This window comes from Paramormyrops kingsleyae, chromosome 9 (assembly GCF_048594095.1).
Source record: "Paramormyrops kingsleyae isolate MSU_618 chromosome 9, PKINGS_0.4, whole genome shotgun sequence".
In the NCBI taxonomy this organism is placed as follows: Eukaryota; Metazoa; Chordata; class Actinopteri; order Osteoglossiformes; family Mormyridae; genus Paramormyrops; species Paramormyrops kingsleyae.
Genome location: NC_132805.1, coordinates 33967475 through 34111653, shown reverse-complemented (window position 1 = coordinate 34111653; position 144179 = coordinate 33967475). Strand labels below are relative to the sequence as shown.

The window sequence follows — 144179 nt, the reverse complement described above, 5'->3', positions numbered from 1 at the left end:
ATGGATAAATGATGAAGTGAATGGCACATGGCAGCACCTCAAAGGAAGGTCTCAGTGATGTTTGTCAAGATCCCGCTGCAGAGGAAATGGCACTGGCTGAGACTGGGTGATAAACGTGTCACTGGATCAAGGCCTAGGCTGCTCCACAACTTCATAATGTTCAGTGACAGGCTCAGCAAAGCAGAAGGCCTGTTCAGTGACAGTCCCCCCCCCCCCCCCCCACCTCCTCGGCAAACTGGTCCAGCTGGCCTGCAGTGGCGGTTTATCATAGATGAACTAGGGTGGTAATGCGACCCCCAGCACCACTCCATAGCTCACGACTGCTGCACACAGACCCAAATGGAGCACATTTAATTACCCATGAATCCTCTGCTGGATAAAGGTCAGCTGGCTTCCTGGCTCCAGTCCCCCTGTCCCATATCCAGCACAAGTTTATTAGTTTCAGTATCTGAGCGAAATCGGCCTCCCGTAGGCTCCTTGCAAGGAGAGAGTTCTGGTAGCTAATGCTTTTCCACACAGATTTATTTCCTTATCCCTCTTTTATTTGCAGAAGTAATTGTCTACTTCTGTAGCAAAGAGTCCCTTCCAGTCCGTTGGCATGTGTCGTTCCTGGACACTGCAGTTTGAACTAATTTCGTTCGTCAAAGCAGAACCCATAAACCCCTGCGTATCTGCGTGTGCGCGTGGCCGCACACCCCAACGCCGTGTCGCGTGTGTGGCGGGGATCCCTGTAGGGGACGACCCCCCCCCTCAGAGAAGTCCCTGGAACAGCAGCGTCTTCTCAATTCCAGTCCTAAGCATAGAGGAGATTCATAACATTTACAGACATGGCTGTTTGCAGATAAAGGGTGTAATCGTGACTGAGAGTTGGATTTTTTGTTCCAGAAGACTGTGTATTTCAGTGACTCATTTATGTGGTTTTAAAATTCCAGAAACTAAATATTTGCTTGAATGTCCTTGACCTCATCCATGTGGATTCCAGTCAGCTCCATTATTTACTCTTTAAATGTACTTTTAGTCACCAAGTAGAATTCAGCAACTGTAAAAACTGGCAAACACTTGCAGTCATTTCTTTGCTTTGCTAACATTTATACATAATGTGTTTATAGCCGCAGTGTGAAGAGAAAGGTCTTCTGCTGGTGTGCTGAGATGTTCTTGGGCACAGCTCTTTGTACTGTGTGTAGGAGGATCCATGTTAAACATAGCAGACTTCCAGCTGAAGAAGGTGTTCCCCACATTAGCAGCAATAAGCAGAGATAAGCGGACGCACGAGCAAAGCCAAGTAAACGGTCACCTGAAGCTCTCAGTCTGTCGCGGTGCCGACGGGGGGGCGCGGCCCCTCCTGTCTTGTCCACCTTGTTGGAACTCACGCTCCTGTTATCTCCAGAAAACGATAACTCACACAGGAGGCCTCGGCGCGAGTGGAGGATAACTCCGGGAATCGACCGATTCCATTCTCCTCCCGCCGCTGGTTACGGGATCCTTGTGAGCCTCTGAAAAAGTATGTAATTTCCCATCTTGCAAAATGATAGGTTTGTTTCCCTGTTATTACAAGGGGGGCTGCATGCATTATGCATGTGCTCAGCAGACATGACAGGTCTTGCATTATTCATACAGAAATACATATTTCATGAAAAAAAAAAAAGACAGAACTCTTGGCATCTATTGTGTTGAGACATCTCGTTATTTCAGCTATAATCTCAGCCTTCTCTAAAACAGGGAACTCGCCTTAAAACAAAAGCAGTCCCCCAGTGCAACTATGAATATTTGACAATATACTCAAAGAACAAAGAGCAACAAAGGTAAACAAAAAATATATTAGATTCATGACACGGTTGCTGAGAGCATATACGCATTCTGTGCTATTTGTATCTTGGTGACTCATGCTGTCGCTGGAACCCTGAAATCTAAAATAAACAGTTTGGACCATGGAGGCCATCAGCCTTAAATTTAATTATGTCTGCGGAGTCCCACTGTGTCAGAAAGATCGCGACCCTCTGTAATCAGCGCATTTCCAACAACTCGTGTTGGTTTCCAGGGAGAGGAAGGCACAATACACTGGAGATTAAATCAACGGCAATTCCTTCGGAAAACTATCAGAAATTACAGGAATTAACTCTGTACCTTAAAGCGAAAGTCAGGCACACATCTGAAACAGGACACATGCAAACTAACAGCCCTCCTGGTGATCAAGCGAGAAGCCACACAATGCCAGCCTCTTGTCGTTCTTTCACTTTAGCCCTGACTTCCTGCCCAGCTGGTTTAAACAGACTGTTGATTTCTCTTAACACAGCCCAGCTCAGCAACCAACAGAATGTGCATTTGACTGCAGAAAACTTACAAGAGGTGCTTGCTGGATAGATGGATGGATGGATGGATTGATGGATGGATGGATGGATGAATGGGTGGGTGGATGGACGGATGGATGGATAGATTTACTTTGTGCTCTATGAACATTCCTTGAAGGTTCAATGAGTTTTGGATTTGGTGAATCAGAAGGTCAAGTAGGGTGTTATACTTAATTCCTGTTGTTAATGAAACCTCTTGAATTTGTTTAGCTACGTAGGGGACACTGTCACCTTGGAATATGGGGACATAATGGGGGCTGAGTGTTTGCACCATAGATTACACCATGCTGCTGTAAAATGCCCTTGCTGGCCACATTACGACTATGCAGAACAATCATCAGAAGTAATGCCTCCCACAGGACGCTTTCCCGTGGCAGAGGCCTGACAAAAGGACAAAAGAGGTTTTTAATTTAACAAGGGAACTGAAATGGGTAACCAGAAAACAAGGAGTTCTCACGAAGAGAATAGAGTAACATAAGGCAAACAAAGTGTGACTCTTATGGAGAACAAGCAGGAAACAAAGGCAGTAATACACAACGGAACAGCAACTAACTAGAACACAAACACACAAAATGACTGACTAAAGACTAGAGCATTTGTGGGCATTAAATACATACATGGTGAGGATCAACAACAGACAGATGAGGGCATTTAACAAGCACTAAGGAACTAGGAAGACCGAGAAACAGGTGTGGGACAATCAACAGATACCAGATCAAACATGGCGGGAGACTCGGATAACAAAGATAACAACATTAGTGCAAGCAGAGAACAACAACCGAGAACAGAATAAGGGATTGTGCACCAATACATAACTAACACAAGAAAAAAACAGGAACCATCAATTTTAATACTAAACACTCAAACCCACAACAAAAGGGAAGCCTGGATGACACAGCCACCCACTTAGCCCATTAACCCATGCAGCGGGTTGGGGGGCCAGCGTCACCTGCTGGCTAAACAGGGAACTGACATACAGATAGAGGCAAGATAGGGACCGATCTTGATGAATAGACTTGCTCTTTGGCCTTAGATACCACACTGAAAATGAACAGGAAAGCCAAAACTGCAACAACGAAAACTCGGCACGAGAGTGGTGTGCAGACATGCATTTCTGAACCCGCTGAACTTTTTAACTCTTGATATGGGTCTGGAGGTAAAGGTACGTCCTACCTGGTACTAGGTGTCCCTAATCAATTGCCCGTTGACTGTATCAGTTCATTTTAAAGTATATTTATATGTCATCATATTAAAGTATATATACACTGCCTGGCCAAAAAAAGGTCACCATTTGAATTTATATCAGCAAATACTTAAAAGCCAATGACTGGATCATTATTACAGTCCTGCGACGTTATGCAGCAATAAAGTAAAGTCAGCTGAGTACCTGAATCTACTGAATGGCCAGGTTACACCTCCATCCATCATCAATGGGTTTTTCTCTTCCCTGTTGGCATGGGCATATTCCTGGGCAAGAATGCCAAGATTCATTGGGTTCAAATTGTCAAAGTGTGGTTCAGGGAGCATGAGGAATCATTTTCACGCGTGACTTGGTCACCACAGAGTTGTGACCTTAACCTCATTGAAGGTCTTTGGGATGTGCTGAAGGAGGCTTTATGGAGCGGTTCAACTCACTTGTCAATACAGGATCTCGGTGAGAAATGAATGCAAATCTGGATGAAAATAAAGGATGAGATGTTGCATAAGCTTGTGGAGACAATGCCATGACAAATGTGCACCATAATCAAAGCTAAAGGCGGTCCAATGAAAAATTCAAATGGCGACTTTTTTTTTTGGCCAGGCAGTGTATATATATTTCAAATTTTTCATGTTTAAAATGTGTCCCTCACAAATCATGTTTGAAACTGATTTGTGTGAATTTTCACAATTACACGGAAGAATGTCGACCAACCTGTCGTCTCCAAGTTTCCAGACTAACAGCAGTACAAGCCAACCTTTCCTGCAGCTATCAGAGAGGCAAAAATATAAAAGGTTATTCAAAAGCAGCAAATAGCGTGGTGGTTAAGGGCTGATCTGCTTTTGTGAGTGTTTGGGGGCGCCTGCAATGATGGGAACCACATTAGCCGATTAGCGGGCTACCAGCAGGAAGTGCGAAGGGTGATGGCACCTCACCGCATTTTAATTCACGCTCGGGCGTTCCGAAAAATGGTGGCACATATTTAAGTGCTCTACAGCCTCTTATCCCAGTCTGCCTCCAGCACATACCGGTGTGTGTATATGAGCAGAGTAAAACACAGCAAAACAAAAGTTTCACTCCCGGAAATTACTTTTCCTTGGGAGCATGTTGGTGTCCACCCTCCATCCATCCATTTTCTGTACCTGCTTGTCCTATTTAGGGCCGTGGGGGGGTCCGGAGCCTATTCAGAGTGAAAGTTAGTGAACTTAGTGTCCACCACTTACTGTAATTTTGGCAATGTAGGAATTAATTTTTAAAAGTTAATGACAATGCATTGCTTGGAAATATATTACCTCAATTGTCAAAGTAACTCTAAAAACAAGATATATGTGTGTTATAGGTAGTTGCTAAACACAACATCTTCCAGTGGCATCTTAATCTTAAATCTTAATAAAATTATGTTATGCTACCTAACCATTTAGTAATTTTTTTTTTTTTACAAAATATATATTTCAGCTAGTCAAAAGTCCACCTCCCACTCCTTACACAGTAAAATGTCACAGAGGAGGTGGGGCTTGTTCCTATTGTCATAAGGCAGAAGGTTAGGGAGCTTTCCGGACAGGGATCTAGTCCACGACAGAGTACACACACTCACTCAAACACTAGGGACAGCTTAGAGATTCTACATCATTGTATGTCTTTGAAGTGTAACAGTCAATAATGTAATAACTACCAATAATGTAATAACATGTCAATAATGTAATAACTACCAATAATGTAATAACATGTCAATAATGTAATAACTACCAATAATGTAATAACTACCAATAATGTAATAACATGCCAATAATGTAATAACATGTCAATAATGTAATAACTACCAATAATGTAATAACATGCCAATAATGTAATAACATGCCAATAATGTAATAACTACCAATAATGTAATAACTACCAATAATGTAATAACATGCCAATAATGTAATAACATGCCAATAATGTAATAACTACCAATAATGTAATAACATGCCAATAATGTAATAACATGTCAATAATGTAATAACTACCAATAATGTAATAACATGTCAATAATGTAATAACTACCAATAATGTAATAACATGCCAATAATGTAATAACTACCAATAATGTAATAACATGCCAATAATGTAATAACATGCCAATAATGTAATAACTACCAATAATGTAATAACATGTCAATAATGTAATAACTACCAATAATGTAATAACTACCAATAATGTAATAACATGCCAATAATGTAATAACTACCAATAATGTAATAACATGTCAATAATGTAATAACTACCAATAATGTAATAACTACCAATAATGTAATAACATGCCAATAATGTAATAACTACCAATAATGTAATAACATGTCAATAATGTAATAACTACCAATAATGTAATAACTACCAATAATGTAATAACATGTCAATAATGTAATAACTACCAATAATGTAATAACATGCCAATAATGTAATAACTACCAATAATGTAATAACTACCAATAATGTAATAACATGTCAATAATGTAATAACTACCAATAATGTAATAACTACCAATAATGTAATAACATGCCAATAATGTAATAACTACCAATAATGTAATAACATGCCAATAATGTAATAACAACCAATAATGTAATAACATGCCAATAATGTAATAACATGCCAATAATGTAATAACTACCAATAATGTAATAACTACCAATAATGTAATAACATGTCAGTAATGTAATAACTACCAATAATGTAATAACTACCAATAATGTAATAACATGTCAATAATGTAATAACATGCCAATAATGTAATAACATGCCAATAATGTAATAACATGTCAATAATGTAATAACTACCAATAATGTAATAACATGTCAATAATGTAATAACTACCAATAATGTAATAACATGCCAATAATGTAATAACTGCCAATAATGTAATAACATGCCAATAATGTAATAACATGCCAATAATGTAATAACTACCAATAATGTAATAACATGTCAATAATGTAATAACTACCAATAATGTAATAACTACCAATAATGTAATAACATGCCAATAATGTAATAACTACCAATAATGTAATAACATGTCAATAATGTAATAACTACCAATAATGTAATAACATGCCAATAATGTAATAACTACCAATAATGTAATAACATGTCAATAATGTAATAACTACCAATAATGTAATAACATGCCAATAATGTAATAACTACCAATAATGTAATAACATGCCAATAATGTAATAACTACCAATAATGTAATAACATGTCAATAATGTAATAACTACCAATAATGTAATAACATGCCAATAATGTAATAACTACCAATAATGTAATAACTGCCAATAATGTAATAACATGCCAATAATGTAATAACATGTCAATAATGTAATAACTACCAATAATGTAATAACATGTCAATAATGTAATAACTACCAATAATGTAATAACTACCAATAATGTAATAACATGTCAATAATGTAATAACTACCAATAATGTAATAACATGTCAATAATGTAATAACTACCAATAATGTAATAACATGCCAATAATGTAATAACTACCAATAATGTAATAACTACCAATAATGTAATAACTACCAATAATGTAATAACATGCCAATAATGTAATAACTACCAATAATGTAATAACTACCAATAATGTAATAACATGTCAATAATGTAATAACTACCAATAATGTAATAACATGCCAATAATGTAATAACTACCAATAATGTAATAACTACCAATAATGTAATAACATGTCAATAATGTAATAACTACCAATAATGTAATAACTACCAATAATGTAATAACATGCCAATAATGTAATAACTACCAATAATGTAATAACATGCCAATAATGTAATAACATGCCAATAATGTAATAACATGCCAATAATGTAATAACTACCAATAATGTAATAACTACCAATAATGTAATAACATGTCAGTAATGTAATAACTACCAATAATGTAATAACTACCAATAATGTAATAACATGTCAATAATGTAATAACTACCAATAATGTAATAACTACCAATAATGTAATAACATGTCAGTAATGTAATAACTACCAATAATGTAATAACTACCAATAATGTAATAACATGTCAATAATGTAATAACTACCAATAATGTAATAACATGCCAATAATGTAATAACATGCCAATAATGTAATAACATGTCAATAATGTAATAACTACCAATAATGTAATAACTACCAATAATGTAATAACATGTCAATAATGTAATAACTACCAATAATGTAATAACATGTCAATAATGTAATAACATGTCAATAATGTAATAACTACCAATAATGTAATAACTACCAATAATGTAATAACATGCCAATAATGTAATAACATGTCAATAATGTAATAACTACCAATAATGTAATAACTACCAATAATGTACAGTAGTAACGTCAATAATGTAATAAATTTCTCTGTTCCTAATGTAATAAAAGCTAACGATGTAATAACTGGCCAATAAAGTTATAAAGTTATTTTTGGCAAAAAGTTATTACGTTATGTCTGCAGAAAAGGTATTACATTATTAGCCAGTTATGACGTTATTGATTTTTATTAAATTAGGAATGGAGAAATTATTACATTATTGGCAGTTATTGCATTTTCAGCTTCTACAGAGTGAAACTCACAACCCAGGGAGGACATGCAAACTCTATGGTGGGGAGGGATTCAGCCCCCAAACCTGGAGGTGTTCAGTGACGCCAAGTTAGCTAATCAACACGGCTATTAATAGAGCGAGACGCAGCATGATGGCATAGTGCCGTACCTTTAACCTTGATTCACCGGCTTTACCAAAACATTTTTTCATTTAAAAATGTTATAGCATGAAACATTATACACATGCATATAATGCATAGAAATTTTAAAAGGTTGTAAATGATCCAGATCATTTTATTAATTGCGAAGACTCATATAAAGGCATGTATAACACACTCATATACACATAAATCAAAGGAAGCACATTTTTCTCATCAGTTTTTATCTTTTATATCCCTCAGTGGATTTCACAGACATGAATGTCACGCAAGCAAAGATGAAATTTTTTTGTGTTAAGAAGAAAGAAAACACTTAATCAGTCTTGTTCTTCATCCATCCATCGTCCAGTGGCTTATGCTGCTCAGGTTGAAGGAGAGGCCTGGAGTCTATCGCAGGCAGCACAGTGCACAGGCTGGGCTACACCCAGGACAGGATGCCAGTCCATCACAGGGCACAGGCTGGGCTACACCCAGGACAGGATGCCAGTCCATCACAGGGCACAGGCTGGGCTACACCCTGGACGGGATGCCAGTCCATCACAGGGCACAGGCTGGGCTACACCCTGGACGGGATGCCAGTCCATCACAGGGCACAGGCTGGGCTACACCCAGGACGGGATGCCAGTCCATCACAGGGCACAGGCTGGGCTACACCCAGGACGGGATGCCAGTCCATCACAGGGCACAGGCTGGGCTACACCTAGGACAGGATGCCAGTCTATCACAGGGCACAGGCTGGGCTACACCCAGGACAGGATGCCAGTCCATCACAGGGCACAGGCTGGGCTACACCTAGGACTGGATGCCAGTCTATCACAGGGCACAGGCTGGGCTACACCTAGGACAGGATGCCAGTCTATTACAGGGCACAGGCTGGGCTACACCTAGGACAGGATGCCAGTCCATTGTAATCATTACTGTTACAATAAAATGCACAATAAATGATACAAGAATTTGCCCCTCTGCTTTGCGGATGCTAAAAATCCCCCTGTGGGTTGTACACAGTCAGATGCCCCCATGCTGATCCAATATAATTTCATCCTGGTGCCTGGAGAGCCCACGCTGATTCTGGTGTGCAGAATCACATTCGCACGCTGGCTGACGGTCAGCTATCCAGCCGATCCGAACACGCGGAGTCAGATTAAATAAGGATACGCCGCCTCTGTTCCCAAGGTCATTCTATCTCCGGGGATTTCCGCTCGGTGGCACGGAAACATCAACCCTGCCAAAGGCGGGGTGATTTTATGAATAATTAGCGAGCAGCTGACCACAAGATGGCTAGCTGACCCAGCGACCATTCGACCCCTTTAACTGGCTCGCGGCGAGCGGGGGGAGAGACGAAGGGGGGACGGATCGGTGGCATTTCACGGGGGCAGTGAAAGGGCGGCACCTGCATATGACAGGAGAGAGTCACGGCTGGTGAAGCTCTTTCATAATGGCTCTTTACCTCCTGCTCTAACAGGCTGACTCAAATGTCAACCAATTATAACAACTTTGCATACAACTCAAGTTCTCAGCTGTTGGCTTTACGGACCAAACTATACTTTTACATTTATTATCCATCCATCCATCCATCCATCCATACAGCTTCAAACCACTTATTCAGTACAGAATTGCAGTGACCTTGGCACCTGCTCTATCTCAGGAAACATTCACAAAAATCCCCATTAATGGGTTCTTGCCACATAACAATTATACTATCCTATCTCACATATTCATGTCATTCGCATTCGGCACTGCCCATGATTCCCTCACGAACCACTGAGCTCAGAAGTTGCGGTTCATTTGTTTATTTCTGCCGTCTTACCTCAGAATTCAGAGCGAGGTCGAGAAGTTGGACGGGAAGAGTTTCTTTGGTGGAGGTGTGTCCCCAAATGACATTAGCCTCATTTGTGTCTCTCTGCGCTGGTTTATAAAGATCAATCAGATTCCTACAAAACCCTGTAAGCCAGTGTCAACATTAATAAGCAATGTCTGTCGCACCTGCAGCTTCCCTGCATTCCTGGAACAATGAGATTCTTGGACTGCCTTGTGAGTCCTCATGGGATGACGCTCTCATTTTGAACCTACATTGCAGGGAACTTATCAATGCCAATCAGTTCCAGTTTTACCCCTAGGGGAACTAAGGAATGATCCAATCAGGACTGGACGTGTCAGTGACTGACAGTGCATAATGAACCCACCCACTAGGGGTCTGGAAGCCACATGGTAGCCGTAGGTGTTAAAATGCCGACTGTCACGTCCCACTGTTTTCACATCAGTGCCACCACACCCTGCCCTCAATGGGCTTAACAGGAACCTGTCATACCCTATTGGTATGCCATACCATAATGGCTTCCAGGACGTTCTGCAGCTACTGTCCGCAGGTGAATCGCAATGAACAAAACCGCAGCTCTTCCTCCCCCTGTCAGCACTGCCACAAAACTGACGAGGGGTAAGTTATCGGGGTTCCTCCCTGTTATTCGAGCCAATCGCGTGCTCAGAGAAGGCTTTAAATACAATCTCCTAAGCACGTAATAGCGTGGCCCAGTTCCATGGGTTTTGGCACTATTTTTCTCCACAATGTATGGTAATTACCACAGTAATTACTGTCACTCAGTGTAAATCCACCATATGAAGTACACAGCAACCAGTACAGGTGCTCTCCATTATTGTGAGGATCTTATTATTTTCATCTCTGTATTACGTCACCAGAGAGGTCCCTGTCCCTGAAGTATCTCCACGGTAACACCGAGGTCTTCAGCTCACCTGTGGTTTCAATGTTTCGTTCTCCATGCGCACACACACTCACACACACATTACTTACAGATTACATCCAGAAGGTTTGTGCATTACATAGGGCTGAGAGGCCTCTGTGGCAGCGTGGTGGATTAGCGGACCAAGAGACTAGGGCGGGTTTTCAAATCTGGAGCTTTCCTGTTCCCTCTGCTGGTTCTCCTGGTGTTTGGTCGCTTGGTCTCTCAGTTTTCATATGTTATCTTCAAGTAAATGGATGATCCAAAGCCACCATAAGCATATGACTCTCCAGGTGGCCGGACGAGTGTCAGGACATGTGTCTACGAGTGTCCTACTGTGGACTGCCCTCTTGTTCCACACAGCCCATGTTGGATGGGCTCTTCATACCCGAGGATAACTTATGAATCTGGCAAGAACAGGCATCGCAAAATCCGCACGCCACTCCCATCATCATCTAGAATTGTCCTTGACTAGAAAAAAACATATATTCACATTCCGTCTTTCACACAACAGATTCTGTTTGATTATCCAATGTTAGCATTTGTATTGTTAGCTTTTCCCCAGACATCTTATGCTACTTATTTTCACCACCTGCCTGTAGTATATACTGTACTCTCGGCTCTTTACTGCAGTCGTCTAGTTCTACTCGACTTTTAACTTTCACTTTTCAAACACCGTTACATCTTTTTGTGTCACCAGTTACGCCCAAACCCAACAATTTTGGGTGATGCATCCATTAAGGATTAAACACCCCCATGCCAAAATTAAACTGCTTCAACAAGCTCACATTAGTGAGGGCCCTCCAGCCGTCGGGGTTTCCAGCCTGTGTTCTTAACTACTGCGCCACCTGCTGCCCGGTGTGGTAATGTCGTAAAGGCTCCACACTCATTGTCCTCTTCACGAGTGCAAGGCACTTGGCTCATTGTGCCACTTGAAAGGAACATCCGTCATCCTCTCTTTCCATTATGCGTCCGCTGCTTAAACCGATTCGAAAAAGAAATGTCTTCGCCTTTATTGTCTCACCTGTTTTTCTGAACCTTAATCGCTTCACTTCTCCCCCGGTGGGTAAAACCGTATCTAGAGCAAAGGGAGAAATTTACTTGCATGGCCTCTGCGAACTTTGCATTTTAATGATGATAAACGAACATTTCAGGATTCGTGGGCCCTTAAGTTGCCTGCTGTAATGTGAGCTTGTTCCTGAGAGAGGGAAAGAGTGAGAGAATGAAGGACGTGTTCTGACAGTGGAGGCACCAGCTAAAGGTATTTGGGCTCGCGGCCCTGTGTGTCCTCCAAGCACTGAGACGCTCTACCTGCTGATTCCTGATAAATTAGACTATCAAAAAGCCATTTCCTGCAACCCCGGTGATCATATTGCTGACTCTCCTCTGTTTCCCGATCATCCTCATTGTTTATTCCCACGACTGCTACTTCCTCTTGAGTGCAGTAATACCAACGCCTACGATAGGCGGCCATATTGAAAATAGCTCCGGCCAATCAATTAAATCGAGCTTGGTGCTTTGAGAATGAACACAATACCTAATGTTTAATGTTTAATCAGTGGCCTCATGAGTTAATGCGACACTCAAGTGCACTCATCTCTTTTTCATGATGCTCAGATTCATTTAAGGGATGAGGTGTGAGTTGTGGTAATTAACACCTACATAGCAGGGCAAATGGTTAATTAGACCATTTTGTTTAAACTTATTTCCTCATGGAATCTACTGCGGATGCTCCACCACACTCCTAAGCGCAACCCAAATGCCCAGAACACTGAATCCATAGAAGAGGTGCTACAAGAACGGCGCAGATTAAGATGAAGACTAATATCCCAGTGGGAAATTCTGGTGCATACAGACGAACATTTATATAGTGTCACACAGACAAGGTCCAAATACAGCACACAGTAGCATTAGCATTGTCATCATCCGAAGAATTCGTAGCATATGCAGGCATGAGTACATGGTTACTGAATGTTTTATTTTTATAATTTTTTAAATCCTAAACATTCAGAAGACAATGGGGAAACCAGCCATTTCATTCACCACCTTAAAGGATCTTCTACTAGATGACTGAGTATAGATGTCAATCCATCCATTCATTTCCCGTAAGCTCTTTTCCAGGGGAAGATCGCAGTAATCCTGGAGCCAAAGCATGTGTTGATCCTGACCCTAATTATGATTACCTTTGCCAAACCGTACCCTTCCAGACCACCTGCCTAGCACTGACTCTCCAGGATGCCGTATGTTTGGCCCTGTTTTTACAGTCTGTGGAATCCACCTAGAGGTGAAACTGAAGGTTCTTCTACTATGAAGTACTTCTGCCCGACTTACTTATTTACTGTCCCAAAAAGAGGTCAATCAGGATTGAGACTCTGCAGAGCAGAATTTGTCCAGACCAGGACTAAGAACCTGTGGCTTAATCTGGATGTCGCCGCGCGTGTGCGGAAAGTGACTGCCATGGTAACAGAGGATCGGCATTGGGGTTTCTTCACGCCCCAGCAGCAGTGGTCAACGTGGGGACCCTAGGAGCAAAGGAGTAGTAAACAATTTACTACTTGTCTATTATTTGTTTCATCAGTCACTCACTGAATCAATATGCCACACTGCATCTGCTTTAGATTCTCTAGTCCAGGATTCCATTATTCTGAGTTATTAATAGAATTAACAATCACATATTAATTAGTATTAAAATTATTTTGGCAGTATAGGGTTGGAGTGGGGGGCCTGCTCACCCCTCTGCAATTTTCTGCAGGCAGTATAAGGAACGTGGAAAGGGGCAGAGGCACCTTTTACAGGAGGCCCTAAAATACCCCCCCCCCCATAAATAAATAAATACAGATCTGTAACTTCATCACTGAAAAAAAGTTGTAAGGATTCGCCTCCAGGAAATTTGAAACTACATTTTAATAGAAATATTTTTCAATAAGTACCCAAAGCATAGTTCTTTATCTGAAAGTATGCAACAGCCCTATAGTATATTAATCTTATGTTGGATTATACTGTATTATGTCTCAGCCAATCCCGTTACGCCTGATGTAATGGTGTCCCTGCAGCATGTGACTGACTTAACTCACCTTCCGCTCTTACCCCTTACTATCTGTACCAATTACACGGCAGTCATACGCCACACAACCCCGAAAGCCGCATCTCTCTTCCCAGCAGGAGCAGAACCGCGGTTCTGCTCCTGATGCGGGCTTAATCTGGATGTGGCCGTGTGTGCACGGAAACCGGCTGTCATGGTAACGCAGTATCGGCATCGGGGTTTTTCTGCACCCCGGTGGCAGAAGCATGGGAGAGGTCACCGCGGGGACCCCGGGAGCAGGGGGCAGGTTGCCATGGTTCCCACACAGCGGGGATGGGTTGCCATGGCATGCACGGTGGCTCACCAGCTCAGAAGCGCACAGCTGTAATCACAAGCCCTCAATTAGCAATCTCCAGAGAGCACCAAGGACAATTAGGCAGCACGGTCCCTCCAGAAAAATGGCATTCTAATACAACCCTGCCATGGAGACGGCGGGCACAGCCTACGGCGGAGAAGCGGCTCCGGAAAAATCCGGTGGTCAATCAATCAATCGGATCATATGTAAATATAGCATGTTTCTAAAAATGTGATAAAAAGGGAGATTTTCTAGAGGAAGCTAAAAGGTAAAAAAAAAAACACCCCATAAATAAAAAAAATTAATTCCTGACTATTATAAAAGTAGATGACCAAGTGATTTATGCAATATTACCGCAAGGGACCTTGGGAAGGTTATTTATGGTTATACTGAAAACCGCTCCTCCGGCTTTAGTGCAAAGGTTATCACCTTTTTTTACATTAGTGTTAGATTTCCCAGTGTTGCTCTTTTTCAACCTACTTAAAAAAATTACAATTATTCAAGTTTTAGCACATTTAGTCGTAGCACATTCTGCTTTTAGACTACGGCAGTTCTGCGTGCAACCTAGAGAAGTAATAATTAGCTGCCAAAGACCACATGAACGCCACGTAGTTTGCCGCTTCCCCAGCCGTCGGGCCTGCAGGAGCCTTTTTAAAAGGCCTCTAATTGATTCCACCTGAGCATTAACTTAATGAGCCCACAGTCCTCGGCATCTGTGCGGCGGCAGCAGGTGGGCGTGGCCATTTTGGCCACCCGCCAGCCAGAGCGAGCGCATTAATCTGAAATGTAATCATAATCGGTGGCGCTAATTTGTCTGTGGGACCTAAGGAGACAAATACAATCAGACTGAAGTACCACTAATTAGTGTCGACACTTCTTTTTTAGCCCCCACCCACCCCCACATTGCCGGTTGCGGCTTAATTGATGCGGAATCCACATCTTTTTCAATATCACCTCCATCAGCCATAATTGACAAAGAGGCTGGATTAAATTAATATTCATGTAAACGTTTAAGACTGGGCTTGTGATGCAAAGCAAGCAGTTACCGACAGCACATTTCAGCCCCTTTTTTACAGACCACCGTGTTCCAAAGGCAGTAAGGGCCGCCTTACCTCGCTTTTACCTGAGCCACAGTTATTTAGCTTTCTGTCAGCCCATTACCTGCTGCCAGAGTCTATTAGGCCCCAACCAGAGTCTGCTATGCTAACTACGGCTGGACGTTTGAAGTTAAGATAGAACGAGGGTATGAATGAAGTGAAATCAGCACCGAATGCTAAAACTGTACTTAATATGCAGGCCAAGCTACGTTTTCAAACATCTATAGGGGTCAATCTGACCGCGGCGTTGTGGGAAAAGTGAGCAAATTACCAGTGACCCTTCAAGTTATGCTAATATACATATGAGACTCTTTGGAGGAAGGTACTGTACCTGACACATGCATATGAGGTCTAGCATCACCTAGAACAGGGCTGGAGAACCCTGCCTGTACTTCTGCTACAATGCTTCAGTTTCTTTTATTTGCCATATTTGTGTTCTATTACATCTGTTTCACGCTGTAATTATTACAGCTTGCTCACAGTAATTCAGCAAACCTGTAAGTTGAGCAACTTTGGAGGTGGTGTGTGATTCAGTTCCCTAAGCCTCTATGCCTGTGATCGGGAGGGAGCCTGGCTTTGGCAGAATAACCACATGTCTCTGGGCCCTTGATCAGGGCCTTTAACCCCCACCTCACCTCCCCAGCTACCCTTTGCTGCCAAGCTCTTACCTACACATGTGTGCCTGCAATGGAGAGCAAGATGGGGTAGGCAAAGAGAGAATTTCCCCACGGGGGTCAATAAAAATGTTAAATTAATTTCTATAATTCAATCAGGGAGATATGGCAACTCAGTGGGTAGCACTGTTGCCTTACATCTGCAAATGTCCCCAGAATGTGATAAAATACCCGACCATTTTTTTTTTTACAGTCCTCACAAGGGGAAACTGTTATAAAAATGTGTGACTGCAATTAAAAAACTAAAAATGCAGAATGGCTTGTATTTTGTTTGGTTACTTAAGGTTAGGGCTGGGTAGGGGTTAAGGTCGTCATTGTTTGGATTAGGGTTTTGCCCATAGAGATGAAGGGATGGTCCCCACAAAGATATGAGTGCAGGGCTGTGCGTGTGTGGCGCTGATTTGTCCTCCACGTGTTGTAATTGTCTCTCTTGGCAGTATGAAGACATGCAGTTAGACGGCCTGTTATCTAAATTGGCCATCATGCCCATGTCCTGGGGCAGTCAGCCATCCCATCCAGGGTGTTTTCCAGCGTCAGATGGATGGCAAACGTGAACCTCCGATGGACAAGCAGTTGGAAAGCGGTTGGACATTCACTCAGGGTAGGTGGTCTCTGTGTGGTGCTACAACTCGATCCACAGCTTCCCATTTTCTAAACAGGTGCTGATGGATCAGATGAGCAGCATTCACCTGCACCTCCCGAATATCCAGATGCATCATGGGTAAGCAGCACTTATACGTTAACACAGCGGACTTTGATTTTTTTTTTTAATCTCTTTCCGGCACTCATTGCCGCAGAATGACTGTAAGTGGTGGCACCCCCCCCCCCCCCACTGTTAATTATTAATACACTGTGGGTCACACTGAACCGTGTCAGTACTGCTCATCTTAAGTCTAAGCTGAGAAACACAAATTAAAACAATAAAACGGGGGTGAGAAAAAGAGACAGTCTAGTGTATGTGCCGTTTTACATCCGTCATTCCACATGCCATATTTTATCCAAATTTTAACCCTCGGAAGTGTCAAAATAAGGGAAGGGCTGAAAAGCGTCGTGATTAATCTTTACTTCGGTGAGGGCTGTTGGTCCTGAGTCAGAATAAAGACATGTAATATCTACCAAGTGACACAAAAACGACATAAAGAGACAAAAGAAAAGTAATGGAAAATACCCCAAAGCAGCTGTTTATCTCTGTACAGCGACGTTTTTTTTTGCTCGGAGGAGGTTGGTTGATCTATTTGAATTACTGGCATTTAATACATCCAACGGTAACAGAGAAATGAAAAACAGCAGAATAGTCATGTATATTAAGGGGATGGGAAACATAAAAGAACAAATGTTATTCATACATAAACAGCAGCAAGGACAAAGGTGATATATTACAATGCCTCACAACAACAAGCAGCACCCACATGAGGAGGTGACCTGTGACATGCTCCTTGGGCTCCTGCCAGCTCCGCCTTCATCGTCCTCCCACAATCCAAAGGCATCCTCTTGGTTTCACTTTCAAAACGTGTGACTGTGCCCATGAATTTCTGTGGGTGTTTATGCACCCGGCAACACTTCTGCCATCCCCTCCATCGCTCACCTTGGCTTTGTGCCCCCCAGTTTCCCAGGATAGACTCTGGATCATCACTCTTTTCGGATAAATGGTTATTAAAAATGGATAGATGGATGTGTTGAGACAGGCCGTGAAAATTTTTACTACTGAAAAGTGTGGCTTAATTTCTCAGTAGAATCACTGGATATCTCATTTTATCTCAGAAAGTACATTTGTTGACTAAATTACTTCTCCTGAAATTTCTATTGTAGAAACAAACAGCTTAAAAAGAGATTCGAAATCAGACCTTAGATTGAGGTATATAACTGGGGCTCAGGAAAAGAAGCAGTGAAAATCTGACTTTAATCTTATTTTAAGACGTTTTGAGAAACTTGGAATGGAGACAAAGTGAGATTTCTCCAAGATCCTTGTTGAGATTTACCTTTTAGATCCAACCAAGCTTTCTGTGAGATTTTCAAAGACAATTTCTCACAAGAAATATCTGGGAAATGTGAGTCAAAACAGTAAGTCTCATATTTGTGGTCTAGTGATGTATTGAGTTGTGAAAAAAATAAAATGAACAAAATCAAAGATTTTACTAAAGTTTTTCCTTTCCTATGAGACTGAACCACAACTTGTGCCCCATAATGATATTTCTCTGATCTCAGAGCAGGTGCTGTGGTTTTTACAACCCTGCACAGGAAATTTTAAAAAGCTGCTGGATTCTGCTGCAGAAGATTCTAGCATATATTTATATATAGCAAGGGAAATATGAATTGCTTCTGAAAAAAATAACCAATTATACAAATGGGTTACCAATTAAAATAAGTTGTACAACCTACAGTATATAAGTTTCTTTCTCCATCCATCCATCCATCCATCTTCCATATGACTTATCCGGTTCAGGGTCATGGTGAGCAAAGAACTAATCCTGAGAAGCACAGGGCATTAGGCAGGGAGCACTGTGGATGGGACATGAATCCATCACAGAACACACACTCCCCTTACAATTTATGACCCTAATCCTTTGATATGACTCACATATATGTCCTACACACACGACAATGTTAGTCCTTAATAACCCAGCTGAGACTTGGGCAATAAGCTAATATATAAGTTAAGGGGTAGTGAATAAATTATCCTCTTTCACCACAGACATGCATCCCCTGTTCTTCTCTTCTAGCATGGCTCCATTTTCCATAGATGTGAATCATCGATGTGTCTGAATGCCAAACTTTTGTGCCTTTTTTTTCCATTTGTTCTATTTCTGAGGGACAGTTCATCTGCAGCATTAAAAATCACGGGAATTAAAAGTGCGACAAGCCGGTTCCCGGGTGACCAGGCCAAGTCGTCGACAAGCATTCAGAGAGAGACAGCAGAACATACAAGCATGGGGATGTTACCCAACGCAGGACATCCTGATAGGGTTTCATTCACCTTTAGCCAGGCCTGCCAACAGCAATTTACCAAGTAATGGAAATACGACCGTTTAAATTACTGAGCATGCAGTGGCACTAACTGCAGCTGTCAAGCCATCAGACTAAAAAAAAAAACAAATAAAAGGGTCTCCTGCATGGAGCACAGGTGAGCTTGCGCTGACAGCTGGCTGCAGACTCGCGTGGATTGAAAGGCTGACAAGAACACAATGCAAATTGGTCTTTGTTGTGCGACCCGCAGAACAAGAACATGAACAAGGGTCACTCACTCAGGACTTCAGACAAGGCAGTTATCAGCGTTCATTAAGGCGTCAAGGAAGAGACGAGATTCCAATATTCTCCGGCTGTTACAACAAAGAGAATTATGTACCACAGGCACAGGAAGAAAGGAAGGAAGGAAGGAAAATAGAAGCAAAGAAGGAAAGAAGAAAGGGGGAAGGGTGAGGACAGTAAAATCAGTATAATCACCAAAAACCGTCTTCTGCCCTTCAATGAGAAGCCCCGTTTTTATCAACAGCTATAGACAACTCAACTATAGTAAATTTTAAAAATCAATGTTGCTTGTTGAGTAGTTGAGATATCAGTCAATTTACAATTACGTTTGAGTGCTGACATTTCATTCATCGTTGGTTGTTATGGTAGGAACTGACAGATCCAGCAACTGGCTGTATCACAGAAAAGCAGACCTACATCCAAAAGGTTGTTCCCTGTTCACAGACATTCAGCTGAATGAACAATTGAAAAATAAGTGGCTTTGGAAAAAAGTATCTGCTGAGCAACATTAATATTCACTAATATCCCATGAACAACTTGTTCCCTGTGATGACAAAAGACCTCTTGAGGCTTTGACCTCTTCCATACAGCCTCAAAGACAGATTAACCTTCAGGAGAGTGATTACTTGGAATCAATCCTAGATCTCAAAGAAAACCTGGTATAACATTCAAAGGTTCGCCCTCACACAATGGCTGGGCTTCAATGGACACATTTAAATGACTAATAAACTAGGACACTGGCACCATCACTGGTGAAAACTATCACTTATAAAGGTCAGCGGCGTTGGCAAAGGATATCATTTATAAAGGTCAACAGCACTGGCAAAGGCTACTAGTTAGAAAGGTCAAGAGTGCTGGCAAAGTTATAAAAATCAGCTTTCCTGCCCGGTGTTCTTTTTCCTGTTCCTGTCCAAATGTTTCATCCATTCTCCCAGCAACAGGAAAGACACTGGTGGCGTTCCTGATAAGGGATACAGCCTCATATGGGCACTGTGTTGCTAACATTGTTGTCATAATGCTAATATCAGCAATGCTCTGTTAATGTTTTTATTCTAATGCCTTAATTCTCAGCATTCTTGCTCATGATAATACTCCCCTATTAATAATAATGTCCTCATGCTCATGCTAACATTTTGCCATTAGTGCTAATGTTTCTATGCTCATTCTTATGCTCTCTACCTTATGTTAATGTTCTCCCACCCATGCTAACACTCCCACTCACAGTAATGTTCCCATACATTCCTTTACAACATTCTCCCACTCCTGCTAATGCTCCCATGCTCATGGTAATGTTCCTGTGCTCATTCTTACCTTCCTTCACTCATGCTAACATTCTCCCACTCCTGCTAATGCTCCCATGCTCATGGTAATGTTCCTGTGCTCATTCTTACCTTCCTTCACTCATGCTAACATTCTCCCACTCCTGCTAATGCTCCCATGCTCATGGTAATGTTCCTGTGCTCATTCTTACCTTCATTTACTCATGCTAACATTCTCCCACTCATGCTAATGCTCCCATGCTCATGGTAATCATCCTGTGCTCATTCTTACCTTCATTCACTCCTGCTAACATTCTCCTACACATGCTAATGCTCCCATGCTCATGCTAATGCTCCTATGCTAAATTTTGCATTCCTTTACTCATTCTAATATTCTCATGCCCATATGGAAGTTCTCAATGAGGAGAAATTCTCAGTTTCATAGCTGATTATGAAGCTTGAACCATCAGGACCACATTTGCATGTCACCTCTGAATAAACTTTATACTTTCTTATATCTCTGACAGTGTGTTCTGTAGGACGTGAATGAAAGTGAGAGGATAAACTTCTCTGAAGTAAACCTGACCTTTGATGTCCATCTATAGATATTGCTCTTATCACTTTTGGAATTTATACAGCAGATTATACAACAGACATAAAAGGGTAACAAGACAATCATAAAATGATTTAATGACAAATGTGGGCTTATTTTTCTCTTGGTTCATGATATTTAAATATTGTTTTTTATTGATGTATTACTTCTTATGTAATACAAATATAAATCCATTAATTGCTCATCATAAACTGGGGTTCTACAAAACGGCTAGAAGCAAAAATGTATCCAAGCTAAATACTCATCGCATGTGGCACCGCCCGGTCAGTAGGTGTCTTAGTAGGTGTTAATCATAAGGGTCTATCTGTGTTTACCTGATATGAAAGAAAGAGCCTTATGAAAACTTTCTCAGATTCCACTTACACTTGAATAGTCTTATTAGGCTGTTGCCTTGTTAGAAGTTGCTGTGTATCTCCTGCTTTAATACAGCTTACGCTGTACCTGGGCGTTCACTGGAAGCTCAGCCTAGCTGTACCTGGGCGTTCACTGGAAGCTCAGCCTAGCTGTACCTTGGTGTTCACTGGAAGCTCAGCCTAGCTGTACCTGGGCATTCACTGGAAGCTCAGCCTAGCTGTACCTGGCCGTTCACTGGAAGCTCAGCCTAGCTGTACCTGGCCGTTCACTGGAAGCTCAGTCTAGCTAGACTAATGCTAAGTTGACTCGTTGACTGCACATGTGTTTGTAATGTGCTATTTGCCTCACTTGTACAGTCCTTTGGACAAAAGCATCTGGTAAACATGTAAAATGTAAAATGTAAATGCAATCAGCAGTACACATCATTTCCTGTGTCCGTGTACAGACCTAACTGTGGCTTGGCATCAGCAGTACACATCATTTCCTATGTCTGTGGACCTAACTGTGGCTTGGCATCAGCAGTACACATCATTTCCTGTGTCAGTGTACAGACCTAACCGTGGCTTGGCATCAGCAGTACACATCATTTCCTATGTCTGTGGACCTAACTGTGGCTTGGCATCAGCAGTACACATCATTTCCTGTGTCCGTGTACAGACCTAACCGTGGCTTGGCATCAGCAGTACACATCATTTCCTATGTCTGTGGACCTAACTGTGGCTTGGCATCAGCAGTACACATCATTTGCTATATCCTTGTACAGACCTAACTGTGGCTTGGCATCAGCAGTACACTTCATTTGCTATGTCCGTATACAGACCTAACTGTGGCGTGGCATCAGCAGTACACATCATTTCCTATGTCCGTGTACAGACTTAACTGTGGCTTGGCATCAGCAGTACACATCATTTGCTATGTCCTTGTACAGACCTGACTGTGGCTTGGCTTCAGCAGTACACATCATTTCCTATGTCCGTATACAGACCTAACTGTGGCTTGGCATCAGCAGTACACATCATTCCCTATGTCCTTGTACAGACCTAACTGTGGCTTGGCATCATCAGTACACATCATTTGCTATGTCCTTGTACAGACCTAACTGTGGCTTGGCATCATCAGTACACATCATTTCCTATGTCCTTGTACAGATCTAACTGTGGCTTGGCATCATCAGTACACATCATTCCCTATGTCAGTGCAAAGTTTAACGGCATAATTGCTTCTCAGCTTTAAAATTTGTATTCCCGCATCCAAATTGCTGTACTCATGGTTATTATACATCGCTGAAAAACAAAGAAGTCTTTTTGAAAGGATAATTGCTGTATTTTCCCTGACTCAGGGGAAATAAAGGTAAAATTGCCCATATTTATATCAAGCGATTATTCAGTATTTGCTTGTTTCATTTAACAAAATATTGCGTTTTTTTGTTGCTCATACTATTGAACTTGTATTTTGACCTTTGTGACTTGTAACACTACATTCCCCTTTTTTTGGCCGTTGTCAAAGTTAGTGTGAAACTGCGCGGTAAAACGGAAGTGACCTTTTACTGAAACGGCGCCTGCGACGTCCTTCAGACCATCTGTGATGACCCTGCCTCTGCGTAAGCTTAAATTCAAACTGCGACCCCCCCCTTCCCCGCCCCCGACAGCAATCAGCAAGCTCGTCCGCTCGATTTTAAGGCTCCTCACGTCAGCTGTGCGTGATAAAAATGCTCGCGCCGACAAGGAGACTGTTTGTGGCATATTTTTATCAAATCTAATGTCATATTACAAGGGAAGCCATAGTATTCTGGGGGGCAGTGTTCACACATCAAAAACCCATGTGTCAGTTTGGGGTATGACAGGGAAATGTAACTACAATGCCAAAGCCTTTCTGAAAGGTGCATCTTAGCAGGATATGTGGTGGGCGGAGCTGCAGCTCCGCAGGAGGGTCCTGCTGGCTCGGTGGGTTAGCACTGTCTCCTCACACCTTCAGAGTTGGGTATCTGAATCTCACCTTCGCTCTGCGCGTGTGGAATCTGCATTATCTAAAGACCTGGAGCTGGAGTAATTGGCATGCATCTTGTGATAGACTGGCATCCTGTTCAGGATGTCCTCGCGCCCTGTCTCACTTCAAATAGGCTCCACCCACTTATGACCTTGAACAGGATGAAGCGGATCACGGACATGTCAGTTAGCATTTATAGCTGTGATGTGTCAATAGTTCCATTCATATGGTTGGTTATCCTCATTGAATGACTCCAGTTAAATGCATGCTTCTGTCTGGCAGATATACTGTCAGAGGAGACATAACCAGCAAGAAATTATTGGATCATAGTATTATTACCCACCTGAGAAGCCATTAGGTGCAGTAAATGTAAACGGGATAATTATGAGTGGGATGTATGGCCCCCCTGATCACTACTGATTGTGAAAAGTGACTCTCGCTTTTTGTCAATTTCTAGTGTTTCTACATATGTTAGTTTTGATTCTTATATGTGCCCCCCCCCCCGCGCAATGGAATGGGATTGAAATTTATTCTCATTCATTCACACCAGAACTGGATCAAAAATAATTATTCAAATGATAATGATAAAACGGCTCGTTGAGATTCCCAGCTCTCACCAATATATCATCAGAAATGGAGCTTTTCAAATGGTTCCTTTCTTCTGTCTGCCTTTGAATTCAGATGAAGTCCCATCCATGGTTTCAACATCAAATGATCACTTTTATTTAAGTTTAATCCTTAATAGATATTTCATGGGCCCTGCCCAAACAGTTCCAGCTCCTTTTAAGAGGACAGCAGTGTTTCCCATTACAGCAGGCTGATAATTGAGTATTTTAAAGAAACGCGGCACATTTTTAGGTATGGGGATTATCAACCTGTTACACTGCAAAATTGGTGCAGCAAGCTCATTATTAATCATTATCTTAGCTTGTGTTTTCTTATAGTGCACAATCGCTATGTCCCATTTCACCCACACTTTAATTTTAGGTTGACTCCAGTTTTCGGTTCACTGGAGTTTTCATTTCAGTAAAATGAAGAGTGACTTTATGGAGTAAAATAACTCTCCACCTCGTCGTGCAGTACGTGTGTGGAAAGGCGAGGGTGTGGATGACCTGAGGTAACGTAGGGTAAGGTAAGGAGCTCTTCATTCACCCACAGCAATATTACTAAAGACATAAATGGCTTCTGCTACATTCTCCCCCCCCCTTGACCTGTCCCTCCCCAGCAGTCAGACCTAGTTTTTCTTCTATTTCCACCCTGGCTGCCGCTGTTCTTCAGCTATCTTCACAAACAACTATCTTTCCCTCTTGTTTCACCCCCTTTCGCTGTAAAGGTGCCAAAATCCCATTAAAGTCCCTGTTCATTCCTCCAATCACATGGATCCCTTCGCCACCCCCCCGATGGGAGCGAGTCCCTCTATGTGAATTTTGATTGTCTGTCACTGCCTCGTCAATCCGATTACATGATCTGCGTAATCAAAGACAGGGAGACGAAATCCTCTCATGAGTGGGATTCTCCGTGCACAAACAGCACTTGAAATTCTCTGTCAAACACACAGATCTCAACCGCCCCGGATGACACAAATATTCCTATTTCGCTTTCAATTTTTAGCCGTGTCATCACACAGTAGGAAGACAGTTCATACGAATGGCTTCGCCCTAGTAGTGAAGCAGGCGATGTTTATGTTTCCACGGTGACATTTCTTTTTTTCCGTTGTGTCTGTCTGGATCACACTGGGGGCTGCCACCTGTCTTTTACCTGCTTTTGCCCGGGCGCCCGTCATCTCCACCCCCACGCTGTGCCAAGCGTCCATCTACCTGTGGGTTCGGGCTGGTAATGAGAGTGTGTCACCTCACCTAAACTTTAATACCTGTATCATTAGCCTCGGATGCCATGACAACGGTGCGGCATATATAGCAACCGTGACAGTATCATCGGAATGTTAGAGCACAGGTACAGATAAGAGGCATTCACCCGTATTCTGAGTGTGGGTGTCGAGGTATCTGTCGTATTTCTGCGTTTAATTCGGGAGTGCTGCTCCCCTCATCTGTGGGACAGATACGCAGAGGCTGCGGTCAGCTTTCAGGAGGTTTGTTACTAAGGAGAACCATCCCGGCTCATCTCTGTGTCACTCCGTGCTGCGGGAATCTCCTGTTAATGGCCTTGCCTGCCCAATGTGTAGCCTCAAATCCATTTCTGAAGGCAAAATTGAGCCCCCCCCCCCCCCCCCGCACACCTCCCCTCCCCACCCCAATTCCTTCCTCTAGGTCTCACACATACTTAGCCCACGGATTAGATCCAGGGACAACACATGGCATCAGGATAAAGGCAGTGGGATCAGTGCAAAGCACTATGGGATAAACGCTGTCGCTGATGGTAAGTGCTCCTCCACTCAGATCGCCAATCCTCCACTGAAGCCCCCAGAAGCCCTGTGGAAGTTTAATGCTGTGTTCCAGATCCTTCTAAGAACATTAGGTCCCATAAATATAAGACTATAAAACTTCCCCTCGCTCCAGGTAAACAAAACCAATGTGTTCTTCCCAGGAGTCAATGGGATCATCGTCTCTTTGGGGTCTCCAGAAAAGAGATCATCACCGATTCAGCCAGCATGATCCCATGAAGGTTCAGGGAGAAAGGATGTTATGGGCCCGATTAACCCATTCATAACCAATGCACTTGATCAGAATGTTCAAATCCCAAGGTTGGCAGTGTGATTTCACCACTGAGCCCTTGAGCGAAGCCGTTAGCCCCGATTGCTGCTGGGATACTAAATGTAAGAGGAATACACATCAGCGAGAATGACCACATGATGTATTTCAATATAACAGAAGTGCTCTTAATTTAATTGGGTTGATTCAGGGTTGTCGTTCCTGGATCATTCTATTGACGTAAAAAAACCCTTTGGCCGTCTTCTCCTCTGATTCCCTGAAACCAGTTTGATGCAGCGGGAGTACAGGGACCTACGAAGGCTGGAGTTCAGCACCACTCTGACGGACAGCGACTGTGATAGAGCCGCCCGTGATGAATGCAGACGAGATGTGGTGGGCGACCCCCCCCCCAGTGCTGCTTAAACATGGGTGGACAGGGAGAAGGGAATTGTAAGCAACCCATCCCCCAATTCTAGAAAGTCCCGAGGATGGTCAGAGCTGATCAGAGGTAGATAGTCCAGATCCAAAAAGTAAAAATCCAACCAGCCAACCAGTTGGGTACTCAGTGACTGTGACTCTTTATACTCTACTGGTTGGTTGAAACAAAATTCTGATCTGGATTTTTACTTCCTGTACCTGGACTTTCCACCTCTGGTGCTGATTTTGCTGAGAAGTCCTGCGGGCCTGATGTATGTGTAAACTGCCATCCGTTATATAGTCGTCAGGAGTAAATACAAGCAGTGTAACAAAACAGATCAAGTAAACTGAAACTTGCAAAAGTGGGTGTCGGTGAACTGCCTGGCACTGCAAACTGCCTGCATCCTGTCTCTGTAATTCTTACTCTGCTCTACCCACCTCTGTGACATCACACTCTATACACTGCAATCAGCAGCTTTCACTCAGGACACTATATCGAGATCATGACACCCAGAGGGTCCAGAATGTAAGGAACAAGAAAACACCAGTTTGATGTGCATTTATAATGGACGGAGGGATGTCAGAAATAGGGGTATGGGGGGGTGGACATGTCCCCTCCAATATCGGCAGACCCCCCCTTCCAAAAAAAAAAATGCATTCCATCTGCACGTTACTGCGAGGACAAATATACCTAACGAAAATAGTGTTGGTCTTATTTTATTTTTAAATCCTTTTTGTATTGCGTTTTTTCACATGCTCCCCCACCCCGATATCTGACTCTCCCCCCCAGAGCAGTCACAGCCACCATTCCCTTGCTCATGGTGCGATCTTTGGGAAGTGACAGAGAGTATGGCCTCCGGGTCTTTTAGTGAAGCGCACCTTCACTTTCTGTCCGCGGTGCTTTAAGACGCCAGTCGCGTCTTGCTCTCCTTCCCGCGGCTGAGGATAATTCCGTCGTGTTCTCAGGTGGTTATTAATTATGTGGCTATAACCGTCTCCAAGGGTCCCGGCGTCTCTAATGAGGCGTCAGCACATTTCGCCCAAAATGATTTATCGCATCTTCATCCTTCACAATGGCTGTAAATTGGGGGAAGAAAGTAAATCTTTAAACTTAACCTTTTTATCTGTTTTAAACGGATTACATGGCTGCCGTGGGACTAATTGCCCCTGGGAAGATCGAGTGACAGGTCATAATGCGACAGGGTCACATGAGAGTGGCTGTCTGTAGGCGCTGACATGCTGTGTCATGGTGGGGAGAGGGAAAGCCCCCCCCCCACTCAGAGTTATTAATCTCATCCTACCCCCCAGCTAACCATACAGACACGTTTAAGGTCCATAAAGAGGGTGGATGGTACAACATACATTAGCAGTGGCATGTTGTACAATGGACACACATTGGCTCTGTCGCCTTGCATCTCCAAGGCTGTGCGTCCCCTTGTGACCCCGGCTCTGTGTGTGCGGCCTTTACATCTTCTACCCGTATCCCTCTGGCAACTCTGGTCCCCGCAAACGCATGATTTAGGTGATTTAGTCGCCCACAGTGTGTCCTATGAAGACATCCAATCCACTGCTTCATACCCAGTACCTCGTGGGATAAAATCCAAGCCCACCATGATCCTGACAGGATAGGATCCAAGCCCACAATGATCCTGACAGGATAGGATCCAAGCCCACAATGATCCTGAAAGGATAGGATCCAAGCCCACCATGATCCTGACAGGATAGGATCCAAGCCCACCATGATCCTGACAGGATAGAATCCAAGCCCAACATGATCCTGACAGGATAGGATCCAAGCCCACAATGACCCAGAACAGGATAGGATCCAAGCCCACAATGACCCAGAACAGGACAAGCTCCAAACCCACCATGACCCTGACAATGATAAGCGGTCACGAAAGATGGATAGATTTTGCATCAAGTAGAAACAAGAAGTTTCTACTTTTCCAACAATCAGCAGGTAAACGAGTGCTGCAGGTCAGAGCTGCCTGACCCGTAAGCCTCAGTGTGTAGCTGTCTGCCCAGCTGCCTGACAGTGTGCCAGACATCACCCTGTTTCGCCACTGCCAGCCACCTGGCCTGTCAGTCTCCTGTTGCCCGAGTCTCTCCTGCCCTCCGCGCGCTGCGTGTCTTCGTGTGGCACCAACAGCATTTGGAGTGTCATTTCACCCTGTAGATGTGAAACAGTTAGTGCGAGCAGTCTAGCGTCCACGATATGACCTCACAGTAACCCTCACAATAATGCTAAGCAGGATTGGTAGCTATAAAAATGCTGTCTACACACAAAAAAATGTATCTGTGCCTGGCCGATGTAAAATGCCGAATACAAGGAAAACAAAAAGGTCATATGGACATATGAGCATGTTTGTTTATGCCCACACTAAACAAATACCCCCAGGCTAAGTGATGCAATGTATTGAAATTTTATTCAATATTTGATATAATTATTTGCCACTGGGATTACTACCCTGTCCAGCACAAGCAGCGAATCTGGGGCTTTGGCCTCACCTCCTTTTGGTGTGACGAGGTCTGCTTAGAGATACCCTTTATTTTATTTCACCTGGTCTGAACAGGTGATATTATTTAATGAGAAAATTATGGCCAGATGCTCTTCTGATATGGGGAACCACAGTTGCAAGGCACACAGATTTGTGGCATATGGTCTTCCTGCTCAAATAAAAATTGTATCCAGTGGCCATGAGGACTACGCAAGCTCCCAGTCAGCTTTGACACCTGTGGAGTGGGAATGGTGGCCACCCAGTAATGCTTCCACATTTTCGACTGCTTTGTATCTCCACCAGTGAAAGTGACCTACCACTAGGAGTACAAATCATAATTACTGCACAATCAGTCCTTCGTCCATGCTCAGTTAACAAAGCAGGGCCGTCTGTTGTGAATGATATTGACCACTTCCTGTATTCTAGAAGGTCGAGTGTCCAAGGTAACCAATGGTCGGGCTTCTCAGAGCAAAATCTTCCCATGATTGGTGCCACTCTGCGAGTAAAAAAGATGGCCAAACAAAACTTCACAGAGTTGCTCCTTGCTTCAGCCTGTCCTCCCTTCTCTGCTCCTATCCCTGATGCTCATTCTCCCACTGTCATGCAAAGCTCCGCTTCACAGAAACCACAACATACAGTCTCCCGCTTAGAAGATGACGTCAAACTCCACTCACCCTCATGCAGAGAAATTGTCCTATAGCTGTCCGGCAATCATCATGAAAGCGACTTCTGCATTTGTTCTATCAGACGAGACCTTTCTCTAAAGAGCATTACAGCTTTGTGCTGCTGTGTGTCGCCAGAGCTCATCGTCATGGAATTTTCTTCACAATTATCATGTTATGGTTCCCAGCCTTGGAGTCTCATTCTTTGTAGTGGCCAAGTGATAAAAATTGCATTTTTTGTAATTAAGGTGGATGTGTCCGCTGCCTGTATCCACCCTCACTCAGCAAGGAGTGTCACCGAGAGAAAATGCGTGTGCGTGAGAATGGGCTCACGAGTAATTCAATGGCAGGAATGTATGTCTAAAAACGAGGAAAGATTAAATAGCAGACTGGGTTTTTAATGGTTTCATTTCATGGTAATTAGTTTTACGGATACATTTGGTAGCACAAAAAATGAGCCGGCCGTGGTTTTTATCGAGCATGTAAAATAGTGGATTTTTTTTTGTTCATTTGCAAAGAGAGGTTATCGAGAAAAGCAGGCTTTTTAGCTATGTGTGCTCAGGGTGTACACTTCATTGAAAACCGGCATAAAAAAGAATCAAAATGGATCGATGAATTGAGTTATAGAGTGTCATTGGCATACCGACACCGTCTGTTTTATTCCCTGGTTCGCTTTGCATGTTTTCATGTCAGGGGTGAAGGTGACTGCAGTGAGAGGCCACTAATGGCTCATTTTGATTGCCGCAGTACCAGAGGGTGGGATAGATACACGGGATGGATGATGGATGATTATTCTGGCATACTTTTACTCATTTTGCAACACTGGCATAATTTGTGCGATCTGCGCAGGCGTGGTGGTCAAAGGTGAACAGAAGGAGGCGCAGTAACACTGAAGTTTTGTTACTGCATTCTGGAGTTTGTAATAGACAGACCCCAAACTGTCAGACTGGGCAGCTGTTCCTCCTCCGTTCCTCCGCTCTGCGCTGGAGCTCGACAGGACGGTGTGCTGAGCTCTGTGTACTCTTCACCCACACCAGCAGTCCCACCTCTGTCTCCAGAATCATCAGATTCGCAGATGACACCACTGTCACAGGGCTGATCTCCAGCAGCAGCCAGTCAGCCCACAGGAGATGCTGAAACAGGCCAGAATACTAAGCCAACAGCCTGGTGCTCGACTCCCAGAAAACAGAAGAACTCATGAGATATTTTAGGAGGTCAAGATGCAGAAACCACCCCCTCCCGTTCATTTAGATGGAGTCGCGGTAGAGGAAGACTATGTTCACATCACAAGTTCACATCACAGAGGACCTCATATGGTCTGCCGATCCTCTGTGGTCAAAAAGGCATAACGGTGCCTATATTTCCTACGAGGTTAAAGACGGCCCACCTGCCCCAAGAACTGCTGGTAGATTTCTGACAATGCACGCCTGAGAGTATGCTGACCTTCTGCGCAAGATCACGTGCAGCAGCTGCTGTGCCGCAGATAGGGGAGTCCTACAGCGAGTCATTAAGTCAGGCAGTAAGTGCCAGACGTTGAGGGAATCTACAGCAAGGGATGCCCTTGGAGAGCCTTCAGCGTCGTCACCCACCCAAATTACCCCGGCCATGTTCTATCCACTATACTGCTGTCCGGTAAAAGGCACAGGACCATGCATACCCGCTCTGTCAGACTCAGAAACAGCTTCTTCTCCAGAGCTGTTGTCCTGTCTGCCAATGCCCACCTGACCCTCCTGTCTAATCTCAAGTGTGCCCATCACAAGCCACGCCTGTCACGTGTTTGTCTTCCTTCTCACTCCTAACCCTCGTGTTAATCACTCCCAGCTGCCTCTCGTTAGTCTCATATATACATGCTCCCCAGTAGGGCTGGGCGATATCACATCGATATTGTATTGTGCATACACAATCATCACCAGGGCTTCAGATGACATTTGGCTGGATGCCAGCTTTTCGACGGACATTTATTTACACACATAATTTGTTAAGCAAATTAGTATTCTTGTCACATATTATGTCAGTTGGTGCGAGTATAGACCCCTGCCTTTATTGAACCTCAACTGTAAATATAGCATTTTGCATATTTACTGTATTTTTATATAACTATGGTGGTAGTATTCCTGTACTTTGTTACATTTCTCTGCACATATGTATGTTACACGTCAAAAGACGCTGATACTTAATTCTGTTGTAATAGTGTAACCACGCCTGCACAAGGACAAAAAATAAATCCTTGATCCTTGATAGCAACAGTTATGATTCTTTGACCCAAGTGACGGACACCTGATCATCCGAAATGGGCCCGAGTTCCAGTCTGGATCCTTGGCAACGTTTGTGTTTTATGGAAACAAAACACCCTTCAAACAGCACACTAAAAATGGCAAAGTATTATCCCAAAGAAAAGATTCCAAAGTGAGATATTTTTTTAATTTTAACACTCTAACACTGTTTGAACCTTAGTGTGTGAGATTCATCGCTAGCGTGAGGGCGGAGTGAAGGATGAAGTTGAAATGCATCTCGTTAAACCTGTGAGGATGATAGATCCCACCTTTGTGTGCATTTAAGTTTAGCAGGTGATTTTAAATAAGTATTTTTTTTTTATTTTCAGGACAATCTGGAGCACCATAAGCCTGAGACAACGCTTTCATTCACATTTTACATTTACACATTTAACGTGTACATGGGAAAGCATTACTAATTCAAAGTCATTTTCTGTACACAGAAATAAATCTGAACAAAGCAGTCAGCTCATGAAAAATAAATATACACACATAAAACTCCACGTTAGATGCCAGTGCAGGCTTGCTATATGCTTTCAAACTTAACACGTATCGCAGCCAGATGCAGTATTATTTTAAGTGTTCATGTTTACATTCACGTTTATTTATTTAACAGATTATTTTCACCAGCAGGGCATTAATGATCAGTGTGTACAGTGGGTAACTAAATACAATTTGAAACGTGGCTGTATCCAGTAGGTATTGTATAGCATATATTCTGGACATTATTTATCAGCATGATAATACAGTGTATTATATAGACAAATAATAAGTGTGGTCGATTTTAGTTGGCTACTGTATGTAGAAGGATATGTTTACCAAACACACGTCTTACTGAAGGATTCCGCAACATCTATCAGATATCTTGTGTCCCAAGACATATGAGGAGAGCAGGACACCCACCATGTCTCTATGGCGACACTGTCCCTCTTGAGGTCCAGCAGCAACACCCACATTTAATCAATAAGACAAATTTTATTTTGTACAGGGTAATTTCATGTTTCAGAGGACTTACAAAAAAACAGAGAAATCCAATTTGCCAATCTGGGGAAATGTGAAAATTACTGTCTGATACCCAATCCCTCAGAGAATCCAGTAACGCCACTGGGAAACAGCATCTATGAACACAAACCACCAGGCTGGACCATAGCTTGACATGACCGGTGGGTTACCATACATAGAGTGCAGTTTGACTTCTTAGACACGTTTCAGCTGTGTGTCTTGTCATTTGTGAAAATATCAACAGCATCTATTAATTTTGGGAAGTTTTTATTCATATTCAGCATACAGTTTTGTCCAAAGAACCATACCAGTGAGGAAAGCATAATGGCAGTGAGTTGGATGAGCCGTCATCCCTGAAGCAGCTGGCAGTAAAGCCCCCCATCTCCGAAACTTTAACCCGCACCCTTTTGAATACAAATACAAGTTCAAATCCCGCTGATCTACGCACAAACCCAGCTCTACGCTGCAGTTTAAAGTTGCGTTTTTGGTGCAGTCCTGCTTTGTCGTTAATTTTATGTGTAGGTGTTTTTGGAAGTAGCTGTTATCTCTGCAGTATGTCTGTATATATTACATTAGCTGATTATACAAGTGCTTTTAGCTTATATGAATAATGGCTTTACGCTTGTACAGTAAGTTAATGTTAATAACAGCAGCATGGATGGGAAACGATTGTGGAGTCTCCCTGACTGCCAGTGTCCCTCATTTCTCTGCTTATGAGGTCTCTGTCATCAGATCAAAACCTCAAATCCGCCCCCAATCACACCATCACCCACCCCAAGTCTCAGTTGAGCCTTCAAGGCAAAAATTACTGCACATACAATAGCAATTGGTGGTTCAAGCCCAGACCTCAGCAAAATGCTCATATGTCAAAGAGCCCTTGAGCAAGACCCTTAACGCCAAGCTGTAGGGGGGCACATGTTAGCTGACCCTGTGCTGTGACCCCCAAGCTATGGAGAGCAAGGGGGGGGGGGAGGGGGTCAGTGAAAAGGAGCGTTCTAATGTACTTTTGCAAATAAAACACGGTTGTTTGCTCTTTCTTCTGCAGGATGATATCTTGATGGTGTCTCACTGTTTTTATATTTTTACTGCTTAGCGATATAGTTACGTAAACAAATATGCAATCATATGGCCACAGTAATGTGCAGGTATTCACATCCCTTCACACTGCTCAGGGTACACGTACAGGGCACTAGGACATGAGGGGCATAGATACCCCGGCAAATTCAGGAGGCCAGGCACTTGACAGGGTCAGGGGGTGCATAAGCTGACACTTTGTCTGGGAGTGCAGAATTTCCAAGTATGCCAGATATGCCAGGTCTCCTTAATGCACCTTTGTAGACTGTTAAAGAAAACCAAGGTCCTCAGAGAGATCCAGAGCTTACTTACAGTAATAAACCTAGTTATTAAGTTAAGTCCTCTTTCTATTTACAGTCATTGATTTATGTGGTCATGAATAACTACATAGCCTAATGGGAACACAAAAAGCAAATATAAGCACAGATGCATATAGGCAGTTGCTGCAGAATACATCAGACAGTGTAAGATCAGCGGCCTTGTCTTTAGGGTAAAAGCTTTGAGGTTTCAGATCATGCTTTGTCATGAATATTTGGAACAAACCTCTGAGGACAACTCTGAAATATTCATTCCAGAGGGCCCTTTTATGAAGAATTACTGAGAATTGTTAATCCATCCATCCATCTTCACACGGTCTCTCCTGGTCCGGGTGGCACTAAGAATAGTTAATAAATTGGTCATTTATTCAAATTCAATAATAAATGTATTTTAAATGGACCTTACTCTCCCGCAGTGTGGCACAGTGGTACGGTGAGTAAGCCTGTTGCCTCATGTCTCTGGGGGGGGTCATATCAGCGCCATGTGTATCTGGGTTTTGCATGTTCTCCCTCTAGTCATCCTGTTTTGGGTGGAAGATGGATGGATTCATTTTCTGAAGAAACTCAAGGGTTATTGTGATGCCTGTAGTTTACATATTATGATAGATAGATGCTATGTTAGTCATCTCATGGTAAAAGGCCTTGAGACAATGAAGTAATACATTTGTCGTTAATTTTGTGTGTAGGTGTTCTTATGTTCTTATACCAAATATTGCAATATTCAACATGTCAAAATTTTCTCAAATTTTGGACTCTTCAGAATAGCCCCGTTTCGCTTCAATGAAAGCATTGTGGACTCTTTCAACCACCTTCCATATGTAGTCACCTGGAATGGTTCTCCAACAAAATCCCTAAAGTTCCATACATTCTGGGCTCAATTTGGCTACCTTGCTCTAACTCATCCCAAACCAGCTCTGTAGGGTTCTGGTACGAGGATTCTGGGTGCCAGGTTGCAGAACTCCACCTCAATCCTGGCTCAGAAGATCACCCTTGCGACATGTCCTCGAGGTGAGCTTAGGGATGTTATATTGTTGAAAAACAAATAATTTTCAGTAAGTGTGTCTAGACTTTTGACTGCTACTGTGCATAGGTAGGTAGGAGTTTTGTATCCAAACAAAGAGCTTTTATTTTCTGTCATCGAATAAGTTCATAATGAACTTTCCTGTAGCGTCTCTCCAGATATAAATATCTCGATATTAAACATAAATGTAAGTGCATTATTATTGCTATGCTTTGTGAATTAAAAGAACACACAGTTATCTTCCTTTGCTGTCTCAATCACTAGTTATTTGCAGTTTGCAGACGCATTACTAATTCAATCACTGTTTTACAAAGAAAGTCCCTGGATTTAAATACCGCATTCTGCACATTGACATGCAACACAGATTCTAGTTTCATTCATAATTTATTTAATCACATTTAATTACAGCCGGATTCTAAGTCGAGGCAAGAGATGCCCTGTAGAAAACAGAATTGCAAAACCCAGTACATGAATCTGTAAAAAGTGTATGAAGTATTGTAAGAAGCCCAAAATTTTTTTTGAACAAGTAGTGCAGTGATGTGACTGCAATAGTGCCACAAGAAATGTTGGTGTCGGAGGCTTGTGGACTGTGCTGTGCAATTCCATGCTTTGTTTTGGAGTGACTGTACTGTGGAACATTCCAGAACCATGCGCGACATTTGACCTTAGTGGAAAACAAGCAAAACAGCAAACAACCATAGATGGTCACAGGTGAAATCATACTAGTGAGGGTTGCCAAGTCAGTCAATGCAGTCCCACATGAGCTCTCAGAACCACGGGAGAGATTTACCACACCCTAAGGCTAATTTCGCTCCCTAAAATACCTCCGGAAGGCATGGTGCAGAGTCACACCGCAAGTGAGCACTCCCATGTCCAGCACCCGCTGATCCCCTGCAGAGGTGATAACAATCCCAGGCTGAAACGCTCACTCAACAGAGCTCGAGTCACACTGGGAGTTTGTCGCACTCCCGTCCTTATAAACTTGGCTTTTTGGTTTTGGATATTAAATTCCATGTTTACGCTACTTTGCGTTTGCATCAGGAGGCAGGTTGGGTATTAAACTCTACAGTGTTTGTTTCAGAAACACTGTAATAAAACTATATTCATAAGTCAGTAATAAAGAGTGTTGCCATGGGAAACCAGGAATTTCTATGATCCAGTGTGAGGCAGAGCTTATTTCTTTCCGTTTGTGTGCGTGTGTGTGTGTGTGTGTGTGTGTGTGAGGGGCTTTTATATATATTTATATACACACCAAATGTCCCCACAATGTGATAAAAACGTATTATTTTCATGCTGCAGTGGCCACCTTTTCAGTCCCCACAAGGCAAAATGAAATTTTTATAAAACTCTGTGACTTCAATTAAAAAAACTAAACATGCCATAAGACCTGTATTTTGTTTGATTACATATGGTTAAGGTTAGGGCTGGGTAGGGGTTAAGGTTGTCTTTGTTGTGATTAGGGATTTTCCCATAGAAATGAATGGAGAGTCCCCACAAAGATATTAATACAAACGTGTGTCTGCATTCCTGCATCCTGATATCACTCTGTTCCATTTGTAACAATTTTTAACATCTGGAAGTCTGGTTCCTTTACCTGACTGCTGTGCCGTGCTCATGGCTGCAGTGATAATTCCACCCATCCGGAAGTCTGACTTTCAGGCACAGGATTGCAAGGCTCTGGTAGCCGTTATCCCGACACAAGACAGGAAAAAAACCCAGGAGAGGATGCCAATCCATCACAGGGCACATATATAATCACACAATAGAGGGAATTATGGGATGGCTGGTATCTTAGCTGCATGTCTTCAGACTGGGGACGGAGACCCATGTGAGACAAACCTCACACACGCAAAGTGTAAATGCTGTAACTGTGCTGCAGTGGTTAGTGCCTCACCTTTAGGATCACGGCTCTGTGTGTGGAGATTGCATGTTCTCCCTGTGTTGCCTTGGTGTTTCCTCCAGGTACCCTGCTTTCCCCCCACAGTCAAAAACACGCTATAGTTAATTGGAGTTAACAAATTGCCTGTAGTTGTGAGTGTGTCCTGTGATGGGTTGGTCCCTGCCTTGTGCCCATAGGTTCTGGACCCCTACAACCCTGAATGGAACAAGCGGATACAGAAAATATATGAATGATAAGGTGGCTTCAGTATGTTCCTCGTGATGGACTGGCATCCTGTGCAGGTTGTTCCGCTACCTTTGCCCTACGCAGCCAGAGCCAGACGTGAGCCCACCCCCTCACAAGCTGCTCGACGACAAGGGGTCGAAGATGGATGGAAAGCATTATATAATGTGGTCTTTGTAGAGCGCCGTCGGTTTTAATAGTGTCTGCACATTTTCTCTACATTTTTCGTCATCTTAGCTGCAGTCACCGTGTCCATGTTTTGATTTATTTGCTCAACTGGCCAAACACTGGAAAATTGCCCAATGTCCATCTACTTCTGCCAAAGTTACAGCAATATTAATGGTCGTGTCTGAAGGCTGGGCGCCACTGACAGCTGGATAGTTCGTTGGAGGGATGCATCTCACATATCGCAGGTTTTGAATGATATGCTTGATATAAACTGTAGTGTTCGCAGTTCCGCCGTGAAATGACTCGGTTCACCTGCTGTCTCATGTCCATGCTGAGCCCTTTCTTAATACAAGTGCCTGAAAATGTCTGTTTTTAATACATCGCTCAGCCTTTTCTCCGCAGACGCTCGCTTCCAGTCTCATTTCACAGCCATGGGGCAGTAAGCACTGACTGTCCCCACAGTGGTGCTGGATGCCAGCGGATGACTTGCCAGGACAGGCTCGTCGTGGCTTTTCGGGGTGGGGGGGGGGGGGGGAGTGGGGGGACTACTGCGATGAATGCCTTTAGAGCAGAGCTGCGAGGTGCTGGGGCCCCATCGCCGGTGACTCACTAAAAGAGATCCTACCCTGGAGCTGCCAGTCTTGGGCTCTCAGACACGGCAGCGCCTGCTGGCTTCATCCCTTACATAACCCTCTGCCAGGGGCTGTCAGGCAATGGGATATAAAGGGGGGCACTTAGAGACTACCAGAGCTGCTGGGACCAGTAGAATGGTGGCGGTTCTCTCCCGGGAGCGTGATGGGAACCGCACACATGCACGTGCACATGCACACGCGAGCACACGGACGATCCGCGATGGGCCTTTGGGGGGCGGAGCCGGGACCAGCAGCAATGTCACTGTCCCAGGAGGAAACTCGCCTTTAAGACTCCACCAGCAAATATAAGAATATGATATTTAGAGTTGGCTACTATCTTCCTTCAGAACCCACTGCTCTCCATCAATGAAGGGGGCTGGATCAAACCGGACCCACTTTTCCATATCGTAGATTCGTGGCTTGAACACATGAAGTTCTCACCTTGCACCTGAACATGTCCATCTGTGCCCTACCCACTTAGTTAATGGCCACTCGGTCTGACTCCTGTGGCTTCTGAGTCCAGCAGAGCAGGATCCCTATGATCTAGGAACAGGTTGTGCCTGACAATTCATCCCAATGCATCACATTGTATGCAGTGCCCACTTTATTAGGTACACTTAGCTAGTACTGGGTAGAATCCATTTTTGCCTCCAGAAATGCTTCAAGGGTAGATAAATTGTACGCTTAGAGAAGCCTTTCTGCACAGCACTATTAAACTGAGCTGTTATTTTTTGCACTCGTGGTCTTCCTGTTAGCTTTAACGAGTCTGGCCGCTCCCCTCTGACCTCTCTCGTTAATAAAGTATTTTTATCCCCAGAGCCACCATTGGCTGAAGGCTCCTTGTTTATTGCATCATTCGCTGAAGACAATGGACACTGTAATGTAGGAAAATTCCAGATAGGATGCCAGAACCACCATGTCTGGCATCATTAATCACATCAGATTCAAAACCGCTTAGATAAGGCGTCTTAGATGTTCAAATGCTTAGTCAAAGAATATCTGAACCTCTTGACTCCGAAAGTGTCCCGCACGCATTCAGTTTCAGCTGCATAATTGGCTATTTGGAGGAGTGCAGTATCAAGCAGGTGTACCTCATAAGCTGGAATTACAGTGTATTTTTACCAAAGCTACCAAAGCTACTTACACTCCTGGGTGTAAACTTATCAGTAGTGCCATACTGATAGCCAGCTGACTCTTATCGGTCTAGATTAACTTTTGTGGATAAAAGGAGAACTTGGGAGGCATGAAGGAGACGTCATGGCGCTCCTTATTTGTGAGTGCCTGTGTTTTGTGTATCACTTCAGTGTTTATTTTCAGTTTTGTTATGGTGCCATTTAAGTTTTTAAAGGGCACAACGCTTCCTTTCAGATAGTTTTTATGTACATTTAATACGGCAGCCATTTGTTTTGTTTTTTTTTTTTTAACCATGCGTCACATGGCTTCGCTGTCCTCCTCACCATGACATCGTAGTTACTAGCAAACCCACCTCCCCACCCCCCAGGCACCAGCCTGTTTTATGTTGCACTTGTAAAATGTGCTTCACTGGTCGCGTTTCTCCCTCCATGTGCTTGTATAACTCAAAATGGCCATAGGAGATTTTGTTTTCCTTTTTTTTTCATTTTTAGTTATTTGATTGAAGTCACAGATTTTTATAAATTTGAGTTTCCCCCTGTGTGGACTGAAAAAATGGTCCCCACATTGTCAAGATAACAGGCTTTTATCACATTGTGGGGACATTTGGTTCCCACAAGGTAATATATACATATATACAGAAATACACACATACACACACGCAAAGACATAAGCATTGCCTCACACTGGGACATAGAAATTCCTGCCTGTTCATCTTCTATAGCACTGTTCTTCGATCATGTCTGTTCCTCTGATTGGCCACAGCAGGTCAGGTGTCACATGGTGTCACTGAGCAGGAGGTTTGTCCCGCAGGCAGAACTCTGGAGAGCAGGTGCGCTACATCATCACTTGGCCTCCTAGCAACACCTGGCGCACCCAGTGATTAATGATCCTCTGGAAATGGCGGAGAGGTGAGTAAAAACTACCTCGTCAGCTCAAACGCTCCGCCGCTGCTTTCCGGAAAAGCGCTCGCCAGACTTCGTAGGCTACATGTCTATTCCCTGCCTCTGCATATACTTAATTTCATTTGGGGAAGAAATGAGAAAAACACTGTTAATTAAAAATAATTATGAGAGGTTCATCCTCTCATGTTCTCCAGAGTTTCCGCTACACATATTTACAGGCTTAACGTAATTCTTGTTTGCTTTGTGTGGCCATTCCTCAGCGTTTCATCGGGTGTTTCCGGCTAACGATAACATTTAAAAATTTGTCTTGCTTATTTCATAGTATGCTGGAAATGTAATACAGATGGATTAAACAAGCATTGCAAAAGTGACTTGGCAAAAATTTTCCATTGACACAATAGCATGTTTTCCGGCCCACCAGGTGGAGGCAGGACTACAATCGATTCGGGATGCAAAGGAGCTGAAAAAGGCCGCCTCATTGACTACAGTGCCAGCCGGGGTATGAAATCTGTATCAATTACACAAAAAAACTAATCAATACAGCTGACAGCTGTAAAATATTATCAACCATAGTGAGCAGGCTTCTTGTGTAAGTCAGTCCCTCATCACCCTGATCTGGGTCTGTGCTGGTTTTATGATTTATAATCCGCGAGACACGCAGCCCAATTAGTGGTTTTTACATTAACTGGGAGTTAATTTAGAACTAGGAATGTTTGTTTACATTGGAGATTTTTATATTTTTTAGAGAGGATTTCCATCCTAATTGCAATTGGTTCTCCGCTGCTTAAATATGAATTAGTATGAAAGTATTAATATATTTAAGTATAAAATGATAAGACCAGCCCCTGTTTCCTGCTCTGTATCTGCAAAATCGTGGCCTGTGTCCTGGACGGCAACTGTACCAAATTCCACAAACGTACGCCCCCCCCCCCCATAGTTTCCAGCATACCACCGGTTTGTATCACACATAAGCCACCTACCATGAATATCAATATAATATGAAATGATATTTGAATAGCTGGATAGATTTACAATGATGTTAACAATTTCAAACACTTTCAAATAAAATCCCAGCATTTCTAGCTCTATAACATCACCCGTATCTATTCAGGCTATCACGCTGATGAATTAAGGCCAAGTTCACATCTGTTCTTCAAAGAGCCAGACTACTGAGAGAAGCAGCTCACATCGGCTGTGCACATGACCACAGGAATGCAGCAGCCTTTGTTAGGCGGAATCATGCAGTACAGGACCCCAGGCACCTGGTCGTGATGCCTTTGTCTTAGCATTTGAAAGCTTGGCGTGGATCTATGGGTACCACAGCGACGACTTGGAATTGTAGGCTGTAGGTGCAGGTGTGGGGGTAGGGGGCTGAATGGCCTCACTGTGAGGATAATGGACGAGGTTTGTTGGGGGGAGGCACAAGCTTGCATCCTTCTCAAATGCTACAGTGTGCAGAATTTCAAAGTAATTTCAGCGAGAATAAACCATCCAGTATCCTTAGTGTTACCAACAATTATCTCAAGACAATTAGTGATAATTAACCCTCCTTCCAGTATTGTGCAGCTCTTTCTCCCCCTCTCTCACTCTTTCTCTCCCTCTCTCTCTCTCTCTCTCTCTCTCTGGCCACGTGCAATTAAACATGACAGCTCAAAAACAGGCTTGCTGCACCACAGAAGGGTAATGTCTCGCCACATTTGAATTTGAATGGGAATCTCTCCGAATCTCTAATACACTTTGTCACTTCTCAGCGCTTAGGATAGGGCCTGTGCGGCCAAATGTTTGAATTTGCGCAAAAACATATCTAGAGGCAGAGTTCAGGAGGAAACTGTGAATTTTAATTAAAGCGATCGCGTGTAGGAGAGCGCTAAAGATTCTTCTGAGGCTTCTGAAAACAACCGCATAAACAAATTAATCAAAATTGGTGTTCTGGAAACACATTGTTCTTCAAAGTAAATTACAAACTAAGAATAATTAAGTTCTGTCCTCCTGTTATCTTGGAACAAAGACAAAATAAAGTTTAGAAAATGGCTGACTGCTTGTAATGGCGCCCCACAATTGATCTGAATTCTTTTACGTTGCTGTAATATGCTTCACTAATAGCTTCAAAAACACAAATAACTTTTCACCTTTTTTTCAGGCTCATTTTTCCGTTTTTGGCACTTTGAACTTGGTTCAGTTTGATGCAGCGTTTCCATCATACTTTGTAAACTTCCTGAGTAGAAAAACGAAATGATCAATCATTTGTAAACTTGGCAGATGTGAATATCATTACGCTGTCACGTGGTCTAGTCAGCAGGCATTGCAACGCACAGAAATATGCATTCATTTACAACAACTCCGATCGCACATGGGGCACGTAGCAGCACAAGTGTGTTAGACAAAAAAACACAGAAAAACTTTTTGAAGGAACGAAGGAGCTCTTGAATGGGCTTGGCCATCATCTTCACTGTTAGCATTGTTAGCCAAAATGCAACTTTATTCCCTGTGTCACAACCAAGACTCAAAGCACTCGTTTAATGCACATTTACTGAAATCCACAACAAACAGTAATCAAAAGCGGAGCACCCTAAACCAGACCATCCATCCAGTTTTTTTCCCGATGACCTCTGAGACCATCGTATAGCACTTCCCCAGAAACAGACTCACGGTCCAGGACTCAAAGCCAGCTACTAGCATTTTGCATTAAAGTCAGACAGACCTTGCTCGATTCCACAAGTGAATGCACCACAGGTGTTTATGTTAAAGCAAGCAAGCAGATGCTGACTATTAGCTGCAAGCTCCCCATTATTAATTGTTGAGAATATTGTACCACAGCCTTACAGGAGGGGAGTTCTTGCACTTGTCATCTCTGTTATGTCCTATTGATTCTCACTCCTCCTGTCCTTGTTTTTCTGGTTCAGTCACTACACTCTCCATCTCTCTGTGTCCTACATCCTCCTTTTTCTGCTATCAGTCTCCATCTCTCTGTGTCCTACATCCTCCTTTTTCTGCTATCAGTCTCCATCTCTGTGTCCTACATCCTCCTTTTTCTGCTATCAGTCTCCATCTCTCTGTGTCCTACATCCTCCTTTTTCTGCTATCAGTCTCCATCTCTCTGTGTCCTACATCCTCCTTTTTCTGCTATCAATCTCCATCTCTCTGTGTCCTACATCCTCCTTTTTCTGCTATCAATCTCCATCTCTCTGTGTCCTACATCCTCCTTTTTCTGCTATCAATCTCCATCTCTCTGTGTCCTACATCCTCCTTTTTCTGTTATCAGTCTCCATCTCTCTGTGTCCTACATCCTCCTTTTTCTGTTATCAGTCTCCATCTCTCTGTGTCCTACATCCTCCTTTTTCTGCTATCAGTCTCCATCTCTGTGTCCTACATCCTCCTTTGTCTGTTATCAATCTCCATCTCTGTGTCCTAAATCCTCCTTTTTCTGTTATCACTCTCCATCTCTCCATGTCCTACATCCTCCTTTTTCTGTTATCACTCTCCATCTCTCCATGTCCTACATCCTCCTTTTTCTGTTATCACTCTCCAACTCTATGTCCTACATCCTCCTTTTCCTGCTATCAGTCTCCATCTCTCTGTGTCCTACATCCTCCTTTTTCTGCTATCAGTCTCCATCTCTCTGTGTCCTACATCCTCCTTTTTCTGCTATCAGTCTCCATCTCTCTGTGTCCTACATCCTCCTTTTTCTGCTATCAGTCTCCATCTCTGTGTCCTACATCCTCCTTTTTCTGCTATCAGTCTCCATCTCTCTGTGTCCTACATCCTCCTTTGTCTTTTATCAATCTCCATCTCTCTGTGTCCTACATCCTCCTTTTTCTGTTATCACTCTCCATCTCCATGTCCTACATCCTCCTTTTTCTGCTCTCACTCTCCATCTCTCAATATCCGACACCTTGCTGGTTCTGCTATCACACTGTCCACCCCCCGCCCCCCATTCCCTCCTGGTTGTGACATCACACTTTCCCCTCATCCTCTAATCTTGTACATGGAGACAGCTGGGAAGCGTTTTTTTTCTCTCTCTCCCTCTCTCTCACTGTGTGGGCTCACATTCAAAGAAAAACACTTACATAACTGACATTTTTTCTCTCCTCCAGAGAGTACTAAACAAAGAAATGTAAAAGTATAGTTAATGTTTCGACTTCGCTAATTTTTCCCCACAATGCATTGTGCCATGGGTCCACAGGTCCATGAATGCGGTGTTGTTACCTATGGTTACAGCAGGTTGCCGTGGCACCGCCTTCAACAGCTGCTTTCTTATACACAAGCAAAGTGAAAAATTGCGCCCTGATAAACCTTGTGCTTTGGCTGACCTTGGCTTGTATTGATACAGCAAATGTATTCCTTTCTATAAGTAACTGAAATGGACCTTTATTCCAGATAAGTTACATTTCCCAGGCTCTCCAGGTAAGCACTTAGGGCTTTGTGATAGAAAATGAGTGTTTTAAAATCAATCACAGGTTTGGACTTCATACTGTTCATGGGAAAACTATTCACATGTCCGCGAGCAAATGAGGTTCTGCTACCTGCACAGGTAGAAGCTTGTGCAAGTCTCGATTTTTACATTTCTTTGGGTATGTTTTTTCCAGCTTACCACCATATCTTGCTCTCCATAAATATAGTAAATTTGTCTACGCCAAGATAAATTCAACATTTGCGAATGAATCTTTCTACATTGAAATTGGCAATTTAGTCATAACGTGCTTCATCAATGAAGCACAGACAAGTTTACCCCAGCAAGTGTTGCATATTGCCGTTTTGTAAACAGGTGACAGGCAATCTTACAAGGAGGACATGTATATAGTGAAAATCATTTACAGGTAACAGCTAGAATAAAGGAAACGCTTGACACATGCTGAATGGTCCTGAGGCAGCAATTAACCTCCCATCATGCTTAGGGCTATGTATAAAAATGCCGAGGAGGGCAGGTTGCCTATGATTTTGGGTACTATGTCATAAAAAAATCTCGTTGCCTGAGATGAGAGCTTCAGTCGTGATTTTTCACAATGGACAGTGATTAAGCTGATGTTCGCTTAAGTGTCTGAGGGAAGGACATCAACATCTAGGAGCAACTGTGGGCAAAAAGGCTCCTGAGATACAATGCTTGCGCATCACTTGGAGATGGGCAGGGGGGAGGGGGGGTTTATTACAGCAAATCGTTATGTAATAGGAGGAATCTATTATAGGAAAAGTCAATCATTTAGATCCTCTAGGGAAGTCAAATAGGTCCTGAGAAGAGTCTCATGCCTGGTAGCGACTGCGGCGTAGCGATCATGAATATCCAGGTGCAGCCGCTGCTCCAGAAACTGCTGTCAAACTTCGCCTTGCTAACTTACAGCGCGCTTGGGAGACGGATCAGCCTGGCGAAGTGTCGGATCTCATTATAGAGAAGGCCGGGGGAAAAAAGAATGTTAGAAAAACTGAAAGTAGGTGTGTATCTGGGAAATGTGTTACATGCAGTAGGGCATCACGGGGATCAAAAAAAGAAGCGTTAATTACACCCAGCCCCGTGCTAGCAGACTCTGGGTATTTTTACCTCCCTGTGAAGCTCACCCACGTTCTCTCCCGCAAACGTGCTAACGTCTCACGAACCGAAGCCCCAGGAGCCCAGAGAAACAAACAGGGCAAACCCGGTGTGGCTGATGAACGATCAGGGGGGAGATGCACCCGGCGGCGCGAGGCGTTTCCGCGTCCACCGCATCCAATGGCCTCCCGCATCAGTGTCACCACGGATACCGAAACAAAAAAACACGGCGTGACGGAGGAAGAGAACGTGCCGGAAGGTGTGGAGACAGATGAGGCCGACGGGGAACAGCGGCAGGGATAACGGGCCGTCCCTATGGCCGTCGGGATTGCGAGCACGCTCCCAAAATACCACGATGCAAACGCGGAACGTCTCCCGTTTGCGGTGCAGTGACTAAGGCTGGGGACAGGTGACGGGGACACCGCAGTCCTGTCAAGTGAACTTGGCAAGGACAGGAGGGAGCTGCCCCCAGCTCTCCAGCAGGCAATGAGGAGAGGTTTTCCGTGAGTGTGTTGAATCACGGAGTCCCTCCGCTTTACATATCGAATCCGTTTATTTTGTATGACTGCTTATCCAAAGCAGCCTATTGCAGGCAGCACAGGACATGGTGCTGGGTCACCTTGGGAGGCATGTCAGTCCATCACTATGGACAATACAAAGGCACCGATTCGTGAACTGTGTGACTTCATAGGGGGGGGGTCACATGACCATCACTGTCACATGCTTCCATGTTCACCTTCCTCTTCTCGTTTTGCATTAGGGCTCAATAGCTTCGTCATACCTTCCTACACATACCCACAGACGGAAATGGAAACTTTCCATCCCTGCGTTCTGATTGGTCGTACTCGGCCGCCAGTGGGAGAGTGCTACTCATTTGGATCTTTGGAGCGGGAGCTGAACACAAACAGGCTGAAGAGCCCGTGTCTGCTCGCTCGCCCTATTTTTCCCTCCTTCTCTCCCTCTCTCTCTCACTTCCTCCCTGTAGTTTGCCAGCAATGAGTGTCTCTCTCACACCCACCCTACCCTTCACATACTCAACGTGTGCTGCCCCCCCCCCCCCAAAAAAAAATAATCTGTTAAATAGTCACTCATCGACGGGCAGATTGAAGCGGACACACTCCAGGAGATTAATAGCTCGTCAATCGACTCATTAACTGCTCACAGTCTGCATTACATGCTCCCACTGAGCAGATAATCCAACAATTAATTAAGACTCACTTGGCTAAAATAAACATTACAAGGTAGCAATTATGCGTGTGCATTTGATAGATAAACCATAATAAATTGGAGGAGAGGCTGCAGCCCGGAATCATCGCACTTAAGCCGCAAACACGAGATAGGACAGCATTACTGTGAGTCTCCACATCGCTTCTTTTATCGCTTTCTGGTGCACGTCGGCCCTGGAAATCAGCACTACCACGGCAGAACGACAGACCGCCACGGGCCCGGATGGCGGGGTTTAACTGAGCAGAAAAAAACTCATTAAATTTAAAAAGTGACCAAGTAATTAAAAGCTCCTCAGTCAGTGAAAAATTCGCAGCTAAGACACTGATTCCAAGCAGCTACGGCTGAAGGACCTTGCACTGCCCCTGCATCCCCATCTCCCCTGCAAGGCTGCTCTCCTTCCATCCGCCTAGCCAACCCCCTATAAGGACCTGACAGTCTAATTAGTTCAAACTGGTTTGGTTTCATCGACGAGGGTCTCTGTGGGGGCAGGGCTGGTGATCGGTTGCTATGGGAACCCCGATAGCCGCCCAAACTCGACTGCGTTCCATCACTGTGCTTTCAGGAATTGTCATTCACGCAGTGTCCTGTGTGTCCGCTTCTTAATATGAGCTAAATCTCCCCATTTATGGAGGCTTGAGGCAAAACCAGTCAGGGTAATTAAATTTTCCCTCCAAAAAACTGCTCTGGCTCAAATCAGAGCATACGGATCCATGTCTTTTTTATTATTAGTCTGTAACGTCACTCTTATCCAAAGTAATTGCTTCTGGGTCTTCAAGCAAGAGTTTGTGTTCTTAAACACAAAAAACATAGAACTTTCCGGCACGATAGTTTTATAACCAGGTGATATGCTTGCCCTGGTTTAGTTACATGTGCTGCTTAGGGCTGTTGTGGTGTGACTTGGCCCCTAAGAGGCTGCCCCTGCTTCACACGAAATGTATTCGGGAAGAACATAGAGACGCTGGGATCTTAGTCATCTTAAAACAAGCGCCTGACTAAATTATCATTAATTAACAGGAGATTTGGCTCCTCTGGAAATGGGCCATTTACTGCTGGTGTGTGATGGTGCTTTTCTGGATCCTCCTTATTTACGTGGCAGTTTTTTTTTTTTTTGTTCTTCTGAGCGTGCTGAGAGATCACTACCCTTCATCTGACAAAATATTTCCACCCTTGGCTCCCGAAGGTGGCCGGGGGGTCAAACATTAATTAATTCCTATCCTTCCCGCCTGACACGAAACGCAGCGACGCTAATGAGATGCTATGGCTCTCCCGGTAAATTCTCTCAACTTTCTTCTCAGCACGATGCATTATTCATGAGATGTAAATGTCTAACAGGTGGGAAATAGCGCCATAGGGCTTAATGTCAGTTTAATTGCATATTATTAATTGATTATCAAGACGCTGTGGCATTTCCCAACACATGCAAAATACAGTTAGTCGCTGTATAAATTGAAGGCAGTTTTACCTCCGTCCCACAGTCCACAGGTGGCTCTTGCGTCTTCCACCCCATAGCGGTTACAGACCTGGGTTTGAGATGTGGAGGTGTTTGGGTCACATCTCAGCAAAGTCACAGCTGCTGAACATTTGAGTGGCCTTACTAGCTAAAAATAATATTGTGCACACTGTAAACTACTGCAAGAATATTGCAGAAACTGTATATGAAATTTATGACACCCGGTAGGCAATTAAGCAACATCCCTTTGAGGAAAGTCCAACATCGTTTGGACAGGCGTCATGAGAAGCAAACGAGACCTACAGCGGATGCAGCACCAATGTCCTGCTTCCGTCACTGGAATAAATACAACTTTGGCATGTTGCTGGACCGCTGGACAGGAGACTTTTTTCGTGAGTGCTTATGTTTATTTTTGTCTGTGCCCAGAATTTTTTTCCTGTGTTATCGTGGATAAAATTCGCAGCAGCCAGTTAGTCCGGCTGAATTGGTCCTGATCCGGATCCGATCCTGCGATCTCCAGGCTCGCGGAGCTGTAGACAGCACCCCCCCCCCCATGGTTTCCACGGCAGCTGTTAGTCTCACTGCGCACATCGCCTGACGACATCATTACAGCCATTAGTCTCTGCACAAATGGCACGCATCCCGATCCGTCAGCCATCGGCCTGGATCCGCCCGCGACGGTCCTCTCACCGCCGATTAGTGCCGCGGCGAGTTCAAATAATAATAAAAGACAAGCGATGAAGGTGTACAGCGGAAATCAACCGGTTCGCTGAGAAAACAGCGGGTGATATTACAGCCTTACAGTCCAGCTGCTGTCGGCGAGAGACGACAGTAAAGCGACTGAGGTTTGACCGACCCCGGCCGCCCCAAGAGCGGGGAAGGCCCATTTTTAACCCTTCGGGGTGTGAGGTGTGGCATGAGCACGGGTCCCACCTCCAGATCGATGCGAAGCCGATTGGCCGGGACTTGCAGGGTGATTGATGAGCAGCATGTACCAGGCCTGATTTGGGCCTTTTCAAGAACAGCCCTGCCAATCAATGAACTAATGAACACGGCCACTCTCCAGGCCGTGAGGCGGCCAAAGCGGCTCGATACTTGATGGTTTCCAATTAGATTGAAAGAGACTCAGATAACGAGCGACATCACTGCTAATCCAGAGTGTTTTATGTCGCTCCCACCCCCACCATCCGCTGCATGTTCCTGAAGAATGAAAGGGGGTGTGTATACCCTCCCTGCACGCTACTGTGGGCCGTCTGGACATGGTGATAAGGAAGGGGGGGGGAGGTGGCCTGCAGCCACTTGCACAGGTGGACTGCGACCCGGCAGCCCCAACCCAGGGGCCTCAGCCTAGGGGGCCCGGCTCAGGACTTACACAGGACAGCTGGATTCTTAGTTCGATTAGTCATGTCTGGACTGCGCAGCTCGGTGGAGCAGTGGGTAACATTGTAGCCTCACGCCTCCAGGCATTCAATTCCTCCCCTGGCTCTGCAAGCCTGGAGTTTGCTGGCTCTCCTCCTCTCATGCGGGTTTCCTCCAAGTACTCCAGCTTCCCGACAGTAATAAGAACGTTAAATACACCCTGAAGCCTCGCAGTGTAATCGCAGTCACCACTGTCATTTACCAGTCACTTCCACTTTAGCCTCAGCACCTTGTTGTCCTACTTCTGTTGTTTTGCATTGTATATTATATGAGTGTGTATTGTACGGTTTGGTCCATTGTTCTGCTATTGCTGTCTTTCTTTGTTAGATGTTGTCTGCAGGGAGGTGCGCAAGCAAGTATTCCATTGTACTTTTACAAATGACAATGAAGCTTTTGAATCCTTTCCTCCCACAGTCTAAAGTAGGCTAAGTTATCTGAATACTAAATGCCGAATAACTGGTTCCTCTAAATTTCCCATAAGGTGAGTCTGTGTGTGCCCTGCGACAGACTGGCATCCCGTCCAGGCTGTTCCACTGCCTGTGCTCACTGTGACAGGCTGCAGGCTCAGCCTGTACTGGGCAAAAAGTTATGGAAGATGAATGCATGGACTATTCAGCTTCAAGTCACAGTTTCAGCCGCAGGTCTTGTGGTTGCATCATGAAATATGATTTCATTGCTTTATTGTTTGCTTGGAGGACAGTTTTATCGAAATGAACTTTAAGGAGTTAACAATACGGCAAAAAGAACTCGGCTTATATGTCTTGTGAATCAAAGCTGAACCTGAAATCCTCCGATCACCAGTTGAGACCCTTAAGCACCATATATAGTGTTTCCTTACCTTCATTATCTAAATTTGCAACACATGGGTGCTCCTGGTCCATGGGGCACGTCGCTGAAACCCCCCCTGGCCATTTTAACACAGCTGGATGCCTGGTTAATTTGTGCTGCCGCCAGACGGGGAGCAGAGAGGTGAGATTACAGTCAGCACAGGAGCTTCCACAGCTTAGGGGCGTGGCCTCATGACCTTGCTGTGTCACCCTTTGGGACCCAAGGTCAGTGACAGTCATACACAATGAGTGGTTTACTTTCTTAGCAGATACTTTCCTGGGGTTCCTTTGGGTTCTCTGGTTTCACCCTACAGTCCTATAACATCTGGTTAGAAGAAGTAGAGTCTTTACCTTCTCATTAATGTAATTGGTGTAATTGCATGAGTGAGTGTGTGCTGTGCGACAGACTGGCATGCCACCCACGGTGCCCCCTGCCTGCCAGGCACGGGCACCAGGCTCGTCATGACCTCGCACTGGATATAGGGTTACGAAAGATGGTTGGATAACGGCGCACAACTTCTACACCCTCAAAACATTACAGATTCAGCTATAGCTCCCTTGCTTGTTCTTAAACTCCTGATACTGAGAGAGTCGCCTGCAGTGTTAGTCTCAGACGCTGTTCGGCGAGGCACTCTTCCACTAGCTAGCGATTCGCTATCTAACTCAGTGTTTCCAACACACTGGCGTTGGCAGGCTAAGCACATGAGCTACGACTGACCGGTTTTAATTACAGATAGAATCAGTTGCCGTAATTACAAGCCTTTTATTGCATCCACCATATGCTTCCGCACGGTCTCCATCATCACAAGCCTATCAGTGCATCTACTCAGCACTGCGTGCCTTATTATAGAGGGCTGCATCATGAAAAGTTCATTAGAAGTGTTTCTGATAGAAGGGCTTAGCCCCCCCCCCCCCCCCCTCCCCATGGCATGATTCTGAACTGTATTCTTTCAAAGTAGCGTTTATTATAATGTGAGTTGTCGGGGAAGGGGGTACATGTTTAAGTTTTAATTCGCACCTGACATTAGACCTGCCCGGCTTGTTTTGGGGCTTTGACTGGATATTTCAAGGGAAAAACATAGAAGACTTGAATTGCAATGAGTGTTTATGTGCCATTTGCACACATGTACACTGGGATTTTTTGCATATTTGAGTGCAGGGTTGGAATATTGCAGTACTTTTTGGGTGTTGGGGGGCCTCGCCTGAGGTGTGACTCTTCTGCAGGGGTTTGAAGTGGCAACCTTCTGATCACAGGTGCGGAGGCCTAACTGACTGGGGGGCCTAACCTCCCACCCCCCAGCATCCTAACCCACTGAGCCACCCCCCCAGCATCCTAACCCACTGAATAACCCCCCCCCCCCCACCACCCCCCAGCATCATAACCCACTGAGCCACCCCCCCAGCATCCTAACCCACTGAATAACCCCCCCACCCCCCAGCATCCTAACCCACTGAGCCACACCCCCACCCCCCCAGCATCCTAACCCACTGAGCCACCCGCCCCCACCCCCCCAGCATCCTAACCCACTGAGCCACCCCCCCCACCCCCCCAGCATCCTAACCCACTGAGCCACCCCCCCAACATCCTAACCCACTGAATAACCCCCCCCACCCCCCAGCATCATAACCCACTGAGCCACCCCCCCCACCCCCCCAGCATCATAACCCACTGAGCCATCCCCCCCACCCCCCCAGCATCCTAACCCACTGAGCCACCCCCCCACCCCCCCAGCATCCTAACCCACTGAGCCACCCCCCCAACATTCTAACCCACTGAGAAACCCCCCCACCCCCCCCAACATCCTAACCCACTGAGCCACCCCCCCTACCCCCCCAACATCCTAACCCACTGAGCCACACACAGCCCCCCCTTTCCTGGGGGCTGCACAGCGCTTGGCAGTATAGCCCCACATCCACTAGGGTGGGGGTTTAAATCCTACATCCTCCCATATGTGTGCATTAGACAGATGAATTGGTGTCTCTAAGTTCTGCGTCTGTCTGTAGCCTGTGATGGTCTGGCTCCCCATCCATTCTGGGTCAGGTTCACTTTCAGCCTGCACTGGATAAGCAGTTATGAATGAAGAGCTCTATCCCTCTGACCACATTCATTGAGAATTGGTGCTGAAATAAGAGGAGCCCTTGCAAAAAGAGACAAATACGTTACATGAAATATACTTATTTCTACAGCATCTCCTGTATTTAACCCAGTGGTTTTCATTCCAACCTCACCTTAATCGGGCTTATATGGTCCTTAATAGACTAATAATGAATGTTGCAGGTTGAAAGCAGTGTGGGTTGGAATTAAAACAATCTGGCAGGTGAGGGGTGGGGTGGGGTGGGGGGGGGGGCAGAAACAGGATTGAGAACGACTTAACCATTTGTAAATAATGCTGCCAGTTTAAAAGACATTTGCTTTTGGCTCTCTGATGTCGAAGCTCTACAGCCAGACAACAGGGCAAATTTGCAAGATGGGTCAGCAAGCAAGAGAATGCCAGTCCTTCCCAACTCTGACATCCGCGCATCAATTATTCAGGAGATAAAAGAGGTCCTGAAATATCCATGACACACACGAGAGGGGCTGTCCGCAGGCCTGCCTGCAATTTATACGTTTCCCCATCGAGGTCCCACCAGCTAGAGGGAAAGAGCTAACGACGGAAAAGACGGAATTTGAGAAATTCCCAATAATTCTTCACAAGGTTTTGGTATGTGTTGATGAAATAGCAGATCTGCGTTCCCTTTTCAATCTGGGTTTTCACATATGCCTGTGATTTCCCGGATAAGCGCTCTCTACGCTTCGACGTAAGCGGGTTACTTCTGTAAAAGGAGCGTTTTGGGAGTGGTGCGTCTGAAGCAGTGGCTGATTCAGCAGCTTCGCGGCTGCGGGAAAGGAGGTCACAATGTGCCAGATAGTGCATACGATTCTGACGACTCCTCTCCAGTGTAACAAGCTTGGCACTGCACTGGAGTGACATCGTGCTGGGCGGTGGATTAAGAAGTTGCTGAGTACCGATGGGCAACCCGCTCAACGCCAAGTGCCGACTGGCAATCTTCTTAACATCATGCTCCGACTACCCTCTTGACACCGAGCTCCAACTCTCAAACCGCAGAACACTGAGCACTGACTGGCGAACCACTGAGTACTGAGCACCGACTGGCGAACCACTGAGTACTGAGCACCGACTGGCGAACCACTGAGTTCTGCGCACGGACTGCCGATCCACTGAGTACTGAGCACCGACTGCCGATCCACTGAGTACTGAGCACCGACTGGCGAACCACTGAGTACTGAGCACCGAATGGCGATCCACTGAGTACTGAGCACCGACTGGCGAACCACTGAGTACTGAGCACTGATTGGCGATCCACTGAGTACTGAGCACTGACTGGCGAACCACTGAGTACTGAGCACCGATTGGCGATCCACTGAGTACTGAGCACCGATTGGTGATCCACTGAGTACTGAGCACCGATTGGCGATCCACTGAGTACTGAGCACTGACTGGCGAACCACTGAGTACTGAGCACCGATTGGCGATCCACTGAGTACTGAGCACTGACTGGAGAACCACTGAGTACTGAGCACTGATTGGCGATCCACTTGATACCGGGTACCAGCTGGCGACCTGCTCAACGGCAAGTGCGGATTGAGGACCTGCTCACTGCCAACGTGTTGTCTGGTGACCTGTTCGATGCCAAGCGACCATTAGCCTCTCAGTGCCAACTGCTGACCCTGTCCATGCACAGTGCAGACTGGCGGCCCACTCAATACCAACCACCAACTCGCTCAATGCTCCTGCAGATATTCATGGCATATTTCAAATGGTCCTTCAAAGACTGTGACTTTCAGGGTTCATTGCTGCAGCCCACAGCTGGACTGGGGAATAGACTTTTTCATTTTGGGAGGTGTTTCAGATCCCACTGGTCACCAGTAATCAATTAGTAATTGTTTGAAGGAGGTTTGTTCCGTGGGTGTGGAAGACAAACAATGCTCCCACTCTCCAGGGTTCCTATTCTTGCTCATTTTTGGTCAAAGCACAAAACAGTAATTTTCTTATGTTGCTTGTTTTGCCCACCATTTATATCCTGAGGGGGGCAATAAAAGGGCCCCATTCCATCCTCAAACACCAGTGCTCCCTGGATCTCATCACCATCACGGAGAAACCGACGTTATTTTTACAGACCTGTTTACCCACAGAGCAAATTCACATCACCAGCAAAAACTACCTTAAATATGAGGCTTTCAGATTTTCATGCACAAACATCGTTCCATGATTAAGTCTTTCATTTTGAAGGAGATGTGCTCATTCATTACTATATTTTTTACTCATTTTACTGACATAAATGAATTTGATGTTACAAAACAGGTTTAATACAGGGAGAAAAATAACTACAGAAGGTGTCACAAAAGACTTATTCAGAGTCACCATATGGTATTGAATGGAGTGGTTCTCACCTTGAAAAGTAAATAAAATATCAATTGCCGTCACAAATCAGAATAAAACCTCTCTTGTAAGGTGCAGTTGTGTGGGAAATACTGGGTGACTCAGGGAACAGAATCACACGGGAGTTAAAACAACTGACCAAAGCTGTTCGGGTGGTATTTGGGAATCATGGGCCGGGGAAATCCAACACAATCCAGTAATCTCTCCAGCATCAGGAATTATTATTCCCTATGAAGAATCTAGCAGACAAACGAGCTAGAATCAGACATGCATCAAGGAATCCAGTGAGAAATCTAGACAGGAACATCAAACAGCCATAAAAATATATTTGTCTGTACTAAAACATCTACAAATTAATTAAACCATAAAGCATATAATAACTGCATTTACAACACAAAAGACATTCATTGAAAGATAACATTAAAATATTACCCAAACAGGTTACATGTCTGATTGTGACATGAGGGCACATGTCACATGTCAGTGGTCACATGTCACATGTCAGTGGTCACATGTCACATGTCAGTGAATCCACCATCTCACTGTTAGGTGGGTATTACAATAAGTAAGAGGTGTTGTGGTCTGACTGGCCTGAAAGATAACATGCAGGTGAGACTGTTTCAGGTTGGTAGGGCGTACCTTAATATGACAGGACAGATTCTGATAGAGTAGCAGTGCGATGAAATTAGCCTTAAATCTGTATTGTTTCTCAATTTCATTTCCTTGCCCTGGTTTTGTAATGAGATGCACAGATTTGCAGTGAGGATCCAATCTGTCTTGGTGGTCGTCCAGAACCAGCTGTGGCTGCCCATTCCTCACCGGGCGGAGGGGAGTGAAGAGTGCAGGGCTGCTTTCGGAGGCGACGCCCAGCCCAAACGCCTCCACCACACCCTCCTTTTAGCCAAAAGCCTCCTTCTCCCCCATCCCCGCACCTTCTGATAACACCTGCTCCCCCTATCTAGGTGAGACTGGGGGATTCTGGGTAAAGGCAGCCGAGGTAAACCCCACTTTGAGACCCAAGCGCTTCCAGGTCTCCTAGACATTATCGGCACTTACGCCTGCAGGTTTATACAGTACAACACAAAGAGAACGACCCTCCCCGTTCAGGCCGAGTCAGACATTTGAAAGCAGGAAGGGTTTTCAATTAGCCTCCAATAAAGCAGGAGGCTGGGATTTCCAGTCTCTGTAAGGCCCGGGGCACAGAGCCTTGGCTTGAGTTATTGTTTAGTTGATTAATTAGTCTGCTCAGGAGATTTGTGGCCCCGCGCGTGCCTAGGTAACGCGCATGCAGAACAGAGAAAGCCTTCAAGAAGTGAAGCCTTTTAGAAATGCATCCAGGCAATGCGCCGAGCCAGTACTCCTGAAAGGCTGTGGCCATGCAATTAAATGCGAACGGCAGAAGCCTGCACGTCTGACGCAGCTCCTCTCTAACGTCTTATTTGACAACACTGGGTACTTTCTTTCCTCAATTAAGCTTGTTTTTTGTTTTTTGCTGAAACATAAGTTAAAACTTTGACCTGTTTATCTTTCAGTTCCCCTTTCCACATATTTAATGTGCTAGTTTCTATATTATTTTTCCATTTCTTAATAAAAGCAATTCATTGTTTCATTTCACATTTGTGTGCTTCATAAACACCATCTGTCAGGTTTTATTGATCAACACTGATTGAGTTTTGTATCAACTCAGTTTTCTAATGCATTGAAGTGCTGAAATTTCATCCTTTGCACCAAGAATTTATTTTTTATTTTTGTGGCATGTTGCAGCAAATGCATCAGTTTTGATTTTAAAGAAGACAAATATAGATACTGGAGGCTTGTGAGTAGCACAGTTTCTGATTTTAATCCGGCGTGTGTTGGATTCTACTGGAGATTCTGCATCCCTAAAACTGACCATAGTGTGTGATTTACACGTGTGATGCTGATGGACAGGCCCCGTAGCGGCTACAAGGCCGGAAAGTGAAGCGATGAATAGACACAGCCTCCAAAGTCCATACGTCTCATAAAAAGAGGCTCACACCGTGTGGCTTTGCTTTTTGCTATGTGTGCGTGTGGATTTAGTGTGTTCCTCCAATGCCTTCCTCCTATATAGGATACACAGCCGTGGAATATGGATGCATGTGTATTTTCTGATGTCATATATCTCCTGCTTGGAATCTAAGTATGTTTTGTGTAAAGTGCAAGAAAAGTAATCAGCAAAATTGAAGCAATTATTATAAGCTGATTTCTCAAAACTATAGCTGCCCGTTTGTTGTCAAAATCCAACCCACCCCCCCTTCCCACAAGAAACAAAAATTTTGGCACATGAAAATTTGTTATTGACTAGAAGAAGAATGGAACTGCTCAAAGATCACAGAGATCAGCAACAATCTGTGAACGTTTCGGCCTGAAAACATTTTGTTTTGCCAGATATAAGGCACCAGGTTCAAGTTCTCGGAGAGGCAATTCTACTGCACTTTTCAAAAAGACACTTATGCAGACATTTCATTTGGATACACCTTTTGTATAAATGACAAATGCAAAGGTGCAGATGAATGGTGAAAGGGTAACTAGTTAAACTGCAGCATATAGAGTGGTCTGAAGGAACATAAGGTAGGGTTCATATTAAAAGTACATGACACAATGCAGCAAATTTGATATGTATTATTTTAAAAGCTCCTGCGGTCGTCTACAGTAATTTTCCATTTATCTTCAGTGAAATATCCGGGTGAATACGTATATAAAATTGTGAATTACCTAAACCTATTATGTAATACGTGCAGAATTCATGTCGCCTTAAAACTTCGGTAACAATTGTTAAAAAATAACGATGAGTACTGATCTGTTTGCAAAAAATATCATTGGAAATACCACCAATTCTATTTATTCGGGAGCACCCGAATGGCCTACAGTTTACCAAATCAAGAGTACACAGGAAATACTTACGTGTATATATGAACATCTAACAATTACATTTTGTCTTAAAATCAATCAAAATTGCCGAATGATAAAATAATATTTTTTAAATGAATTTACACCATTGGATCTGAGTCAGTAATTGAGAGACGCCCTCTGCTGATCAGAAAACGAATCACCATGACAGTCATGACATGGAAAGAGCGTGAAATCACTCCGTTTGCGTCCTTCTGCCTCAGACAGATTGACCATTTTGAATTGTTCCTACACACCTACATGCATGCAAGCGGATATAGTTTAGCAAGACTCCGTTATCGTTATACAAAATATTAACCTTACGCCTTATGCATTAGGGAGATTAGCAGCAGTCTTCCACTTGAAACGTTTTTTCCCTGAAACCTTAGGTTAAAGGCGTATATATGTTTATATTGGTGCATGTTATGCACATGTAGTTTCGTACCGCAGCGCAATGCCAATGTTAACTAGCCCTTATACTTATACATTTGCATATTTACGCTATTGCGTTATTTTGTTTTCAAAAGAACGGTTTTGTAAATAGTGATTTATGAACGTCTTTTAAATATAGCTTCGTGATTTCGTGTTTTTTTTATTGTTTAAAGTAACACTAGTCTGTCTTTAACGCTTAAAATCAACGGGAGATTTTCGGATCTTTATAAGCGGCATAAGGCACCTGTTAAATCCTGCGCCTTTCGATCGCTGTTTGACCGCCAGCATTAGAAAACACTTCGGGAATCGACAGCATCCAGATTAATTACACAGCTCCGCTTTTTCTCCCCCCCCCCCCCCCAGCAGGTAATTGAATCCGTACGCATCTGGCTCCGGAACATTTCTACATTTTACTACGGCTTTGTTGTCATGATCTGGTTGGAGCGATGCGGTTTTGCGCTCCTCTACAGCGCCTCCGCCCCCCTGTCCCCCCCCCCATCGCACCGCCCGCCCCGCACGCATGTGTCCGAGGGCTTGCGGGACAGCTTGCGTGTGAGAGAGAGGCTGCGCCCGGACACTCTTCTTCGTCCGCGGCAGGGCAGGGAGCGGCGGCAGGGCGGACGGCAAATGCGGCGCAGCCACAGACCTTTAATCGGCGGCGGTCCCGTCGCCGGCAGAGGATGCGCTCGCCCAAGGTAAACGGATCAAGTTTGCGTTTGAAGGGAGCCGGCCGGTGCCGAGTGATGCCTCATTATTAGGGGTCTGTCTATCGTCGTGTCTTATCTGTGTTTTGTGTGTATTCTGTTTGTTTTTCTTCGGTATTTGAAACGAGCGTCTTGAAACCGCGTTTTAATTCTAGAGTTTGGGGGGAAATTATTTCTTAACTGTGTTAGTAGCTGCATCTGTCATTATGAGTAAAGTCGTGAATTAAGTGAATTTTCTTCGGATGTGCGAAAACATGTAAGAATTCATGTCACTTATTCTGTTGAGTGTTAGTGTCATGTGTGCATGCAGTAGCGCCGTTTTCTCCCGTAAATCCTTCTCATAGTAACAAAACTGACATTTTTACTTAACCACGACAAAATTTACATAGGCTACTTTACTTAAATAATGGAAATAATTTTATACGTGTAATAGCTGTAAATCTACAACAAGCATACCCGTATTTGCCTTGTTCTTTTTCGTCAGGGTTGATTATATCCTAGAAAATTAAATGTAAGAGTGCAGGTTGAATGCCTTAACTAGATACGGAAATGTTAAGTGGATACCAACGGCATGATAGAGGTGCATTGCGAAGTTACCTGTTTAGTTAAAGATTTTAACTACGCCTGAAAAATATTAAAAATAATAAAATTAAATTTTAGATGAAAAAGTCACCTTTGTACCGGAGAGGAAATATATTGATGGTTGCACCTGTTTCGGCTCTGGTTCAGTGGTGCTAAAAAGCTGAAAACCAGTAAACCCATCAGTAAAGCAACTGACTGGCTTTCTGTCAGTTTATTGGTGTACCAAGCAGATGACCCGGAGATGGGGGCGTTCATAGCGAGGTGTGGAAGGGGCGCTAGTTGGGGACAGAATGGGGACAAATCTGTACGACAGCCAGTCCCACCGCAGTATGCCGGTCTGCAGGAAGGGCGGCGATCATGCTCATGGTAATGACACGGCAAAAGGTGTAAGTAATAACGCACCTTTACAGCATTAACACAGCGTTTCATTTGTTCGATCCATTTCCAGTTTGATCGGAGTCTCTGAGCGCAGCCTTGTCACCGACCCGCTGCGTAAAGCAGATGGCATCGCCGGTGTGGAGACAAAACGCGCCATTGAGACTTTCTTTAAACTTAGTTTTGCGCTGGACGCTTGACGGTGTGTAAATGATTCATTTTTAGGTTGTACATTGACCTTGTAGATGCGCTCTTGGTATTTCACCTTGACCGTTCCTGGTAGTGGAGCTTGAAACAGGTAAATTAATCTCGCATCTGTGCCGTGATTTATTTTTTTCGGAAAGGGGCGGAAATCGTGGATGTCGGTGATTTTTGGGGATGCCAGTGATTGTTGTTGTTGTAGGTGTGTTTTGTCTGTCGTCTGTGGCATCTGTCTTTTTATATTGATTGTCACTAGTCCATTCACAATAGTCGCGTTCTAGGTAAAAATTACACATGGTATATTTGATTTATTTGATGGCCTTAATGCAAATACAACGATTACGCAATTAATGCTACTGTTACGTTTAACCATAATATATTGTTTTATTATCCTTAGTATTTTATTCAGATAGTTAATAGTTGTGTGGATTAAGCAATTGTTTTTCTGCGAATAAGGTGTGGTTTTTGTTCCGCTATTTGGGGTTTAATGCTATTAAGTATTGTTATATGTCATTCATAAGCTTGAAATAGGCTATGTATTTGAATACATTATAAGTTTTGCCGAAAGTTCTTAATACGTCACTTAGCCTAAAACATTAAGTAACACTTCGACTAAATAATAAAATATTAAAGGTGGTATTTACAGGGAATATAAAAACAGTAAAAGAGCAGATGATTACAAATCAGGCGGAACTCGGTTCTTTCCTCTGTTTTATGTGGCATTCACGAGAGGATACGGCAGATGGTGATATAATTCATCCTGCAGCCCAAAGCCGTGTGTCGCCCTTACCGTCTTTCATCTTTCAAGTCTTTTTCAACCGCAAATCATAGCCTACGTGCTGCTGGACATCTGCCTTAGTTATGCTCCCCTAAATTATAAACAAGGCGCCATTGTGCCGAGTTACAGTCATTTTCCAGAAACGTATTTGACGACGTCTGCCGCGTTAAGCGGCGTTTAACATGAACGGTATACTTAAAATGACAAAAGTAAACGCAGAAAATCACAGCAATACTGAATAGGTTATGGAGAATTGGATAGAGTGTACAAAGGCCTTTTTTACATTAATTGTTCTATAAGATTGCATATAATTTGTTTAACTATAAAACGGTTGGTAATTTAATTAATTAAAAAAAGCATAAGAACTCTTGTTAATAAGAGATAATATATTTCATAACATGCTTAGATGTGGGGCCATATGGGGGCCATCTGGTTGTATGTGAAAGTCCCAGGAGGGGCTCGATGTTGTACGTTTGAGAGACAGACGGATTGCAGCCGATGGTATCCCGCGCAGATCAGGATAACGATGAGGGACTGCATTGTGAGGTTGAGCCACACCCTGGAAAAATCATAGAAATGTGATAACAGTGATGGTCGCATAATGGACACGTAGAATATTCCCCCATAGTCACACTGGGCTATGGACGGCAGACTTGGTCTCAGTGTCCAGTGCTCCCAGTACAGGGCATCAAAGGAAGGTCTGTTCCTTAGAAGGTTTCCCAGGGTTCAGAGGGTGACATAACTGTCATTTGCCTCCTGGTCCTGCTGGACTACACTCGTCCAAAAAAAAAAAATTTTTTTTTTAAACTTAAAAAAGCTGTAATAAATCCCCAAAAATTTTCATTATTAAGCATCATTTCTCATCCCAAGCCCCAAACTGATCCCATTCCTCCTTCTACTCTGTGGTGCAGACACACCCAGCAAACCGCATGACCCCCCCTCCCCCCCCACTGCGGTGGCCCCACAGCCCATGTTGTCACCTTCTGTCGATGCCAGCAGGGGGCGCAGTGGTTCGGGAGCCGAGGCAAATGTGAGGACAGGGCTTTAAACCTCAGTGCTCCCCAAATTCGAGTAACGTAGCGGTCAAAGAATCAGAATCACAACTGGGAACAGTTCAATCATATCGCTAGGCTAAATAACCGACTCTGAAAAAGCCATACTGCTCAGATGCATGGACTCTATCTCTAGGTGCCTGGGATGGATCATGGGTCCCATAGCATAGAGACAAGGTACTTCACCAGCCCCTAAATGCAAGGAGAAAGACTCAACTGCAGCCCTTAATTGCTTGTTCCTGGCAATTACACCTGATGTCAAACACAGAGGACCTCTCCACTCATCCCCATGGCTGTTCCATTAAACTTTTAGTGCACATGCACGCAGCTGCACTTCCAGGGTGATCTAGCTTCCCTTCCACCATGAGAGCCACTAGCTGAGGTGGGAGAACATGCTGATTCCAAGAAGCTGCGGAGATGGTACCATGCAGATCACTAACATCTCTGAGAGCTGTGGCCCCGCCCACAGCCAAGAGCCTATGGTTAGAATCACACCGCAGGAGATCTGAGGAAGACGTCCCCGATTCTGCGGCACTCTGCAGTTAGCATGGGAATGAATGAGGAACTCACTCCCATTTATTCATTCCACTCCAGTGATCTCCGGTTGTCTTAAACTCCCATTTCTGCAAAGATGGTGTCTGTGATTTGAGGTGTGAGAAACAGGAGCAGACATCGTCTGTACCACAGTAAGCCATAAGAATAGAAGCATGAAGTGCCAGCAATAACAGGCACAGATGGCTTGAGAAAGAATAGTAATGTGAGCAACAGATATGGGTGACGTGTGTGAGCAAAACCAGTGACCAGGAAGAGTCAGTGTTAGGAAGAGACAGCTATAGTGAAAGCAACAGACAGCGCCAGTGTTGGGAACAGACAGCGCCAGTGTTGGGAACAGACAGCGCCAGTGTTGGGAACAGACAGCGCCAGTGTTGGGAACAGACAGCGCCAGTGTTGGGAACAGACAGTTATAGTGAGAGCAACAGACAGCGCCAGTGTTGGGAACAGACAGTGTCAGTGTTAGGAAAAGACAGCATCAGTGTTAGGAACAGACAGTGTCAGTGTTAGGAACAGTCAGTGTTAGGAACAGACAGTTATAGTGAGAGCAACAGACAGCGTCAGTGTTAGGAACAGACAGTGTCAGTGTTAGGAACAGACTGCAATAATAAAAGGAACAGACAAGCTTAATAAAAAGGAATGGACAGTGTCAGTAATAGGAACAGAGAGTGTTGGTGAAAGGAAAGGACAGTTTTAGTAATAAGTACAGACAGTGATAATGAGTGGAACAGGTGTACAGTGTAACAGACAGCGTCAGTAATAGAGGAGTGTGTCTCTAACTCTCAGACTATTTACATCTAGATACTCTGTCTCTGAAACAAAGGAAAACAAGATAAATCATGTAAGGATTCAATACACTTTGAATTAAATGCAGTACTATTCAAATTCGAATGGATACTATTTAGATAAATTTACCATATATCAAAGTGCAATTTACTTTTGAAATAGAACATTCAAAACAAGCCATTGCATTTATTTTGCAATGCAATGCGACTCAGGGTAACTCAGGGTAACTGAAATTCATCGTAAGATCTTAACGTGAAAAATGTTATGTGAATATGCCATGATAGTGGCATGACAGCTGCATCCACTGGGCTTTCCCGCGCTTTCGGTAATTTCCTTATAAATTCGATCCAGATCGGGGGGTTTCAAACAATGCAGTTATGTCGTAGACATTTAGGCCGGATTTCCAGTGTGAATTTAGTCCCCCCTAACAGCAGGCAGTGTCAGTAATAGAAACAGACAGTGTTTGCAAAAGAACCAGACAATGTCAGTAACAGGAGCAGACGGTGTTCAGTGACAGCAACGGACAACATCAGTAACCAACATAAGCAAGCCGACATGTCACTAGTGTGTTGAGGTGTGTCTGTACTGAGTGCCGTAAGGATCCCGTACCTGCGGAGGTATTCACGCTAACTTCCCACTGGCTAATCTCCCAGCTGCAGTGTAATGAACCCTGACAGTATACATTTGGGCGCAGTGGGTCTTTCTGCTCTCAAACAGACTCCGAGCGTGTTTCTGCTGGACCGCTGGCTTTCACGCGCTTTTCTGGGGCTCCTGCTTTCTCTATGATTCATTAAGTTCTATTGAGGTGATTTTAACAGAAAGTGATGAAAATATTTCTGCAGCTACACTGTCACCATATAAATCGCTGCGCCGCTGTAGTACATTCTGTTCTGAATATGGATGAAATGTGTGGCCAGATACGTACCTGGTTCACAGCAAATGCCAGGCGAAAAAAAAAAAAAACATAGAAAAATATTGCGTGTTACGCTGTAGCTAACATAGCGGAAGAATTAAGAAAAAGCATCATTGAAAATCAGTGGTGGAGTATCTCTGAAGATGCTCACTGATGGAGGCCCAGAGACCTCTTCTGAGGGCTTCTTCAAGGCTCAGGTTTTACTGCCGGCCGCTAGGAGGAGGGAGGGCAGTGGCGGTCGGAGGAGGAGGGGGACGGGCCTGTGGTGTCGTGCGGGGATCTGCGGGCGTCTCCCTCCGCATAAACGCCGTTCCACCAGGAGCTCTGGGCCCAGCCCAATTAAAATAAATGGCGGCGCGGGCATCTTAGGCCGGTCTCCCCAGCGGAGAACGGAGCCTCGCGGAGATCGAGCTGGGAGGAAGCTGCTCCACTCTCTGTCCTTTTCGGCGACGCCAAACAAACCCCAAAACATTGTTTTCAAAGACCTGAATGCTGCCTTTTAGGCCCAGCGCACTGTAATTGAAAGTTTTCAGTTCCTACACCTTTTATTCCCTCTTATAGTCATTTAAGTGCCAACCAAGTAAAGACATCATAAATGGAATCCTTCAGCTTGAAAGGGAAAGTTCAATTCAATCTCATTTCCATTCAGTTTGTGTTTATATAGTGCCTTTCACAACACAGGCGCCCCAAGGCACTTAACAGGAATGTATGGTGATCCATTATTACAGCATTTATACAGAACATGAAAGAGGAAAAGGGGAGACGGAAAGAAAGAGAGCCAGAAGACACTGGAGGAGAGGAACCACATTTCAAGCCGCCCCAAGCGTGCTGACGTTATAGAGTTGTTATAAAGTTAAAACATCCCACATATCTCTGTTCCTCTTTGTTGCCAAGGAAGCGCGGCAGTATTGGTTCGTGTAACTTCCATCTGTGTTCTTCATGTGCGGTTCAGCGTGTTGGGTTTCGCACGCTGGCTGTCAGAACGAGGGCTCCGGCTTCTCCCTCCTGCGAGATTTACTGTCTTTAAAGCGCTAATGGAGAAAGCGCCCATTTTGTCATATCTCAGCCCCTCCGGTCCGGAATCTCACCCAAGTCCGGCTGTCTGCAGGAAGCCCTCCATATTAATATTCCTTTTTTTCCCCCCCAAGCTAGCTGTTTTTCATGATTGAAATGACACAGTGGGTTGATGAGGGTGGTGGGGGTGGGGCTGGGGGGCATTAGCAAACGTTTTCTTTTCGAACAAGTGAGAAGAATTGCCGCATGCATCTTGACTGTTTATTGACAACTCTCCTGCTAAGATCATCATTTCATTCAGATTTTAAGGAGATGGTTCCAGGCCAAATGAAGGTGCCTGCTGGGACTTTCTCAGTGAACGTTGTGTCTATTCTGGGCACCTTAAACTGGGCCATTGCGCTCAGTGCGGCACTGAAACGCCATAGGAGGCAGAAAGCAGTTTCTGAAGGAAAAAAAACTACATGTCCCATGGGCTTCAAAAAGAACCAAAATGGCGGCAGAGTCTTTGTCAGTCATGAGGAAACTTAAACAGACTCATATATGTGACATGTATACATATGTGTAAAGTATTTAGGGGTTTTCCAAACAGAAAAACATGGATAAAGAAAATAAATGTGCCATGTTGAAGAGTGAAATGGGTGTTGCGGAATTTGCTGTAAAATGGGGGGGGTGGACTTGGTAGTGCTGTTGAAAGCAAGATAAAAGCTGTGCAGTTCTCCGAGTGGATTAGAAAGTCCGAATGGGTCTTTCTAAAGCGAAAAGTGGGCTAATGCGTCCTTCTGAAGGATGAAGTGCTCCCGTACATTTCGGGCAGCGCGACGTCGAGGAGTCACTCCGAGCACTGTCACCCATGAGCACGGCCAGCAGGGGGCAGAGTGAGGGAAAGGTCACTGGGCAAGTCATTGGGGGGGGGGGGGTCCTACCGCTGTGCTCTTGAAGCTCCAGGACAATGACAGACTGCTGCGCTTACATCACTGAGCTGCATAGAGGAGCATAACGGGGGTTAAGCAGACAATGGAAATTCCAATGTTAATTTAAAAGAATAATTTAAATAAGTTAAATTATTTACAAATAATTTAAAGGAATAACAGCTATAGAATGCATATCCTTCTTTATTTCATTGTGTTGGTGTCTCCCCCAACTGGAATAATCCAGCTGGTCTGGTCTTCAGAGTCTGGAACGTTCCCCTTCCCAGCCTTTCACATACGCAACTTAAAGTGACGGCTTCAGCCCCCTGCACTGTGCCGTGCTGCAGCCCAGCACAGCCATCTTACTGGCCCCCGAAAATGGTCTGAAGGCCCCCAGTAAGATGGCCCCATGAATGAGGGAAGGAGTAGATCGGTTTGTGCAGCGCAGAGTAAATGGGTGAATGATGGAGAATTATGGTTGCGAAAGATTCATAACCATTGCCACAGCCTATTCCTTTGGTGCTCAATCTGACGGGGCTCTTCAAATTAAACCAAGAATGAAAAGTGCCCTTGGAGCCAAATTATCCTTGATATTTATACAGTTATGGGCAGTTTAAGTTTCATGCGGTCTCTGTAGTAGTTCTTGGTTCTTTTAATTGTAAAATATCTATTTTAATGTGATCAGACATGGGTCATAAATATTCCAATTTTCCCATGAAAGTATATAAAACAGACGTAGTATGATTTTCCTTTGTTTCAAATGTATACGTAATGGCGCATGCTAATGTGAAACTCACACGAGTGCTTATTTGGTTTCCACTACCAATGAATAAATCTACTGAGATCAATACTTCACATCTCCTCAGTCAAAGTGTTCTCCGAAGACTCGGCCGCCTATTCCTGGCTTCCTGGATTGGCTCTTTGCTGGCGGGGCAGTGCACGGGGCCCTCTGTACGCGCTAACAAAGGCTACCATATGGATATGAGTGCTAGCCAAGGGTGCCACATGGGCTTTATGCTGTGCGCTAACCGACGCAGCCGCGAAGGGCCGGCCGTCAGGCGCAGACCGAGGCGGCCAGCGCGTCTGCGGGCAGGCCCAGGCTCCCGCGCGGCCTGCCTGCCCGTCCCCGGGGAGCGCGGTGACAGATGTCCCTTATTTGCGAGGACGGGGACGGCAGGTGAGCCAGCTTGTCTTGGCCACACTTCAGCTTATGAAATCACTTGCCGAGTGAAAATCCCCCCCCCCCCCCCCCCCCCAATGTTAAGCAGCCATTTCCCCATCTCCTCAGGAGGGTCGCTTAAAAATCCAACAGAGAGATTTCTCGTTTATTTACTCCTTTCCCCCCCCCCCATCCCATGAACAGATGGAATTCACGCAGGAATCTGGCATTTTCAGCCTGAACAGGGGCTGAGATGCAGGCAAGGCTGGATGCTTACGTCAGACGTGGGCCGCCGGGCACCTCGGCGTTGCGGGGAATGATTATAACAAATGAAATCTTGTTAGTGTCGTTACCCGTGTGTTGTAGAAAATTGAGAAAGGCCACTGACTTCCTGGCTCTCAATTAAATGCAGCAGGAAAACCCCACAGAGGAGGGGAATTCGGCGCTGTAGCGGCATGAATTTAAAGTGTCGGATTAGCGTTTGATGCGAGGCCTGTTAGATTGCCTGTTTGGGACCTTTAATGGTTGTAGGGAGATGCCATCTTAACATTCAAAATACCTGCTTCTATAGATAGGCTGAGCATGTTATTTCAAGCTCTATGAGGCCGTTTCAGAGAAGACAATCCATTAAGTGTAATCGCTGCAAACAAAGCAGCTGAAATGCTCCCGGTCCCCTCATTCCTTCCGCCCTGTCTCACACAGAATGGCTGCCGTTTGTCCGGCTGCCTGCCACAGGGGCCGGAGTCGGGCACCAGACTGCCGGGTCGTGACCGATGGAGTCGGCGGCGGATGATGCTGGAGGTGAGAGTCTCGAGTCCCCAGAGTGGGATCCTGCTTCACGCAGTTCGAAGTGCTTACAGACAGAAAGCAGAAACTGCTGACATCACTCTCATAAAACCAGCGGCACTCTGGGCTCTATGGGCGGGTAAAGCATTCGCTTAATTTCGGCTGTTCAATTTTCATCTAAATTACATTTACTCAAACTCACGCATGCGTACTTTTTTTAATTAATCAAGACCGTGCCAGTAATGACAGTATCTCCCCCTCTGTGCCTCTCCTCTCCCCATAAATCCACCCAGCTGACCCTTTAAGAGCCCTGAGCAGGCTGTTGGTCCAACTCGGGCCAGCTGGGTTTCATTAAATGGGATCTCTGTAAGCTCAGGGCTGGATTTCGCTTGCCATGTTTGGGGGCGAGGCGCCCAAACCCAGCCGGGTGTGATTATCCCACCTCCTGCTGACTCGCTTCAGCTATCAAGGTTTTTACCATCTGAATTAGCTGTGGGAGAGACAACACTGCCACACTTTGCCACACTGCTAATGCATTTTAGTCATTATTCATATCCATGCGAACATGCGTGCCTGAGAGGAGCATAAAGGTCAGAGAGGTCCCAGCGGGATCCCTGCAGTTACACCCCTGAGCTAGCGGCTTAAGTGACATCGTTCCGATATAATACTAAACTTTATAAATGGGCCGACATTGTCAGTCAGTGTCAGTAAATGAATATAAATTACCCTATTTACACTGGAACTTAAACTGCTTTCCTGGTGTCAGATAACTGATCACGATGACAAACGTGATAAACAGCTACCTTCTGCTTCACGTTGTCCGCCGTTTTACTGATAATTTATTTTAACGTGCCCATCCTGTGTGACATGAACGGCGCTAATTAAAATACTGTAATCGCAATTTATCTGTGGGACGGTGAGCCTGTGATCGGAAGATCTCCGGTTCAAACCCCGGCGTCAGTAGAACATTCCAGTGTATCTGTACTCTTACTTGTACAAATAGCAATAAAGGATTTAATATCAGTTTAGTAAAGACCATCATTTACCTTCCCTATTTACCGAGCCGGAGCTGTTTTCCTTCACTTCCCCATCCTTGCCCTGACTGACACCTCATTGCCGTCTTCTGTCATAAAGAGACGTGTGAACGGCTGCCATTAGGTACATTGTGAAACGAGTTCTCCAAAAATTCTCTAGATGGACTAACGACACAAAAATGGAGGGAGATCCACTTCTGCTTGACTGACGAACAAGAGCGAGGAGACCTTCGAGAAGGTGAGACCGAGCGTGTGGAGGAGTGGAGGTGCAGTGATGTGTGGAGGTGTTGTCTGGGTGAGGGAGTTTGTGGAGGTGTTATCAAGGTGACATTACGCATGTCAAGGTACCTTTTGAGGCGGTACGCACGTTTCACTGCATTTCTGCAGGTTCTCAATTGGTGACAAAATCTCTTGCATGTTTCAGAAGAGAGAACAGAAAAAGGAGGGATGATCTTTTGAGTTTTCCCAGATGCAATGGAAGATCAGCAGGTAAGAAGATCATTATTTACCATCAAACTTTAGCAACAATAAATGTAAAAATAATCAAACAAAAAAACTGGACCTTCTCCACGAGCCACCCCAGATTACCTAAAATCCAGCATGGGAACAGGGATGAAACCAGAGCACAGGTTCAGCCAAGGCCATCAGTGACAAGACCAGCCGGGCAGCATGCTAATCCCATAGCATTATATACACCATGTAAAATCCCACATTTCATTGACTAAATCAAGACAGACGCAGGGGTTGGTCTGGCATTTTCGAGCCAGCCTCGTCCATGGAATTCGGCCAAGCCCGTGCCCTCGGCGATCTCATCAGCCAACAAGGCGGCACAGGAAGTCACTAGCCAAGACAGGAAGCGCAGACGGGTCAGACGGGTCTCAGGACATGCAGTTCAGTCACCGGTCACTCCCAGAACCACATCACAATGAAACCTGCCCTATAACTGAACACTGCCTGAACAAGCACTTCCTTTGGAACCGGTACATCTTAGAAATGCAATTAGTGGTCTTCAAATTAGGTGCAGGACTGCGTTTTTTTTTTTTCTGTGGCAGCTATTTATTATCTGGGGACCTAAATATCTCGGCCCGTCTGAAGAAATGTGCTGAATCTTTCCTGCCTAATTAGAGCCCAGTTTCAATGCCGGCTCGCGCAGTTACAGTGATCTAGGGAGATTCGTCAGGCAGCAGCCGTGGACGGACTGTGCATTTCCTTGTAAATTTTTTCAGCCATTGAGATGGGAGGGCTGGACATGTGTGTTTTGGACAGGAGACTGTTTTGTGCGGCAACACACTGGAATGGGGGTCAGAGGGACTTGGGGGGGTTCAGGGTGTCGGGATATAAGGAGACACTAGTCAGTTTCTCTTTGAGATACGAGCTACAGGAAGAATAATTTCTGCAGTGGGAGGGGTTCTTGTGTTACATGTCTGGGGTATGCCGTTTGTCGCAGACAGAGGTTCCCAAAACCTACCTCAGTACCTGTGCTTAGGTGTCAGCTACGTGAACACAAGGCTTAAGGTGCTTCTTCACTGATGGCTCTTCGCGGAGGTCACAGATGTGGGCTTCTCTCCAGGTCTCCGGCACAGTCTGCTCTTTTCAAAGCCATGTCGTGACCGTCCAGCTGCTGACACGTTCCAGAACCTTCCACACGTGACAGCACATGGAAACATTCATACGATGAGTGGTTATCAGAGCTCTCAGACGAGTTGGTCATCACAGCTGTTGTGCGGTTGTTAAACAAGCTCATTATCTGTATTTTTCATCACGCCGCTTTTCACAGCCTTTATGTAAGCTGATTATGATTAAACGAGCTGGTTGTCATGCACTTATTGGGGCGAGGTATCTTATGTAAAATCACAGCTCAGGGAAGCAGCCAGGCTCCGGAATTGCGATTCCCGTTGGTCCGCAAGCATCCAGCAGGTGTCATGGATTAAGGTGCACTGAGGTAGCACAGGGTGACTGGAGATCACATGACATACAAGGATAATTGGATTGCTAAAAAAAAAAATATCAGGAAAGGACAAACACTGGTGAGTCAGAGGAATGGGCAAAGTATGGGGGGGGGGAAGAGCTATCAGGACAGAATGACAGCAAGGACAGGGAATGAAAATACTAAGACAGATCTTAGTCTGTGTGGAATGTAGGCAGGCCTGCGATCGACATGAATCACCCGTTTTCAATCAGCCGTAAAAAGTCATAGACACTCAAACCATGTCATGTCCATATTGCCATTCGTATTGTCACTTGGGTGACAATAAAATTAGCAGAATCAGTTTAGCATGTCGTCAGCTGTTTCCGGCTCTATTGCCACGGTAGGACTCGGATCCTCCAGGCTGAGTGCAGAAAATCTGCCCCCCTTTTTCAAGTACCCCGTGATTCAAAGCTCTGTTCAGCTATAGGGTCCAAGCAACGCCTGTGTGGAATAGCAAGACCAGAGGGCTGGAAATGAGTGATCCTGCAACATGCACGGCAAAGGGAGAATTGGTTGTATTTAATTGCAATATTCTGTTTAATATTTGTAAATGAAATATTCTGAAACTAAAAAATAAACCTTTTGATGGTGGGTCACGAAAACAAAACAGGCACAGATGCAAATATATACTTTTAAAATAACCAGTCCTGAGGCTGATTTTCATTGCATTTCAGGCTTTGAATTATTTTAAAATATAAGTAAAACTTCTCATTTATACAATAGTGATGATGGAATTTTCTTTTTTTTTTTTCAAGCTGCTATATTGCCACACTATAAGAGGTGGAAAGACTAATTTATCTTAGCTGATGGAAGAAGTTAATTTATTAATAAAATATTACTTCAATTATTTTGATAATTGATTTTCCACTTCCAGATCAAGGAACCACAAATTAAGCAAACACACTGTTTTAATTCAATCTATTTTGAATAAAGCCATGTAATCATGTTTACTTGCTAAAAAGTAAAAGCACAAAGTTAAATTAAAATGTAGCATCAAGATTTCCTGCACTCGGAAAACGGCGATCGCTAAACATCCGGGCTTCAGGAGCAAACTGCGGTGGATCGCTGTCTGAAACGGCTTTTCACTGCTCGCAGTCCCCACCTACGGGAAACACATTACTGTACATGACAACATGGCGAGGAAATAAGATCCCAGGTGAATCCGCCGATTAGTCTGTGAGCAGAGACAGGTATCTCCTGGTTAATAAACGCTTCTCTACCCGCGGTCCCACCAGGATTTAACAACTGTTAGGCAGGCTGACGCAAACAGCAAGGGGTTTAATTAAGCACATTGTGCATAGAGGAAAGCAGAGGGATGCAAGAAACCGTGACACAGGTCTGTTCGGAAGCAACACTCTTTTATGCCCGGGTAACGTACAAGATTAAAAAAATCTACTCCTGCCCTTATTGGATTTGCTGTCTTAGTCATTGTGTGAAGCCTTGAAGATCTACTCCTTTATTTTCTAGAGGAATTTCCAGGAGATGTTTTTATCCATGATGCAGTACAGGGTCTCAGGCACCCAGGCAGCGTCGGGAATAAGGGATGGGGAACGCCTCCTCTCCACATCTCAGCGGTTTTACCGAAGCAGTTCGTGTACAGAGCTCAAGGGTATTACAGCAATTTCTCACCTGGGATCTCATGGGTGTTACGTAGCCACAAGCCAAAGTGCTACTGCGTGGTTTGCAGGTGAATGTGCGACATTTGAAATTCCGTTCGCTGTAGGGAGTTTCCTGTTTTCCCAGTATTGAACAGGAAACTGTTCTTAATCAGGTGTCGCATATCTTTAGTCTGTATCTTAATGTTGCCTTTAAGAAGCAAATTATTCATCTTCCTTCAGAGTTCACTGCCATTCTGTCCTGGCCCCAGAGATAATCTTTAAAAACCAAATTTTCACCTCCAGATAAAGCCACGCTGTCCAGCATCCCAGAATCCTCTGGGTCACCATAGAAGCCGCTCCATGATTCCATTTCCTCAGCTGCTGGTATCATACAGTTGTCAGTGTTACAGCTGGAGTCATTAACTCTGCTTCTCTCCTATCTACGGATCACGTTTACATCAGAGTTGATACTTAGGGCGCTTTTCCACTGCACAAAGTACGGTACTTTCGCTTTTCCATTGACTTCCGGTCAAGTTCCAGTACCGAAAGTGCCAAACCAGCTGGGGTACTTCTTTGGTACTTCGATACTTTGGGGTGGGACTTGCAAACGTATTTGCTGTCAAATGGTTATGCAAATACTCTGCCGCTGAAACACAAAATACAACCGCCATCTTTTGAAACACACAGTGAACAGCGAGAAACAAAATAAAAAGCAGTAGAAACAAAAACATTTTTAAAAAAGTAAAATGTAAGGATGGACAAACGAGGAAACACAGGCTTTAATCGCCATATGGTCGGATGAACAGAATCAGCGGGATTTGGTTGGCACGACTCGAAATAAAAAAGTATTTGCCGTAACTGCAAGACGCTTGGAAGAAATGGGGCACACGCGAAACACTGAACAATGCCGCTTGAAAATCAAAAAACTTAAGCAGGGCTACAGGAAAGTGAAGGATCATAGTAATATGTTTGAATTCAGCGAAAGAAATACCGCGCCACGCTTTGTGATGATGTCAGTCAGGGGCGGTCACTAATGATGTCATTTGGCGCCGGTACCAGTTTTTACGCCAGTGGAAAGCCGACACAAAAGAAGTACCATATTTTTGGTACTTTATGGAAGTACCGAAAGTACGGTACCTGGTGCGGTGGAAAAGCGCCCTTAGTGTTATTCAGCGTCTGCTGTATTTAAGGGACAAAGAGTGGAAGGTTCCAGAAAGGTCCTAGGCAGTCAGTTATTTAACTTTCTTAAAACTTTGTTTTATAACACCACATTACATTGCCGCGGGCAGCTGTAAAATAGGACTGTAATGGTGGTGGTTTAGCCATGAGTGGTATTCTGGTACTGGAGAGGAACATTACCGCAAGACTGAGGAGCTCATTAAGGACCATGCACGCCTACTGTGGACAAAAGGTCACCCCTGCCTGGTCCCCTTTAGCACAGCAGGCTAATTGTGTCTCTTAGTGGTTATGGCCGCTGGGAATGACCCTCGGGTCCACGGTATAACTAAACATCATTTTCATTCTTTTATACATATTAACAAATTGTGATTTTTTTTTTCTTCATCTTTGTTTCTCTGCTGGAAAAACCCAAAGTGTGCATGTTAATGTAAATTATATTTAATAACATTTGTTTTATTGATTAGCTGTTCATATCCTGCAGGGCCGCGGACCTCCAGAGGAACCTGAGAGCAGGAGCAGGGTCACGGGGCTTAACCCGTTAGTTAATCGTTAATTAGTCTGAGTGACACGAGTCAATATCAAGGGGATGGTGATGACAGGGAGGTCTCATTCAGCCAGGGGGGGAATCACATGTTGAAAGTCCAGTGGGACGATCTGGTTGGCTGGCGAGGAGGGTACTGGGGGCCAGCCAAGGTAGGGTAGGGGGCGTTGGAAGTGTCATCAGTGAAGACTGAGACTGAACCTGAGCTATGTAAACTTCTACATTTCTGAGTGATGCAGCTCTATATTTACACGCCGGACGCCATATTCTGCTGTTACACGAACAAAAATGTGAGAGCTTGACATGGATGGGGAGACGGAGACGCCCCCCCCCCCCCCCCCCCCCTACCCTCATTACGGCAGGCCCACATTCCTCACCTTCAGACCCCAGATTCTGGGTGACGTCTGCCCCCGGCTAGACGAATACAGCAGATCCCCTCTATGGGCTAAATGGACGGGTAGACAAGGAGCTGCCTTTTGTCCAATTGAGTAGTGGGGATGTCTCTCTGTGACTCTCCTCTGACTCTCCTCCTCTGACTTCCCTGTGACTCTGGGCTTGAATCGTCTTTGCCCCCCAGGTTCCTGACTGGGGAGAGTCCAGCGCATATTTTTTTTTCTGCTGGCCTTAGTGCTGTGCAAGCACTTCGGAAGAAATGATTATACAGATGTTTTGTCCACCAGCCACCCCCCCCCCCCCGCCCCAGCCTGCTGAGGGACCTAAAGAATTTTTAAGCTTCCTCCTGGGAGGTGTCACTGCTGCATTTCTGATTCACTCAGCAGCTCTGTATTCCTGCCTCTCCCCCCACACCATCACCGTGGACCTGGTTATCGGCACCCCCCACCCTGTCACCACCTGCCCCTGGGGCCGCTCGATTAGAGAGACTCCTTTTCATTTCCCAACGGGCCGCACGCATATCGCTCTGCTCAGGCCCCATCAATTAGCCACACCGTGCACCCCGGGTCTTAAGCTCCCCCCCCCCCCCACTCGTCAAAGGCCCCACAAAAGTGCTGACCGGCAGGCGAGCCAGGAGAGGCCTGTCCACCACACTGCCTGCATGCATCCACAGTGAGAAACACCCCCGGACCCTCCATCTGTCGGCCCTTTCTGGGTGCAAAGCCACTGCATTCAGGGGGTGCCCCCCCCCCCCCGCCCTGTATTTTTAAACCATTACTTCAACCACATTTGTCTAATGTTTTTACATCCCTCCGTGCCCCCCTCCCCTCCCCCCGACAACACAAATCCCCTCGCAAAGGGAGATTATCATCGCAAACCGATTATAAGACAATGAAACGTGACGAAGGGTTATTGGATCCAGTCCACTTAGACTCTGCTGTTTTGTCCTGCTTTAAACGTAGTAAAGAGGTGATGACTTAGAAAATGTGATAAAAATGCAGACACTGTGTGTCTGAGCGGCGTTGCGTAAAGAGAGGTTAAAGAATTTGACCCGCGACAGAAACCCTGACGGAAGAATCTGTTTGCGCTCATGATGGCGTTGGGACAGCACTTTCCCCGCATTGCATCAGTAAAATATTCAGCTGTCGCTTTGGGTAAAAGAAGTAAATAATAATAAATAATATATAAGGCGGAATCCTTCAGATGCTTTCACAAATGTAGCGTGTCGTCTGAGCCGGTTTGATTCCTGCCACGCGACGCTCGAAAGGAAGTAACCTGTGAGCCCCGTTGATGGCCCCCCCCCCACCTCGACTCACCCGCACAGCCCGGCCATCTGACATGAATATCCTGGCTGTGAATAATTAAGGGGGGGGGGGGGGGGGGTGTGCGGGGAGGAGAATAGTGAAGGGAATTATTCAGACCTCATTCATGATAAAAAGTTAAATGATTGATTTAAATGACCATGTATGCTGCAGATCTACATTTATCAGTGTGTTAGTGGGAGACCAGAAAGAACAAAAATCCCAGTTATCAGAGTGGCTCGATGGGCCAGTGGGCAGCTGTTAGGCTTTAGTGGGTTGCTATTACCGTACTGGTTCTTATGGCGCCACGATTCAGGTTTGAATCTGGTTTCTATAGCAGTCCGCTAACAGATCCAGTTGGGAATCGGGATCAGCTTGCGGGATGCAGACCGGTGACAAGGACACTCTGTGCTGGAAACGGGAGTCTTTAATCAAATTAATTATGCATCACGGACGCTGCATTAAATCACTCATGTTTTATTGATTTTCCTTATGAGCTATTTGAACTGGGCTGCGCGTGTGTGCATGCGTGTGTGCGTGTGCGTGTGTGTGTACAGCCTGCATTTCTGCGTGCACTGCAGAGGCAGTAAATGTTCATTAGTGCTAGTCTGTGGTGACTTTGGTAACAGCAGCTGACTCTGAATCAAGACAGTTAATGCTAGTGCTTGTAGGAGTTATAATGAAACCATTTGCGCTAATCAACGGGGTCCTCTCAAATCAACCTCTCCATGGTTCCGTCTGAGATTTCTGTCGCCTCAGCACCTAATTATCTCGTATCTGCACTCAGTCAGCCCACAAATAAGAGAAGGATTATGAAAAGAGGCGCCAGGACCCCACGGTATCGACCTGCCGGTTCGAAATGGACCAGAAGTGCTGTGTAAGACGTTGTCCGTCCTTCAGCGTTTTCGCTTTTTATTTCAGCAGATTTTATTTTTCAGGATTGACTTTTCTTCCGTCGGGCAGCTCGCTGGCCACCCGCCATGTTGTTGACTTGGTGTCTCGAAGTCCCTAACGCCCCACGTCCACGGTTTTGGCTTCTCAGGGGGTTTAATTAAGCAGATGCCAGGGAAGCCAGAGGCTCGTGTCGGACTCAAAACACGCTGCAGCTCTTCGACATTCGCCCGTTTGCCGTTGTCACTCGCTCTCAGCCTCCAGCAGCTAAACGGGACTTTAGCTTAGGCTAACGTAGACAAAGTAGTTGACAACTTGACTGCAGCGGCTGGTGTGAAGTCATCAGCATGTCCGTAGTGTAGTGGTCACCACCTTTTTAGAGACCATCACAGATGTCGACAGTAAAGTTCTTCCATAGTTCACTATCCTGATAGGGAACCATTGGACCTAATGATCCTCATGTCAGAACTGGTTTTATAACATTACAACAATGGCACTAATTAGCTTTCCATCTACTCCCTGTTAGTAATTCATCCATCTTCCAGCCATTCATCCTGGTCGGGGTTGCAGGAGAACAGGGTGCAGGGCAGGGATACACCCTGGACAGGATGCCAGTCCATCACCAGGAATATACTGTGCACATTCATACCCAGTCATGCAGTACAGGCAATTTAGAGACACCAGTTTACCTAATAGCCTGTCATTGACTAGGAAACCAAAGGACTACGCATGGGAGGAGTGTGCAAATCCAAAATAAAGTACAGAACCAGAATTTAGCCAAAGATTGACATTAAATTGAATTCTAAGGTTCCTCTTTGAGAGTGCCCTGTGACGGGTTGGTGCCCCATCCAGGATTATTAAGCCCGTTGTGTCCAGGGTTGGCTCCAGACCACCATGACCCTGCATTGGGTGAGCGGGTATCGAATATCCCCGTTATCATTGGTTGGACGGAGTGATTGAAAGGTTTCTCTTTGAGAGGCAGGAAGCTTACATCATACTGGTGGGGCCAGAATCTCCGCCCCTTGCTTCCTTTCCTCACCAGAGCAAAACGTGCAGGCAGGGATACCAAAAATTGATTGACAGGGGCCCTAAAAAATCTGTAACATAGTTGCATTGGTCTGGATTGTGGGGCCCAGTTTGATAATCTTTTTATGAGGCCTAAAATCTCTAGTAGGCCCCCATGCAGTTACCCCGTCCCTTCGAACCACCCCCCCCCCCCCAGTTCCCTCACGTTAAACCCATTCCTTTCTCTGGGTTTGTTTTTCTTTCTGACTGGTGTGATTCTGTAATACCCCAAATCAAGCTAGTTTCGGTGAGGCTTCTCTCAGCCTCCCCCACCCCCCGCGCCACTCCCCAGTCTTCCCCAGTCCCTGATCCGTGGAGAAAGCAGATCCGCTCCCCCCCTCCTTCCCCCCGAAAAACTTCCTCAAACGGCATAGACTTCAGCTCGGCACAGCTGAATCGCATCATCCATACCTGCGTGGAAAAGGTCGGGAAAGAGGAACGTTCCGGGCAGACAGAGGCCCCACAAAGGGAAAAGGCAGCACTTTGTAACGGTGCCTCCTGCTTTGTTTCCGCCTTCATCTGATACTGTAGCTCATAGAGAAACGTCCAAAGGGCTCAGCCCCAGACCAGGGGCAGACTGTAGTTCTGAGTGTGGCCGGGTCAGCAGCCGCAGACATTACCGGGCATCATCCCTGCTTGTTTATGACCCGAGACCCAAGGATGACTGTTAGGGCCACTTTGGCACGGCCAATAAGAATCTGCTTCAACTATCAAAGCCCCCGGCTCACAATGGAGGCCATAATCATTTTTTTTTCTTTTTTTTTTGTAGTGTCTCTGCTAAGGCTTGTTCCATCAGTCCCTGAGTCTTATAAACCATACCTCTCTCTACACTGTTTATTTCATCCATCCATCTATTGCTCTTATGTACCACTTAGCCAGTACAGGGCTGTTTCTCCTCTATCTGTTCAGGTTCAGGCTGCATTATTTGTCCCCGTAGGTAGGCTTGGTTTGCAGTGAATAATCCTCAACCATAGACACACATGTTAAAAACAGACACATCATTTGTCATACATCACAGGCAACTGATGTGGGGAAAATAAACAGCACAATAAATAAAATACTAAGAATTTATAGATAGATAGCTATCTATCTGGATGCTGGATGCTTGATCTCTCTGTTCTTGATTTGTTTATTTTTTTTCTTTCCCACTGTGTCCATGAGTTCGGGGATCCGATCGGCTTTCTCTGTCTTTGTGCATGCAGATGGTGCCCCCGCCGGCCACCTGTTCGGAGCAGGCCGTTCAGGAGGCAGCCCGGGGGGGGGGGGAGGACGACAGCATCCCGGCGGCATCGGCGAACGCGATCAAGGACAGGTCAGCCGGTCCCTCGGGTAGGCTGCCGCAGAACCGGGCTGCCCCCAGTGGTGCATTTGTGTAAAATCGTATCGGCTCATCGTTCAAGGGGAGCTGTGGACGCAAATAAGTCCTGAGATGATGGCAGCTTCTTCGTTCAGTGCAAATAAAAATGTCCAGTTTGCATGTAAGGAGGAGGTACAGCTATCAAGGCAGGGAAATTAGTTCACATGCAAGAATCTTCCTCTCCGTCTTCACGTTGCTTCTGCAGGAGGCGAACAAAGATAGACGCAACCCAATTCCTAAGGTGCGGCGCTTTCCACCGTGGAATAGGGCGACTGTATTTTAAAGTGCTGCTGTAATATTAGCTGACCCTTTAAAATAGGTTACAAAATGGGCCAGAAGCCTGTGACACATTTACTGTGCATAAACAGCCTGTATTTTTATAGCAGTTTACGTGGCAAATTTTGCTGTCACCGTGTTCAGCTTCGGAAGATCGATCTCGGGTGGGCTCCGCTGAAGTCCAGTTATGGCCCAGTTTCCGTTCTGAGCCGTGTGCTTATTTATGGAGGTGAGGCTGAGCTACTTCTGCTTCCTAAAGGAAAGTAAGAGCAGCAGCGACTGCCTTAGAAATTGCCAGAATTTTGCAACGTTAAGAACCTTCAGCCTTTCAGGGTTGTGAAAGGACATGGGTGGGGCTAGCACATTCTGCTAATCGCTGCGTGGTTAAAAGAAATGGGAGCCAATAAAATAGTCACTGAGAAATTGCCTAAAGCAGATTGGCTGCTTGTGATGACCACACCCAGTGATGATAATCCCAAAGTCTGCAAACCTTGAATATTTAGTCACTATAAGCCTTTGTTATGTCTTTCCTTATTACGTATATTATGTACTTTTTTATCACATATGGAGTGAAAAGTTGAGGAAGATTATCAATAATTCATGAGGAAACTAATGTGATGTCAAAGCACTTTATATATTTCGTGAAAACAAATTAGAAATAATCCATTCTGCTGTTTGGCTAATTATCATTTTGGAAAAAACAAACTCATTTCAATAATTAATTAGAACATCCATCAATCTATCTGCTACAGGTTTGTGGGGGGGGGGGGGGGGGGTTGGGCTATCACCGGGCAGTACAGGGCAACCCCTTCGATGGGCTACCAATCCTTTTTTAGCAAATGCTGTTTTTTTCTATGCCTTTGTAAGATCCACAAACAGAGTGGGATTTGATCCCCAGATCCCCAGATAATTTTAATTCGATTACCTAATAATAATGGTTATTTTAATACCAGGAAGCTGGTCAAATTAGATTTTTATGGCTTTTTTTTATGCAATCACACAATAAATATATAACAAAAAAAAATCCAAGGAAGTCTAAATGGTGCTCAATCTTTTGTGGTTCCCTAAATATGTATGTAAAATAACTAACTGTGTTCTAAGTAGCTTTGGAAACGAGCTTCTGCTAATTGATTATGTTGAATCGTGTCTAGGCTCCAAGCTGCCATTTTGTGGCCATGTCCAAGAGCAGCTTCTCGTGCTCACGAGTCTCCGTCACGTTCCCTCAGGAGCACACTGAGATAAAGGGCTGCTCCTCTGGTGGTGCACAGCTGTTCTCCATGGCCAATTACAGGAAGAAGCTCTCAGCGGTACCTAGAGCGGCCTCTGGACCTTTTTGGGGGACCCAGACCTTTTTCAGTCAGCCTCCTCTGCCCAGTTAGGAAGGAACAGGCTACCGATCTGTGTCCCCGACACACAAGAGAAAGACGTGCTGGTCAGCAAATCCTCTTTTTCAGTAAAGTGAGTATTTATTGGAATCGGCAGAAGACTGTAGTAACTCCTGGTAGATTATCCTAGCATGGAAAACAAATATATTTAATGAAACATTTTTGTTAAATATTTCTTCACAACATTTGCGCCGTAACCCAAAATGTGTCAGAAAGCGTGGGTGTGTTTGCGAAGCCTCTTCCACTCGTCTGTCAGTCACGGCCTGGGCCAAGCCGTCTGTGCTCCCCACACATTGCCTGCCCGTCTTCCTCGTTAATTCTCCCCATCTCTGGTGTCTGCAGCCCTCTGCGTCGGGGGACGCCAAACCGCAGGTGGTTCGCTGTTTTATTGCATCCATTTTTCACCCGCCGCTTTTGTTCCCGCTCGCCGTCACGTGGGCGTTCCGGGACAGGCCGCCCCGGTTCGCGATCTGCCGCTTTCGGCGCGGCGAGTCCGAGCTGTCGCCTTTTTTTGTTTTTCTTTTTTTCCTTTTTCTTCTTCTGGCAGCCAGTCGGTAGCGTGTCGGGCCTCGCGACGATGATGAATGGGACTGCGGATACGTGGGCGTTTCAGCTTTCAGAAGGAACCTGAGAATTTCCTCAGCCAGAATCTTGTTTTATGAGAAAAGAGATTTTATAAGGTGAGAGATTTGTTTTATAAAGCAAGAGAAGTCAGCCAGGCTTGTTGATCATTGTCTTCTCAAAGGATTCATTATTTCCTTTCACACTGAGAGTTTGTGTCTTACAGTAAGTATGTTTCCAAAGGACTGCATAGATTCAAAACTCTGAGACAAATTTTCTAGCACTCATACTTTTAAATAATGATTTTTTGTAGCTCTTTTCCCATTTAGTACTGTAACGCATGATTTTTTTTGCCCTCTTTTCAAATGTCCAAAATGATTTTATTTGATATATAATAATATGACAGACCTAGAAAATGCCCTGCAGTAACTGGTAGTCTTCTGAGGATTAGAATTGTGCAATTAGATTTAGACAATGAATTCCCAGGAATATATATTTGCTTTTGTTTAATCTCTGTATACATTTCTCACTTATAATTTATACATGTTTTCTTTTTTTAGGAGTTGTGGGGTTGGAAGGGTGTAAGGAGAGGAGGGGGGCCCTAAGGGGGGGTGCTCGGGACGTCACGAACCTGTAACCATTTGTGTTCTTCAGAGGGACTTAATCTAATACAGCATCTATCTTACTGTATGTTTGACCTTGCTGGCCTCATTCTGTGGGCTGCCAGCAACATTTTTACAGCTTCTCTTCATTTATTAAGGCCTTAATTTGTGTCTGTCACATAACCGATGTCATGCATGATAAATGTTTAGCGACATGAATTATTAAATGAAACGTTGCGTATCTGGTTTTAAATTTAAATATACACCAGTTCCTTCATCTGTTATTTTTCCAATAATACGATTGTATATTTTTGACTCAGACGTCAGACGCATGTACATACAGTGATTTTTCAAAGACACATACTAACGTTGTATGCATCAGAATGCGTAGAGGTTCCATCCATCCATCCACTTTCTGTAACCACTTATCCTATTCAGGGTCGGGGGGGGGTGGGTGGGTCTGGAGAATAGCCCGCAAAGCAGGGAACAATCCAGGATGGGGAGTCAACCCTTCACAGGGATGTGTAGATATTTGAATCTGAAAATGGAAAATTTCACATAATAGTCGGCTGTGAAGGACTGAGTCAGCTGGCAGCCAGCTAACTTCTTAAGAAGCACAAGTGAAAACAAAACTAAATGAATTCCACAAGCAACCTGGTAATCGGCTGGTTTGAGACGACATCATTGTTTTTTGATTGGCTTTTTAAGCCAACGAAGGGCTTCCCCACGCGGCGTCTCCTAGCCGTTCTCCGGTTCTCTTTTTCAGCCTAATTTAGATGGATGTAGATCGGGACGGTTACGGTTATCCGCTGGTTCTCCCCCTGGGGCATTTTTTTTTTTACATGTAGCGATTAATCACATTTAATTGGCGCGGTCGTGTAGGACGCAGCCGTGGCGATGAACCGCCTCCTCGATCATGCGCCTCCTCTTCCTCATATAACAGCCTTTCATCTCAGGGGAGGTTCCGAGAGCCATAAGCTGAAATGTGACCGGTGCCAAAAGAGGAGCCGGTTTTTGCTCATTTAAGTTGACTTATCCTGACCCACGACCAGATTTTTCTATGGCCAATTACGGGAGCAGAGCCCCCAGTCGACGGCCTTGATCGGACCACGCATCGCTGATCAAAACAGCCACAGAGAACCATTTTCACTTTGCACCAGACTCTGACAGAAACACGTTATAAAAAAAAAAAAACGCATGAATTCCCCATGGATTAACATTACTGCTTTTGAAACAAACTATAAATCTGATGGGGTTTTTTTTCCTTTCCAAAATGCCATTTTGCACTATGACAGGTTTGTTCATGCATGATTTGTTGGGAGACCTGTATACTTCACTGGCTTTAATAAACACAAACATGGCAGTCGGAAGTGAAAGAGAGAGAGAAAACTCTTCCTGTGTGTCTTTGTGGAGCTGTGGATATATATGCAGGACTCTTATATGGCCGATGTGCCGGCCGACAGTTTGTGTATCACATAGGATGGTGTTTTAAGATACAACTTGGGTAGCTTTGCAAAAAGTGCAATTACTCCGGCAATGAAGTGTAGGCTTGCATCTAATGCAAAATTCCAAACTCTCAGACGTATCGTGAATCATTTGTCTTATCATCATTAGACAGTAAGTCTTTGCCCAGGGGTGGCGCCCTTCACGTTCATGCAAGAAGCCATCCAACAAAAGCCGTTCTGACATCACACGGTAAACATGAGGATGATCGATATTAAGCTTAGCTGCTTCCTGTTTGGCAGTACAGTAGCTTTGTTATCCAAATCACCCAGTTGTGATGTCAACTCACCAGTTACGTTTGTAGTATATACACCCCTCACAAATCTAGAGAGGTGCTAATTTAAATTGGCTTTCATTCTCAACAGTGCCCCCTAGGAATACATCAGGCTCCTGCGCCGTTGTACAGCCTTTTTCCATTCATTATCTGGATCAAGAGATGCTTGGAGCACTGCTTACTGGGTTGTAGAAGGCCATTATGCAGACTTGTTAGGATGCAGATTGCACACTTTCCATGGTGTCAGCGTGCTTATCTCCCATGGGCCAGGATCGGGCAGCTCCAGTGGGGGCCGTTGCACTGTAAGAGATTGAGTAGCAGGTCTCACAGTGAACCGGTCTCTTTTGGTGCTGCTCGCTGTACTTCTGGACCATCATCTCCATAGAGACAGCTGCAGGGGACTGACCTACGCACCCCATGTAGCTGACAGAGCCCGTCTCAGTCGTCGTCGAGGATGGAAATGCGTAACTGCCCCTTCGCTCAGAGACAATGAGACATCAGAGTGCTCTAGAGGGATGTCAGCTCCCCCCCATCTTACACGTCCCGTTAGCTGTTCAAAGCGGGACGATCAAACGCATCCGGGATCAGCTACTGAGATGCGTCCGCAGCGCATACTTCGGTGCTTCAGCGAAGCAGGATCTGCGTCAGACAGCCATGCCAGTGTCTCTGAATCTTCAGCCATACTTGAAGTTGGCCTCTCTGACAAGCCATTCGCTTGCTTTACACCCTACTGGCCGTGCGGCGCCAGGAAGGACAGCCAGTTTCAGCGTGAAGACTGCTACCTTTCTCAACCGAATGCCATTAAGACCTTTTCTAAATTGCTTATTATTTTATTTGGAGTTTTTGACTGTATGACTGCGAGTGAGATGTAAGGTTTAACCACTTTTTCCAGTGGTAGGACCCCAGCCGATATGGTTTTAAGGTGTCTGTCTCTGCTCTCTAGAGTGGAACCGTCAGCCACAGGGGCAGTGCTCATTAAAATCTCCTAGTCAACCAACAGTACTCCGGGGATTATGCTTATACTGTATGCCTGTACTGCTGCATGATGGGATAGAAAATGATGTTCCAAAGGGTATTTTTTTGTAGGTTACCCAAGCCTCCTGGGGACTGGTGGATTCCAGTGGATTACACTGTTAGGGAATGGGAATGTTGGGACAGAGTAGGTGACACTGGGCTCTGGTCTTCACGTGTCCTGTAAGTATGGAGGGCTTGGTGTCCGAATTCTAGCTACTCTGATGCTTACAGACCACAAACAGTCAGGGTAGTTTTTAGTCACCACTGTCTTATTTTAACTACCTTGGGGCAGTTTGATCCCCATTGTTTGATTTTAACTTTTCCCCAGGGATTGATTTTATTCACCAGCATCAGAGTCAATCTACTGCCCCCTGGGTGAAGTTTGTGGTCACCAGTGTTAAGTTCTGCACAAGTGCTCAGTTCTAAGTGCCGTCCCTAAGGATAATCTGTGGCCACGGGGTTGCGGGTCGTGGTTTTACCCGTCAGGAGGGTGAGGTTGTAATACCAGTCTTTATCTCCATGGGAGAAGGTCGGAGGCTGATTCCGACAGGACCTGCCCGATGACAGACACTGCAGCCAAGGTCCTGGAGAAGCTGCGTGGAGGAGGGCTGCACACAGGAGGAGAAGCAACTTGTTAAATCTGGTCTTGTAGCTTAGTGGAGAGGATGGTAAGGATGATCCAGCAAAAAAAGACCCGGCTAAGATATAGATCTTAAATATATATAGATATAGATAAAGATAGATCAGTCTTTCCAAAGCAATCCCCCTTGAGTAATTTCCCTGAAAGGTAACATATTTGCTGCCAACATGGAAGGGCTCTGAAATGTCTCTCATTATTAAGTTATTAAGTATAAGCCTGCAGAAATCCACCGACTGCATGCTATTAAAGTAGGTCGATGTCTTTGGAATTTGCAAATAGGTCCGTATTGAACAGTAGGTATCGAGGATCCAGCAACATAATTAGTGTGCAGTTCATCTCATCTATATCAGTCTTATCTCATTAGCCTTTTATGTAATTAGCCCCTGAATGAAATGCCTGGATGTCGTCCTTCAATTTTAGATGATTTAAGGGTAAACGTTTGATCGTTATGAAATGAAAGTTCATTATTTGGATAATTAGAAGGAGGAATTGCTCTAATTGTTGTTTGATTTCCCTAATAATCGGCACCCTAGTTGAAAAATAACTTCTCTTTTCCACATTAATGCTTATAAAGACCAATTTCTCAGGTGTCTGTATAAAATTACTTATGTCTGTTTAAAAAAATATGATTTTGTGATTTATGTCTTAATCATGGTGCTTAAGAAAGTTCCTTAAGCCACACGGAGACGCTGCTGCCAAACAGATGGACGCACAGGCTCGGCCCGCTTCCTGACGCACAGGGTCGGCCCGCTTCCTGACGCACAGGGTCGGCCCGCTTCCTGACGCACAGGGTCGGCCCGTTTCCTCACGCACAGGCTCGGCCCGCTTCCTGACGCACAGGGTCGGCCCGCTTCCTGACGCACAGGGTGGGCCCGCATCCTGACGCACAGGGTCGGCCCACTTCCTCACGCACAGGCTCGGCCCACTTCCTGACGCACAGGCTCGGCCCGCTTCCTGACGCACAGGGTCGGCCCGCTTCCTGACGCACAGGCTCGGCCCGCTTCCTCACGCACAGGGTCGGCCCGCTTCCTCACGCACAGGCTCGGCCCGCTTCCTGACGCACAGGCTCGGCCCGCTTCCTCACGCACAGGGTCGGCCCGCTTCCTCACGCACAGGCTCGGCCCGCTTCCTGACGCACAGGCTCGGCCCGCTTCCTGGCCACAGGCTCGGCCCGCTTCCTGACGCACAGGCTCGGCCCGCTTCCTGGCCACAGGCTGCTCGCCTGTTTGAAGCACCAGCTCCACAGGCTCCCATTTCGCTCAAAGAAAATCATAGTATATGAATCACACGGCTGCACATGTTAATGAGCAAATAGCCATTAGGTTTCAGGTCATCATTTAAAATATAATGCTAATATGAGTTTCAGTGCGGGAATTGTCTTCATATTTTCACATCTTCACATCTTGCATTATGAGTTTGAGCAGTATAGGTTTGTATTTGCACTTCATCCATCTATCGATCTATCTATCTGTCTATCGGTCATCGTCACCTGTATATATGTACTTTATGATTTAATAGGCAGTTCAAGTAACAGCTCCTCAACTTTTCAAATTTGTTCTAAAAAATGTTTTTTTTATTCCTTCCCTGCTGTATCCATGTTCGTTGATCTAATGAGCAGACAAGACACTGGGAGGCGAAAAGGTTTGGCAGTCCTGTCCTTATATGGTGACGTGATTCAGTTACATGAGTCATGATGCCGCCTGTGTAGACAAAGCCATGACGAGCACAGCTATGCCAGAGCACAGTTTGATGCGGCTCCCTTTGCAGGTGCTCGTGCCTGACCCTGTCACCTGGCGGGGCTTTATGTCACGATTGATTTTGCCTGATCCTCACACCCGATGGGGGTTTCTGTAACAAATGCTTTTGTCTTCTGCTGTCACCTGGTGGGTTGCTCCGGTGCGATTGCTTTGGTCTAATCCTGTTATCTCGTGAGGGTTTCCATAACAATAGCTTTTGTGTGATCCCGTCAGCTGACGAGTCTCAGAGCGATTGCCTTCCCTGTCCCTGTCAGCGGCGCATTACTTCAGCTCAGAGAGGCAACCGGGCCGGCGCTGAGGGCTGTGTAGGGCTAAGCATGCGGTGCTGTTAGACAAACAGCGGTCAGGCCCAGTCAACACGCTGAGTAATTGCTGTTTGCTCCGTATCGATCCCGGAAAATTCAAATTCTGCTGGTGGCCATCTGCCCTAAAAAGATCATCCTGTTAGCCGCCTCGGAGTGGCCATTACGCCCCCTTCGTGTCAGCGAGAATGTGCACGTGTGGATTTTCAGGAATAGGAGGTCTCTCTGTGCGTGTGTAATTATAATGCGGTACCATCACCTCTGTCCCAAATGCTCCCCCTACGCCTGCCATCCCATAATCCTGCAGTATATCACAGCAGCCAGTGAGCCACCGGGGGAAACGGTGTCCAAGTATGCTGTGATTGCCACAGTAAATCCAGGCCCTCACCCCTGTGACTAAGGTGTCTGGATGCTGGCCCACTGCCCATCTTAAAACATGTTCGGCGACTCTGGCAGCAACTGAAGCCAGTCACCCCCCCCCCCCAACTGGAGGTACAGGACAAATGCAGGCCAGATATGAAAGAAGAAGTTCTCTTGGCACTCGGTGCTTTATTTTCACGTACGAATGATTCAAGGCTCCGCATTAATCAATGCCAACCAATAGGATTTCAAAAATCCTTCCTGACCAATAGGAATTGGTCATCGAGGTTAAGATTAATCAGTCCTGATCAAATGTATTTGGGCTTTGAGTTTGGCATTAAGCAGTAGGACTTGGGTGTCGAGGTTTGCAATACTCGGTCAGGACTGATAGGATTTGGACGTAGATGTTGGAATCGTCACCCATGCTGTGACTTGTAATGTTAAGCCCTGCCGGAAAAGGCAGTGTGAAATCCGGCTCAGTATAAGGAGAAATAGTGGGTAACTATTGCATCTGTTTCCTGCAGGACATCAACTGTCAGGAATCACACGGGAGAAGTTCCCTTCTCACACGTGACTATAATGCACAAACAGAAATCAACATGCTACTTTTCATGCAGTCCTGTTTTCACATTTAACAATTTGAGGAAAAATCAGTTTGTAACATTAAGTCTAATATAAATCCCAAGGTAGCGCTGCAAATCCCAGGAAGCCAGACATCCGTCGAGGCCTTTCTTGAAAAGGGGGCACCTGATCGAAAGCGGTTATTACGCTAGCTTAAAACAAAAGAATGGGAAACGAGTGGGAAACGATTACAGTTATCCGCTTGGGTGCCGTCGAGATAGTGGTTAGCGCGGTGGAGTGACAGGCCCCGTCTCTTTTGGCGCCGAGGAGGCTGGACGTAGACGGCTTATTTCAGACGATTAAGCCTTTGAGGAGACGCAGACAGCACATAATCAATCTATCAGGGCAGAAAAAGGGTTCTCTGCGTGCCGCCGTGGCCGCCGGGGCTCCACAGCGCGCCGCCTTCCCATAATGCCGTCCTTTTGTAGGGCCTTGCCAGTTGTCTCAACAGTTCACAGAACTTGTGTGGATCGCATTATGCTTGGGGTTCCGTTCAGACCTGCTGTCATTATGGTTTTCTTTAATTTAGTAATATTCCAATTTGTTATTTGTAACTATGTCTCATATGTTAAGGCACCTTGTCAGGTGTCTCTCTGAGGGGTGTTACCATGAAGTCCCCCCCCCCAGCCTAAAGGTCCAAGCTTGTGTAACTGATACTCAGCTAACACTAACTGGCTTTTTTTTAGGGCGTCACAAAATTCCGGCACTCTTTTCTGAAACAGCCAAAACTAGCTAGCTAGAAGCTGATTTTCAGATTTTTTATTTTTTTTTACGGTTTATGTCGTATAGTTGCAAATTTTTGATGGCTATAAAAAGAGCCATTACATTTATCGCTCCCCTAAAACATAGATCAGACATGAGCGCTGAGTAATGGGCCCGATTCCCGGCGGCTTCTGTGAATGAAATCGGCCCGGCGAGGTTCCCCGAGACGGTCTGCGTCGCCCAACGTACTTTCCCACCTCTCGCCTATTAGGGCCCGTTCCGCCTCGGCGTCCCGCTGAGCGGCGAAAATGAAATGCGTCCCGGTTACAGCGGCGGGAAAAGCAGCGGGGAAGGTCTCAGTGGCCAGACCGAAGCGCCTCATTGACTCGCAAATGAGACGCGCGTTAGCGCTGATTGCTAGTGCTCCTATTATATGGGGCCAAGCTGATATCAGCCTTCGAATGCAAGACACACCGTCACCCTCGGGGGCACAAATTACAGCCTTTGTTCTTGCTGCCTTTCAGGAAAAAAAGGTACCGTTTTAATGGGGATCCTTGAAGACTGCTTTTAGAAGTATGTATTACAAGAGGCTGTTATGCATAATTTTATACAATGATTTTCTTAAAAAGAGAAGCATCGGAGCTTAGCTTCTCCGCAGTTTTGCATCATGCTTTTTATGTAATTTAAAAAGTTTGAGAATACAGGAGATCCCCAGTTACAGTGGGGTTACGTTCCCATAAACTTATCGTAAGGTGACAATGCTTTGTTACACAGCACACCTAACCTAACAAACAGAACAGCCTAATCCATCGCCACCTTGAACATGCTTAGAGCACTTACATTAGCCTACAGATGATCATTAACATAAAGCCTACTTTATAATATAAGTGTTGAATATCTCATGTAATTTATTGAATAATGTACTGATAGTGGAAAAATAGAATGATACCACATATTTTTTGCCCGGGAAAGGAAAAAACTGGAATACCCATCGTAAAGTTGAAGTACCGTAACCATCGTGACTCGGGGAAGCGGTTCTGTTGTAATTACTGGGCACCACCCCACCCCCCCCCCCTTCCCCAGGGATATATGTTTCTAGAACCTGATTGGACGGTCTTACCCCAAGGTTTCCCCTGATGCACAGGTTGGTTTCAGTGAGTCCTTCCAACACACGCAGGATAGTTACCCAGACGGACCGCCGCCCAAACTGCACCTGTTCTTCCCTGGCATATCTGGGACGCCGTGAGAGAACTCTCTGACGCTGTTGTTCCTTTCTCAGTCTCCCCGGTACTGCTGAAGGTGCCGGAATGTGAAAGAACCAGGGTAGCACCTCTCCGGGTCCGTTATGGGCCGGCTATGCGAGCCAGATGCGTCTGCAGAACGTCAACCTCTATGCTATTGTCCACTGCCCTCCTCCAGTGCTGGAAAACATGAGGCTCCATACTTTGATCACTATTAAATGGTCAGGCTTTGTTTGCCCGTGACCCAGAAAGAGCTCAACTGGAACTTACAGTCACTGTTATTAGCTGTTCTCACGTAGAAGTGTTTTAGAAGGGTGCTTATGGCCCACGATAACGATGTTGCTGAATAACGTTAATAATTCGTATTAATGATGTATTAACGCAGGTTCTTCTTGCATGGTAGCCTTTCTGCATGCCTTAATTACTCAACACAGTAAATATTGTGAGCGCCGTGGGTCAAGGGCAGTTACTTTTCGCCTTTTGCTTATTGTCATGGAAACGGTGCAATAACAAAATCACTAGCTGTGTTCCATAGCACAATAAATCCCCCCTTAACCTGTTTATGTGAGAGGTGCCAGTGCTGTTCCAAACAGGGCTGACACGTTTGTCTCGGGTCACTGTTTTTTGACCTGCAGTGCTATTTGAATGTGGCTTCTTCTTGTTTTAATGAAGGTTGTTACCAGCCTGGTCCTGCAGTTTTGGGTTCAGGCCCTGTGAAGTCTCTTAACCTGAATTACATCAGCGAAGAAAAACTACCTAACTGTTTACATTTCTCTGGGTAACCTAATGACATGAGTTAATGATGTTCTGAGTCGCTGGGGAAAACGGGACAGTGGATTAAGCTGGGAGAGGCACAATGTCAGCTGACTCGCAGATTGGGCCTCTTCTTCTTGGGCCAGCATGTTGCCCCAGGGCAGGGCCTATTTTGGAGGCTGCCTCGGTCCTGCTGCCTTGGCTGTGGTAGGCAGGGACTGTTTTGGAGGCTGTCTCGGTCCTGCTGCCTTGGCTGTGGTGGGCAGGGCCTGTTTTGGAGGCTGCCTCGGTCCTGCTGCCTTGGCTGTGGTGGGCAGGGCCTGTTTTGGAGGCTGCCTCGGTCCTGCTGCCTTGGCTGTGGTGCTCAGAATGACTGGTGAAAATGCACCTTTACCTAAGCGCTGCACCGAAGACACACATGGAACAGAGCGCCGCCATAATGAGGGTGCAGTTTTCTGAAATCCAGCTGCTGGAAGAAGCGAATATGTTTTTGTGTGGGAGGTTTAGAAGTCATCTTCTCTGATCGCTCTTATTGTTTGCTGATAATAATGGTTTATTGTACTTCTTATTACTTTTTTTCCAGCTCATTTCCCAAATGTATGATTGCCCAAGGCGAAGCGATTGCCTTTCTTTAACCCAGGATTGCATTTTATGCAAATCGGTCCATCCATCTTCCTGTCACTTATCCTGGACATTGTCTTGGGGGACATGGTGCCTATCCCAGGCAAGCAAAGGACACAAGACAGGGGTACACCCTGGATCAGTTATCGGTCCGTTGCAGGACACATAAAGCATGCACTCACACAACCACCTGCATGCTCTTGCATGCACTCATTAGCCTCTCAGTGTTTCAGATCCTAAACGGCTCACATTCTGGACTTGAGGATTGTATAACAATGTCACTTTCTTCCACTCGAAGTGGCATAAGAACCGGCCCGGCCGTATCGTTCTTGTCCGTGCATTCAGGGCTGTGCCGGATCCCATCCAGGCACTATACACGGTGACTATAATTGGACGATAAATCATGCCCATTGTTGGGGAGCTGTTTCCTTTATGTCACCATTGTTCTAAAGCAGGGTGTCCACTAAGGTTAAAAATACCCCAGTCAAAACGGACCCGCTAGGGCCCAGCGAGGCTAATTGACAGGCATTGTTGTAAAGTGCAGGGTTTTGTGGCCAGCCAACATGGATGCCTCACAGCGAGGCTTCGTATGAAAGATTAATTGGGATGCTCTCTGTATGAATGCACCGCCAGCTGCATAGGGAACTAATTAGCTTATTTGTTTTTCCTCAAAGTGTCCTTCCATTGCAGTCTGCCGTTTATGATAAATGGCCGGGGAGGCGGGCCGCGGTTCTCCGCGATGTGGGTCGCTCAACTACAGCCTTGTGTAAACACGGGCCGCTGAATCCTGCTTCTGACACCAGCAAGCTTGCGTGTCTGTTCTGCCTCAGTTGCAAAACGAGCGTGATCTCAGTGAACTCACTCCTACATAACACTCCGCGATGAAGCCAGGTAGACGTCAGTAAGTGCAACGGGGTTGATTTTTTCTTTTCTCTTAGTTTCCAGTTTTGTCCTTCATCAAATTCCAAATGCCATTTGTGCCTCCGCAGAAGGGCAAGTCCTAAGCTTCATGCCAAAAAGGGAATATTAAAGAAAAATGATTGATGGATTATTTCACAAATTGAACAAACTGTACAATGGACTATCACCTGAATGTCACAGACCTCAATATGGCAGGATTTGAATCTGAGAATTAATATTTGTTTTTATTTTATCTTGGCAGATTTCCAACAGCAGGAGGCGCTGCTGAGCACACCCAGCTCTTGAACTTTAACCGACAGCAAGAGGAGCAGCTGAAGTAGATCCGCTACAGCAGGAAGGTGGTGCAGCTCAGCACACAAAGTCACAGCCCCCTGCTACACTCCCACCTCCAGTACGGACCAGAACAAACATGCATACTGTGTGCTTCCTGTTGAATCTGGCACATTTCAAGCATGACATGTAAAATTTGCATGAACGTGTACATACCTAAGAACACAGATCTGATCACAGATGTAATGGAACTCGTTTTTTTTTTCATCACAAGGTATGGTTGCTTTTGACCTAGATTAAAGTTCTGTGAGAACCTCAACGCCTGTGTTTTTATTCTACAAGCCTAACTTCTAAGACCTGTTTTTCTTAACACCACATGTAAATTCCTGCGTGTCGGCGATGCTGCGTTCAGGTTGTCTGCTGTGTTACCCGGGCTTCTGAATCTTCTGACCTCCGAACGGCAGGCTTGGGTGGTCAGTATCACATCCTCTGCTGTGATTTAATTTTCGCACAGTGGGACTTTATTTGGCCGGTGTTACTGCTCTCTAATGAATACGCACAAGATATTTCATTTGTGCATAAATTAACACCCTAGATTTTTGCCATAATTTATTTGAAAAATTACACAGATTTTTCCCACTTCATTACCACGATTAGCAGAAGTTGGCTTTTGTTGAGGTTTGTTTCTCTGCCTTTTCTCCCTGTATTAGTAGCCAATTTGGTCTCATGTTTTGCTGACTGCTATACCGCCCACCCCCCACCGCCATCACTACCAGCACCGCTGAGCGCATCTCCAATTTACGCCCCCGCCAGTGCGCTCATTTTTCACGCTGCAGGCTGCGAGGAGATCCGCAGGAGAGCGGTATATCTCATCGCCGACCCGCCAGGTCGATAGAGCGTGCCACGCCCGGCACTGAGCCCCCACCATGCAAATTACGCACCTTGGTGACAGAATGCCCAGGCACAACCAATAGATGACCGATGAATGCCCAGGCACAACCAATAGATGACCGATGAATGCCCAGGCACAACCAATAGATGACCGATGAATGCCCAGGCACAACCAATAGATGACCGATGAATGCCCAGGCACAACCAATAGATGACCGATGAATGCCCAGGCACAACCAATAAATGACCGATGAATGCCCAGACACAACCAATAGATGACCGATCCCAGACCGGAGTAGGGGCCTGACTTCAGGGCACGGTTATGAAGTCGGTTGGAGGCCCCCCAGCGGGGCCGAGGTGGGGAGAGAAGACAAAGCTGCCGATCACCATGGCTGCCTCTCCTATTCAAGCCCTCTCACCAGGCTCCAGCAAGCACCCTGCCGCCTGACCTTTATGGTATTCTGAGTAGGAGCAGAACTCCAGAAACACAAAGGCTGCGTTAAACCCATTTGGAGACGGCTATTCACAGAGCGCTCCGGTCTCAGGGAGGCCCAGCGCTGCCTGAACAAATTGATACTTTAGGAAAATGCCATCCTCACGTTGTACCACCGCTGCACCAAGGGCTATGACGACATCTCCAGATTCGGGGGGAGAAAAGCACTATACAAGCCTTCTAGGGTGCCGGGGTACAAGTCACTGACCAGCCTGAGGAATGTTCTAGAGTGGAATTCACTAAAAACAGGTGTTCCATAATAGAATCTACTACAATGACAGCTTTTTTAAAAGAATATCAGAGGTTTGGTTACAGGCAGAGAGCACTCATAATGATGTTCAACTATGTAGTATCATACATCAAAATGAATTAATGATCTCTAATATATACTACTAATTGGGGATTTTTAAAAATAAATTTACGTAATTCAATTCAATTCAAAATACTGTATTTGTCCCCAGGGAGTCAATTTAAGGCAAGCAGATAAGAATGAAACGATAAAGAGAAATTTCATTGACACACTAAAATGCTAACAATCGAAAACAATCTACTGCTAATATACTGACAATCTAAAACAATCTCACTAAAATACTTGACAATCCAAAAAAAAATATATATACAAGCATGTGACACTAAGGTTAGTTAAAGTACAAGTTAAATGCAAGTGCCTGGTTGAATTAATATTAATAACTATCAAAATGATTCTTGTATATCTATATATTTTTTAAATCTTTCTTCTGTAATGTTGCCTATTCCAACAATAAGAATGTAAGAACTGTAGTCTGCAAAAAAACATTCATATTAAAAATATTAGCAACAGTAATTGTGTTTTGCAATAAAGTGTTATCTCTCCCTCTAGTGGTGAAAAGTATTTTTACTTCCTGTCTTCTATAGTGCAGTGGTGGTTCCATCATGGTCTCTTGCAAGATGCCAGTGTGGCCTTTATTGAATCAGAGCATTTGAAAATTTCTACATCGGCAATAGATGCCCTCTTACTGCTCGAGAAGCAACATAATGTAGTGACAGACAGCCAATCAGAACGCAACCTCAAACTACAGACCGAAACCTCACCTCACAACCCAAGCATTGAACTGCACATTTCAGTAGGAGCCGCTCAGCTTAATTGCTCCTCACAGTAATTGTGGCTATCACTCACTCACACACCCCTTCCTCTCCCTCCCCAAGAGCCAGGAGAGCTTTCGGGTGGCAGATTCATGTGTTTATTTCTTGAGTCATCTGCAGTCCATTTGCCATATAAAGTTTCTTGCAGGTGTCCAGGCTATTTGCAGTAAAGCTTGTTCATCCTAGTGAAGGCTATTGGCTAAGAAAGTGTAGATGCTCTTACCAAACAGTGAGACTCTAACACTGTTACTGCTAACGCTGGGAGCAGCAGAGGTCCCAGGACAGAACCCTGTAATACTCACGGCAAAGTAAGACAGTAATACGTAAATAAGAAGGCATTTATTATTGTTGTTGTTGTTTGTTGTTGTTGCTGTTGAGCAGAAAGCTGGATGGATCTCATTGCTGGAGCTACTACAGCACCGAGTTTCAGCCATAAATCTTCTGCTGTTACTACAATTATACAAAAAGCAATATAATTTCAGTGTAACAACACTGCAACCCTCATTAGTCAATAATGATTTGTTAAGTTAAATTGAGTTATATTAGAGGCTGTTTAGTACAATAACTGCAAAGGACTCATTGTGATTCATGTACAGAAAACAATTTTGATACTATCTAATAGTGGAGAAAGACATGTAGATTAATGTCACACCTGCACCAGTAAACAGGAGTGCTTTAGCAACAGTAATCCTGTAGGATGAGTCCATTTAAACTTTCATTGAAATTTTCAGTTCTAACCAATCAGGGAAAGCTTGAATAAAGCCTGAAGCTGGCCTGCTGGAATGTTAGCACGCCCCCTGGTGGACATCAGCATGCATCACATTTAAAATGCCCAGTAGTGAGATATTGTGAAGCCTCGTGCTGCCTGATGCTGGAGGTTGTGCACGCTGGGGGAGGGTGTGTCACAGCAAAGCCAGCTGGCGGGGGGAGGGGTCGCTCTGCTCTGCCAGCCTCAGAGCTGCAGTGCTCAGCAGTTTTTCCCTCCTTGTGACTCCGGGAGCCTAATTGGGATGAGGTGCCAGGAACGGCATGTCTGTCAGATTGCATCACCCTGATAGCTGGGATAACAGGGTAAGGGTGCAAGCCTGCCCCCCCCCCCCCCCCCGAGCTGCAAGCTTGCCCCCGAGCTGCAAATGTGCTTGTCAGGTTCCATAACAAGGACCCTTAGCCAGGAATGCCATCCAGAGCCCCCCCCCCCCAGATGCCAAGTCGTGCCAGCGGGCTGGATCCCCAGGGAGACTGGGTACTGGTGCCCCTGGACAGTGCCAAGATCCCCCCACTGCCTCCAGATCCCCTCAGTCATGAAGCGTGAGTCATATCTGCCCTCACTGGAGTAGCTGACTGGTTTATTGCATCACGGGAGGACTGGGAGACGGGACTGACAGGAGTTAGCAAGGCATTCTGGTCCGGCGTTCTCTCTTCATACGGCACTAATCCCAGAGTAGCTATGAAAACGTCCCTACTTTAGACAGGATGCATCGAGAGAGTTGAAGCGTACTTCTCCAGACTTCTGAAAAATGCCAGTACATCCATACCAGGCATATTTTTTTTTTTACTGAAACAAATTCTCGAGTGTCAAATCAACCTTGGCTTCCAGTAGTTGCAACGTTGCTTCCTTCCTGTCATAAGAATGAGAATCATCTTGGTGATTAATATCCAGGTTACGTTTTAAATAAGCATGCAGGTTGGTACTGCAGGCAGGTTTTCATTCCTGTGACGACTCATCGCCAGTGAACACTGTAGATCTCGCTGCCATTGGTGTTTAATGAACGAAGCCTTACCGTCTTTATCAGAGGACTAGCAGGTAAATAAAGGTACATTAGCAGCTAGCCGTCGCACACATTTACAGCAGCACAGCCACATAAGCTAACCGTAAAGGCCACCATGCAGAGATGAACCTACTAATGAGAGGTCATTCAGACTAATCGTCTTCTCAGGTCCCAATTCCTGACTATACCGCCTTGTGTTTAACTGAAACTAAGATTACCTGATGGTAAATGTGATGCATGCCAGTGGCCACCAGGGGGCGTGCTAACATTCCAGCAGGCCAGCCTCAGGCCTTAAGCAAGCTTTCCCTGATTGGTCAGAATTGAAAATTTAAATAAAAGTGTAAATGGACTCATGCTACACAATGATTAGACGACAGATGAATTGCAGTAACTCATTTTCAAATCAAGGCAATTTGTTGCACGTGGACTTTTGAAACATTACCTTACAAATCGGACAAACAGAAATGTTATTTTTACAATCCTTACCTACTATGGTAATGAAGAAGAGTAGGGAGTGGTGAGTGTATGTTTTGGATGATTTATACCAGTTTATTTGGATTCGATGAGTGACATTTTCCCAGATTGTACGCATACTAATGCACCAGGAGAGGATTTATTCCGATTTTTAAAATGTGACATTTTCCACAAAATAAACAATTTATTTGGGATTTTTTGGTGACACCTATTTCTGGCACATTAAAAATGCAAGAAACTGCTGTACCATCCAAGAGTCTGTCTGACAGCTACATCCACGTAATGTGGTTTCAAATCACTGTTTATTCGGTTTGTTAACTATTTATGCAGATGTGACAAATAGTGTCAAATTTCACCAGAAGGCAAACCGTGCAAACCAGCAAACTGGCCAGGAACTCATTAACGTAACAGAGTTAAAGTATTCTTATTGTTAATCTAATCGTTGGTAACAAGGTTATAACTATGGAAGTTGTAGTAGTGAGTTTTTTTTGGACATGTGATAAATATTTGCCCCGAGACCCTTGACATAGTTCTTGGGCCTGTTGCATGATGGGATACGCATGACAGAAGCTAGGGGAAAAAACACTGCAAAGGTTGTGGGTCAATTATGTAATTATGTAAACCAACTCTCTATGCTGAGATGCTTTAACACTGGGCAAGTCCCAGAAACTCCCTTTAGTCATTAGAAATATGCACAGATATACAGATATACTCTGACTGTAATGTGAAAAGTCAGGCTGTCTCCATCACATGATCTGGTCATGAGTGTTAACCTAGTCTAACCAGTACATCTGGTTTTTAATAGGCCGTTTGCAGTCACGCTTTACACACTGACGCAGAACAAACGTCTATGTGCGTTTGCGCTTAATACACATTTGGTAAGCAGGCGGGCAGGCAAGACAAAAGATACTCAACAATAGCAACCTGACAGACAGCAAGTTAAACGCATACTGTAGCAGAGTCAGGACTCGGGTGGGACTGATTACATTAAGGAGGAGTTAGTAAACAATATGTCGCTCCCATTCTACAGAGGAGTAGCTAATCACATTAATGATGTGAAGCACTAACCAGTCTAAATAAACTGGTGTCCAAACCTTTAAACTGTTAAATACCATTTTAAACACCATTTAATTGGAATTATGATAAATGTATTTACATTGATGCATTGTATGCATTCATGCATTCATTCATTCTTTCCTTCTTTGTCTATGAGAGGATCAATTGATCTGTTGTGGTAAGTCACTGAATTCAGAGTGGTGTCAAATAGGATGGAAAACTTCCCTGCAGTGGCGGTTTGGCCAGCTTCTGAATCTGCTTTGCTGCCTTCTGAAAGGAGGAAGAACCTGCTCTCAAAGGAAGATCCGTTCTAACGCAAGGAATATCCCACACCCAAAGAGTGAGCAGCTGACGGGTGGGCACTTAGCGTTAGAGGGCATTAGAGTGAATGGGGGGGGGCGCTGTTGCCAAGCACACAGATGCCATGTCCCTTCAGCGCCAACCGGGCGCCGATGTCAGAGGACCACGAGTCGCTCAGGTCGAAGCCCCCCGCAGGTCACGGAACTCTTTGAGCTGCTGCACGGATGAGGGGTCCACATCCACCAGGCCGGCGGAGAGGATGGTGGCCATCACCTTGAGGTCATTGTCAGTGACGTCCTTGTTAAATATGCGTGGCTGGGGGGAGACATGGATAATTTTAGGGACGCTTAAAGAACATCTTACAAAATTATAGACATGTAATAAATGTCCAAATGTCCTTATCTAGAGATAACAGCTATGGTTTTAGATCATGGATGAGCATTTGTAATCATTTTGTATTTCGTCTTCCCAAAAAAAACAAAACAAACAAATATTATTAGATGCTACTGCCTTCTGTCTTAATGGTCCCTGTGTTTGGAGGAAATGTGAAGATTTTCAATTTTTCAGATTCTCACACAGATTTAACCTGTAACCCTATAATTGTCAGCTTCCTGCCCTTTGTGGAAGTGAGGGGCTGTCAAAAAGCCCTGGGGGGGTGTGGGAGCGCTGTGTGGTTCCGCGTGGGCTGAAGGGCGTCCCACACCAGTTTTTCCATCACCTTTTTCCACTTGAGGATCTGGGCCACCTTGCTTCGGGGCTGCTGGTGCTGCTGGTTTTCCCGACCTTTCTGCGCCGGCCCTTTCCAGCCCTGGAACATAACATGGCTGTTAGCATTTTGAGCAGCACCCCAGGGGATGCAGCCTGCATTAATGTTTATTCACCCGTTTCTAGCTCGCAGGGATGCCAGCAGGGATTTACAGTAAGAAGAGCTTAGCCTGCCTAATGCCCCCCCCCCTTCCCAAGTGACTCCTTCTGCAGAAGGTTATTCAGTTGATGCTGGACCAGAAAAATACATTCAAGTAGCGTGTCAAACAGCCACTAGTTGTTTCTTTAATTAATTCATTTACTAAATCACAAAATGTGGCTGCCAAACATATATAATACAGATTTTATTGATGGCACTGGAATACCTGCTAGGGACGTACTTGGGAGCTAATTGCAGTGACCCAGAATGATATGACTCATTAGATATTAATGAAGGTGATTGCTTCCTCCTGAGGTGTCCTTTCACCTCACACGCATCACTCCATCTCACTCAGGATTCACCACACAAGTTGTACAATCTCAGCTTTTAAGGGTATTTTTTTTTTAACTCAGACTAGCACCTGTGACACACAGTAATTTTCAAGTACCCCAAGCAGTCCGTAAATTCCCCTGAAAACAGAACATAACTCACCTCCTTTATATCCATGGAAACGAACACAATGACGAACATGAGGCCGATGACAATCTGTCGGAAATTCAAAGGGAGACAGAGTGAATTCGGTTCCTGCAGGAATGGCTTTGCTCGCGATAATAAGCCGTCTGTCGACGTGTAAGCGACCCAGATCGGAGCCCGAACAGCAAAAAGGAGATGGTGCACAGGTTTGTTCTATGCGGAGAATGAACGGAGCAGACCGTCCCAAGCCAAGAGTGGCAGCTGGTAGCAGGAAGATCAGCCACAGACAGAGTTGCAGGTTTGAGACAAAGGGGCTCAAGCTCTCACAAGTCACCACAAGACAAATAGCTTAAAGCAACCACCCAGGTGTATGAAGTGTAGCAGTACAAGCTTCTAAGCATGAGTAAAGAATAAGAGGATACCTTACCCCCAACAGATCCAACATTGTGTCTCTTCGCCTCTGTGTTCTATGTACAGATGATTTAACTCTGACTCTGAGCTTGCCTTGCTGAGATCTTCACTGTGGCTCTGAGCTCGCCTTGCTGAGATCTTCACTGTGGCTATGAGCTCGCCTTGCTGAGATCTTCACTGTGGCTATGAGCTCGCCTTGCTGAGATCTTCACTGTGACTCTGGAATGCCCTTTCTGAGGACTTGACTACCACAAACAGACCTTTGAGTCAGTGTCCGGTGTTCTGCAGGAACCAGACTGGCTGGTTTGGTAACATTCCCCAGCAGAGTTAGACAACTCTAGCATCACATACCAGCTCAGAAACAAAAACAAATCACTCGTGTGTTTGGGTGCGCCAAAGAAATTTCTTAGTAGCAGGTGACACAAGTGTTTAGACCCAGATGTTCTCTAGATTGAAGAAATGGAGACATACTGTGAAACCAGGTATGTTCTGGAGTTATGACATAATTTATAACTGGAGAGCAGATTGGCTTAGTAGGTAGCACTGATTTGGGGGTGGAAAGGAACCCCTGCTCTCTGTGTGTGGAATCTGCATGACCTCCCCACATCAGAAGGGCTTTTCCTGCAGTCCAAACACATGTAGTTAGGTGAATAGTCCATAGTCCATATAAGGATGAATGGATGAATCAGAAGATCATTATTTTAGGTGGAAAGCTCGACCTGAATGTCTTTTAATGAAAGACTGTGGAGGGTGTTCCAGATGCCCCTATCGGCCTTTTATTATCAGTATTATCATTTTAACTTCAGCGGGCACAGCAGGATAGCTCCGGTCCAGAAAGTACAAATCCAGACCAAGATTTTGTTTCAATCGTCCACTTCAGTACTGTGACTCTTTATGCTCAACTGGTTGGTTGAAACAAAATATTGGTCTGGATTTGTATACTTACTGAACCTGAACTTTCCACTTCTGTCATCAGGACATTTTACTTTAAAAATAAAATAAAAAAAAAACTACCAACAGCATCTCTGTCTCAGTACAATAGGAGAATTTTCACCTTTTTCTTTGTAAATAGATCTGGTTCTTGCTGGGGATTCATACCTTTATGCATATTACAATACGCACATTATTCTTAAAACATTTTTTTCCTCACTGGTGATTAAGAAATGCAATCCTTGGTGACAATGAGCTTCTACTCTTAAAAAAACCTCTATTGTAAAAGAAAGGTGTGCACCCTTTACGAATCCTTTACACCGCATAGGAACAGGACAAACCCCAAGTAAGACACGCAGAGGGAAGACGCAGGTTGAAAGGTTGCCAGGTGATTTCTGAGGAAGGGCAAACAGGCTGGTGACCTGGGCAGATTGCCCTCTGGGTCTCAGATAATCGGCTGTCAGAAACGGCTAGTAGGAAGGATGCTTCCCATTGGCCGGCATGACAGCGATTGCGGCCATGAGGTCTTGCGTCTTGCACGAGGAAATGCGACTGTGGCCATTTCACAGGAAAAGGAGGAGGATTTTCTGAGCCACGCACCACTTTATCTCACCTGCTGTTGTAATGTTACTCCAAATTCTCCCATGATCCAAAGATATGCAGTCAGACTAAGTGGCGTCTCTATTTGCCCGTAGTGCATGTGCTGCCTCTGATAGGCTCCAGACCCTGACCTGCATAGAGAATGGATGGATGGATGGATGGAATACTGTTGCACATATTGCGCTTAGTATTTGTCTATTTCCTACCATGTCATTATTGTTCATTGTTCTTTGTTTTCCTTCTGTCATCATTAAGACAGTTCAGAAAAGAGACATTTTGAACAATGGACTGTGTTTGGGTGAACATATTTCACCAGTCACATAAAAGTGGTTTGTTTGATTTTCAGGACGAGGAGATTGTGTTGATATCCATGTGAGATCCTTTAAGGAGATTTCCTTTGTCTTTGCAGGTATTAGAACCAGATTGTTATTACGGCACCATTCAGCCAGGTATGCTATCTCTGTCTCAGAGGCTGCCTTATCCTCATCGTATTTCAACTACTGTTGCGTCATCAGCATATTTCACTGTGATATTTGATGGGTGCATGGGAGTACATGGGTGAGAAGGCTGAAGAGCACTGGGCTCAGCACACAGCGCTGTGGGGAACCTGTGTTCAGGATGAGGTGTGCATTCTGACACTCTGTGGTGCATTTCTGAGAAAATCCCCTCAGCAACACAGAGTAATATCCGGGCCCAAGCATCTCAGAGTCCAATTTGTGGGGAATGATGGTGGTAAATGCAAAACTGAAGTCTACAAATAACATCCTCAGGTATGTGATCATTCCAAGTTGGATTAAGCTGTATGAAGTGCAATCAGCGCCATCAGTGGACCGGGCTCACTCAACAGACAAGCTGGTGTTTGTCCAGATCTAAGAGGATGATGGATCTGATGTGTGAGAGCCCCAGACTCTGGAGGAAAATAAAAGTTCGTCCAACATTTGCCTAAAAACACCTTGACTAAAGCCAAACCTTTTCACTCATAAGTCAAAAGTGGAGTTATTTGGAAGATATGGGTCCGGTTATATCTGGCGTAAAGCTAAAACAACTTTCCACACAAAGAACATCACGCTCACAGTCGAGCATGGTGGAGGCTGCGTGATGGTGTGGGGATGCTGCTTCAGGGTCTGGGTGAATTACCACGATTGATGGAAGCATTAATTCTGCTGTTTACCAGGAAGTAATGAAGGGCGATGTCATCAGTCAATGATCTGAAGCTGAAATGCAATTGGGTTATGCAGCAGGACAACAATCCAAAACACCTGAACAGCAACCCCAAGTTTCGTAGGTTTTGGAGTCAAAGTCGAGTCAAAGTCAAGTCAAAAGTGGCTTTATTGTGGCAACAACCATATCCAGTACATGGTGTACAGCAATGCGAAATAACATTTCCCTGACCACGATGCTACATATAGAGTCAACCCTTCTGCATAGTGACTTTTCCCATCATGGGGTCGGCATAAGAAATTAATTAGGAATTTTCTGGGAGTTTTTGGGAGTTTTGACAAAGCCACAGACGACACATGAAGGCCAGCAGACGACACAAGAAGTTTAGTCATTTGTAAATTCACAAAATATACGTGCAGCGCTGGTTTGCAGAACGCCAGTGGTCCTTTCGGCAGTCGTTCAAGTGGTATCTCATAGTGATCTCACAGTGATCTCGCAGTGATGTCATAGTGATCTCGCAGTGATCTCTGTATCTCGCTTTTCTCGTATCTTTTCGCTTCACTTCACTGCGTTCTGCTGGCATGTTCACTTTGCTCATCAAGGAGACCAAGGGAGCCAAAAAATGTTTCCATATGGCAGGGGGTCTGCACCCCTAACCCCCCCAATGCAGAAGGGTCGACTGTGTACATAAAGTATAGTGGGGGGGGGGGGGGCGCATCAACACCATTGACACTGATGGACAATGATAGAGCACCAGAGTGGTACATAAGAGTAATAAAGTAATTAAAAAAAAAAATTAAAAATGAAGATCAATTCAGGTAACAGTAAATAATGGTGCAGTAATGGTTAGTGCTTAGTTCAGATCTGTGGCGTGGGGGGGGGGGCAGCAAAGAGTCCTTCGAATCCCATGTTGTGGTGGGATCTGAAATGGATGGTTTGTAGTCGAAAACCTTCCCGTGTGGCTTTCTGCTCCATAAAGGAGACTGAATCAAAACCCCTCCACAGCCATGCCAAGGACCGATCTCCTGTTACCAGAAGCATTTCATTGCCATTGTTGTTGCTAAAGGTGGTACAACCAAGTATTAAGTTGGGGGGGGGGGAGGGTAGAATGCTTTTTTACACTGGTGATGGAGGTCTTGTAGAACTTTGTTCCCTTAAATAAGTCAAATGACATTTAAAACTTGTGCATTGTGTGGTTCCATCAGGCCGTATCTGAACAGCTTTTTAAATCTGGTCATGCAGATCCAAGGCTTGTAGGATGGAGTCAGGGTCAGGGAGATGTGATCTGAGAGTCGTTAGTCTGCATATGGTCTAGGATGGAGTCAGGGAGATGTGGGTCAGGGAGATGTGATCTGAGAGTCGTTAGTCTGCATATGGTCTAGGATGGAGTCAGGGAGATGTGGGTCAGGGAGATGTGATCTGAGAGTCGTTAGTCTGCATATGGTCTAGGATGGAGTCAGGGAGATGTGGGTCAGGGAGATGTGATCTGAGAGTCGTTAGTCTGCATATGGTCTCGCCTTGGCTACAGTTACTATCCCCGCCGCCAGAAATATCCAGAACATTCCCTGGAGCGGGATTTGCCGTCCTCTTTTATAAGGCAATAATACCAACTGAGATGATCCATGGCGTGTTTTTAGGAGAATACAGCCTTCAGAAATATAAACATTGTTGATGAATCAGGCTCCAGCTTTAGGGCTCTTAGACCATGGAAGAGTGTGTCAGCAATGCAAGACACGCAGCCTTGATCGCATCATTTAGACCGAAGATCTTTCTTTTTAACTGGCCCTAAATAACATTGCGGGTTCCTTGCACGGCGCACTTATTCATGCCTGCTGCATCTTGCCATCAGTTCCCGTTATACTATAATCACCAATCTCTTCTCTTCTCACTGTTCTTTCAGGTTCATCAGCAATGCCTGAGGTGCGATCAGAGTTCAGGAAGGAAACACAACATGTCCCTTATCTCAGTCATCTATAAAAAAGCCTTTTCTGTGGAAAAGAATATATGTATAGCATGCTATGACAAGCACGAGCTTTTTGTCTTTGTCTCTCTCCTCCATCATCTATAGTTTCTTTTCCATACAACTTTCATTTTTGTTTAAACGCTAACCAACGTTACGATTGTCCATCCTGTTTGCTGCTCATGTTTTCATTAATGTTTATGTGTTAACATTATAGAAAGCTAATTAAATTTAACTGAATATCAAGAAGATCAATCTATCGTCCAACCGTACATCCCAGGGTCACGGGGGACAAGGCTGAGGTACATTCTGCACGGCATGATATGAGGAAGAGTTTGTATGGAGCTCAATCATCACACAGGTTTAAGTTGGTCTTATACAGCTCTCCTTGTTTCCTGTTTGCGGTCAGTCACCTTCCTCATTATTGATCATCACGCTTGCAGCAGTGGGACTGACAGAATCACATGGTGGGTTTTGTTTGCGGTGTGATTTTAATCTGCATATGTAATTGGTAATTCAATTACCAATGAAAATTAGCCAAATATAATGGTGAGATGCTTGCTTTGAGCATCTTCTTGATGTTAAAGGCTCTGCTTTTTATGATGTTTAGGTCAGTGTGGTGCCTCCCAGTGTGATCTGGCAACCCCCCCCCCCCGGTCACAAACCCCGACTCGTGGAGACGCTCCAACTTCGTTAGAACTCATTTTCACTAAATCTCGCTACATCACACACCAACTTGGAAATGGCTTCTAAATACAGTCATTTAGGGAAGTAAATTGATTTACTGTACCAGACTGAGGAATATGAGAGGACATTATATGCCAAACACTGGATGAATATAACATACAGCTAACCCCGAGGGCCAGTAACAGAATGGATTTTAGGGTCTCATTCCGGTTGTGAGCTGGGGAGAGACACTTTAGCCGACCGGAGTACCGTGCCAGGAGCCAAACAGAATTCACCATCCTGTCATAAAATATAATGCAGAGAACATACCGGAAGAGCCAGAGGGGGCGGCCAGGGACTGCAAGAAGAAACAAGAGAAGCTGAAGTGCCTGAAACTCAGAGTGGATATTCTGGATCCAGAGTAGGACACATCAACATCGTTTATGGCTGAAGAAGTCAGAGATGAGGTGAGTTATGGGTGGTAGGTAGTGGGACAGCTAAGGACAGAGACTCTCCCTGAGAACGCTGGCCGAAGTCCGGGAGGATCCTGATGCTCATAGATCATCTGTAGACACGGATGGAACTGTGCTTTGGACAAAAATGTCAGCTGGACAAGCTGATTGGAATATAATGAAATTATGGACAGGATCAGACCTGGAAATGTGTGTTTGTAGCCTGTGTGGCCCTGAGTGATGCGATAGATAAGGCCGTCACAGGTCACCACGAAAAGTGAGGTTCAGAAGAAGGTCCTGGTGATGGTTCAGGTGGAATGTCACGTCTGCAAAATTTAAGTTGCCTTATAAATGCAAACAATGTGAGGAAAATAATTCTAAAACGTATTAATCCAGCTCTGTAGCCACTGAACTACCTGATCAGACACTAAAGCAGAGAGGATTCCTGCCAACAAATAATAGCAGTCACATGTCTAAAAGGAGTCACATTAGATGCTGCCTGGAAAGAAACCGAACCTATAGTTTGTGTGAAGAAGGCTGTGGGTCTCTGACGCCATATTCAGCACAAAATGAACAGCAAACAAATTTAATATCTGTGTGATAGTGTGGAAGTTGAGATTTAGGATGGACAATGAATCAAAATTAGTTTAAAATCAGAGAATATTTTTTATAGGGTTCTCGTGAATGAGGAGGTCCCCCAAACAGCCACCAGAGGAACCTCCCCCTCGCACAAAGTCACTATCCTTTAAACATATCAGGAGTGTGTTGTTATGCAACAACCATAACTCACATCCAGGGACGGATTAAGGTGTACAGAGGCCCCTAGGCTACAGTAGTCTGTGGGCCCCCCAACCCCACCCCCCTCAGAGCCAATGGGGGCCCCCTTGCAGGCTGGCACACGTGGGGCCCCTAGGCTTAAGCCATATCTAGCCTGTGCGTTAATCCGCCCCTGCTCACATCACTCATTTTCTCAATTCTCTTCATCTCTGAAGACTTTTGTTTCCAGTGCTGATATGACGTTTATGTAATTGTTATAAAAACGGAACTGCAAAAAATATTCTAAATGTCTAATATTCTACCATGGTAGTGACCGCAGAAAAACCCAGCCTGCCACAAAAATTATACCCGCAGTTGTTCAGTGAGGAAATGGCGCCACCTGCTGGACCTACCGGTTATTGCTGGCTGAATCATTCTGCTCATCCGTTGTCCGCGAGATTTATAACTCATAATAAATTTTGTTATCCTACAGAGGTCTTATTTGCTTAAAAACCAAAAACTCATTCATTACAATAGGTTTTAGACAGACAGTCTACATTGCCAATACCAAGTGACTTCACTGGCATCCTAAAATAAGTCCTAGACATAATTAGCATAGTGTTCATTAACACAGCAGCGCCAACGAAGGCTATTTCTGTAATTTGATCTCTAGTTAACTGGCCTCCTTCCAAATATAACATTTAATGCAAAGCGTACATAAAAGAAAGACGGGAACTCCCAGTCCTTGGAAAGCAGCCGGTTTAAATTTGTTTATTCTAGGAGGAGCTACTGACCAACCCACGGCAAGACGGGGAGGCGGCCCGGGGGGCAGGGAGACGGACCAGGGAGGGGAGGGGTGGTTCGCAGCAAGACAAACGGCATTTACTAGAGATCCATGGCTAGATAAACGTCCTCTGAGTCAGGAGCATTATACAAAATGCATACGATTGTTATGTGGCTTTGGACAAAAGCGTCTGCTAAATAACGTAAATTATAATGTTTTACAGTTAGTCAAACCCACAAAGTAGCGCCGTAATATATTTAGCGCACTTACAGTGGACTGGTGGTGTTACTATTAATAACAACACATTAGTCAGTAGGGCTAGTGCTGCAGTAAAAAATCATATGCCGGCTGGAAAATGGCAGATCAATAGACAGTACAGGACTTCGATAAGCTAGAGACCAACCCTGTATCCCAGCACAGGGATAAACCGTGAGATTCCCTAACTCCCTAACTGTGACTTTATCATTTTGCATTTCATTTCTCGAGAATGACACCGCCAAGTGTTGTTGTAAATGCTGTCACTCTGTGATCCTGGCCTGTGTTATATCCTATAAGAACAGTGTACATAATACGTGGCTCACACATTTAGGCTAAATTCTAAGCTTTTAAAAGAATTTTGGGTCGTTTATTCTGTAGTACAACAACATTCCTGCCATGCATCGACGGTGAGAATCTAAACTATAGGGGGTGGATTTTGCTCATTGTAAATAAACCACAAATCAATGTATCTGCTGTTTTATCACGTGTATCGAACAAAGTAATAAAAGACATTTATACAAAAGGTTGTTTGCATGCTCTCCACGCCCCCATGTGGTAGTAATGCAAACTTACAGCCATGCAACATTTTTAAAACCTGGGTTCATAACAATACAGACCTTAATGCAGATCTCAGGACAGGTAGAGCTGCATATTTTCATCAAGGATCTGCTGCTGCACATCGGCTGTGAAGTGTGATGGCTGTCAAACCACCACGCCTGGTATTATTCAGCCATTCAGACCTAATAAGACAAGATGTCCTAACAAGTGCTGTCAGTCAGTCACATGGCTAATTATACGCAGCCCCAACTCAGCAACACCTGCACTCACAGGTAGAAACGCAAACCACTCCCCCCATTATTCAACTGCTCAACAGGCATTTTCCAAAATAAAGCCAAATGCCCCCTAACAAAAGCACTATTTCAATTATCCATCCATCACCGTCACTGCTGAACCCCAACCGGGGTCGTGGGGGGGGGGACTAGAGCCTATCCTGGGAACAAGGGGCACAGGCAGGAACTAACCCTGGGCAGTCGCCAACACACTGCAGGGCACACACACACACACACACACACACAATTACAGGGCCAACTTAGAGTCACCAATTAACCTACTGTGTAAATTTTTTTTGGACTGTGGGAGGAAACCCAAGCGCTAGACTGGACCCAGGGACCGAACCCAGAACCTTCTCACTGTGAGGCGGAAGCACTAACCGCTGCGCCACCTATCCCAGTCAGCAACATCAGCATCATATTATTATTATATTATTGTTGATAATAATAATATATGCAACTGTATATAACTCAGTAAAACTCCATACTTGCATTCTTTTAAGAAAAAGAAAACTGCTAAAAACTCTTTTACGCGAAGCAGAATGTGATAAAAAGGTGCCGGCCCGCATGCCATATCTGCAACGGTCCCAGGTGACTGACGGCGTGGCAGACATGCCCGGACGACGAGCCACACTGAAACTCGCCGTGGCTGCATCTGCCGGCAGCCCCGCCGCCCCCACCTTCAGCACCGTTCACACACACGCGGGGATTACCGGACATCAGAACGCCAAATGACAACGGCGCCATCGGCAAAAGGGACAATGTGAAATCCTTATATTTCACTACAGTGTCCGTCCCCGTACGCGATCGCTGTACTTTACCGATCATCAGCAGCTCACTCGGAACCTTCCGGCGACAGCCATATCCCAGAATCCCCGGCTGCAGTGCCCAGGAGACCCTGTGCCCCAGCGGCAGTCGCTCGGTATGTGGTGCTGTCAAGATCTGCCGTTAGCGGGCCTAACATCTCCCCACGACGGGCACCAGCGTGACAAAAGAACGGGCGTCTCATCCCGTATCACGTTGCAGGAAAGCAGCCGGGCGGGTTCTGCAGCCCCCTGGCAAAAAGCAAGGGGGGGGGGGGTGAAGGTGGAGAGGCAGACCAAGTGTGGGAGATCGAGGTCTTGATGGCGCAGCTCGGGGGCGTGGATCGGAGCACTGGAGAGCAGCAGTCACGGACCGTTTGGCGCTAGAGTCAGGTGCCGTATCGCCATCACAACGCTTAAGATCACACACAACCACTGAGCCTTGGATCAGAACATTCGAAACTGGCAACCTTTTATTCATTCGGGGGAGGTGGGGGGGTGAGTTGGAGGTTATTTAGCTGAAAACCAGTTTCCCTCCAGTGAATCTCAGCCCACCTGAACAAACATTTAATTATGAAGGGGGGTCACATTCAGCTAAGCACACACTCTGGATTAGCTCAGGAAGGTCACCTGTAGGGCAGCATAATTATTATACACCAGCAGAATCCCCTCGTTCACTTAATTGGGGTGTGTTTGTTTTCAGCAGATTTCAACCATCTAAAGGGCCTGAAAGTCTGCATTGGGTGTGCAGAGAGGAGAACGTTTAAGAGCGAAGGTTTGTGAGCAAGGAGCTGAACGCGAGAATGCGTTACATTCGGTGTGTGCGTGCATGAGTGTGCGCGTGCGTGTGAGTGTGTGCGTGCGAGTGCGTGCGTATACATGCATGTCAGGACAGAGAACTACAGTCCACAGCAGTTCCTGGGAAACCAACCACAATAAAACCAGAGCAGGTCACATGGGGGGGGTTCATCTTGCATGTTAGTCACCTATTAGTCTAATCGTCTCACCCACTGGCTTGTGATGGGGTTAAGCCAGGCAGAGCCTGACACCACACAATATCTACTTCCCCCCCCCCAATTTTCCCATTTCTACTCCTCATTCAGGCCACCCAGAAACACACAAAGGACGACTTGACATCAACAACCTGAGGTGAGAGAGTGATCCAGAGACGGAGACCCGGCCAGATGACAAGAGACGAGACAAGTCGGTAGCCAAATTAGTCGGTTTATTTTAAAGAAAAAAAAAAAATTAAGAAAAATAAAATGTTACTTTAAAAAGCAACCAATATTCCCAGAGAAAGAAGTTTTCATCTTCCTTCTTCCACAGAAATACCAAAGCAGCCGTGTAAGGATAAAAACACTAGGTAGTATGTACACACACACACACACACACACACACACACACACACACACACACACACACACACACACACACACACACACACACACACACACACACTCTACATGCCCATTCATTATGGCAGGACAGCAGGCATCACAGAGTCTGCAATGACGTGGCCCAGCACATATGCCCCCCCCCTGGAAACACCTAACAGAACAGGTGCCACCTGCCCACAACACAGACTGCTCCACTGTCCTCATTAAAAACCCTTGACTTCCCATCATGCTTTGCACAATGTGCCATGCCTAGGCACTCCCAGGAAGATGCGATCATCTAATGGGGAGGGGAGGGGAGGGGGGGGATTTGTCCTGGGGAGTCTGTTTTGTTAGGTTCAATGAGAGAAGGCGGGGGGAGAAGACAAGGGTGGGCGGGTCCTTTCCTCAAAGCGGGCAGCACCACATGGCGGGCCGCAAGTCACAGACGTAAGGGACAACCAGGGCCCCCAGAAGGGGCCTCAAACCAGAGGTGGGCCTTCCGAAGGGGGGGGGGCAGCCTCACGTCCGGTGGAAGCGCAGCAGGGGGGCTCCTGATGAGTCAGTGTCCATCTCCTGATGGTGAGGAGATGCCAGTGGGGAGGTGGATGAGGCAGCTGTAGGGAGACAAGAGACCGTCGGTACGGCAACCGGAGGCGGCTCATGACAGCAGAGTCGCCTCGGGAGACGGCGCCCTCCCCCCCGACAAGACGCCCCGGGGCTCGGCACTCCGCCGCCACGTACGTTACGCGTCCGTGGGCATCCGAGGGAAACATGAGCCTCCTGCCAGATCGCCGAAATCCCCGCGCTGTCACCGCGGGCAGAGAGCGTCGCGTTCCCAGGCATACGACACCGAGTGTTTCACGCGGAGCGCGCGGCGGAGTCATGTATCACGCAACGGCGGGAGTCACGGTTTTGTGGGGGGGGGCATCATTAAGCCGCAGGGCGGGTACTTCCAGTCGCACCTCTGATCTCGGATATCAGAGACAACCGGAGAGACAGAGCCTGGAATGCGAAGGGGAAAGCAGAGAGGATGCGACGATCTCCTCACAGGCCTGGGGGCCCTGGCCAAGACCCCCACCCACATCTGCCACAATGGGCCATTGTCAAGTCCCTGCCCCCCCCCCTACAAACATACACACCAGCTGAGATTCTCCAGTCTATACGGTTGTAATCAAAACCCACACACATTCTAAAACGGTTATGCTTCCAATACAACCACACTTTAAACAGTTAAATAAGTCACTGGTGCAGCCCGTTTTACTCGATCCGCGCCTTGGGAGAAGACGGATGAGAACCTTCACACTCTGAAGTCCCACATGCAGGCATTTAGAGGACCACACCGCCGGGAAGGAGCATAAAGGCGCGGCCTTGGAGCCCAAAAGGCTGCCGTGTGCAGACAGAGCACCATTTACTTATTTGGGGGGGGTTTGACAGCTTTATCCGTCTGCCCCCTGCCCCAAGACGAGGACGAGGGCATTAACGGTTCATGCCACAAGACAATCAGAAGCCGCGAAGATTCATCCCGGTGACTTCCATTCAATAGTCTGGTCCTGCTGTGGCAGTCACTGGCTTGAACACTGGGAACTGGAAGCAGATCCTCCCCCCCCCCAGAGCCTACAGGCTTTGGGTGCAAAATCAGGGTCTTTGCTTTGTGTAGAATACCAGCATCTCTCGCCGGGGGCTGCCCGTGACCAAAACGCCGGCGTTTCAGAACACATTCCATCACGTCGTCTTTCACACTCAAAGACCAGTACTGTAGCTTCCCTGCCTAATGAGCAAACGCTGAGAAAACATCACAGCCCCCAAGATGATTTTGCTGTTGGATTCACAGCTCCTTTTTAAAACTCCCATCCTTCAAGTCGTGTCGAAGACTCATAGATCTTTTTTTTTTTTTTTAATAAAGTCCAAAAAGACAACATTGCATTTAGAGATACCGAATTCCTCTGGTAAGACGAGCACTGACAATTTTGATTTATTTTGCACCCAGTATGACATTTTGCTGATGCTTGCTAACATGCCCCAGAAAATTCAACCTATCAGCTTGAAGTGTCCAAGCCTTTTGTTCTCAAAAAGAACTGCATTTGTGCTAAATTTTGACTGCTTTAAAGTAAGATTCCTCTTCTTCAGAAAATGACACAGATGTCACAGAAATGTCATTATAGACACACCCATTTCTTTTTTACTGCAGTGCGAGTAGAATATTCTAGAATAAGAACGATGAAAGCATAATATGAACACGACTACAGTCACAAAATGTTTGGGCCCTGTTACTTAATCTCCTTCTGCTTAATCCCAACCTTTGTGCTCAGAGAGGAGGGGAAAATGGCCGCAAGGTTGATATGAGCTTTGCTTTAATTATGACATCATGTGGCCCTAATCAGGTGACCAATAGGTGATACGCAGGCTGAGAAAACTCACCTCGCCCACTGTGCCTCAGCTTTCTGGCCAGTTCATCCGACTGCGTCTGTTCCGAGACTTTGACCTCCGGCTCCGCTAGACGGAAGAGAAAGGACAGGAAGCTGACATCCTCCACAACACAACAGGGGGAACTTCTACTGCGGGAGCTGAAAGCGCATCTTAGGAAACGGGCGAGATCCAGACACCTGACATCAGGATGCCTTTCTGTAAACGACCAGATCCTACTTAGAATGGACAGAAAACCCAGGAGTGACTGCAGCACAATATGAAGCGCGAGCCGTCAAAGCGTAAAGCAGAGAGACAGCCGAATTATTTTTCAATAAATCCTACATTCGTCTTGTTTGTTTTTTTTTTTCCTTTACCAAAATTCTACCTGCAATTCAGGTACAGAAAACTACCTTTCATTTAGAAAGGGGACAGCTTACTTAAGGCTAGACGTGGCAGCTAATGTAATGCTATGGTCATGCACTTATAACCTGGAGGATTTTAGTTCAAGTCCTACGCTGGGCCTTGCTGTGCTGCTTGTGAGAACCTGGACCCTCCATTGAAGTATCCAGCTTAGTTGCTTCAATTAAAAAATAAAAAAAATCAGCCAGGTTTGCAGTCTCCTATCTGATCATTTTACAACAACATTGAACCTATTTTTATACTAAACATAATTCAAAACTCAAATTATTGCTATGCAATGCTTATATATAAACAAGCGACAGAATGATTACAGATCATTAGGACCCAGATTAAATATAATCTTTTTTCTAAATGAAATTCCATCTTACTATCGTTGCTATTGAAGGTGTCCGTCATGGTATCATGGCCACTATCAGAGATGGTTTTGTCCCGCCTCCCATTGACCCGTGACCACGCCTCCTGGGGGGCGGGGTCTCTGTCCCTGAGGACCTTGTTCTTGCGGGTGCTGATGCGAATGACGCCCTGCACCAGCCGGCACTCAGCCTCCTGCTCCTGTAGATTATAGTCCTGGGCGATGCTGTTGATGAGGTCACTGATTTCGTTGGTCCGCCGGGAGAACGAGGAGTCTGAGGTGCACTGGGCCAGCTGCTCGATCTGGTGCATCTTATACAGTTCCAGAAGCTTCCGCTGAATCAGCGTGTCGATGTCCGTGCCACTGTCGCTCGGGTCGTCCAGGTACAGGTCCTCTCGGGAGTAGATGCTGGTGTTACTGATGGGCCGCGGTGTTTCACCCTTTGGGGTGGCGCCGGGGGGTCGGGCCCGGCGCGAGGCACTTGGGCCATCCGGGTAGCGCACCTTCTGGCCGCCGATGCGCACGTCGCGGTACGAGAAGCTGTCGAAGGCGGGCAGCTTGACGGACTTGCTGGGGGGTTCCAGGGAGACCCCGCAGGTGGGGTTGCTGAGGGACAAGCCGTTGGAGGTGAAGTTGCTTGCGTACATCTCTGGGTCCCTCTTGCCAGAGGAGGTGGTGGCGGTACCGACTCCCGGCTCGGGGTCAGTGGAGGACTCGTCCGTGGTGCGGCAGGGCTTGGGGGCGCCGTACAGGCCGCAGGTCAGCATGCAGCACACAAACGCCAGGCAGCCGCTCCAGCCGCTCAGGGAGCCGCAGGGCCCGCACGGAGGGGGCGGCACGGCCGAGTCCGCAGAGCCCGGCACGAAGCCCAGAGTCTCCGCCCCGCAGCCGTTGACGATGGGGGGGCGGGCCTTATGCGGGTACCGGGGATTAGACGGCCTGGGGAGCTCCACGCGGGGCTCACGCTGCGATTCCCGGGCGACTTTGCCATCCTTGTAATACAAGGGTGCCTGGCGGTAGCCCGCGGTTTCGGGGCGGCTCACGTAGCGTGGATGGGGGCGGGGGTTGGGGGGACCCCGCGTGCTGCGCCCAGGCATGGCTCAGCAGGTCCAGAACCTGAGGGACCAGAAAAAAGACAATAGCGTCAGGGCCGGTCGACCCGCTAGGCTATGGAGTCCCAACCCCCGGTACCGATCTGGGGTCAGTATTCCACCCCCACGTTCGTGCATTCAGATTATTAATATGGCTGTCAGAATCATATAAATCATATACAGCCATGATGTAACACTGTGAATTAACTTTTACATACAACGTTTTGGCTTGTTATTTTTGTTTCTGGTGTTCCTATTTAATTTTGTTTTTGTTGTTGACATTAGTAAAATTTGCTCATTTTTTTGAGACCCTCCTTCCTTCCCTCTCACTCATTTATGCTCCCCAGGAGCTCCCCATGGCCTCAAACAGCACTGAATACTACAAACCATTTGTAAACATGCTGCCATTACTTAAAGCAGCGTTTCCCAACCTGGTCTTCGCAACCCACAGCTGGTCCACATTTTTGCTCCCTGCCAGCTCCCAGTAGGGAGCAAAAATATATACTGCCTGTGGGTCCGTGAGGGCTGGATTGGGAAACACTGATTTAAAGGATAAAAACATGTTCGTTTGTCACAGCCTTCCTTTAAGATCATCACTGGCGCCATGGCATTACGATCTGATTGGCGTTTTTCCACTGTGAACCCAAACATACCAGGAAGTCAAAGCTCTGCAGTATACCAGGAATCCAAGCCAGAGAAGAACCGCCCAACCAGGCCCTTTAAAAGCTACAGAAGACCTCCAGTAAGCACTGCAAAATTCACACACACACACACACACACACCCTTTTATCTACAGCGCTTTATACAGCTGCTTTTACATTATGTTTAAATTAAAAGCCCAATGCTCATTGAAGTACATGGCTGCTTTTAACCAAACAGAATCAACGTGGTTTCGGCAATGCGATGTCATCTGGGCCGTGATGGCCTTTTCAGTACCCGTCTGTATAACGTCCCCGAGGTCCTGATCACAGCTACTGTCCACAGTAACGCCGCGCGATTGGTCAGCCGGACTAATTCAGTTACTCACATGCTTTGCAATGCACTGCACGCATCTTTAAATATTGTAAATTAATGTGCGTATTCATATACTTCTGTTATATTGTATATTAATAGTGACAGTAAAAAGAGCAACTTCCATATTAAAAAAGCAACTTCCATGTTAAAACAGCAGTCATCGCCTTTATTAAGACTCACACACTCACCACAATACAAGCCCTCTGTATGCTTTCTATGCAGCAGATACACATTCTGCACCCTCTAGGGCTGCGGCGGGATATAAAACAAACAAGGTGACAGCGTCATTTTAAGTATGTGACGGATTGTTCTCGCCGGCATATTTGATTTCATTTTGTCTGAACGTCGTTTGAAGTGTCGGGCCACCTTAAGCCGAGAAGAGAGGCTGGCTGAGCGAATTCCCAGTGCCGCTTGGCACCAATGACAAGAACGGCAATAATCATATATTTCAACTCCGAAATGCGCCTGTACCTGCCAATAATATCCTTCGCAATATTTACTGCGTGCATTTCCTGCCAGTACAACAGTGACAGAATATTTTGAAAAAAAAACAGAAGCGTCGACAGGTGATGAACTATCCCTGCCAGGACAAACAGACCAGTTAACTGGGAGGAATTGTGCCACCCTACTGCTTATTACATGTCATAATGCAGTAAAAATGGAGAGAAAGGCTGGACGTTTACAGAAAAATGAGGAGGAGATGGAAAAGAGGGGTAACACCTTCAACTGAATCTTGGAAACTATTCTGCACAAGTCATCTAAACTGGATCCTTCGTCAAAACGGGGTGGATCCAGGTTAAAAAAAAAAGAAAGAGGAAACTCAATCAATGCAGGCACCCTGTCGGTTAATCTGTGAGATGACTCAGAATTTTCTCCAAAATTCCCCCGAGTACTATCCGACCAAACCCTTCGCTACAGGTGGGACAGCCCAGCGTCAGCAGGGACTGTTGAAATGACGGCAGTAATTCGTCACGCAACCATACCTGTTTACTTCCTCAAAAACTGCTACCATCTGACACAGAAGGCAGCCGACTTGCCACAGACATATGCGGGGGTGCACACGTGTGCACGCAGTGCGCCACACTCCCCGCGACTGCGTGTGCGCGCTGGGACTGGCTGATGCGGAGCCAAGGAAGTCAAGGAAACTGGACCCAGCCGTGAGTCAGCCAACAGGTTAATCCAAACTGCTTTCCAGTTCTCAAACCAAACAAAACAGGTACAAGCCATACCTGCTTACCCCAGGCTACTCACAAATCAGCTTGCTGGGACCCAGAATCCAGAACGTAAACGGAAGCCAACCTGCCGGCTCGCACATGCAGGATTATCCTACAGAAATCATGCCAGTGTCCCGACCCCGGACTCCAGTCACGAAAACATGGAGAACCTCAGAGATCCTCCACCTTTGGCTCTATGGAATCTCTCCCTCCAACGACCCCTATAAGAGAACCATGTCACCATTAAGAGAACAAAACGCCGCAGATTGAAGGAAGTGTCTCTTTGGAAACTTTCCAAAATGTCGCCAGTCATGTAGGCCCAGATCCTACCTGCATCTTCTTCATTCTTTCACGTTCTTTCATCACCCAACACCCTTCCACACTTAACGTATGAACAAGTACTCTGGACCAGAGGTGGAGATTTCAGGTTCAGAGAGTACAAATCCAGACCAAGATTTTGTTGAGTACTCTGTGACTGTGACTCTTTATACTCAACTGGTTGGTCAAAACAAAATATTGGTCTGGATTTGTACTCACTGGACCTGAAATCTCCACCTCTGCTCTGGACTAACGTGTCCTACGAGGGTACCGGAACAGATGTGGTTTCTTCTCCCACCACCACAATTAGATAGAAGTTTAACCACAAAGACCAAAACGTCTTTCCAGAACTCAAGTTCCTTTTAGGAACACCTAAACACCAAGTTAAATCCAATTTTTTTTTTTAATAAACACAGCCAGACAAATCACTGCACAGGCAGAAGGTGGCTCTCAACCCCATTTATGTTGTTTTCTACTCAAAAGGCAAATTTTACACATCCCACGAAAATCAGGGCAAAATTCTCATCGCCTAACATGTTTAGGCCACGACTGAAAGGTAACATTAGCTAAAAGCGTAACACAAGCCAGGCTCCGAATGAGTCAGAGGCTGGGTTATTACTGTAATGCAACTGTCCAGCATACAGCAAGATAAAAGGCAGCATGAAGATAAGCATCGAACAACACAGATCAAGTCACAGTTTTTAACCCCCACCCCACCCCACCCCCAGGAATTCCTTCAAGGCTGGGGGCCACTTACAGAGTATTTCAGAGGCTTCGGTAATGACTCATCAAACCTGCAAGATGACTGAGGAAACAGGGAAACTTACACCATCTACAAAACACTGCAGATAGAACTTTCTGCATAATCATTATTGCCATGATCTTCAAGCAAATGTTTGCATTTTATACAGATACATTTGTAAATGCAGCACTAGATTCCCATGCTATGTTATAAGATACATTTAAAAGGTACAAGGACGGTAAATGAATAAAAGCGATTTCAGAAAGAGGGATAGCAACTAGATAGCAGGATATTGGAAAAAAATTCACATTGTGACATTTTAAGTTGCCATTTTTATGAAACAAAAAAGGAGTCAGAATTTACCAAAATAAAACTATAGCCAAATATAACTTATCTACCAATAGATTAAAGCAGTCCCGACATCTCTCGTTTTTGCTCAACGCCAATCGCCACGGAATCCAAAATATTTCCCTACAGCAGAAAACTATTGTTGTTCAGTGATCGGATCTTCACTTCTCTCCTTTTAACTAACTTCTGTGAAATTTCTCACAAATGCAGGTCTGACTGATTCAAACAGCAAGGATGAAAATGATCGGCCCAGAAGTGCATGCAGTGCCCATACAAACCCAATGAGGGAAACGTTAGCTTTCACTTTAATATGCAGGTGGGAAAATGTAGCATTATCCTGATAGAGAACAATCATTAAAACTGCAAAGCTTGTCAAGTTTTATTTCCTATAACAGAGTAAAAATGTTTCAGAGCAACTTCTCACCTTAAACCACCTGACTATCGCAATTAACAAGTGCATAACAAAGAGAGAGAAGCCTGTCTCGAATTATCGAGGTCAAACGTTAACCGACCGGCATCAGAACACAGCACTGAAATACTTTGTTACATAATGCAATTAAAATTTAATAAAGATCAACGTATTTAGCCACCCTGCCATTGTGATTTAATTGGTTATATATAATCCATCCCGTTCTCTAAAATCATGATGACAATCTGCAGGCAGACAGCTGGATGCTGACTGGCTTAAATGTATTCAAAGCCGTTCATCATCTGAGTGACACGGATTTGCTTAAGTGTCGAACCTCTATGAGATGTTCCAAGCAAAGGCGGGAAAAATAGTATTACCCATCAAGCCTGTCCCAGGCAGCACACGGCTGGGGTGCTCCCTGGATGGAACGTCAGTCCATCACAGGGTACACGCACACGCACACACACACTCACTCTGCCCGGAGAAAACTTTCAGGCCATGGAGACAACAAGCAAACTCCACCTGTACCATTAACGGGCTAATTATTTTTTTAATTTAGTTACTCATAGTCGAAAGACACACATTTTAGGTGAATTGGCATATCACATTACGCATAGAGTGAGAACGCCGCTACAAACGTTAGAATTAGCAGGGATGTGCAGACAAGGTGTGGTGCTCCACAGACGAGGTGGTTTATGGTGGGTAACAGGAGCTCCAGAGTCAGGACAAACCCAGTCACCAGTAAGGGCCAATGCAGTGTCCTTCTGGGCCAGGCCCTGCCCATACGGTAAACCTTACACCTTTAACACCTCGATTGTACTGGATATCATAAACATCCAATAAACAGTTTCTTAAATATGAGAGAAAGATACTGTATTCTCCATTTGTACCGTTAAATAGGATTTCTTACCATTTTCACTGATTCCTTCTTACCCTCCGTGAAACATGAGCCCTCCCACAGGTGAGGGAGTCTCTGGGGGACGGAGCGGAGGTTCAGTGATTTATCCAGCACCCCAGGAACAGGTTCTGGGGATAAGGAGCTTGGACACGAGCCCAAGAGTGACAAGACGGCTTTTCCAGGCTCAGGATTCAAACCAGCGACCGGACACAGACCCTCAGAGCCAGAACTCCCCACCTTCGAAGGTGTGGGTGAGACCACCTCAGACGGGACAGTCAGTTTGTTCCACCTCCCACCCACATGGACTGGCTAACCTGCTCTTTCCAGCCATTTTAATTTCTGTCCCATGTTGCTCGCACCTCTGTTCAGACCATATACAGCCTAAAAAGGGGACCCCCCCCCAATGTCGAAGACCCCACGGCCACTCTGACCAGTCTACCATCCCAACCACAGCGATGCCCGCAGCATCCCAGCGTATTCATGCTAGCCCCCCCCCCCCCCCACCCCCACCCCCCACCCCACACACACACACACACACACACACACACACACACACACACACACACACACACACACACACACACACACACACACACACACACACACACACACACATTCCCCCAGAACAGCATTAATGCATATCACACTGCAGCCCACCACAGCCCCACTCCAGTAAACAAGGATCACGTTAACGAAGATCATTAACACAAAAATATACTCAATCTTGCTCACCTATTTAATGCTGCATGACATCAGTTGCTGGGTGAATCTATCACACTACTTCTCTGTCAAATTTAAGGGTTTTGAAGAATGACAGATACTACAGAAAAATAAACCAAAACTGAATCCCATTCATACTGCTGTCAAATCAATGCAAGCCAGATTTAGAATCTAGCGTCTTTAAAGGTAAAAAGGCTTATAAATGAGACAATACCCAATATCACACACGCTCTTTGCCCTTCTTTTAACTGTGCATAATTGTCCTGCGCTAATTCAGGATATGTACCTGACCCACAGGGCGGGCATCCGCGATCCTTCTGGGACAAGAGGCAGTCTGAGCAGCAGCAGGATCCTGACGTCATCTCGCCAGTCCTGACCACGCTGCACACCCAACTGCTTCCGTCTGACCCCAAATTACAAAGCAACCCCACCCCAAGAAACACGGTACAAGCCACCCAAGGTTTAAAGAGGTCCCCCATCTCAGATTTCTCGTTTTTTCCAATTCATGCCCCCACCTTGTCAATTCTGGTGGGTTTGTTTACCATAGTACAGGACAGTACCTGAGACCAACAGCCTTCCGAAAACACACATTCCCAGATGCCTTCATTTCAAACGGTTTTTTTTTATTATTTTATTTTGACAATACAGTTGGTTTTATTTTTTCGGTGATATGTAATTAACAGTCATTCGATGAGGCTTGTTTTGCTTTTGCAAAAAACTAATATTAGTAAAAATAAAGCATTAACTTATTTGAGGGGGTAGCCTGTCGGAGACAAGCAAGAATAGATAACAGTGTTACCTGTGTTGCATAACAAACAGTGCTTTGATTAGAATAATTCCAGCAATCAAATTGCGCCCAACAGAAAATCTGGGGTTTTTTTTTAAAAGTTTTAATTAACTAACTAATTACTCACCTGACGCTGAGCCTTTTGTTTCTCGCACTACGGACACATTGCTGGGTGAATCACAGCGGCAGCCTGGCCGCGCTTCTGCAAACCGGCCAATTCGTCTGCAACGGCAGAACTTCACGGTTGACGCCTGACATTCCTACATGGATGCATGAGGCACGGCGAAATCTAAACAAGCTAAATAAAGAGCGTACACTTTCCTTTGAGTAGTAATGTCCTATGAAACAATCAAAACAGAAATCCGCATTGGACATGTGTTGGAACCGGTACGCCCCTTACGGCCTAACCTAATATAATAATTATAATAATAATAACCATGTGCGCTGTTTTTCCATGTGTGGTTATTATCCTAAAAATTAAAAGGTGTAAGTGCGGGTGTCGGAGACAAAAACAATTCAGTGTTTAGTCACAAAGCATCCTCGGGCTATAAGCGTTTAAGGCGTTTAATTAAAACACATTACAGCCCGTAGAGAGCAGGGAATAACCGGAGAACTTCTGCCGAAAAGGATATTTGATGCTTTGCACGCAGGCAGGGCTGAAGATCTGTTACAATCAGTAGAGATTCTTTAATTGCGCATCTTTGGGACTCTTTTGCGGAGAAAAAAAAAATCAGTTCTGGGTTTAGGATAAAACTTATCCAATAGGGTATCGAACTGTGCATATTACAGAACTGCGGCTTAAACGGTGGTGTGGCAATCAAATAACAAGCAAGGACGTGCACCTCGGACGACGGATACCTCTTTACACCTAAAAACCACAAGTTGACGCTTTCAGCATGAAAGACAAATTCACTCCGAAAATCGAAGCGTCTGCACGCGTTAATTCGCGCATAACAGGAATTTCACTTTGCAAAATCGGGCTCGCGCGGAGTATTTCACCATGGTTCATCGTGGATCCAAGTGGTTTAACAGGTTGGGCGATGAAAGGGCCTTTGGAGAGCGATCGGCCGAAATGAGCGGAGAAAACGCTCCATCAAAACCACTTCTGAGGCCAGACAAACGTGCGGCTCGGGATGTCCGGGCAACACAGGCAAATTCCATCCTGTACATGCATTTAACCATTTTAACGGGTATCACTGTCTTCTCACACCTTAAGGAAATCTTCGTCCATTCATTTCCAGGCCACTAATGCCCGTTTTCTAACCAGTCGACCAGAGCGCTTTCCCATTAATTTCCCCCTTTTTTCACTTACCGCATACGAGGCGAACAGTGTCAGTCCCCGGATACCTTCCGTTCCCTTTTTCTTTCTTCCGGAAGTTAAAGTTTTATTAATCTTTCCTAGCCTTCTCCGCGGCTTCCCTAACCTCTTCTCCCCCCGGGTTCAGTCGGCGGCCCAAAACGGCCGGTCTCCGCACTTTTAAGCGCAGTATTAGCGCGGGGGGTGGGGGGGGGGGGTCCGCTCGGTTGATCGCTCGCTCGGTTTTTGTACTCCGCCGCGTTTTTCTACTCCACCTTCTTGGGTATGTTACCTGCGGCAACAGGTAAATCCCGCACCCACTCGTAGGTGAGGCGTGACGTCACAGTGTCTCTTTATTAAAAAAAAAAGCCAATGCAACAAACAGCATATGCCGATCTACAGGCTGATGCATGAAAATATAAAGTGCGTTTAAAGAATTTACAAACACTTTTCGTTTATTTCGCACAATTTTCCCTCATTCAGTCCTTTAAAAAAACACACGTTTGCATTATTTTCCTCTTCGGAAAACGGATTCCCTTGCGTTCAAATGAAAACCACTAGCATAACAACTGCTAAACACTCATTACCAGTTGAGAGCAATCACTCCACATTGTGTAAACAGCATTCAGGAGGGGGATGCCTGGTATATTTATTGGACCAGAGTGGAGTCAATCCCAAAACATTAATTGCTCTCCTGTGAAACAGGATATTTAAACATTTGAAAAGATATAAAGTATAATAGCAGCATGTCATAAGAATATTAGTTATGACTTTTGTGATTGTGATAGTATTATTGTATCCGTTTTACTTTAATTGTACCGTCTTTACAGTAATTTGCACAGTAACTGTTGAGTTGTGTGTATTCTTTAGCGGTAGAAATATACGGTTCAGGCAGGCAGCACTATTCTACTGCACAATACCTAAAATCACATTATGGAAAAGAATGCAGTTTCCAGGAACTGACAGAGCAAGCTTTTCAACATCAACAAGTGTAGCATGAAGCAGGTGTATCATATACCTGCTGAGAGGAAGATGAAGGAACTGCACCACCAATATGTCCAAGTGCTAACTTGTTTACTTTTTTAAAAAAAATTAAACACTGTGCACTGTAATTCCCATAAAAGCATAGTGACACAATGAGGACATGAAGCGCAGGCTTAGAGTCAGACCCCCAGAACAGTTCTTTAGATAACTGCCTGTATAAAGGACTTGATTCAATTCTAAATTTTCTGCAAAGTGTTGAAGAATCCATCTTCCAGTCCCTTGTCTTGGTTACAAGGAGAAGTCTTGTGCCCATCCCAGAAATCACAGGGCTCCCTAAACCCTGGAGGTGTGAGTTGGCAGTGCCAGTTACTATGCCACCATAGCACCAAATGCTGAAGTGTCTTTTCATGTGAACTGAATTTAAGGGGAGATGGACAAGACAGAGAAGATCACGTGGTTATCAGCCATGGACTGGCCATCTGATAAATCCTTTGTTTGCCATTTGCACAAGTACATTGGAATTCTTTTCTTGCCTCATCTTGTTCTCCATAGCCTGGAGGTCACAGCACGGGGTCAGCCAGCATGCAGCTCCCCTGGAGCTAAGCGTTAAGGGTTTTGCTCAAGGGCCCACAGACATGTGCCTGCTCTGCTGCCAGGCCTCGAACCAGCAACTTTCCAATCACAGATACAGAAGCCCCCCCCCCCCCCCCCCACTTCCCTGCTCGGCCCAATTTTTAATCCCTATCCAGCCCTTCTGGTCATCAAAGTTACAATCATGCACTTAAGTTAAACCTGATGTTCTTATGACAAGCTGCTACTGTACAGGCAGGTTACCAGGTTACGAACCAGATCAGTCCCTTAAATCCGTCTGAAAGTCAAATTTGTAGGTGAGTTGGGAAAATAATAATAAAATACATTATTACACAGTAATAATAAAAGTTTACTACAATCGGTGCTGTACTGCACCTCGAGCCGACGATCCGCTGAAGCCACACAATGTTTTCACGAACGTCACAAAATTGTCCACATGTTCGTTTATTCCAAACCGCCATACTTATTTTTTTAACGTAATAGGCTTTCGGCAGTCCATTAGACCTGGGAACTATCTGTACTTTTTCTCTTTTCAAATTTGTCATGTCCCTGGTGAGTGGTGGGGGGGTCGGAGGATCACTCTCAACAGAGCCATAAGCAAGCCCGAGATCCTCTGTCACCGGGCTACCCCTGGTGTGTATAACAGAGCACTCCTACTCATTTCCTGACATAATCCATACGTCTCCCATTTCACTGGAATTGAGTCAAGCCTGGATTTGTCATAATGCAAGATATAACTCCCTCGCCATTTGGACAGAGACAATATTCACAGTGACATAGATGAATATGCTCTGCACGATTTTGCAAGTGCATTCATCAGTGGAATTGCGCGATGAGTTCTGCATAATGTCTTTCTTGAGTCAGAGGCTTATGGTTATGGTCTAACAGAGACTCCTGCGGTTCTGGGGAAATGGTGATCTGTTTCTGGTATTTTAGAGAAAATGAGGAGGGCAATGTGCCTGAAAACAAATGAGAAAAACTGTAGCGCGTTTGAAGCCATGATATGTTTCTAAGGTACTTCTGGTTTAGTCATAATCACTGTTTTGTTTTGTTTTTTACCTTTTTAACTAACCGTTTTGATAGTATCACCGTGACTTTCCTTGCGATTGAAATGTAATGTGTTAGTTAACTGTAAAGCTGCGCTGATTTCGGCTGCGCTGATATCAGTAATATCACTGCCTACATGGGATTTCGCCGAACGAGAGTAATTTGCTCGACCTAATTCGTGCGGGAGCCCTTACTGTTCCTGTAGATTATGACTGCATTTTAAAATCGCTGAACTAATTAACAATACATGAGTTATTGTTGGCTCCCCTAACATGACTCCATGCAGCGCCTGATTTTTCCAATGATAAGCGAGGTGCAGTAACTCCGTAGGTTCATCCCTCCCGCATTGTGGAACCGATTGTGTGTGCGGGAGTTTAGTTTACATACCGCCCCATGCTTCCTCTGTACTCCGGTTTCCTCCCACAGTCCGAAATCATGCTGTTAGGTGAATTGGTGTCTCAAAATTGCCCATAGCGTATAACCTGTAATTGAACGGTGCGCCGTCCAGAGTCTCCCCCTGTTTCTTGGGATTGAGGGATATTACATTACAGGCATGGGCATTACATGCAGTGCATTACAGAAAAGCATTGTACTGGAGATGTGGTTCGGCGCTGCGCAGATAGTGGCAGTTAAGATTAACAGGTGTTTTGTCGATTGAGTAACATGTTAACATTGTTCACTGAACAGTGACGATTGTTATATGTCTTATTGTATATGTACGACTGACAAAAGCAGTGCAAGTTTTAATTCCTACCGACATTATGCAGGAGCTTTTCAACTGAATTGTTTATGCAACGCGCAAAAGATTCAAGAGGGACCACCAACCCCGGAGCAATGCATACCAAAACCGGTCTTTAGTTCCTAGCTACTTATGTGGTCATGCTACTTATGTGATTATGTGGTGGGGGATCATCTTTTCATCCTGCAAAGTACGCGGAACAGTGTCGCATATAACTCAGAAATGCAATATTTTAATATTCTGATTAATATTTCTAGATGGTATAGCATACATATGCACGGAAGGTATCATTTGGATTAGAATAATAATAAACTGCATATCTGAAAAACCGGTGCTGTGGGTTTGAGTCCCTTTCGCCTTTGTCTGCGTGGAATTTACATTCTCACCTGCGCTGTTTGCTCCCGGAACTCAAATATACGCTCCTAGTTTATTGGCGCTTCTAAATAGCCTTCGTCTGTGACTGTGTACTTTATAACCGCTTGGAGTATGTCTAATTGCGTGCTTTATAATAACAATACCGATGAATATTTCCAGTTTTATCTTGTTTCATTTACACGCGTAAATTAAGGGTTTCCATTAAAACATATAGTGTCGATTGCGGTTTCTGTTGGACTTCACATGCCGGGGTAATGTTTAATAGCTGCGCTGTAATTCGTCATATTTAACACTAGATGGCACCAATTGACTATCGTCTCTTTCGGTTAAACGTATGATTGCTTAGAATACTGTCCACTGTTTGTAATTAGTATAGTGTTTATTACCAGAACGAAAACAGCGTCAAATTTGCACTTCAGGTGATGCACCGCCGTATTTCTACATCGCCATGCCACGTCGTCATCGCACTTCGTCGTGTGGTGACATTATTGTGAGTAAATGGGTTAACAGATCTACTCTAGCCCAGATCTTTACACAAAACAGTGTTACTGATGACCCAAGAGCATCACAGAGAGCTGCTTTGAAAGCATGTTACTGGATGTAGTATGATGTGGTTCAATGCCACAATGGCCTCATTTGGGGTGAATACAAAGACGGCACGGTCTGGGTCACATGGTCTGGGTCACATGCTCGCATCTTCCCGTAGGATCTGAAGTAGGACTCCTCAGCCGCATCCTCTCTGCGTAGGATCTGAGAGGGGCCTCCATCGCCCACGCATTTAGGATCTCCAACGGTCTGGCGCTGAGCGGAGATGAAACCCAACTCGCCACAAATGGCACAATTGCAAAGTAATGGGATAAATCAGCAGAGACTGAGACAAGTTGTGGTTGGTTGCCAGGGGGGGTGGAGGGGGGGAGAGGTGTTATGGTCTTACTGGGGTTGTGCAACTCAGCTTCTACTGATGCTTGTGCCGCAGATCTCTTCTTAAAAGACTAAGACTGTTGCATGCGGTTGCTTCATATTTGGATATATTTTGCACCTACATACCACACCATCTTCCCAAAGCGTCCCTCTGCGGAAGTGAATCAGTGCAATGCTGCAGGTCTGCTCACCTGTAGTTATGATGTGAGATTCATATTCTTAATGCTCTGCCATTATCAGAGTTCCTCACCAGTAGCGCTCAAAATTAATGTGTGATCCCTTCTTGTCTTTCTAAAGCATCAAGGTTATTAAGAACCCTCACAATAACTATACATTTTTTATGAATGATCACTTGCTCAAAAAAGCCTTCTATTGAAACATTTTTATGCCATAATTATTATTATGTGCATGACATTTAGTCCCAAAGATGTAATATAATCCACACACAAACACACACACCAGCTGAACCCCCACCAACACTCCTGCACAATTATATCAGTATCACATGGCTAGCCAACATATTGGGGGGGGGGGGTTTACCCTGGAATCCAGTCATATGACACACATGTACAGGACGCCTCCAGCTCACCCCTTCCAGCAGAAATGCCCCTGAGTAGAAACATGCACCTTCTTCCCCAGCGCCTGCATGCTGACCTGTTCCCCACTTTGACTGAGGGCATCTGCTAGGGACCGTGGATCAATAACAAAACCTGGACACTGGAACATCAGGCTCTTGTTACACGGTGCCGCCTTTGCAATTGCACTGTAAGCCCTTTCTACTGGGAAACCCTTAAGTGCCTCTAGGGGGGGGGGGGGCTCCTCATTTGCACCTTGCTGAGCCCAGTATTCTTCTTCATTTTGTCTGTTGCTGCTTGTGCTGCCACCCTGTACCTACACTCCTTTAGTTGTTCTCCATCTCATTTTATTTGCCCATTTTTTCACCACCCATGTCACCCTAGGAGTGAGTGAGATTCCTGGTTCACTGCAGTTCAGGAGGGAGGCTATTTTGAGCTGGTCGTCCGGTGTCACGGCAGGGGTCCACCAGCAACAGGAATACGAGCCTCGGGCGACTTCCCATGGGGGGGAGACACCTTGAGTATCCTGAAGCTAGAGGGAATGAGTGATTTGTCATAGACTCTGAAGAGGCCATGCGTGTCATACAGACTCTGGAAGAATCAGGTGTTTGACATATAATGACACGTATTTTATACAGAATCTGGAGAGACCTGCATAGTTGCACCAAGACCTGGATAAAGATCACGAGCAGTTTTGGGGCTGCATCATGCAAAAGGCTGGCTGAGCTGTCCAAGGCTGTGGCTGAGCTGGGACACCCGCATTACAGCTCCATCAGAATCATCCATCCCATCATCTTACAAGCAAATATTCTGGTCAGGGTTGCAGGGGCAGAGGGAGCTGGGGGCACAGAGCTGGGTGGTCACCCAGAACGGGATGTCAGTCCATCGAGGGGCCCATCCACAAACTCCCACTCACTGTGGAGAGCTTACAGACACTGGGGGTGTTTCTCAATACCAAGAACACAAAGTCCACACTTGTAGTTTTGGCGAAGACTAACTGGTCTTGCTAACTTCTAAGAACGAACTTCAGGCACAGTGAATCATGGGACTGGTCTCGTTGGCAAGGATACAACTGATGCATCCTTGATACTTGGGACGGGGCAAGAACAACATCCAGGCATTTTTACTGTCCTCTGTACTTCTTTTCTTGAGTATTGGAACTGGTCTGCGGCAATGGAAGATGACATAAAATGGGTGCATGAGAATGGAAGTACGGTCAAGTATGCATATTGAGAAACATCCAGAGTCTCTTTACTGTGTCAGGAAAGTGGTGCAGCTGAAGGAAGCCCACATAACACAAAGAGATCATGTGAGCAGAGTGAGATCATGCTGCCCTGATCGGCATCATCCACTGACATTCAATCCACTCACATTTATTAATCATACTGCACAGAGTACTCAACTGAGAGCAGATTTAGAGTAATACGCCTTCCAGTTCTGTACATTTTAATACTCTGCATGTGTACTGTATGCTCTGGAACTGTACATTATAGTATAGTGTTCAGTAACATACTAGGCATTTTACTGCAGCACATGTCAGCACTGCGTGTCACAAGCATGCACAGTGCACTTCCTTACATCTCTTCAGGTTTCTGCCCTCAGTAGCTGAAGGTATAAGGACAGCTTGCCTTCACCTGGGACCTTCAAGATATAATGAAGTGGCAACGAGGGTAACAAGGACAAATGATCAGGCGCGGTGGCTCAGTGCCATTATTTATGCGACGTCACTGAGCCACCCCTGAGAGAGAGAGACAGTGTTTAAACACGACCATCAAGATCGCGGCAGTATTTTAACAGCGATCACACAAAGGCCACGTAGGTCTTTTAAATACTGCCCATCTGAGGGCAGTGTTTCCTTGGGTGTGTGTATGTGTGCGTGTGTGTGTGGATCTGGTTTATATTACATTGTGGGGACCAAATGTCCCCCACAATGTGATAGAAACCTGTTATTTTGACGTTGCAGGGACCATTTTTCAGGTACCTACAAAGATCTGTGAATGCAATCAAAAACCTGAAACTGAAAGTCTCGTATTTAGTTTGGTTACTTATGGCTAAGGTTGGGGCTGGATAGGGGTTAAGGTTGTTATGTTGGGATTGGAGTTTTCCCCATAGAAATGAATGGAGAGTCCCCACAAAAATATAATCACAAACCTGTCTGTGTGGAGCATTTTGAATATATTTAAAACAAAATAAAAGTACAAAAATCTATAGAGCTCCTTCATCCTCATGCCACTGCTCACCACAGATCCTCCTCCCTCTCCTTCAGTGGAACCCAAGGAGAACAGCTATCAAGAACTTCTACTCCAGAAAAACTCGAGATATGAGGCCACCACGGTCCCAACATGTGGCACGATGATGACGTAGCCGTGCGATCCACGGCGGCCGGCGCGGGGTTAAGTGCAGCGTCCGGGCACCCAGACATGGCGCCAGTATAAATGAGTGGCATTAATGGTTTTTTTGTGTGTGCTGCTCGCTTGCCACCAGTTATTAAAAAGCTGCCGTTTGTTTTTTCAGGTCCCAGAATACGTTTGATCTCTTGGGTCACATTCCACACACACACACACACACACACACACAGGTTTCTAATTGTACATTCATGTCTATGGGGAAAACTCTAATCCCAACACAATGACCTTAATCCCTACCCAGCCCTAACCTTAACCATAAGTAACCAAACATAATACGAGACTTTTGGCATTTTTCGTTTTTTGATTGTATTCACACATCTTTGTGGGGACCTGAAAAAACCCTCAGAGACAGGCACATGCAGCATAAAGGTCCTCAAATCCTGTCAGACATGTAAGCAAACATTCCATCTCTCACACGTGTAGGAATGAACACTAACACACACAAACACTCACAGAGTGTCAGATCTATATACATACTCTCTCTCACACACTCTAATTCACACAGAAAAAATTAGTATACAGTCTCTGTTACGCACTAACGCATACACATGATCTGTGAAATATACACAGTAACACGCACAGGATCTTTAATGCACTTGTATTCTTTCCTACCTTCTTAGGGACAGAAACAAATGTTTGCTGTCAATCTCAGCATGATCGATAACGATCATTACAGCCTCCTTGCTGCAGAGAGAACACAACCACACTCTCGCACACACGCACACGCACAGGGGAGCTCGGCACCACCTTCCTGCTGCCAGAAACCCAACAGCCATGGAGATCCGTCACCTTGCCCCAGTTTCCAACCCCCCCCCCCCCCCCCCCATGGCCCCCTCCCCCAGGCTGCCGTGCACACCCGACGACTCTGCAGTGACGGCTCATTTTAAACGAGTACTTAGACCAAAGTTAATAACAGGAATGACACACAGCCTCTAACATCTGGTACTGTATGTTAAACCCTGGGGTCGGGGGCACCTCCACAGCTTAACACTAAAGTTAATTATGTAATTATTATAAAACGAGACCCTGGTTTGAAAGCTGTTGATTTTTAATTGAATTGCTACAGATCATGCTGTTTGAATGGATACAGCTGTAAGTTTGGATGGAGACAGAAAATAAATCATGGAAATAAGTGATAATATAGCATCAATTACTGGGAGAAAGGGAACCATTGATAAGATTTAGCGATATGTATCTGTCTTATATCTGAGTAGCCCCATCAGCTGGTTGTTGTTTTATGTTCCACAGGTTAGATTAGCGACCTTGTAAACCCCATACCAACTGCATTCATTCATCCTTGCCCAAATGTCGTCACTCATATCCTCCCGCTGCCTCTTTTTTTCTCCCCATCAAAAGGCATCAGATTCCTCATTTCAACACCGTCCTGATGACATCAAGCCAGGGATGTCGCTGAGGATTGTGGGAAGGCGCCATAAGCCAATCAGTACAGACCGTCTACCATTGGCGGTCTCCAGGCTTGGAACATGCCATTATGAGAACCGTCACCTTCCAGCACACCGTTTGTGGGGGGGGATTGAGCGTGTTGTTAAAAATCACAGAAAAAAGGCGAAACACTCAGTCATGGGCAGATGGTGGCTCCCTCCAAAGGCTCTGTGACCTTTGACCCCCCAGCGTGCTGTCCTCACACTGACCAATCCGGCACCAGGCCCCCTTCCGCTCGGACATCTGGCCGTTCCTGCGAAGTGATGAGAGTGTCAGTGTCACGATGAGTTCACCACTTCTGTACAAACAGAGGGAGGAGCCCGGCAGATCCCCCAAACTCTGCCCCCCCCCCCCCCAGCTACATGGAAGTAGTACTCTACCATGTGGCAAGGCCGGGCAAGTTGGTTTGTACAATATGTTTCATACTAAAGGAATTCTAAGTCCTAATAAAATAATACAATTAAAATGTACAATCACTGTTTAAGCCATAAATTATAAAATAATTAAAAGAGAAAAAACTTTCAAGACATAATAAATGTGTATAATGAAGAAGATATGAATGTGACTAATAAAAAAGATAAATTACAGAACATTTAAAATAGAAAAGTGCAGTGCTTCACCTAAGAGACAACTCAATGGGAGCAGCCGATGGTTTAGTTGGGTCATAAAAACGGCTAAGATCTTTGTTCCAGTTTTGGGCAGGATTCCAGCAGGTTTCCAAACATTATGTCATGTTATGTTTTTCAACAGCTGATTCTGGCAAACAAACCAATTTATAAAGTTTGTTTGAGCTCGTTTAACTCAATTATAGAGCCAGATATTTCAAGAATTAGTTTAGTTTAACCCCAATAAAAAATCCTTTGTTAATTACTCTCACCACAAAGTCATCCAGCCTGCACAAGAGATATAAGTGTTCCCATGCAGAGGTGGATAGTTCAGGTCAAGACAGCACAAATCCAGACCAAGATTTGGAATCAACCATCCAACTGAACATAAAGAGTCACAGTCACAGAGCATTCAACTGGCTGGTTTAAACCAAATCTTGGTCTGGATTTTTACTTTCTCGAGCTAAACTATCTACCTCTGCTTACATGCAAAAGAAGTCTTGTGGGAAGGGTGGTGATTTGGGATATATTTTGCATTGGGGAGGAAAGGTACAAGCAAACCAAAGTCAGCTTGCTGGCCCAAGCTGAAGTGGGCAGGCCATCAAGATTGGTGCCTGGATCAATGATGGGGGGAAATGGCGCTGGAAATGGCCGAGGCTTAATAACAGGCAACCAGGGTGGAGTCTGCTCCCTCTCTGAGCCATTACAGCAGTATATCGTGCTCTACATAGCTAGGACTGGTCCATGGATTAATGATTTGTTTTCTTGCTGAGCAGGTTCCTCTTGTGTCAGCCCTGTGCCTAAACCTAACCCTAAACCTAACCCTTGTCTTGCTAGGCTTAGTCCTTTGAAATTGCGAACCCTTATTTTTTTCCCTGCTAAATTCTTGGTGGCTCACAGCTCAGACCTGACCTGCCAGGTTCGGGTGCTCGCCTGTTGTGCTGTTCAGCAGTAGTGTCCACATGAATCATTCCCCTAAAACATCCAGCTGTACAAATGTTACTGCACGTTAGCTAAGTATCAAAATAATTCAAATCCAGCGTGTCTCCTGCTTAAACCCAAACACCCAGCTCGCCTCCCTCTGGCTAAAATAAGCACCTTCTCCTATTTCTGCGCATAAACTCAGGCCATACTGCTGAGTGCACGCTGGTATCAAACACTGGCCACAGAGATAAATGAGTAACATGCAGTATGAGATTCACTCTCCTCCCACGCCGAGGAGTTACCTATAATCCTACGGTCCTGGGCAGAGCAGACGAGACAAGGAGGGGATGAGCCAGTGTTTGCTGTTGGAAACAGCTCCCTGGTGATGTGGCCTTTTCTCCAAAACGTGAACGCTGAGCACCGGTTAGTCACAAAGGTTTACACATGTATGCAGGGAAAGTTTCTTAGTTACGTACGGAAAACATCCGGGAAATTTACATATGCAACTCATCTTCTTCATTTTCCTTGTTGTGAATGAAACTCATAGTGCTTCCCAGGATCGATGTCTTGTGCTGCTGTTGCACTAGAACATGCGGATGGCTCAAGATCCTGTGGCTGGGTGGGGACATGGTTATCAACAGCATGTTTTAAGGACACTGGAGCCTTCAAAGAGGGTAAAAGATCTCCATTATTTATGGTCTAAAAGCACCCCCTCCCAATTTCCCACTGCTGTGTGCCCTTTTAATGGTGTTTTGATGACCTCTGCTGACCTTTGACCCCTTCCTGTGTCCCATAAGCCTGTCACTTTTCTTGGTTCCCAAACTCGCAGTCCCATTTGTACCCACTCACAGGTTTGAGGAGGGAGGGGGATTCTGTGCGGCCAGCTCCATTTAACATGCTAGTTACATAATAAACCTAAACATGTATCTACATTTCACTCCATAAACATACTAATATATCTAATATTATGTTTCATTAAATATCTAATCATGTTTAGATAAAGATTGGATTATTGTAATCTATGCATCTCTTTAACCCAATTAAAATATCTAGCTACTGACCCAATTGAAAAAATAACACAACTACAAGTAGACAATTGAACAATAATTAATTTTGCTCAGAAGGACACTTTGACAAAGAAAGGAAGCATTGGTTAGTTAATAAAATGAGAATTTTCAAAGAAAATATCTCAATGTCTTCCTCTGGTGAAAAGGCTTCAAGACAGAGTCACTCTTGTTAAAACCGTCGCATTCCCCATGTACTTATAAAGCATCATTTTTTTACCCATCCACCCATCTTTCGATGCCGGCCCAGTTCATGTACATTTTCACTGCCCCCCCCCCCTCCCCGCCCCGCCCCCAGGGAGGCCCAGGAGCCATTGTTTAGCTGGCCACAGCTGGACACCAAATGTTTATTGTTCATGCGTCTGTCACTTCACCAGCATCCTGCCCTCCAGCTTGCTGAGTGTCACAGTTTGGGTGTCACTAAACCTCCCCAGCTGACAGTGACTCTGGGTTAGCCAGACTCTGGGAGATTAATTGGTGGACTGACCAATGCGGGGAAACAGCAGTGCTGCACCACCCCCAAGCCCTAGTGACCATATGTTAACAATAAAAGATGCATCTTACAGTTTCACCCTTATATACAGAAGAAAGTTTGGTTGAAGTGTGTCAAGAAAACAACACTCCATGAATGTTTTTGATTGAAGTTTGTATTTAATTGACCGTCTTCACAAAATAAAAACCTACATTCGCCATAAAAAGCTGAAATTATTGTCCTGATTTATGAGTTGACTGTTTGCAACTTGCATCCTGTCATTAAAGTGTACTGTTTTACGGAATTCTGTATTTAATTGCCTTACAGTGAATAGTTAACGGATGTGTTTCACATTTTTTTCGCTGTTGGATAATAGGATACCGCTGTTTTTAGTTTTCCCAATTACCCTGGGAAGTATCTGCAAGGCACTTTGTGACAGTTGTGCGATGCATAAAGAAAAAGATTAATCGATTTATCGACCGATTGTTGAAAGCGAACTTTACAAAAAGCATGTAATGCATAACAGCGGACGGATATTCCCAGTGGTCGTAAATGTAGAGTGGAGAGCCCCTCTGGACCGGGGGGTATTACAGCCTGGGGGGCAGGGTCGGGGTCGAGCAGGACAGCCGGCGCGATCACTAACCCAATGAATATTTATTTCAAAACAGCATTAAACTGCATACCCCTCACGAAGTTCTTATCTGTAAAATATAAACCACCATATAAGCCTAACAGAATAACTTTGTGCGCTTCTATTCATTCTAAATACGAAATTGTATTAAGGCTGATTAGTGTACGTGTAATCTTTATTTAAATTTAATGGAGACTGCAGGGGGACCACGGCGTGGCGGGTTTTGAGCAATAAGACTATTTACCCCTGCATTTTTAAAGCTGGATTTAACGTGTCTGTTTGACAGCCAAGCAGCCGGACTCTGCGCACCTGTGACCCGGTACGCTGGAAAGTTTATCCATTCAGTTACACAAAAACGGTAAAATAAAACGTTAAAAAGACGAACGGGTAGGAAATTGTTTATAGACTGAAGAAAACAGCCGCCTTGCCGTCTGAAATCGAGTTTCCACAGACCCTACAGTGACTGTTGTGGCTTTTTTTACATGTTAAATTCTTTACAGATGTCCGGTTCTCTTTTAAGCCATATTGTGAGCCCAAGTCGCCTTACACGCTAGACGGCTCCAGTATGGTTCTAATTATCTAGAGTGACATGAGCAGCTAATTATTCTGCAGCAAACAATGTCTTTCAATTTTTATAGCTTTTCAAAACCGCATTGAACAGAATATGGAAGAACAAAGTCGAACAAACTTCAATTGTTTCCGCAGTGGTTACAGACGCGGCCATTAAACGACCGGACTGTGATGCTTCAAAAGAATTTTAAAAAGAGCCCGCATTTAAAACGCTTTGAAAGCTGAGTGCAAATGTAGCTCAACGTTATGGACAACAGACTGCGGGTTTAGCATCGAGAAAGCCAAGGCAATGAATGGGATGTTTCAAAGCAACTCGGACTGCGGAAAAACGTTGACTTTTGGAAATACACAAATTTAGGGCATAAAGACTAAGTTTGTTCGTGTCCAGGAATATTTACCAATGGGCAGATTCACCCACCCAGAAATCTGATTAAATGTAGCCTACAAAATAAAATAGGATACAGAACAGAATCAGTCAGGCTACCGTCATTCTGATTTCTGTACAATTAACAACTCAGATAAGGGTGTCATCCATTCATTTTATATACCGGACAGCTATGCAGGGTCACGTGGTTCAGAGCCTATCCTGGAAGCCACTGGCATAAGGCACAAAATAAACCAGGATGGGGCGCCAACCCATCGCAGGGCACATCAAGGTGTGCCCCCACTGTTCGTTTATGTGCAAGAAAGCAGAGAGATTTATACTTCTGTTTAGATTCTACGCCGGAGCCATATACCCTACACGTACGTAACCTGACATGCAACTCAGCAGAAATTAAATGTAACTACAGGCGGCAGACTACGGCGTAGATTACCGGCGGCGTAGATTCTTAATACAGAAGTATTAATTAGTCTTAATTTGCATGTGAAATTTTGGCCAAATTTTATCGTTCGTTTAATGTTGCTGCTTGCTAAACACTCAGGCCTATGTTATGTTCATATCCGATAATCTTTATCGACCAACTTATTGATTAATTTCGGTTTTCAAAGGATCATAATGACATCTAAAGATGTATAAGGTAAATTGTAATAAGGCCCTGTCTGTAAACAAGTTTAGCTAAATGACATTATTTATCAATGTTTTACCTAGATGATGTCAGTATTGGACCATGGCATTACTCTGTATAGGGCAAAACCACATGTTCAAAATGCGGTTCCAATAATATTTAAATAGTCCATTGAAAGTTGGCCACTATTGCAAATGAAAGTCAGATTTTTTCCCATCCTTAGCAAGCACGAGGAAATTACTTTATTAAAACTTAATATGGAGCGCTTTGGTGGAGCTGTTTGTCTGTTCCATCTGAGTGAAATGAATACTATTTGCTTGTAGGACACTAAACAAAAAAATATCACAAAAACCTACATCCTAATAAGGGAGAAAGTAGAGTTGGAATCCTTGGTGGTTTGAGCTTGATGCTTATGACATACCTCTTGGCTGTAATCCTATCAGAGTCCTGAAGAGATACGAGGTCTGCGGAGTCCGAACAGCAGCCGTTCTGCAGTGCAGGATGTTCTCGGCTGAACATTACAAAATCCTTTAACTAACGCAATGCCAGTTCTGTAAGGCAGCTCTCAAAAGTTGTTTTTTGATAAAAAAAAATTTATGAGCTCTAGTAAATAAGGCTTACTGGCTTCAACTAGCATTTCCAGAAATGTATAACATAACCACCAGGGGAATTTAAAAAAAAAAAACGACACAGGAAACATTTTCATAAAAATTCTTTTAGTGACTATAAAATAGCTAAGTACATAAACAATGTTTACTTGCTACGTTTTCAAATGCATTTAGTTTTTTTTTTTCGCATTTCAACATGCAGACCAAATGTCACGGGGGTGCCGTTTCGCAGGGACAAAATGCGCTGCTTTTAAACCCATTAGGATCCATGCGACAAGAACCAATCAGCTATCCCTGACAGCTAAGGGGCACAGCACGCTGTAAATTCCAACTTCCCCGCTGAGGACAATCATCAGCAGCCACCGAAGGGCACAGAGAACTCACAACAGCATCACTGACAGCATGCTGGTTATAAACATTTTAGCCTGGTAACAAAATCAACAATTGATTCTGTAGGTGGCCGGATATTTTGCCAGCTTCTGTGTAATTCGCATTCATATTAGACAGTTATATGAAATATGGTTTATTTGCTTCATTTACAGCCTGACGAGGCCTCGGTTGTGGTCCAGCTCCCCAGCAGCATCGTGTTACTGACGTAACTTGAGCAAAGTGTCTATATCAAAAGTAGAACAGCGCAGCCAATCGAAAGGGATATATGTGTGTGGCTCATACACCACCACCGATCACTGCAGCAATACCCGTCTTTCCTTTATTCTTCATCCCATTTTGCCCTCCAGCCCTGAGGCGATCCATCTCGCCGGGCTAATGAGAGCTCGGCCCCCTCACACCACAGAAATGACCAGGCTGCAGCTGAAACTTAAAATAATAATACTCATAGACCCAGCAGACACACTCTGTGTGGGAAATCGTGTGTCAGAGAGCCGCTGCCTGTCCTGCTTCACTCCAGGTGTCTTCAATCTCACCCACTGTCAGAGCCAAGCAGCAAAACCCCCCCGCCCCCCCCACAAGACAAATGACGCCGCTGAAACAAAGGCAGTGCCACAAACTCAAGATCCTCCTGTTCGGGCGAAAATCATGAATCAGAGAACGACCATTTCTATTGTAGTTCTTCATCGTGAGGAAGTATCAGCGATCGTGTGTGAGGGAGGGCTGAGCCCAAGGCTGCAGTCTGGTATGTGGGAGAGAGACCTGAGCCTTTATCCAGGGAGCTAAACCTGATCCAGTACCACGTTGAGGCAGGATGTCACTCATGCCCGCGGCCGATCGTCCGCTACCGTCCCATAAGGTACTCGAAGGGCGGAGGTGCAGGACCAGCGGAAAGTTGTGAAATCGCTGCTAAATTTGGCCCAGTGTTTCACAGGACACCTGCCCCCTGGTAGCAGCGACTGACAATAATGAAGCACCCACAGGAAAAGAAACGATGACAGTCTGTGGAAGTTACCAAACAGGGAACTCCTCCGCTTCCGCATACTGACACATCTGGGGTAATGTTGGCTGAATCGCAAAGGTGTGACACCAGGTCAACTGCTCATCATGTCCTGAACCTGAGATTCATGAGATCTCAGAGAGTCAAGGTATGACACAGAAACAGACCCTTCTGCTTCAGAACAGGAAGGGAGGAGCCCCCAAATTCTAAACAACGCACTTAGAAATGGACCTAACAGGCAAACTGCATGCATTTACAAACAAAATAAAATGTGCATTTAAAAAATGTATAAACATTTATACACCAGATATGCATACATGTATTTTACAGACCAGCCAAACCTCCATATATATATGAACTGTCTGGGATCAAACATTCCCCCTAAAGTCAGGGCATCACAAATCCCCCGAGGTCGATATGTGTCCCAAGCGCGGGTCCGAGTCGATCTCATAGCGATAGTGGTACCCTTCCAGCACGTCGTGGCAGGCATCCCGCGTGTCCACGATCCACTTCTTAATGCCCCTGCGGTTCAGATACAGCACAAAGAGGAAGATGACACCCACAAAGCCCAGGACCACACCCAGGAAGGCGTAAGAGGTCTGCAGGGCCAGGCGTGCACCCTCACCCACCGGGCCGTCGTGGCAGCCCAGGATCTGACCCCCCAGGCCCAAAATTGGAGTGCCACGGAGTGCGGCTGGAGACGAGCACACCAATCGCTCGGCATCGGTCACGCGCGCACGGGAGCTGTTGAGCCAGGCGGCGAAATCCTCCACGCCACAGGTGCAGGCGTAAGGGTTCTCCCCCAGCAGCAAGAGGGCGCCAGAGAGCAGCTCGAACTCCCCCAAGGCGTCCTCCCCGAGGGTCTTCAAAGAGTTATGCGTGAGGTCAAGCAACTCCAGCCGCTCCAGGCCAGAGAAGCTCCCATTATGGACCACCACCAGGGAGTTGTTGGCCAGCACAAGGCGACGCAGGTTAGGGACGTGACCGAAGATGCCGGAAGGCAGGAGAACCAGGCGGTTCCCCGACAGGTCCAGGGTCTGGAGGCTGCCGAGTGCCCCCCAACGCAGAGCTACGGCCAGGTCGCCAATGCAGGAGCGGTTGTACAGAGCCCGGCTGAGGTTGAGCTCTCGCAGGGAGCCGGCAGACACCACCAAGGCCTCCGGGTGGATCACAAACAGCTGGTTTCCACTCAGGTCCAAGGAGCGCAGGCCACGCAAGGAGGAAAAGGCCTGAGACTGCACCTCAGTGATCCTGGGGGGGGGGGCACAGGAGGGGCCGTGGTTATATGCACTCCTCCCTAGCCCGGGTCTGCACATAAGACCAGCAGGAGGGCAAGCAGGAACTGGACTTGTGCAATAAACCCGTGCCCAGTAACTGTCCTCTTTAAACATTCATTCATTCATTCATTCATTCATCTTCTCTCTAAATAAAGTAAAATAGGTGAGATTTTATCTAAGTCTACTAATGAACATGTTCAACGAGGCAAAACAGGGGCCAAATCTTCTCGTTCACGGATGATTTACAGTGACTCTGGCGAGTGACTCAATTCAACAGATAAGTTTGAGAGGTGACAGCGGGGTAGAGCTTCGTCTAGAGCCCTTCAGTGATTTATCTCAAAAATGACTGAGAATAATGTACTGTATACAAATCAGATTATGACGGCTCCTACCGTCCTCCGAAAGAAATTAAAAAGCGTATGACTTGTGTAACGACACACTTTCAAAACAAACCGGATTTAGGTAAATCAGGCCTATTCTACGATCGAGATATTTATATACAAATCAGCTATTACAAGCTGACAGCAAAAAAAAGTCAGGTATGAAAGATTCAAACAAATCGTGGTCACTACCTACAGCGAGATTAATAATAAACAGATTTGCACATAAACAGTAATTGTGTTATAAAACATTAAATAAAAATGAAATTACATGGTACATATGACATAATTATTACAAGTGTCTTGAAAAAGTGACGTTCCCGTTTCCATGGTCTGCCGATGTAACGGCATCATATTTTACCTGTTGTTGCTTAGCGAGAGGTTGGTCACGTTCTCTAGACCCCTGAAGGACCCGGGACCAATTCGGGATATGCGGTTCCCGGTGATGAACAGGCTCCTGGCGTAGCCGGGGATCCCGAGCGGGATGCTCTGCAGCTCCTTGGAGACGCATTTCACCGTCTGGGCGGCTTCCGAACACTCGCATCCAGCCGGACACGCCGCGCTCAGCGGACACGCACGGAGCAGCGCCCCAACACAGGCGATCAGAACCAGCCGGACCATCGTGCAGGGCGAAGTAACCACGGCCAGAGACGTTTTCAATTAGATTACTTCCATCCAGCGATTTCTAAGAAGTGCGCGGTACCCGCGTTGTGTATGTAATGGATAGCGAGGCGCAATTTAGTAGACACTTAATGCATTCACGGCAGGACCTTTTTTAAGTGCAATGTCTATTTTTAAAAATGCCCGCGGCTATTTAAAAGAGTAAATCTGCACTAAATTTGCTGCAAAAATGCGATCGAGTCTTAAGAATACGTCTTCTCTGGGTTTATTTCATGCAATTTTAAGTGATCCCCCTTTTTGAATAAGTTTGCCACTCTTCTTCTTCTTCTTCTTCTTCCTCAGACAGTGTCCGTTCCCGTTTCGTCTAAGCGAGACGCAGCTCCTCGCATTCCGGCGGCCCCGGCGCGTATGAGGGGCAGGGGCGCATTTCCATGTGAAAAGGAGAGCCTCCAATGTTTGACGCCTGGGGTGGCTCTTTCGTGGCTGAAGTACGCGCACACACACACACACACACACACACACACACACACACACACACACACAATGGAGTAAGAAGCCTGGAGAAAAAAAAGACGAGAGAGTCGCCGATACAGGAAACGGCGGGGGTGGGGCCGTCGGCTCAAAGCAGCTCGCCACCTCCTTTAAAGCAACAAAGGGGGCCGGCGAGCGCCCAGAACCCAACCGGACCGTTTCGAACAGGTCCGTATAAGTAATGGACCATTAGCGCAGTAACAAAGGATTATCTGATTTAAACTAATCAACAGCTCATGTTTAAAAAAAAGTTACGGATTTGATATAGCACATGTCCTGATCTGTATTTATAGTATTATTCACTGCGGAACTATGCATTGCATTAATCATCTGTTAACATGTTAGAAAATCGTTGTTCTCATTTACTGGACACGATCAACCTAATGTGTTTTTGATGGTCCTGTAGCCAAGCACCCCATACGAAACCGCCGGGGCGTAAAGACTAAAACTATGCGGAGTCTGAGCAGAGAAGGGAAGGTGTGGATGAGATAAATGCAGCAGCAGGAGACTCTGAAAAGGCGTTTTGTTATTGCAGCCCTTCGCCTGGGAATTCCGCGGTCCCGAAACACGGCGACCGTCACCGCTGAGACACGTGCTTCCAGTGTTTTGGTTTCCACGTTATAATGACTTAGGCCTAATTAGACTATTAATAACCTAATCAAGCAGAATTAACTATACGCTACTATATCATACTCAAGGTTACTGGCTATGTGTGGATATCGATGATATTAAGGATTGATCCCGAATACACAATTTGTAGAGCACCCAATAGTTAAACTGTAATCCATTGGGAAACAAATAGTGAGTCGGAAAATAATATCTGAGCTGTAGTCAGGATTTT

General features: G+C 45.2%; 2 protein-coding genes and 2 long non-coding RNA genes across 10 annotated transcripts; 1 reads left to right on the top strand and 3 right to left on the bottom strand.

The window, feature by feature from the left end:
- Nucleotides 1–59296: 59296 nt before the first annotated feature.
- On the top strand, nucleotides 59297–94011 carry LOC111845837 (uncharacterized). 3 transcript variants are annotated; one of them, XR_002838742.1, is made up of 6 exons: nucleotides 59297–59446; nucleotides 68478–68576; nucleotides 69756–69833; nucleotides 70020–70084; nucleotides 79735–79844; nucleotides 93664–94011. It is a non-coding gene; the product is annotated as an uncharacterized lncRNA (long non-coding RNA). The 3 variants fall into 3 exon arrangements; XR_002838741.1 differs by having other exon boundaries at nucleotides 79735–79861; XR_002838743.1 differs by lacking the exon at nucleotides 79735–79844.
- LOC111845851 (uncharacterized) lies at nucleotides 61799–73732 on the bottom strand. Its single transcript, XR_002838744.2, has 3 exons — nucleotides 73194–73732; nucleotides 71064–71233; nucleotides 61799–61950 (listed from the first exon to the last, which is right to left on the bottom strand). It is a non-coding gene; the product is annotated as an uncharacterized lncRNA (long non-coding RNA).
- Nucleotides 94012–111993: 17982 nt separating the features above from the next.
- Nucleotides 111994–127210, bottom strand: kdf1a (keratinocyte differentiation factor 1a). 5 transcript variants are annotated; one of them, XM_023811440.2, is made up of 5 exons: nucleotides 124194–124479; nucleotides 123009–123103; nucleotides 115357–116456; nucleotides 114581–114655; nucleotides 111994–112776 (listed from the first exon to the last, which is right to left on the bottom strand). In XM_023811440.2, the coding sequence occupies exons 3-5, from the start codon at nucleotides 116435–116437 to the stop codon at nucleotides 112682–112684; spliced, it is 1251 nt and encodes a 416-aa protein (XP_023667208.1). In that variant the 5' UTR covers nucleotides 116438–116456; nucleotides 123009–123103; nucleotides 124194–124479; the 3' UTR covers nucleotides 111994–112681. The 5 variants fall into 5 exon arrangements, with proteins under 5 accessions (XP_023667208.1, XP_023667224.1, XP_023667199.1 ...); XM_023811456.2 differs by lacking the exons at nucleotides 123009–123103; nucleotides 124194–124479 and adding an exon at nucleotides 127188–127210; XM_023811431.2 differs by lacking the exon at nucleotides 123009–123103 and having other exon boundaries at nucleotides 124194–124477.
- A 12023-nt stretch (nucleotides 127211–139233) lies between these two features.
- On the bottom strand, nucleotides 139234–143494 carry LOC111843844 (trophoblast glycoprotein-like). Its single transcript, XM_023811777.2, has 2 exons — nucleotides 142548–143494; nucleotides 139234–141780 (listed from the first exon to the last, which is right to left on the bottom strand). The coding sequence occupies exons 1-2, from the start codon at nucleotides 142805–142807 to the stop codon at nucleotides 140925–140927; spliced, it is 1116 nt and encodes a 371-aa protein (XP_023667545.1). The 5' UTR covers nucleotides 142808–143494; the 3' UTR covers nucleotides 139234–140924.
- Nucleotides 143495–144179: the final 685 nt, after the last annotated feature.

Coding starts and splice junctions, on each gene's coding strand:
- kdf1a (XM_023811456.2), bottom strand. CDS start 116,437: ATGCCTGGGCGCAGCACGCGGGGTCCCCCCAACCCCCGCCCCCATCCA. Junction 114,656..115,356: donor CACCTTCAATAGCAACGATA/GTAAGATGGAAT, acceptor TCTTCCGTCTAG/CGGAGCCGGAGGTCAAAGTC. Junction 112,777..114,580: donor GCTGAGGCACAGTGGGCGAG/GTGAGTTTTCTC, acceptor GTCTCCCTACAG/CTGCCTCATCCACCTCCCCA.
- LOC111843844 (XM_023811777.2), bottom strand. CDS start 142,807: ATGGTCCGGCTGGTTCTGATCGCCTGTGTTGGGGCGCTGCTCCGTGCG. Junction 141,781..142,547: donor CTCTCGCTAAGCAACAACAG/GTAAAATATGAT, acceptor CCCCCCCCCCAG/GATCACTGAGGTGCAGTCTC.